The 131512-nt window shown below is 47.1% G+C and overlaps 4 protein-coding genes and 1 pseudogene across 4 annotated transcripts in view; 2 read left to right on the forward strand and 3 right to left on the reverse strand.

The window, feature by feature from the left end:
- The window catches only part of Zfyve28 (zinc finger FYVE-type containing 28), an 89096-nt gene extending 47484 nt beyond the window's left edge, over positions 1 to 41612 (reverse strand). The window contains exons 1-2 of the mRNA XM_055624314.1: positions 41404 to 41612; positions 1276 to 1416 (exon numbers count right to left, since the gene is read on the reverse strand). Of these exons, the coding sequence (XP_055480289.1) occupies positions 1276 to 1416; positions 41404 to 41442 (180 nt within the window). The 5' untranslated portion in view covers positions 41443 to 41612. The remainder of the gene's footprint in view (positions 1 to 1275; positions 1417 to 41403) is intronic.
- A 6942-nt stretch (positions 41613 to 48554) lies between these two features.
- Positions 48555 to 80633, forward strand: Cfap99 (cilia and flagella associated protein 99). The gene is made up of 16 exons (XM_055624184.1): positions 48555 to 48607; positions 49280 to 49413; positions 54490 to 54626; positions 55598 to 55692; positions 57039 to 57151; positions 58427 to 58601; positions 61367 to 61447; positions 61631 to 61705; positions 63567 to 63638; positions 63871 to 63959; positions 67070 to 67274; positions 75325 to 75466; positions 75686 to 75837; positions 77349 to 77554; positions 79887 to 80043; positions 80188 to 80633. Exons 2-16 carry the CDS (start codon positions 49295 to 49297, stop codon positions 80305 to 80307), a joined length of 1938 nt encoding a protein of 645 aa, XP_055480159.1. The 5' UTR covers positions 48555 to 48607; positions 49280 to 49294; the 3' UTR covers positions 80308 to 80633.
- Positions 80634 to 86676: 6043 nt separating this feature from the next.
- Rnf4 (ring finger protein 4) lies at positions 86677 to 110657 on the forward strand. Its single transcript, XM_055623928.1, has 8 exons — positions 86677 to 86833; positions 93030 to 93187; positions 97251 to 97377; positions 101219 to 101298; positions 106674 to 106683; positions 107007 to 107166; positions 107690 to 107738; positions 108447 to 110657. The coding sequence occupies exons 2-8, from the start codon at positions 93179 to 93181 to the stop codon at positions 108594 to 108596; spliced, it is 585 nt and encodes a 194-aa protein (XP_055479903.1). The 5' UTR covers positions 86677 to 86833; positions 93030 to 93178; the 3' UTR covers positions 108597 to 110657.
- Positions 110658 to 116140: 5483 nt separating this feature from the next.
- On the reverse strand, positions 116141 to 116588 carry LOC129689164 (histone H2B type 1-C/E/F/G/I-like). The gene has a single exon (XM_055624345.1). It carries the CDS (start codon positions 116530 to 116532, stop codon positions 116152 to 116154), a length of 381 nt encoding a protein of 126 aa, XP_055480320.1. The 5' UTR covers positions 116533 to 116588; the 3' UTR covers positions 116141 to 116151.
- A 6947-nt stretch (positions 116589 to 123535) lies between these two features.
- On the reverse strand, positions 123536 to 123942 carry LOC129689165 (60S acidic ribosomal protein P1-like; annotated as a pseudogene).
- Between the last annotated feature and the right edge of the window lie 7570 nt (positions 123943 to 131512).

Here is a 131512-nt window from a genome sequence, read left to right on the forward strand (position 1 = left end):
AGCCAAGGCTACACAGAGGAACCAAAAACACAAAAAACAAAAAGACACACCCTGAACCTAAGTGTTCCCCCAAGACCCCTCCCTCTTCACAATACAAGACTCACTGTAATAAGCCCTGACCCTTGACCTAAGAAGGGACTACCAGCTTGACATCTGTTTCCCCCACTGTCATTGACACCAATGAACACCTAACTCAGAGTGAAATATGGCCACAGCCATGTCCCGAAGTGGCCACAGCTGCCCCCTTCCCAACAGACAGGAGCAGGGGAAGGACCCTTCAGCCCTCTGAGTGTCTCTCCTGTGGAAGGTCTCCACACTGCAGCTGGCTCTCTCGTAACTGTTGCCCTCCCAGAAGCTGTTTCTAACAGGAGCTCCTGAAAAAAGGAAGGCTGGCCCTGGAGGAACCTAGGGCATCTTTTGGAATGTCCAAACAGACACACGGCTCAGAGAAAGAAGGAGCAGATCATGACCCTCAGACAGGGCCCTTACACTGGAGCTCCATGGAAACAAGCCATAGACAAGAATATGAAGAGGAAATGGTGTCCTGGAGGTAACCTGGAGTATGATCACCTTTGCTATTTTGTGGAAACCATATCCAGCAAGGCCTTGAGGACCACAGTGACAGTCGTGAGCTGCCTCCTTATCAGGTGAGCACAAGCCCCACCTCCCAGAATAGAGGACCACCCCACACCCCCCAGGAACTTATAGGCAAAAATACACAAAGAAGGTTCCCGAACTTTTCGAAAGACTGTGCTTGTCACTTGACAAAACTCTGTCCCTGCTGGAAACGCCTCGTGAACGTTTGGTGCAACTGGAAGAAAACGCTGCTGGTAAGGTATTTTTAGCAGCAGCTTCCAGAGCCGTCTCTGAATTATGCAGCAAAAGCTCCCGGCACCATGAGTCAGCAGCCGAGTGCAGTCACGGCCCCCACCAGCTCTGCACACGTTACCTAGAGCACCCAGGGCAAGTAGCTCCCTTCCCAAAACAGCCTCCCTCAGGCTCTCTCGGCTTCTGCTCTTCCCAAGTGTCCTTCCCAGTTAGTCCTTGCAACCTAGCTCCCTATCCCATGTGATCCTGCCCAACCCTCCTCTTGAATCTAGTCTCTTCACTGTCTCCAGGGCCCTGATCACATCCCTACAGGGCAAAGCCACATGCTTACCAAGGACGGGTCACAGCATCCATCCTTGGCTACAAATACTTACCCAAGCAAGAATCTTCCCCAAGACCTCCCGAAGATGGAGACACATATCCCAACACCCCCAGCTGCCTCCTTACCTGGCAGGAGCGGAACTGGCTGACGAGCAGTGTGCACCGCTGGGGCTCCTTCCGCCCATCCAGGCTGTCCAGCTCTGCAGCCACCTGGTTCAGCTCCTCGTCGGCATAGTAGAACTGGGCCAGCAGCTGTGGGTCTGACCTCTGCAGGAGAGAGGTGCCGGAGCATGAGGAGGTGGTAATGGCTGGAGGAGACACTGTAGCTGATGACCTTGTTCCCACAGGGCAGCCTGCCGTCAGGATGGCCCCCAGGGCTCAGTCTCTAATGGGATGGCCCCAGGGCTGAGTCTCTAACCTGGACTCTTCCACCCCATGCAGTGGTCATCTTACTAAAATTCTCCAAAAGAAGCTTTAGGAATACAACCAGAGCAAAACAAGCCCTGGAGCTGTGCCCACTTAGCTCACTCTACACGAAGGATCCTCATTAGAATTCCAGATAGGGGAAAGAGAGAGGACCAGGGCCCTGGGATGACAGTAAACCTGTTTTTTTTTCTCTCTCTCTCTCTGTGTATACATATACATATACATATACATATACATATACATATACATATGCATATGCATATGCATATGCATATGCATATGCATATACATATACATATACATATACATATACATATACATATACATATACATATACATATACATATACATATACATACCAGGCCTGGTGGCGCATACTTGCCATACCAGCACTGGAGAGGCTGAGGCAGGAGGATTGTGTATTTGATATGAGCCTGAGTTATGTAATGACACTTTGTCTAAGAAAAACTGTTTAATTCACACATCTAAACAGAAATGACAAAGACAGCCACTGAAGGAAGGACCCCAGAATAAGGTGGTAATTTCACACCACTGAAATGAGAATGTCAGGCAGAGCCTGGGATCAAGTCCTCCACTCCCTGCCATCTGGAGACTTCCCTGCCATCTGGGGAACACCAGTTTCCTCAACTCAGAGGCCTCCCTTGAACTGAAATCACAGGTGTCTGGTTCTGGTCTTGCAAAAGCTGAACTCTGAGTAGAACCCGGGCTCCCTGCCTCCTCATCTGGCCTGATGTATCTCTGCTGCAGCCACGCTAGCTGGCTTCTTTGTCTACACATACACAGCAAGCCCACCACTCTGGGCCTTCACACAATGGTTCCCTAAGCTCCTAATATGAAGGACTCCTTCCCTTAGATCTGACAGTCCAGGATTCAGAGAAGGGAAAATGGTAAAGCCCCAGCATGTTAAGGTGAACAGTACTTGTGACTGCAAGAAGAAAGCCATGGGAAAGAGCTGAGGATATCTCAGAGTTAGAGCATCCGCCTAGCACCGCAAGGTTCTGGCTCACCCTTCAATACCAGAAGGAAAAAACAGAAGAGAGCGGACTGTACACAGACACAAATATACCAACCCAAATTTGCTGTAATGCTGATCAGATGTGTGCACGCATGTACACACAGCACCAAACTGACACCTGGTCCACGATCTTCCACCCATGCCTGTGGCTATGTTTATATCACAGAGTGTTAAACATAAGCTAACTTCTGGGCATGATTTGTAGTTTCCCTTTCCTTTCCTTTCCCTCACAGTCTGCTTTCTCTGCCCCTCCCCTTGTGCTCTACATGGCCAAGCCTCGGGGAGACTTTTCCTTAACTACAGGGCCTTGGTCACAAACATGCATTAGCCCTGCACCTCCCACCCAGCAAGGACAGTACAAGGAGAGAGGAACCCCAGCTATGGTCAAGTAGCCCATCATGGGGCTTGAGCTCCCAGAGTCACCAATCAGAACTTGCAGAGCACTTCACAGCCATGTTGAGTGCCTAGCCAAGATGGGTATCAAATCTTCCTATGACATTCTGCAGAAGGCTGAGAGGGAACTCCCAGATGCTGCCTGACCTGGTCTAGATGGAGATAATAGCACCTCCCCTTTGCCGGGGTCACATCCTACAGGCAGATCGAGAAAGGCCCCTTGTGCCACAGGCTGCACCCAGTGCTGGCCACCTGCCCCTCCACACCCAGGAGGGCTATGAAACACCAGAGACTATGATGAGATGAGTGGTTGGGGGTTGGGAAATGGCTCAGTGGGTAAAGGTCTGCCATGCAAACATAATGACCTGAGTTCGGATCTTCGGAGCCCATATAAGGCCAGACATGGTAGTGCGTGTCTGTAACCCCAGCACTCCTAGACAAGATAGGAGGGACTAGATAGGAGGCAGAGATAAGAGAGGCCCTAGAGCCAGGCAGTGGTGGTGCACACCTATAATCCCAGCACTTGGGAGGCAGAGGCAGGCGGATCTCTGAGTTCAAGGCCAGCCTGGTCTACACAGTGAGTTCCAGGAGAAAAAAAGAGAGGGGCTCTAGAAGCTCACAAGTAAGTTCACAGGCCAGCAAGCCTGCACAGAGAATAACAACAGAGAGACCCTGCCAGGATCGAGGAAGAACCAGTGTCCAACGTTGTCCTCTGATCTCCACATGTGCATCATAGCACACCCACCCATAGACACAAACACCAACACATGTGTGCACGTGCACCTGAATACACACACACACACACACACACACACACACACACACACACACACACACCAGTAATCTCAAGACTGGGAGGCAGATACAGGAGGTTCCCAGGGGCTCATTGGCCAGATAGTCAAGTCCAATCCATAAGCTCAAGGTTCAGTGAGACACTCTGTCTTAAAAAATATACTGGAGAACAAACAGGGAAGACATCCACATCAACCTCTTTGACTCTCATCCACATACAAGCATATGTGCAAACACACACACATATGAACATATTTACACACATAAGAAAGAAAGAAAGAAAGAAAGAAAGAAAGAAAGAAAGAAAGAAAGGAAGGAAGAAAGGAAGAAGGAAGAAAAGAAAAGAAAGGAGAGAAGAGAGTAAAATGTGACTTAAAAATAAACAGAGAACTTTGAGGCCACCGACAGTTCCCTCTGATGTGGGGGAAATAGCTAGGGTGTCTATGGCTGAAGACCCACAGCTCCAGCATCCCAAATAAAGTGTCCAACCTCAAAGCCCACGGGAACAGGTTGCTCTAAATTTCTCTATGGCCATAAATACAAGCCTTCTCACACTCTGCTTCCCCTGTGAAGGGCCCAGTGGCCATTTAGATGCTGTAGACTTGACACAGGTGTACGCAAAACCTCGTTTGCCCTCACCTGGTTTTGACTTCTTTAAATTAAAGCCCTGAAAAGCAGACATACAATGTCTAGACCAGTAAGTAGCATGAGAGATCTATGAACACACACACACACATACAACGCCCACACCTAGAACAGATAAATTAAGAGTTTTCAGAAAATATTACAAAAACACAAAATGCCTGTGCTGTTTTAAAATTTCAGCTGCCAACAGAGTGGAGAGTACCAGACCCCTCAGGATTGCTATTTCAGACTGAAGAACCAGATATCCTCTGTGTCTCCGCACAGGTCAAAGTATGGGAGCAGAACGGATTCTTAATTATTGTGTCAGTCACGCCTATCTCAGGGCCCAGGTGTGGTGCAGGAGGAAGCCTCCAGGCAGGGGTCCCAGGAAATGAATTAACAAAACCAATGAGATTTAAATTTGTCCTAATTAACAGGATCCAAGAGAAAAATTTTGGTTATGAAGTCTAAGTATGCAGAGTAGGGCCCATACAGCCACTTTAACAACTCGCCACTCAGTGCTACACCAGCCTGGCTGGCACTGGCCCTGGGCAGGCTGGCTCACAGGCCTGAGGCAGGGAGGCGGCAGAGAAGGCCACAGCCACACTGATTTTAAGTGTTTTGATGTTCCAAGAGAAAATATGTATAACAAAGGGATTGCTGTAAGTAGGGAGAGGTACATACTCTGTAAAAATGTGTGAAATAAGCACTGTAACATTGTAAAATCATACACTAACAATAGGAACACCTTTAAAACGATACTGTGTCAACATTGTCTCAACTACTTCCACAGCAGAGGAAACTCAGCTTTGACAGGTCTTAGGCTTTTTTCCCACTGGTGATCCCTTTCCCAAAAATCTTCAGATCACCCCATGCATGAAACAGGTATACAAATCAAACATTTACTCATAAATTAATCATAAAGAATTTTTATTTTAAAACAATTTGTTTTTTAGATTAATTTATATTTTATTAATTACAGTTTATTCACTTTGTATCCCAGCAGTAGCCCCTCCCTTGTCCCCTCCCAATCCCACCCCCTCTCCCTCATCTCCTCCCATTTCCCTCTCCAAGTCCTCTGATAGGGGAGGTCCTCCTCCCCTTCCCTCTGACCCTAGCCTATCAGGTCTCATGAGGACTGACTGCATTGTCTTCCTCTTTGGCCTGGTAAGGCTGCTCCCTCCCCCTCAGGAGGAGGTGATCAAGGAGCCAGCCAGCCACTGAGTTCATGTCAGAGACAGTCCCTGTTCCCATTACTAGGAACATACTTGGATACTGAGCTGTAATGGGCTACATCTGTGCAGGGGTTCCATGCATGGCCCTTGGTTGGAATATCAGTCTCAGAAAAGACCCCTGGGCCCAGATTTTTTGGTTCTGTTGTTCTTGTGGAGCTCTTGTCCCCTCCAGGTCTTTCTATCTCCCCTTCTTTCATAAGACTCCCTGCACTCTGCACAAAGTTTGGCTATGAGTTTCAGTGTCTGTTTTGATACCCTACTGGGTAGAGTCTTTCAGAGGCCCTCTTAAAACAAATTTTTGAGGGCTGGGGAATGGCTCAGTGGATAAAGTTCTTCTATGCAATCATGAGGACCTGAGTTCAGATCCCAAGAACCCACACTAAAAAGCCAGGCATGACGGCACACATTTGTAATCCCAGTGCTCCTATGGAGAGATGAGAAGTGGAGACAGGAAAAACCTCTGAAGCTCACAGGCCAAGTAGCCTGGTATGTGCAGAGGCAAACAACAAAGGGACCCTGGCTCAAACAAGGGGGACATCAAGGACTGACACTTGAGGTTGTCTTCTGATCTCCCTGTGGTGTGACTGTGCCCATAACCACGCACAAATATACACAGCATACACACAAAGACTCATAGCTATACAGAGCAATTAAAGATTTAGGTCACAATACAGAACGGACCAATGCAGCACTAACCCCAAGAAGCCGATTGCATTATTGATTCACTCAAATGCCTGGTCCCCGATGAGTGTGGCTGTAAGTGCAGACTAAGCTAAATGAGCTTGGGCCTGCCCTTATGGGCCCTCTGAGCAGCCGTGGGTGACTCTGAAGTTCAGAGGACTTCTGGTGAGGTTGGGACAGAATTAGAGATCACGTGAACCATCTCTAGAGTCCCTGTTCACCATGAACTACTCCAGAAGGATCAGGCCCAGCCCTGCATAGAAGACTTAATCAGAGCCTTCTGTGCAGTGGTCCAGACAGGGAGATTGAAGCTCATGAAAGTAGCAGATGGCTTGGGTTGCATGTTAGAGACTCTGAAGCAACAACTATGGCCAGGAAAATAGTAAGAACCCTCAGGCCTCTCTGGTAGAAGAAGAGAGTAGGCCAGTGCCAGAGCTAGACCCCATTCATACTCTCACTTCCTATATATGACAGGAAGACTGCAGTTGGAAGACATTAAGTGATTCCTGTAGCTGTGACAGCAACCCCATGGTCTTGGTCAGGCTCCAGGCAGCAGAATAATAGGCAGGCAGGTAGCAGGACATGTGACCTGCACAGATGGTAGAACAGGAAGCATGCTGAACCAGAGAGGACAGTTCCTGCCCCAGGTCAGCCCGTAAGTGGCACAAAGCCCAGAAGTTCTGACCCAAGCAGTTGTCCCCAGAATGTCAGCTAGGATCTGAAGACCAATTTCCAAGAGAGACCCCCTGCGCCGTAACTATCGAAGTGCCACTCACTGGCCCAACACGCAAAACATGTAACCCTGGTACTTTACCTTTCAGTCTTGGCACATCCCCAAACAGTGGACATTCACGGTGGACTTCAAGAAGAGACTGGAGAGCTCCTGGGAAGGATGGCCACCCTCAGTGCCATCCTGAGCCCCGACCTCTCCTGGACTCTGCATTCCAATCCCCCAAATCCAAAAGCACCACAGAAAACCAAGAAAAGCCTCTGGAGGTTGTAACCAGTGTTTGCTACTTTGTGGGTTCTTTCTTTGTGGGTACCCTTCTCTACCCCTTTTCTTCCACCCTTTTAACCCCCTAACACTAGACAGGAGAGAAAAAAAGGAGAGAAAAAGAGTGGCATCATTAGAGTAGTTCCTACTGATTAGGAATGTCAGGTTCCTTGGGGCAAATTGATCTTTGCTGTCAGGATATCTAATTTCTTCTTGTTGCTGTTGCTTCTTTGCTCATGAGTACTTAACAAACTGCGACGAACAACAAAAAAACAACCCACCACCACCTCTAGGGTTCTCTGAGAAGTTCCCAGAATTCCAAACATCACCCAATCATAGAAATGATCTGCAGCTGGCAAAATCATGCCTCCGACAAAGCAGGAGGCAAATCATAGCTGCTTTGGAGCAGCCCCATATCCCAACACCTGGGATTAAAAAGAAAACATACTCTTCTAACATTTCTGTGCTTTTTAGAGAAAACAAAATTCCAAAACTGTCACTACAGGAGGTACCTTAAGTCAACTCACCACGGCAGCTACCTACCCCCACAGCTGCTCAGGCCACACAGCTGTTGGCAACAGGCTTCCATGGTGGGGACTGCTCATTGCCTCCAGACACTGATGCAGGCCCTCCACAGTAGCCCTGCCCCACTCATTCACACAGGAACCCAGAGACAGTCAGCATCCCGCACTCCATGCCTTCAGCCTGACCTGGAGCCACAGCTGGCTGTCCTCAGAGGCGCGGGGCCATCAGGAGCCCTGCCTGACCCTAGGCTGCAGCACAAGCCCTCAAAGCCTTCCACGGCACTCCCTGAAGGACAAGCTGACACTTTTGGTTTTGTTCACATTGGCAAACACTGCCACTGTGATAAAATAGAAAGAAACCATTTCAATAATGAGGGAAGAGAATAATCTGTAGCCTGGACTCAGATTGGCTCCAAGATCAAATCCCAAACACTTCCTGCTAAGTCCACCCCCTGCTAAGTGACCCTGGAGCACTGAATGCCTGGTAAATTGCATGCACAGTCCCTAGTGTCATCAGTGTGCACAGCAGCGATAGCAGGGAACAGTCGGCCAGGATAAGGCGCCAAATACTATATACCCTTCCCTCAAGAAGGTGCCCACCCCCACAAGGCAGCCCTGCCCGGACCAGCGAAGACTGAGCTGGGGCTGTGTGAGGGATAAATGCAAAATACAATCACCATCCTCTCAAGAGTGAAGGTGGGAACCTCGCAGACAGCGAAAAACGCCTGCGTTGCATACACTGAGTGGCCCAGTCAGGGACAAGCAGAGCTATCCACCTGCCCACGGCAACAGCAACCCTGGACTGGCCCAAGGGACTCCCCAGGAAAGTATGAGGCAGGGTAACAAGTGGGACAGAGCATCCAGGTGACAGAAAAGTAGTCTTAACAACTCCAAGGCAGGGAACAGGGATGCTCGGGTAGCCCTGAACAGAGGTGGGTAGAGAGTGGAGGGCAGCTTGGAGTCCCACAGCCAGGGACTGGAGGCAACTACATTTTAAGGATACAAAGTTGGCAAAGAGTTTGGTGCTAATGCCAGGTAGCCAGGTGCCTCATGCTTACATGCTGCATATGCCACCATACCCTACAGCTCCTATGTCTGCCTGCCGGCCTGCAGCAGAACCTCGGGGTGCAGACAGAAACTTGACGCTTGCCTCTCCACCATCACACAGTAACGGAGGATGGACTTCCCACCTGTGCACAGCCTGAATGCTGCCTGGTGGCTCCCCAGTTAGCCCTGCCCTACAGATTCCCCCAGAGCTTTGAACACTGGACCTGACCTGGAGACAAGTGACCCTTGGGTGGTGTCACACAGCTTTTCTTCCTCAGGCTCAAAGACGGCCAGCACTGGCCAGTGAGGCCGTGGTTCCAGTGTGCCCAGGGGAGGCTCTAGCTTTAGTCTTAGCTAGACTCTGGGTCACTGAGCTAGCTATCCAACACAAGCGGACCCCAGAAGACCCCAATATTGGCTGACTTCCAGAGAGGGAAGATGTAGGAAAGTTGTGTGTGTTTGCTTTGGGCCCCTGTGGTCCACAACATTGGGGGAAGAGCACCCCTCTACTCCACAAAAAGTGGACAGGTACACGCGTGCAGGGTGGGATAGGTTAGGAGGAGGTGTACCTCCTCCTCAGCTGAGCACAGCAGGAACTGTGTCACACAATTTATTGAAAGTCAACAGGATAGCCCCAACACAGCCCCTGCCAAACACACCAGCTGAAGGTCGACCAGACAGGGACAGCCACCAAAATAAACCACATCAGAAAGACTTGAGGGTGAAGAATTCTGGCCAGTGATAGTTGTGAAGCCTTATCCATACCTGAGAGCTTCACCATAAAATCTGAGGGTCAGAACCCCACTTTTCCTGAAAAGCTTTTGTAGCAAGTGATGCCCAATGGGACGTTTTATGAGAAAGGGCTTATGCATAGCTGCACAGAGCCCTCCCTGCAGGCAAGGCTGTGCCTCTGTGGTTTCTCAGCAATCTGGTAAATTAAGATTTTTAGGTCTAGCTTAGAGACCCCAATAAAAATAACCCCCTGTACCCTCTGTCTCTCCAAACAATGCTCCTTTTCCCAGACTCTTGCTTGCTTGCAACAGATGCCAAAGCCAGCTCAGAAGGCCATGATAGTGTGGGAGAGCCAGCAGCAGCCTTCACACGGCCTCTAATCGCTCAAGGACAGCAGTGCTCAGCAGAGCTCAGTGGTCGTGAGAAAACTACAGAAGGCCCAGCTCCAAGTGCACGGGCCTCTCCCCTGCCAGAGAACAAAGGAACCCTTTGTAACCTCAACCTGCCCTATGATACGGAGAAACACAGGGAGATGCTCTGGAAGAGATCCCAGCCCTGCGGGTGGACCGAACAGCCCTCTTCGATCAGGACATGCCCTGTGCCAGGGAGCTCCTGGCCAAGGACCTTGCAGCAGCAATACGACACTGATGTATTGCCAGTGACGACACTGGCCTGGCTGTAACGCTTTCTCTGCAAACCACCACAGACCATTTAGAAAAGTTGGTTCTTTTCATCCTGTTTTGTGTTTAGGAATCGGGTCTTGTCGTATTACCCAGGACAGACTCAAACTCCTACGCTCCAGTAAGTGATTCTCTTGTCTCAGCTTCCCAAGTAACTCATGCTATGGTTGTCCACCAGAGAGCCTGGCTAAGTGAAGGGTCTTCAAAAGGGAAGTTAATTTTCTAATAAAACTCCCAATCAAATGCTGTCCATATACTAACTGCAGACAGTTCAACAGAACAGCAGTGTGGGACTGGAAAGAAGCCAAGGAAGCACTCACAGGGAGAGTCTGCAGGCAGCACCATGGAGGGAGAATGCTGTCAGTAAGCGGAATGGCCTGCCTGGCAGGTGGGTGCAGAAACTGGAGCAGGATCATGTATTTTTTTTTTAACTTCAATAGATTAAAAGATAGTTTAAAGTGCATTTTATGGGACTGTGCAGACAGCTAATGGGCAAAAGTGCTTGCTATGCAAGCCTGAAACCTGAGTTGAGACAAGTGGATTACTGAAGTTGGGTTTAGTAGTCAGCTCAGGTACCCTGATATCTGCTCTACGGACTCAGGCCTTTGAGTGCCCCATACTCTCTGCCTGGCAGTTCCGCAGTCCTGGGATGCAGTGGATTGGAAGAGGCCCACCCAAAACAGAAGGAACAAGATCCTGTAGGTCTTAGGCCCATGCTACCACACAGAGAAAACAGAATTCAAGGGGTGTCAGGGGCATGTTCCAAAAGCCAGCACTTACAGAGGCTTCACTGGCTGAGGCAGGAAGGGTTAACGCGGGTTAGCAGAGCGATGTGACCATGTGACCGATGTGACCTGTGAGCAAGCTAAGAAGACTTAGAGGACAGGGTGGTTGCCAGTAACCACCAGCCCCTCCCCCAGGACTCCATCCTCAGCAGCACTGCCCCAAGGCTACTCCACGGGTGGCAAACAGACTAGGAGGGCAAGCCCTGCAGACAAAAGAAAGACATCTGCTTGGGCAAATAGCTTACTAAAATGTACCTTACATCCTGCAAAATTCTTCCAGTTACCGCCTGCAGTTCGTGGGGTTCGGCACATTTATAGATTGTGCCATTGTCATCACGATCTGGTTACAGAATATTTTCTATATCCTAAACACAACCAGGCAGTGGTGGCATATGCTTTTAGTCCCAACACACAAAAGGCAGGGGCAAGTGGATCTCTGTGAGTTCAAGGCCACTCTAGTCTACAAAGATAGTTCCAAGACATCCAGGGCTATTACATAGATAAACCCTGTCTCAAAAAGCCAGAACAAACAAACAAAAACAGAAAAAAGAAAAAAAGAAAGAAACCATCCCCCCTACACACACACACCTGGCACTCACCCTCCCATCAACCCCAAATGGGCCACCTGTTCTGTGCAGTAGTGTAAATAGAATTATACAGAACGTCACCTCTGAGTCTGGCTTCTCTGAAGGTTTATCCACAGAGAAGCATGTCATGGTCCAAATGTCTATCATGATCCCAGGTTGGACACAATTCCCCAAGTAGTACCTTAGTGGCATTTGAAGAAAAAGTCTTTGAGAGGGGTTAGGTGAGGTTATGTGTGTGGGAGCCCAGAGTGGCATCAACTGCTTTATAAGACAAGGAAGGGGGAAGGATGCAAGGAGATGGCTTGGTTGATAAAGTGCTTGCTGAGTGCAGCACCCACACAAAAGCCTGGAGCGATGGTGTGTACCTGTAACCACAGTGCCGGGAGGTAGATACATGTAGGATCATCCCTAGAGTCTGTCCCTGGCCTAAAACTCATCAAGTAGACTTGGTCTGCTGGCCATGAGTCCCAGGGACCTTCCTGTCTCTACCTGCCCAGCACTGGGATCACAAGCACACACTGCCATGTCTGGGTCCTGTCTGTCTGTCTGTCTGGTGGATTCTGGGTCATCTCCCATCATAACAGCATCAGTTGAAGCCAGGCGCCTCTAAGTTTTCTTTCTTTGATTTATTTGATAGCTTGAACAACAGCCACCACATGAAAGGAACGTGCAGAGGAGGCAGGTGTGGGCTACAGTGAGAACCTGGATACTGCCCCCACCGTCTGCAGGTAGAAGGGCTCGAAGGTGGCAGGCTTGTGCCTCAGGGTGCTTCTCTGCATCCTCGGGCATCCCTGCGATTACTGCTGTAACCTCGTTTCTTCCCCACTTGATGCCACAGGCCAGTTCTTCCTTTCCACCCAGTTCTGGGCCTGCTGAAGATCTCTTTTTTATTTAGTTAATTAATATTTTCTTTTGGGTTTTTAAGTCAGGGTCTCTTTATGTAGCCCCAGCTGTCCTAGAACTTGCTCCCAAAGTCAGGCTGGCCTCAAACTCAGCAATCTGCCTGCTTCCCAAAAGATGTCTTAGCTCACATAGAAATCCACGAACTTCTCACATAGAAATCCATGAACTTTACACAAGGTGGGGAGGAAGGGGGCAGCAAACTGAACTTTATCACCATTAAAAGGTCTGTTACTCTAAAACTTTAGTTAAGAAATGAAAAGTCAAGCCACAGACTATGTACAGATTTGCCAGGCATTTTCAGAGGACGCACACTTAGAAGACCTAAGCTGGATTGGGGAGGACCCAGTGATTAAAGCCCTTGCTGTGTGAGCCTGAGGACCAGATTCTGAATCCCCAAAACCACATGTATAGTGCACCAACACATGTGTGTCCACGTGCATAACGCCCACATATACAAAAATGAGGGGAAATATAACTTAATGAGAAGAAAACTGTTAAGATTAGCCTTTTTATCTATTGCTTACTGTGTGTGTGTGTGTGTGTGTGTGTGTGTGCGCGCACACACACGCCAGAGCAAACATAGAGGTAGGGGGACAACTGCCAGAGTCTGCTCTCTTCCTGCTACCTTGTGGGATCTGACAATCAAACTCGAGTCATCAGGCGTGCATGCAAACACCTCTACCCACTAAGCCATTTCACTGGCCATTATTGCTGTTGTTGTGTGCATATATGTGCATGCCACAGCAGCCTGAGGAAGCCAGAGGACTGCTGCTAAGGCCAGTGCGGTCCTTCCACCATGGACTCCGGGGAATGAAGCTGGGTCATCCGTCTTGCACTTCAAGTGCCTCTCCACTACATCATCTCACCTGCTGAAGGTTGATTTGGATTGTCAACTTAATGAGATTTAAAATCACCATGGAAACACACCTCAGGGCACATCTGTGAGAGATTTTCTAGATTAGGCTAATCGTGGAGGGAAGACCCACATTAAATATGGGTGGCTCAGTTCCGTGGGCTAGGATTCCACACTGCTCCTTCTCTGTGTGTGAGTCTTTCCCCCTCTCATGCCTCCCTCCCTCCCTCTCCTGGCTGCAGCTGCACCATGACCTTACACTTCCCTACCAGGACAGAGCACACTCAGACTGTGAGCCAAAGCAAAGCCTTCCTTAAGTTGCTTCTCCCGGATATTTTGTTGCAGCAACAGGACAAGTAATTAATAAAACAGCTGAATTTTATTTTCTTCTTACTTTTTTCAAGATAAGGTTTCTCTGTGTAACCCTGGCTGTCCTCCACTCTGTAGACCAGGCTAGCCCACTTAATAAATAGATTTGCCCACCTCTGCCTCACAAGGGTTGGATTTAAAAGCATGCACCACCACTGGCTGGCTGTAACAACTGAATCTTAAAGTACAAAAGACCTAAATAACTAAATCTAACTAAAGAAGATCCACCAGTGTGGATGAGCAGAGACACAACAGCAGAGAGAACGCATAGGGAAAAGGAAAATATCAGCCTTCTCATGGCATGAATAGTATTTTGTTACGATTTGAATCCACTCTGGGCACCCCAAGAGAACTGGATGCACATGTCCACACAAATATTTATACAAATATTCATCCCAACCTAAGAAACAACCCAAAATGTAATTCAGTACAAGATGGGTAAACAGACTGAAGTACATCCATTCCGCAGAGCACAGCTCAGTGATAAAAAGAAGAGGGACTGTGCTACAAGGTGAACAAACCTCAAGACATACAGGTTGCATAAAAGAAGGCAGAGCAAAAAGAGTGCACACTGTATGTGTAGATCAGCGGTGGGATGGAGGTGACAGGCCAATACTACCCACAGTCTAATGTCAATAGAGGGGGCCATGAAGACCAGATCACAACTCTGGGTTCATGGGAAAGGGGTGCAGGAGGAGTGGGCTGTCTCTGATAAAGAAATACTCTGGGTTAGAGTCAATATCCCTGCTAAGAACTATAGTAGTTATTTTTCTTGTAACTGTGGTACATGACAGACGCAATTCAGGGAGGAAAGACTTATTTAGCCAAGCTTCATGGTAGATAAGGCATGGCAGCAGTGGCAGGCACGGGGCTATTTACTCAAATCTTCGCAATCACTCTGACAGAGCTGGGCTGTAATCTCCAATGATGCTACCCAGCAACCTGTGTCTCCCAGCATTAGATCCAGCGGTACCTGCATCTTAACGTTTCCACAACTCCCCCAAACCATGTCTGCATCTGAGGGCCATGTTTTCAAACACATGAACCTTTGGGGTATATTTCCCATTCAAGCCATACACAGATTTCTCCAGGCGTGGGACCAAGAACTCTAAGGTGAGTCTGCCTAACCCACCTGGAAAGCTTCTAGAGGTGCAACTGTCTCCACGTGGGATGAACACCCAAGCTGCCGATCCTAAGACCAGACAGCCAGAACTAGACAGAGAGGCTAGCGGCAGATGATGTCTTTAAAGGCTGAAACCTAACAGGGAAGGGTTCATTTAGAAGGACGCATGGCGGTGAGCACCTTAATTCCAGCACTTGGAAAGGAGGGTCAGGAGTTCAAGGTCATCCTCAGCTACACAGCAAGTTTGAGGTCACCCTGGGCTACATAAAACCCTATCTCAAAAAAAAAATAAAATAAAAATAAAAAAGAGGAGGAGAGTGAAGAGGCAAAAGAGAAGGTCACAGTTTATCTGTTCTGTGCTTTGGCTGTCAAGATACAACGGAAATGGTGCACAGAGGTTCCAACCCTGCAGTCACCCAACCCTGAAGCCTAAGGACCCAGGCTACCTGGATGACAGGAAGGGGGCTGGGCTGGAGGGCTCACAGCCAATGGTTGCTATAGCCAAGGGACAGCACAAAGTCAGCAGCTTCATCTTGATGCTATCGACATGACAATGGTGGAGCAGGAGCTGGCTAGGGGTCACCTCAGGGGGTGCCTAGAGGAGTCTGTGGAGAAACAGTGGAAAGTGCTGAGACATAGCCAGTCAGTCCCCAGACACTCTGCCTGTGAGAAGAAAGAGGCCACTGAGGGCACAGGTTCTCCAAGGACACCTGTCAGGATCAGATAGCAAATGTGTTTGCTGAACGTGGCCAAGCAGAACCAAAGGAATTACCAAAGATGAGCAGTGTGGTGTTTGCCTGAGAAAGACGGTGTACTGGCGCTTGGAAGATCACCTAGGAAGGCTGGTTGCTGGGCTGGAGCAACGATTCCATGGCTAAGCACACTGGCTGCTCTTGCAGAGGACCTGGTTTGGGGTCCACCTCCCACCTGGTGGCTCAAGGAAAGTTTGTCTTCAAAGACCAAGACAGAAAGAAATGAGGAGAAGCACATCCCCTCTCACCTGCCAATGCAAACAAGACCAAGAATCCAAGGTTCTGCCCAGGCCCAGGGAGCAGCCAACAACTGCTGGCACACTTTGCCTCCCTCATGCTGACATCAAACCTGAAGCCCTCCTCTTCTGGAAGAAATCAGGAAAAATCACACTGGCAGCCAAAACATTCGATTAGAACTCCAAAATGACAGAGGCTGTGGTCGCTGGGGGACTTCCACTGCTGGCATTTAGCATTAGAACTGCCCTATCACACGCCCGTGCTTGGGAGGTTGAAGCCAGCCTGAACCACATGGTGAGTCTGAGACTATATCAGACTGGGCGGATTTAGAGCCCTGTTTCATATCCACATGCACACAAACAAGCCTTGGCCTATCACTAATGTCCTCTAATGGCCCTAAAATCCCTCAGCTGTGAAAGAACAGAGATCTCCAGAAGCAGATGGTCTCAGCTCCTCTGCCTTCTGGAATTTTCCTTTCCATCTCCCTTCCCATGTCAGGTAATCCTCAAGAAGTGTATTGTTTGTTTGTTTGTTTGTTTGTTTGTTTGTTTGTTTTGAGGCAGGGTCTCACTATGTATCCATGGCTGGCCTCGAATTCACATCTGACTCTGCTTCCTGAATGCTGGGCTTAAAGGTGTACACTACCAAATCTCCCCCAAGAACTGTATTTTTATGCTTAAAAGTATCTTATTGATCACCTATCAAACTTCTCTGCAACACAAATTTAAGTAGAATTAAAATTTTTTCAGTCTCTCAAGACTATTAATCTTCTAGACTGCGTTACTGTAATAAGCATTAGCAGGCAATGAGCAAGCATCAACACGGGCCGAGTCTCGGTAAACTATCAATCCTCAGCAAAGCTAAGCAGAAGTGTTCTCTGCAGTGAACAGGCTCCGAGACAAAGCTGAACCTCCCTGTGGCTTTAGCTGACCACCACCATCAGAGGGCTGCTGACCTCAGACATCCTCCAGGCCTGCCATCCTGCACAGAGGGCTATTTGGAAGGAAAATGTCAAGGAGGTAGCCATGACCTACATCCTTGAAAGAACAAATTTTTAAAAATGTATTATATTATTTTCAATTGTACGTATTGTGTATCTCTGTCTGTGGTATTGGGAACTGAACTTGGGTCTCTGAAAGAGCAACAGGTGCTCTTAAATGTTAAGCTTTCTCCCCAGCCCACACCACTCCCCAACATTTTGAAGAGACGGGATATACAGAAGATGTGGCCTCACAGTTGGAACCATCTGAAGGGGGGACGGCTGCCAAGAGGCCCTTCTCCCCTCAGCATCTTGGGAAACCAGGCCCCACTGCTGACAAGGAACTTCCTGAGAAAAGGAAAGCCATCTTTACAGTGTCTGAGAGCTTCCAGAGCCTGCCGGTAGAGTCAGATGCAAATGAGCACCTTGACAAGAGAAGGAACAAATGCTCTGTGCAGCCAGGGTCAGGACATGTGGAGGTCACAGAACTGTAACAGTCTGGGAGCAGGCATGAATCTGAGTCATTTGGGAAGCCCCCGAGCTTAGCTCCCCACAGTGCCAGTGGGCCTTAGGACCAGCAGCATAGGGAGCCTGGAGCAACAGAAAAAAAAAAAAGGCTGTGAACAGAAAAAGGAATAAATCAACTTCATGACTTAAAAATTCTGCAGAGGCAAAGGAAACCAAGACGCCTGCCACGCTTCACACCTATAATGTTTGTTCTCAGTAAACTGTCCTGTGCTGTTTGAGCTCACTGAGAAGCTGGCTCTGAAAGCTGGGTCCCTCCCCAACCCGCATCAGACCCAAGTTTTTTCTTCTCAAAGTTCCCCAAACACTCTGTCCTGCTGCCCCCCCACCCCCCAATGAATCTGTAACAGCAGGCAGGGGAGGAAGGGTGGGTGTATAACAGAAAAACAGCCAGAGGGAAAAGACCGTGGGTTGGAGAATGGTGGAAGGCAGCCTTCCAATTAGATGCTAAGATTGTTTATCCCGTGATACACAAATGCCCACAGTGGGGAAGAGAGGCCGGAAGTCTGTGCATGGAGAGAAGCTCTCTTCTGCCAGGGACTTTCAATGGGTATGCCAGCTGACGGTTCAATGCTTCCCCTGTCATTTCGGGTGGGTGAACCTAAGCACGACTTAATGTTACATTTGCTGCTTTCTGTTCCACTTTAAAGCCTCACCCAAGAGGAAACCCCCACTCCATCCTGGGTTCTCCGTGGGGAATGCCCAGTGGCAGCCTCCACGGAGCTTCCCCAGTCAATTTCTGCTGGATGATTTAATACTGTGATGGTATGACTTTGCTTACCCTCTGTCAGCCTACTGCACTTGTCCCTGCTGAATGTTGGGAGCACCTGCTATGACAATATTTTTCTTACCTGCTGCTCACTATTTACCCTTTTATGATGGCTGGTTATACCTAATAAACTCATTCATTGGAAACTGAAAGCACAGCTACTATACATCATTCTCTAGCTTACACACAACAACCCTACCCTGGTAAGAGTCAAAACAGAAACCTGGCTTAAATATATTTATTTATTTATTTATTTATTTATTTACTTACTTACTTACTTACTTACTTACTTATTTATTTATTTATTATGTATGCAATGTTCTGTCTGACTGCATATCTGCACGCAGAAGAGGGCACCAGATCTCATTATAGACGGTTGTGAGCCACCACATGGTTGCTGGGAATCGAACTCATGAGAGCAGCCAGTGCTCTTAACCTCTGAGCCATCTCTCCAGCCGCAAAATCTGGATTTTCAAGAAGGGATGGAGGTGGGAACTGGTCCCAGAATGCCACCATCTGCGGTAGGGAGTATGTCCTGATTTCCCATGTTCATTATAAAATTGAGCAGTTCCAGCCCAGGGCATGGAACAAACAGTAAAATGGGGTTCCCAAGGGCCCAGCGCGGACAACCATACACAAAGATTCTCCAGGGAAGACTGACTGGGGCCCGACTAGCCCCACAGGGACCGGCAGGGCACCCCACCTCAACTGCAGGGCCCCAGAAATGCACCCCACGCCATCACTCCTTCTTCAGAACAGAAGCAAATCTGAGCGACATGGGAAAAACTAATGGCTTGGCCTCTGTGGTGGCAACTGACAGGATACGGAGAAGCCAGAACAGAAGCAGGGAGCGGAGGGACCCGCAGGGAGGACATTGGCCTGCCGCCCGCATAGGGGACGAATCCCCCGCTCCCAACAACACCTCCACCACTGGCCCCCCCAGAGGAGCAGACTCCCCTCCAGCTCTGAAGACAATGCCTGTGATGGAAGAAGTGGAAAACCCCTTCTATTTCTTTCTCTAATGCTCTTCTACGTATGTAGTATGTGGCTGACGCAAAATATTTTTTTAAATACAAGAAAAGAGGATTATCCGCAAGCACTGACATGGAAGAAAAGATGCATCAAGAAGCACAACCTGAAGAATCCTTCTCATTGTACAGGTACAAGCGTGCACACTCTACACCATACCTCACAAGCCGTGCCTCAGCAGCTCTCTGGACTGTACTAATACTCTGGCTGCATGAAGCTTTACTCCACGGCAATGTTGAAACTATGTGTGTATGTATGTGCATTTCTATGTGTGTACACATGCATGCAGGTGTGGGGGGAGCCGGATTAACAGCGGGTAGCCCTTTCGCTCACTCTTCATCTAAGGTTTTTTATTATTATTATTATTAGTTATTAATTATGTATGCCTCTATGTGGGTATGTGCACTTTTTAACCACACCACTACTGCAGCTTTCAAAGGGAGGGTTCTGCCAGCATTTTGCAGTTGTGAACAAAACAGCATTGAACAACTTCTCCCACGTCCTCCCGGGCTGCTCCCATGTCAGATGGGCTGAACCTGTGCAGCCATTTCCGTAGAATGAGTTCCTCGGGGCAGAACTGTGACTGAGGGCACTTGCCAGAGCCAAACAGAGCTCACCGCTCCCCAGCTGGCCAGCCTGCACACTGGCACTCGCCTCTGACAGAGCTGTGGTTTGGATGAGGACTGTCTTCAAGCACCCAAGTGTTAAAGACTTAGACTCCAGGGTGGTCCTAGGAGGAGGTGGAATCTTTAGGAGGTAGGGCTTGGTGAAAGGCCTTGAGGTCATTGTGCCTCAAAGGAATTGTGGGATCCTAACATCTATCCTCCTCCTTGCTTCGCAGTTGAGGGAGTGAGGCAGTTTGCCACAATGTGCAGCCTCATTACAAGAATCAACCACAGGGGCCAATTATTAAGAGTGTAGACTGCTCTTGCAGAGGCCTGGCATCTACTCCAGGCGGCTAACAACCTATAAGTCAGGCTTCAGCTAGATGACATTTCTGGCCTCTGTGGGTACCTGTGCTCATATATGCATACATACACGCAGGCACACACAATACACATAATTAAAAATAATAAAAATAAAACTTAAAAAACTTAGCCTGGCATTGGTGACACGCAACTTTACTTCTAGCACTCGGGAGGCAGAGGCAGGTGGATCTCTGTGAGTTTAAGGCCAGCCTGGTCTACAGTGTGAGTTCTAGGACAGCCAAGGCTTAACACAGAAACCATGTCTCAGGAAACACACACACACACACACACACACACACACACATACACACTCACACACACACACCAAAAACTGTGGGGGCTGGAGCCTCCCACATGAGGCAAGCCTATTCCCTTTATATGTTGGCTATCTCGAGCTTTCTGTTACAAGGATGGAATGCTTACTAACTCGGGCAATATCCGAACTAGAAAACACAAAGAAGGCTTGGAACCTTGGAACACAGAACAGAGGAGATTAATAACAAGGAATAGGTAACAAAGTTGAAATTCTTAGAAACCATCTTGGTCTGGGAAATGTATGCTACAAGCTGAGGATGGATGATGGCGCAACCCTAACCGTCCCCTGGGCTGCAGTTGGCTTCGCACTGTGTGCCACCAAGCCTGACTTGTTACCTTGAGGTGGTGATCTTTGTCTGTGTTTCCCTGGAGCACTTGTCATAATTGTTACGGTACAGGTTTGTTTGTTTGCTTGTTTGTTTGTTTGTTTGTTTGTTTTTTTCGGATTTCTTCTCTCTGACTCCCATCTTTTAACTATGTGGTAGTTTTCTCCCCAAGTCTTAAGATGTCAGGACTCATGATAGAGCTGCCTCTCCGACTTCCAACCCCAAATGCCTACAGAGCTCCCCTACTCCAAGAGAGATATGCTTGTCTCTGCATCTTTCTGTCATAATTTTGGTTCCTTTTGGTTCAGTGAGGTGTTTAACCACCTAGAACATATTTTCCTTTCCAGAGCATGGTGGTTGCCTGACCCTGTTTGTTTTCCTCACAGATTAAACACTGATTCGTGAGCTACCCAAACAGAAGACTACCATGGGCTCCCCTCCAAGTACACTCAACCCAGCAAGACAGATACAGTCCACGTTGCCCGGGGCGTGGAGAAGGCCTGTCTTGGTTATCCCATGGAGGTGCTGCAATCAATTCCCTTCGAAGTCAGGAATAAATTTTTAAGATATTAAGACACATAAAACTCAGCAATTACAACCATATTAAACACTGATCCCGTCAAGTGAGGCAAATTTAAGGCTTTCACAACGTCAACTTCCCAGTTAGTTCCTCAAGGTCACTGCTAATAATGTTGACTCCAAGCACAATTATCTCACGGAATAAAATCCCAGCAGCAAAGAAAAAGGTCACAGACAGCAATAAGACAGCACAGTCCCCCAGGCTGGCTGTAAATCTCTCTCCCTCCCCTACCCGAGTGCTACGCAACAATGGAAGGGGCACCTCAGAAGAGCAAGCCTGTGCTCAGCTGGCCTCGACCCTACTCATGGCCTCGACCCTTTCTCCAACTGCGTTTGGAGAAAGACTTTGAGAGTGGAGCATCCATAGAATGACCGTTGACAGTGGTGATGCCACTAAATGCCCTAGATGTTGGAAGTCTCGGAGCTCAGTTTCCCAGGGTCAGGCTGAGAAAGCTGCAGAGGACAAGGCAGTGAGGGTAGTCAGCACCAGACCCCCAACAACTCCCAGCTGCCACTGCAGGATGCAGAGAGCAAGCAGCAGCTGCCTCAACTCACAAGGCAGGATGCGCTTTATCCTTGCTTGTGTGTGGTGCTTGAATTGAATCCAGGACTTCATACATACTAGGCAAGTACTCTAGCACTGAGCTACAGCCCCCCTTAAAACACGTTCAGAAGGCAAAGGAAATTCTTCTTAAAATATGTTCTGAAGGCAAAGGTAAGCAAGCATAGAGTCATAAATAAGGGAGGCTTTCTTTCTAGAATAAAACAGGCCCAACCCCAGGCTGCATTAGCACAGGGCTCCCCAGATGAGAGAGCCTCATGAGAACAGGCCTCAGACAAGATGTGTGCTCTTCAGCAGAGGTGCTTCACAGCTTGGGGTCATGTCGTACGGGAAGGGTCATTTCGTACAAGAAGGCCATCCCAGAGCAGGGAGCAAACTTCAGGCCATCAACGTGTGCTCAGTGCCACCCCATGACCCCACACAACCATGTCCCAAAAGACCAATGAGAGACCATATCCACCCCACCCCTCCCAGCCCCACCCCACCAACAACTCCACTCTCCTGTCCCAGTCATTCTCTGTCCCTATTCCTTCCCTCCCTTCTCCATCACCAAGTTCCACATCTTCCCACTGGCAGCTTCTCTGCAGCTCTCTAGATGGCTGCTCTGAGGTTTAAACTGCCCTGAGCTTCCTCAGCCTGTGTTCAAATTCATCATGCTTTTCCATGCTCTGTGGGTGCTCCCTGGCAGGATGGGGGTACAACTGTGTTTTCTGTCATATTCTCTTTAAAAGAAAAGACTTGTACTCAGTCCCTAAAGTAGGCAAGGCCACCACGGTGTTCCTGGGCACGTCCCTTCTGCTTTAGGCCATTACGGTCACACATCCACTTTCTACGGGTGTTACAAATCCAGAAATAGTTATTGTTTCTGTCTTAGGTCAATTGTCACTTAGTTCAGTCTTCTCTTTCTTCATAGTAGCGAATGCGAATCACAGGATCTGCCATCTAAACTGCCTTTGCTCTGTAGTTCATTAATGTTAAGCAGTTCACAGTTGTCTGACAGCCCCCCCCCACCTGTCTCCATCCTAAAATGAAACAGTTTCATTAAACTGACTTATCATCCTCCTGCCTCCCACCAGCCCTCTGCAACCTCTGTGCTTTTTGTCTCTATGGGCTTGTCCACCTTAATGACTTCATAAGGCAGTAAAAACCTTTCATGTTCATTCTGTCTCTGGCTTGAACACAATACTCCCAAGGACTCCAAAGTTAGTCAGGCAAGCACAGGTTTTTAGGAGCATGCTGTGGAGTGTTGGGGACGTAGTTCGGGTGCCTGGTATGCACAAGGCCCTGAGGTCAATCCCTGCCACCTCGTAAGCCAGGATAGACACTAGGAGGTGATGGCAGATCAGAAGTTTAAGGTCACCCTTAGCCACCTGGTAGATTCAAGGCCAGCCTAGCCTGCTTTGGCCCATGCTGGCTAAGCTACAGATCTAGCCATCAGATACTGTCAAAGGAAAGGAAAGAAGGGAGGGAACGAGAGAAGAAGGGACAGAAGAAAAGACTCTGATGTGGTTTAGCTATGAAATGACACCATGGACTTATGTGTCAGACACTGGTTCCAAGCTAGCAATGATGTTTTGGGAGATTCTACAGTCTTTAAGGAGGTGGGGTAAAGGAAACAGACCTCTGGGGTCTCACCTTTTGAAACTCTACCTAGTCCCAGTGCCTCCTTCATCCTGAGGTAAACAGCCTCCTCCACCACACCCTTCTGCCACCAGGAAATCATACCCAACCACATGGGATCAAGGGACTATGGACTGAATCCCCTGAAACCATGTCCCAAAACAGATCCCTTCTCCACTCAACTATGTCAAGCAGCGAGCCACCACCAGGAGAAAAGTAACAAATACAAAATTGGAAGACCCTCAGCTTCTGTTTTGTTTTGTTTTGTTTTTTAACCCACTCTTATGGCAACTGCTCCTCTCTCTTTTCTGCCCAGGTGAATGGGTCCCTGAGCAGGTCACTGACCGGAAGGCTTGTTCCCCCAGCAGAATTCCATCCATCTGTCAGCCTGGATATCTATTTTTGTGTGTGTGCCAAATGACAAACTGCTCCACACCCTGCCGCCTGAAATGACCCATTTATTAGAGCGTGGCTCCATGGGTCAGATGCCACGTTCCACACGCTCAGGTTCTCTGCTCTGTGAGAATCTACGGAGGGAGAGGAATCTCTGAAGAGAAATCACTTCCAGGCTCGACCAGGCATCTGGCAGAATCTGGCACTGGGCGGTGGCACCGTGTGAGGTTCCCTTGCTTGGTGGCTGTCAGCAGGGTGTCTCTCAGCTGCTGGTCCTCCGGCATACCTCTAGTGTGCTCCTTCCTTCCTGAGCAGAAATCCAACAGGCTTCCTCTCTCTGATCTCTACCATCTTCTGTAGAGAGTGCCAGGTCCTGGGGGAATCCTGGCCCAGGCCCACTAGATGGCCAAGAGGAGAGTACCAAGCCACAAAATGATAAAGTTGGACCTGAAAGTCATATTGTGCCGGGCAATGGTGGCACACACCTTTAGTTTAATCCCAGTACTCAGGAGGCCAAGGCAGGCGATCTCTGAATTCAAGGCCAGCCTGGTCTACAGAGCTGGTTCCAGGAGAGCCAGGGCTACACAGAGAAACCCTGTCTCAAAAACTGAAATAAAAAAAAACAAAAACAAAAAAGAGTCATATCGCATATTTCAGGGGCAGGGAGTTAGAGTATGGAATTTCAGGGGCTGGTTGTTTTTCATTTTTGCTTTGTTTTTCAGGGGCCAGTTTTAAGACCTGGTTTTTGCACCCAATCATATGCCCTGCCCCATGACCTTAGCTCTCCGAGCAGGTTCAAGATGTGCCAGCTGTCAGCATTTTCCCCTCCTTCGGGTGGTATGAGGCTTCCCCGGGGTTTGTCAGAACCTTCTCGGAAGGAATAGCCCTCCCACTGTACCTAGGACCCTCAAATGTATTATGTCTTTAACTGATTTACAGAGAAACAGCGTGTTTTTCTTCAGTGTTGAGCTCTATTTTCTATCAGGACACTTCACATTTCTGGAGGCAACAGCAGATCTGTGCAGTTGGCTGGGTCCCCTTGGTGTCCATTTATGGTCAGAGGTGCTGAAACCAGCATCAGGGATGAGGTGGGGAAGGCCGAGCCCTGATCCAAGGGGCTCCTGGTACTTGTGGGTCAGGTGGGCTAACACCCGGTCCTGCTCTCTGCTGTCCTGGGCGGTTCACCTCCGGTCCTGTGATAGAGTCATCACCCACTGGGACCATCTTTCTACTGCTCCTCACAGGTCCTCACTGCAGCTCCCCAGAAAACATGTGGACTAGGGGCTCAGGAAGGTTCAATGTTAGAGAGGCTGCCTGACCAGTACAAAGAAAGCTTCCTTTTGTGATGATGAAATATGGAGGAGGAGACAGAGGAAGAGAAAAAGAAGTAAATTTAATGTTACCTGGATTTTACTTTTTTAAAGATTTATTTTTCTTATTTTTATGTGTGTTACGTGTATCTGTGTAATTCGTATGCCACATGTGCATGGGTGCCCAGACAGCCATGGGCATCCTCCGGAGCTAGGGTTGCAGGTACCTATGGTTGCCCTGTGTGGATAACGGGAATCTAACCTCAGTCCTGCAAGAACATCAAGTGCTTTTGACACTGAGCCAACGCTCCAGCTCTGAATTTTGTTTGGTTTTGTTTTGTTTTTTAAATAGTCCTAGAGAGGAAAAGTCATCTCCCTGTGAGGGCATACCCTGGGGGAGCTTCCTGCTGTACAGCTCAGCTCAAGGAGCTCAGTGTGGATGCATTCAGTGGCCCCAACCTGCCCCACAAATAAGCACCACCAGGCACTCACTTTCCAGCCTCAACAAAACTCCACTAAGTAAACGCCATGTTACAACAGAAACAGACAAGACGCTCAAAGGGAGATGGCTACATCATTCTCTTTTGTAATCCACACAGACAATGGGTATAATCATTTAGGAAAGAGGCCACTTAAATCCAGTGTTTACAAAGCTGGTCAGGACAGATTCATCCTTTACCGTGGAACAAAATAAAGTTGGGACTCTTTTTAACTGTATTCTATTTTGTATCTATGAGTGCTTTGCCTGTATGAATCTCTGTGCACCATATGCATGCAGTGCCTATAAAGGCCAGCAGAGGGCACTAGATCATCTGGAACTGGAGTTGTTACAGACAGTTGTGAGGAGACATGAGAGTGCTGGGAATCCAAGCCTTCCGGAAGAGCAGCTGGTGTTCTTAACCCCCGATCCGTCTCTACAGCCCCAGACTTAGAGCTCTTATTGAGACCATCTTTCTGTGTCTAACTGGATCATACATCTATATGGAAAATGTTTTTGAGACAGGGCCCTGCTACCTAGTCCCAGCTGGACTCAAACTAGAGATCCGCCTGCCTCGGGCCTCCATTAAGCTGGAATTACAGGTGTGCAACACACATCACCTAAAATTATTTTAATACAACTAAAATTTGCAGCTCATAGTGCATCATGTGAGCTTTCTTCCCTTCCCTGAACATTTCCCATAATGGGGAGGAAAGATTATCCCGCCTGGCATTTCTCCCCATACCCAGCCAGTGTTTAAACTGACGTCACTGGAGCTTCGACCGTCAGCTTAATGAGAACCATGATTCACACACCTCAGCTGGAAGAACTCGAAAAATGTAGATAAATGAGCCCGCTAGATCGATCCTGGCGTTCCAAGAAAAGAGCCCTTCTATATTCAGCAAAAAAAAGGCTCTTTTGCTTCTGCCTTGGAAGGAAGTGAATTTACAGAGCTCCCCCTAAAAGGACCACAGGCTGTGTCTTTCTCGCCACCAAAGACGTCTCATTGATCTGAGCTGGTCAATTATTTCTCATCTGCAGAGTCTGGGAGTCCCTGCACCCAGAGGCCTCCCCGGCACCCAGTGGCCCACGCAGATTCTAAAAGCGAGGCACCCCAACAGCCACCCCGGCAACCTGGTACTCCACCGCCCCTACAGATCCTCAGCGTGAGGCGCCTGGGAGGCCCGAGGAGAAACTTGACATAGGGCTTGTGGAAGTCTCCCCAGGAACTTGTTGCAAGGCACCCAGAGGCCCACACAGTTCTCAGCACAGAACACCCAGGGATTCCCAAAGTTCCTTGCACTGGATGCGCAGGTTGTGGAGGAATGTGGACTATCGGGTCAACTGATGACCAGTCAAACAACACTTGTGCCTCTGGCTAACTAGGGGTAATTGTTTACTCTCCAAGAAGCTTGCTGTTTCTCAGACAATGCTGTGGACATTTAAATCCCTGGCGTGGGAACTCCCTGGAAGGCAGGCTTCACAGGCTGAAGACACACACTTTTTCGACTCTGCCAACAAGTTAGAGGCTGCAAAGGTTATCTCAGACCGGGGGCCTGTGAGTCCATCGGCCAGCACACAGACGGAACCTTCTCAGTCACGTCCACCCGCCCTCATGCGCCCTCCCCACAGTGCCACCTTCACCTGAGCCCAGCTCTTGTGGCCCCTCCAGACAGCTTGGTTGTTGCCGTATGTCATCCTAAAATGTATTTTTGGGTTGTTTTTAACTCTATAAAAAGGATGTCATGCGCGTGTGATATTTTGAGGCACTTACCACGATGCTGCTGAGGCTTGTTCACAACCTGTTCACACTGTGACTCACACCACAGCCCAGCCCAGGGTGGACACTCCGGGGTCTGTCAACCATGCCCTGAGGGACACCTGGTACGTCTGGTCAGGCCCTGCTGTCCTGAGCATGAACTCCTGAACCCTGACAGCTCCCAGGAGGCAGAGCTAGCCCCAGCAGCTGCTGTTCATCAGCTGCTGCAAACCCTGGGCCCTGCAACAGCTGCGCCAGCAAGAGTGCAGCAAAGCATCCCTGGGCCTTCCCGTGCCCCAGATCTGGGCACTGCGCACGCCAACCTCCACTCACACTAGTGCCTCTCTGGCCCTCCACTGTCCTGGCTCCCTCTGACCCCCGCCTTCCGTTCCCACTTCACTTGCCTACCATCAGACACTCGTAGTTGCAGGACCTTCTCACAAAACTAGGGAAATCCCACTAACCTAGGGACGCCCCGTCAGCAGCCATAGAGTTCCATCGGTTCAGCTTCTGCAGTGTGATATAGTCACACTGGGGATTAGGACGGGGGCATCTGAAGACCATTGCTGTCCTAGCTGCAGCTGCACTGCCCTGCTCAAACCCCAGCAGCCTGAGGTCCCAGGCCCTCTAGCACCTGGCCCAAAGGACTTCACATGGCCAGGGGAAGGGCAGGGGTGGACTCAGTGGTAGCTGCAGGACACTGAGTCTCTTACAAAAGGTGGGTGTGAGAAGTCAGGAGCCATTTGATGTGACAGCTCAGACTGTGCTCAAGACATCCTAAAGACCCCTCATCTCCTAAGAAAGAATGTTTGTATGCCAGCTCACAGCCCCAGGACAGAGGCCTTGGTTTCTGGGTACATGGGGGGATCCTGTCATGGGAATGATCACTACACAGCACAGGGATTTAGTCAGTGTCCTCTTGCTGACACCCATCAAGGCACCAGGGGGTGCAAACTGTTCTCTTCAGAACACACAGCACCCCTCATGACGGCAGCACAGTGCAGACACCCAGTGCCAAGGGTATGGCCAGCAACCATGATTGCTAACTTTCCCATGAACATTGCAGCTTTACTCAGCTGTGAAAAGCTCTCTTCAATCCAAGAAGTGGATGAAATGATATGTCCTCCCAGTGTGAAACACCATCTGTGCAGAGCTGGGAAGAATCCAGCACTCCCTAGTCGGATTGAAATTCCCCTCTTCACTCAGATCACTCCAGCTCCGACCTGGAGCCCCCAGTTATTACATACATGGTACAAACAGTAACACCTAAGGGAGAGGAAGAACTATAACTCAAGTTCGATGCTTTCTCTCTTCTACATTTTTTTTTTTCGAGACAGTTTCTCTGTGTAACCTTGGCTGTCCTAAACTTGATTTCTCAACTAAGCTGGCCTCAAACTCACAGAGATCTGCCTGCCTGTAACACAGAAGAAGTGACCTGTCATTGTAGATACATGGGGACCTAGAAGTCACCCATGGAGTATAGCAAGTTCCTCCCCATTTGTCAGGAAGATTTTACCCTCAAGTGGCTTGCATAGTTGGAGTCCTGCCATTTGTCTCTTGTAAGTAAAGCCATTGTGGAAGACAGCCATATTGGGAAATGAGTAACATGGTCAAGTAGTTTTCACAAAATGTTAGCTATTGTATCTGAATTCCTCTCAGCCTTGACGCCTTCTGTGTCAAGAAGCCATCTCTGTAACTCCTCTGTGAGCTCCCCTTACTTGGGGACATCACTCTTGAGGGATGAAGACTCCTTGCCAAGGACTCCAGCAAGCTCCAGGGTGGGTTGCCCCAGGGCTTGGCTTAGAAACGTGAAGTTCAGTCTCCCTGAGGCTGGGTACTGGCCCTCCAACATCACAAGGGCCCAGAAAGAGCTGCTTCTGTCGACCCATGCTGGAGCTTCTGAGCGGGCAGATGCTGAAGATTGATTGGGCAGTGAGAGCACAATCATGAGCGCTAGCCAACTTGGGGGGAAGTCCTCAAGCCAGAGCTGCTCCTCGGAAAGATAGCCACTTTGTCGTTATTTTATAAAGGGATCCATAGGCCTGTTGGGAAGCAGCCACAGGCAGACAAAGCAAGCAAGCAACATGGAGAGGGGGGAAGTGGGCAGATCATATCAGCCAGCCATCACCAGCATTGCTAAAGACGGACATGAATGAAAAAGACTAGAAGAGTTGTGGAAAAAAAATTCTAGAACCTGACAGGTTTAGTGGCATACACCTTTAATCCGTGACAGAAGTCTGTATCTGACAGTGCTGAGAGAGGTCCTCCAAGTGCTGCAGGAGCCCTGGCCTGCCTTGGCTTAGGGGCCACATGGGAAAGGCTTTGTGGGGACACTCAGAGATAGGAATTCCCAGCCTTACCACTCCCACTACTGGGAAACCACCCAGAGGCTCTCTGGTACCCACAAGCACATCCAAGAATGCTAGAGTCAGAGGGACCAGTGTCCTTTAAGAGGCCCCACCTGACCCATACAACCTGGTCCCAGTCTGCCCAGCTCAGAGCCCTGGTTCATGAGACTCAGAGAGCTCCTCTAGAGCAAAGCTGCCTGCTCCCAGGGGCCAGTGCTTAGCTGCTGGAGCAGAGGGTGGCCCGTGGGTCTTCTGAGAGCCTCTGTGTTTAGTTCAAGGCACAAGGGACCTATCTAGCTGTCACCTTGTAGCTGAGGAGACTGAGACCTCAGGAAACCCAGAACAGCTTCTGGACCCTTGCACCAAATGTTGGCTTGTCTCATCTGCCTTCCACAGAACCCAACCATGGCTTAGCCATTCAGCCAGAAGCCCTCTAACAGCAATTACAGCCTCTTTGGGTTTACATCCAGAGCTGGGAAAGAGACCGACAAAGATAAGGCCAACTATCAGAATTCCATCAGCCTTGGAAAGCGTAGCTACTCCTGATGCCTCCTCACAATGCCGAGACAAAAGCCTGAAGTTACCAAGACCACAGAGTAACTTAACACACACCCAGTGGAGTAAAAGGTCCTCCCATCATTTCAGGAGACAGGTCTGAGTACAGAGTAGCCACCATGATCTACATGTGGCCTTCTCTCTACAAACACACAAAGACTCAAACTAGAGAGAGGAACGCTTATTCCTGATTGGCAGTGTTGAACAGTTGATATGATAAGCCTCTGCCAGGTTTCAGGTCAGCCTGGCCTTTCCAGAAGCCTCGAGCTGAGGAAAGGAGCAGTGAGGTCAGTATCAGTGAAGTATTCCAGCAGCAACAAGGACAGAGGACCCTGAAATAGCATAGCTGCACCGAAGACCTTGGACCCAGGAAGACCCATGGAAGACCCAGGAGCGTCTAGTATTGTAGCCAATACCCCTGCCCATCCCCAGTAAGAGAAGGCAATTCCATCTGCAAACTGACCAGAGAAAGAGAAGCCTGGCCCAGCTGTAGGCCACCCTGGAGAGCCATTCCAGCTTCTGTGGACCATGGGGTCAGCTGAGGTCTCCCTTAAGTCTGCACTGCAGCCCAGAGTTCCCCATACCCAATCTTGCTTCCTTCTCTTCCTTCCAAAAGGCTTCAGCAAATGTCCTGCAGGCCATCCTCCCTCCCAGAGCCGCCTCCCCCAGAAGGTTCAGTGACACACACACACACACACACACCGGTGTGTGAGCACGCATGCACCAGGCCTCCAGGCTCTGTAGCTGGCAGGCAGCTTGCCATCAAGAACACAGACTCACTCCCTTGCTTTGGGAAAGGACAAGCAAGGTAATTTCTTCTCTTTCCACCACTCTGTATATCCCAGGGATCATCTGCAGCCGACACCTCACAGGAGGACTTTTGAACACCATCAAAGAGTCTGGCCAGGTGGGCTAGCTTGGCTCCCATCTACTACAAAAGCCAGTCCATGGGTGGTTATTCTACAACACTGCTGCCCCTACTGAGTCACTGGACTCCCATTTGCTGCCCTGTCCCCTCCTTGCTGCTTCAGTTGACGGCATCCTGCTCTCACCTCCCTCCCTTCTTCAGAAGTCACCTGTTCTGCCCCTGTTATCCCAGCCTTTGCCCTGCATTAACTCATACAATGCAATCACGGTCCGAAGCCAGGCATGTTAGACACCCCACACCCACTCAAACCCATGCAGGCCGTCACCTCATTCTTGAGAGGCACAGGTTCCCATCATTCCCCACAGCAACTGCTATTTGGTTGTGCCCACGTGCACTCAGGCACCCTGCCCGCCAGCGCTTCTTGCCTCCCACTCTTTCCTTCTGACTTTGATTTCTTTCGCAGACGATTTTCCAGTACTTTTTCAGCGAGGATTTGTGGGTGGTTACTTTTAGTCTTCTGTTCCACACTTTGAAAACTACAGCTTAGCTGAGACCAGGCTTCTGTGTGCTCCTCCAGCTCAAAAAGATCTCATCCACAGGCCTCCAGGCCTCCAGTCTTTACCCAACCCAGCTGTTAACGCAGGAGGAAACAACCTTTACCAAGCCAGTGCTTTTCCCTCTAGCCCCTTAGATTTCTGTGTTCTGCAGTGTGATGGTTAGTGTCCCCCAAGCATCCATGGCAACTGAAAACTTGGTCTACAGGATGGTGCTATTGGGAGATAGGACCTTTAAGTGGGGCCTGGTGGGAGGTACTCATTGGGACCACTGACAGCCTCTATGATTTCACATTTGGCAATGAAACACACACACACACACACACACACACACACACACACACGCAGGCACACCATAAAGTGTCTGTCATTTACAACTCTCACCAGAGGCCAAACCAATAGGGCTACCCGATGTTGGAGTTTGTTCTACCTTGTTTTCTGTTAACGTGATAAACACTATGACCAAAAGCAACTTGGGGAGAAAAGAGTTTATTTTATCTGACAGCTTAGAATCCATCATCCAGAGAAGTTAAGGTGGGAACTCGAGGCAAGAACTGGAACAGGACCATGGGGAAATGCTGCTCCCTGGCTTTGCTCAGCTTGCTTTCTTTAGATAACCCAGGCCCATCTGCCCCAGGTGATACTGCCCACAATGGGCTGGGCCCTCTCACAACAAGAAAATACCTCACAAATTTGCCCACAAGCCAGTCTGATGGGGATGTTTTCTCAGCTGGCGTTCCCTTTTCCCAGATTCCCCTAGTTTGTGTTGAGCTGACAAAAACTAACCAGCACAGACCTAAACCTCCAGAACTGTAAGCCACATAAGCCTTTCTGAAACTGCTGCTTCTTAGCCGCAGTCCCACTGACAGACCTGTTTCGTGTCACTCTGGGACTTGGGCTTAAGCCCATCTGGGACTTGGGCTTACCAAACTCCATTCCTCATCTCAAGAAAATCCCAGCCATGAGCTAAAATGCCTCCTCCTCCACTCAGTGCTCTCTCCTGAAATCCCATTTGATACATTTTGAAAGGGATCCCCAACCCCAACCTCCCATCCCTCAGCCAACACTCCGAGTCCTTCCCAGGGTATCTCTGCATTTACACATTTTGGTGCTGTCACAGAGAAGTGACTGACAGCCCCCACCCAGTGAGGACCGGTCCTGCGAGGGTCATCAGTGATGCTGTGCTAGCGATTTCCTGTGCTATGCTGAACCTGGGGTGTGCAATGCCACCTTTTCTCTGCCACCCAAAATCTCCCTTCAGAACAGCTCCGGTGCGTGGGGTACAGCTTCAAGGTAGCGTGCAGGCCTCTGTGGACCTGTGAGACCTAGCTGAACTATTCTGCCCAGCTGAAGCTTCACCCTCTGGACATGCCATCCAGCTGAAGCTTCCATAAAGAACCCCCACCACCCCACCCCACCCCACCCCAGCCTGACCCACGTCACCAGCCCCAGGCTTTAGCTGGCTCTTACTCCCAGATCTAGAAGACTAACCTTCTCCCTTGCCAGCTCAGTACTTAGAATCTGTCCTGTGCTGTTTTTCACATTTCCAGACAATTGGGTAGGGCTGTCCATCTGCAATATGTACCCCAGGGTCAGAGGCCAAGTCCCTTCTTCTCTTTAAGCCTCCTCTCAGAGGAACTGCAGGACCCTCAAACATGGCATTTCAAACTCCAACTCCTGTCCTGCACACCAGCTTCTCCATGCTTCCCATTCTACACACAGTACCCCTAGTTCTCCCCTTCCCCATCCAGCTCCATAGACCCCTATCCAGACTCCCTGTCCATCATTTCTCTCCATCAAGAGCCACCAGCTATTCTTGTACTGAAGTCACCCTCCCCAATGTCCTGCTTCTTTTACCAGCAAGCCTACTGCGATCCCCAAAAGCAGAGCTGACTCCCTTGTGGTCCCCACCTCATCCCCAGTGCTCCAGACACAGATGGCAATTTGGCCAGATCCACCTGCGTCTCAGGTGCCTCCTGCAATAGGGATCTTGAGCCCCTTGCCTTCATTCTGCCTACTACTGTCTGTCCTTCCACTATCCCAGCTGAAGGGTCACCTCTCTGGGGCTTGCCCTCTCTGTGAGGTCAGGCCCACATGACCCAACTTCCAAATTTCCTATGGGGCTAGCACCCTCTATTCCTACCCTACTCCCTGACAAACTGCAACAGAGCTAAGCTACGCTCAGCTGGGCAACATGTGTGTGTGGTTATAGAAACTGGATGGAATTAACCCACAACAATCAATCCATGACATGCCATCACCCCACTTGCACCTTTTGGAAACCAGAGGTGAAGGCCCACAGCTGCCCAAGCAGAAAAAGAGGATAAGCAGGGATGCAAGGATCCTCCTCAAAGTTGCTCTACAGGTGACCCCACCAGCAGGGATGGCCGGGATCATTTCCAGATGTGTGGACATCAGCTATAAAACCAGAAGAGCAAGTACCTCAAGAACTGGGACCCCGAACACTTCTTCCATGCTTATCTATTAACCTCAAAAAGGACTACAGAGCTAAGTGAGTATAGGTGCTTGCCACAAACCCTGACGACCTGAGTTCAATCCCAGGGTCCCACACTGTTCTGTTGACAGACACTTGGGCTGTCCATACCTTTTGGCTATTTACTATTGGTAACACTGCTAAGAATATGGATGTACTATTTATAAAAGCCTAACTAACTGACATTTATGTAGTTGATAAGGATGGTTTTTTCAGTCACAATATTCCTAAAAATAACTGGAACAGTCTCAGACTCTGACGATTACTGCCTCCCGTCTCCCTGAGAAGCCAGTGTCCCATCATGTCTGGTTGGCAGGGAGAGCGAGGCTCAGCTGGAGAAACTCACCACAGCAGAGGCACAGTGTAGCCACATGGAGCTGGGAGGACCCACACTCTCTGCCACCCGCTGCCTCCACTCAGCGCAAAAACAATGAGAAACAGAAGAGCTTCAAATACAGTAAGGGGAAAACTACCCATTCATCTTATCCAACTACTCTACATAAATTACCATAATAGAAAATGTTCTATTCTGCTTCTCCTTAATCTATTCAGATCACTTGGAAAAAAAATCTATTCATTTTTGTCTTTTCCCCCTTAAACACTTGGATTGCCCATCAATATCTAAGTTTCTTTGTAACCCAACTGTGGAAAGTACAAAAGTAATTGTCTCGACAAATGGGACCCATTTAAAAGCTGACAACAGCCACACTTCCTTCCTGCAGAAAATGGGACTTTGCTAACATGGAAAGGACAAGGATGGTTTCTGTTTTAGCTCTAAGGTTTGACAGGCCTCAGCTCTGCCTCTTCATGGCTGTGAGCCTGCATCAAGATCACTTGTCCTTTCCAAGACATCTGTAAAAATAAAGTCCACTGGAATAGTTAAAATAAACAAAAAACTCTGAGTTTAACAAGAAGTCTATCTACCCCACCTACCTAGCATGGCCAACCAAAGATTGGTCAAATGGAAAGAGGGTAAGTCCCAAGCTATCACTTATTCCAGAGTCCTTCTCCCTCAAAACCTGGCACCCTATGGCTTGGAGGTCCTAATCCTGGATCCTGAGCCTCCAGCCATCCAGAAGGGGACACAAGCAATGGGAGATGGCTTGAGAGACTTGGGGCCAGGCTTGACAAGATGGCCCATTGCTGCCATGGTGTCCGCCATTCAGCCCTAACCATCCCAACAACAGGAAGGTGGTGCCTGGATAGGGCAAGTACTTGGCAGACAGCACCACCAGGTCTCATGCTGTGCTACAGCTCCCAATGGCTGAGGCCTTCAGGATCCCTGCTGTAACCTGCACCAGGGTCTGTTCTCAGCACAAGAAAAATCAAACCAAACCAAAAAACAAACAAACAAAAAAAAACCCCGCAGGGGCAGTGCGCACCTGCGCAGCCTCACAAGGCCCTGACAGAAGCAGCCGAAGGCTCCCATAGCCTCCGGGGCGCCTGCAACGAAGCCGCACACTCTCATCCTGCCCATGAGTTCTACTGTCATTGGCAACAGTTGTGGCTAAGCCACCATTATGGGTCTTTGCTCCCGGCAACTGTGCATGACAGGTCCCCTCACCCACCCGACAACTAGGGAAACTAAGGCACAGAGCTAAGAAGAATAGGGCAAGGATCCTTACCCAGGCCCTCGTGGGGGAAGCCCCTGCTGCCTTTTCTCTGGATCCAGTACTTCACAGAACCCACAGCCAGAGCAAAGACTCAGGAAAACTTAAAATGAGAGAAAATCTTGAAACTCACAGAATTCTACGCATCTGTTTCTCTTTGAGCTAGGATCCGCTCACTGTCACTCCAACTCTGAAGGGGACAGGACACACCTGCACCATGTTGCTGCCAATTCTGACAAGACAAAAGTGTGCCACACTAATGGGCTCTTAAGTGTGCGTTTCTGCACTATTATGAGAAGCATGGCTGCTGTCCTAGGAGTGCTCAGTGTGCCAAAGCAGGTACTAAAATCGCCTTAAATACCATCTCTCCTCTTAAGTTTCAATGAAAGTAACCACGGTCCCATTTGGTGTAGAGCAGTGTGCACTCCGGCTCCCTTCCCCCACATGGCCCTCCTGGATGCCAATTCCAAATATCAATTAAGTGAAGCTTAGGACTTCCAGCTCTGACTCGCCCATTTAACAGAAACCATACCACACATTTTCCAGTAAGCCTTCTGCTCGGATGGGGAATGGAGCCTGAGAGATGACAAAGTCCCACAGAAACCCACACTAGCCCTGTCTGCAGCGATGCCCCTCCCTTGCCCTGCAGATTCACAATAGGAGCTGTGAGGCCTCACAATCCCCACTACAGAAACCACGGGAAAGCCTGGGAAGTGAGACTAGCTTTCCTGCTGAGAGCCTGCATGGAGGAGACCCAAGAAGCCACTTTCAGCTCCCTAGCCAAATGCATGTCTGAAGACTTTAAGAAAGGATGGGAGATGGAGGCAGAAACCACTACCCTCCTACCCCAACCCTAGACTTGACTCCACCTTCTACTGGACCTCACACCCTCAGAGCATAGGGGGAGAAGGTTGGCCAATGATAGGCAGCCAATAGGATGGTCTGGCATCCTACTGAAAGGGCTGGCATTGGAATAAGAACTTGAAAGGCCCCTGACTGTGGATCTGGACCCTGGCCATCTGGGGATATAGCAGCAGGTAAAGTGCTTGCTGAGCAACCATGAAGTCTGAGTTTGATTCCCTGGCACCCACGTAAAAGCCGAGATGTAGCACTGAACCACCGTGTCCAGAGGAGGGTGCCAGGAGGATTCCCAGCGCTCCCTGGACAGAAAGTCTAGTCGAAACAGCCAGTCCAGGTTCATTGAGAAACCCAGTCTTAAAAATTAGGGCAGAAAGCAATCAAAAAATATGCTCAAGGTCAACCTTTGACCTAAACACACACACACACAAATTGACTAATTTTAAAAAAAAGGACTGGCAAGACAGCTCAGCAGGTAAGGGTGCTTGCTGCTAAGCCTGAAGACCTCAAATCTATCCCTGTGCAAGACATGGAGAAAAAGAGAACCAAGTTCTGAAAGTTGTCTTTTGGCCTCCATGTGAGCTCCATGCATGTACAGACCCCTGTGCAATAAATAAATGAACAAACAAACAAATGCAACTTTTAAAAACTTTGTTAAAAGAAAACACACCCAGAAGTCTCACTGCCTTCCCTTGGTAAAGGCCATCTCATCTGTAATCTGAACCCTAAATGTTTGCAAACAGTATCTCAACATCACTCAGTGAAGGACTGCAGGGAAACTCCACAGCAAAGGAGGGGCATGCAGGTCAGCCCCTTCCCTGGTAGTGGGTTTGGAGATGAGACAAGAGGGCTTTGTGTGGGGTTTGAGTTTGGAAACTAGATACCACATCTACCATTCCCATACCCTTGACCAGCAACACCCACCTGCCTGCCACCTGCCAATCAATTCATCCTCAAAGACAGGAAGCACAAATGCATCCTCCATGCACACCAATAAGCTTGCCCATGGCAGCCAAGAAATCCCAGCTTAGGCATGGTCTCAGCTTAGGGTCCCTATCCTCTTATGCCAACTTCCTCCCTCCTGGTAACCAGCAATATCCACCCACTTCAGTCAGAGAAAGCTAGAGCCAACCAAAACAAATAAATAAATAATAGAAGCCAAGACCTCTGTTTCAAATGAGGTCACCACCCGCCTCACTTTTCTGGAGTATACATTCTTTCTGACAGAGTCTTTGCCTGCATGAAAGAGCTCTAAGGAAAAGCAAAACAGAGACAGCACAGCCTCTAAGTCTGTCTATACGTGCGTTTTCCTCAGCCTCCAGAGCCTGGTAGCTCTACACCAACGAAAAACAAAACAAAAGGGGGGCTGGGGCGGGGGGAAACAGAGCTGTTCAAAAACTGACTTAAAAAAAAAAGGCAATGGAAGCCAGGCACGGTGCATCTCAGCGCTCAGGGAGGCAGAAGCAGGTGGATCTCTGTGAGTTCAATGCCGGCCTGGTCTTCAGAGTGAGTTCCAGAACAACCAAGACTGCACAAAAACATCACGTCTCAAAAAAAAAAAAAAGAAAGAAAGAAAGAAAGAAAGAAAGAAAGAAAGAAAGAAAGAAAGAAAGAAAATCAATGGAAATACAATGCTTTGAAAATGTTATTTTAACATTAATTATTGTACCAGTCACCAGGTATGTTTTTCTCCAACTTAAGCAAATTTTAGTGCTTCAGAACTCAAAACCTGTATCATTTACAAAATAATCTAGCCATTTCCCATTGCTTTTTGAACTGTAGGAATAATGACATTTTTTTCAAAATATTTCCACCACATGTAATGAACAGGTCTGTGTTTGTTCAGTTTATTGTTGCTTTGTCTTGGTTTGCTTTGGTTTGGTTTTTTTCGAGACAGGGTCTCTCTGTGCAGCCTTGGCTGCCCTGGATTCCCTTTGTAGACCAGGCTGGCCTCAAACTTACAGAGATCTGCCTGCCTCTGCCTCCAGAGTGCTGGGATTACAGGCGTGTGACACAACTGGCATGTGTTCGGTTTTAAACCAAAGCAGGAGTTACGTTTAAATGTTGTTTAAGAAGTCCACCTAAATAGGAAAGTGAAAAGGGGATCATGTCAGCAGCCACCTCCCCAGATATCCCCAGCTGCTAGCACTTAACTCTTCCAGGCCTGGAATCACCTCTGTGCTCACTTGTGCCAAAATATGTTCAAATAAGCAGGAAAAAGAAACAAAATCCAGTTCATAATTGAAGGCAAAAAAAAAAAAAAAAATCTGAGCTTTGGTCTGAAAAAAACAAAACAAAAAACTACTAGGATGGCATAACACAACCCAATGCTTCAAACAATTGAGACACTGAAATCCAATAACGAGATCTCAAACGAGAGATGACCACGGGGCACCAGTCCTGTGGACAGCCATGGCCACAGCAGAGATCTGAGACAGAGAAGTGGCTCAAGCCCAGAGGGCAAGGACAGTGTCAGACAGCTTACTGAGCGATGAGGACAAGGAACAGGGCGACTGTGGGGAATCTAACCTATCTCCTTCCTTCTAAAAAGTACAAAGCTTTGGGCTGAATCACCCAGAGTTTCCAACTCAGCTCCATGCTTGCCATGGTCTGCACCTAGAAAGCAATTGCCTGCTGAACAGGCAACTTTATGGACATGATCTTTAACTTTGGTGCATAGCCTCAAGGGAAGGACATTGTGATTTCGGCTATGGGTGATAACCCATGGGTATATAGGCACTGTTCCTTCCCTTACAACAGCTGAGGACACACCTTTCTCACTGTGGCACTGCTGGAAATGGCACCTGGGAGATCCCCAGCGCCCCCACAAGCATTCTCAGAGACAGGGATGTAGCTTGGCTTGCAAACAGTCCCATCTGGTCCCCTGTCATTCCTCACTGAAAAAGTAAAACCCTCCCCCTGCAATGACTTTTCATCACTGAATTTGTTTTGTTGTGGTTGTTTGGTTTTGTCTTTCTTGTGCTAAAAAGTCACTCAAGGGGGGGGGGGGGGGCACTCATGGTACAGATATGCAGCTCAAAAGCTGCTGCAGCCCCTGGCAGCCCCTGAGCACATTCAAGGGTTTGCTGCAAAAAGAAGGTTAAATGCCTAGGGCGTGGCTAATAGCCGGCAGGCTCAAACCACACCCATCGTCAGGGTCCCAAGAGTCGCCACCTCCCCCAAAACTCCCAGGACCGGTGCCCCACTACAAGGATGACAGGAGCACGAACTGCTGCTGCGCCAGCGTACAAGAATCCAGAACACCTGTCCAGGCCAAGGCTGATGAAGGGCGCCCTGCGCTTTGTAAGCCTTCGCCCCAACACTCTCCAACACAGGAAAAAACTTCCCGACCTCAGCAGCCAGAAAACATAAGCCTTTGAGGTTCCTGAACGTCCCCCAAGCCTCGAGTGCCAGTCTTCCAAACAGACTGGGTGTCTCTCCAGAACGCTCGCACCAGCAGACATGATTTTAAGGAAACCCCACCCGAGAGACCATTCACGGAGTCTGGGACAGAAACCCTAAACCAAGAAAAGTGGCTAGTCACGGCAAAAGAAGGGTCAGTCCCTTGGGTGGGCCAATGAGAAGGAGATCTGAGACACCAGCAGGCAGACGCTGCACTGCTCCCGCCCTTAATCTTCACAGTGACCCCACCCAGGTCGTGACCCCCTGAAGACCTCCAGCGCTGGCGTCCCCTGGCGCCACCGGCCCCCAACATGCAGTTTTGGACGCTGCAGGTGCGTCCTGGACCTTCGCTGGATCTCAGCTTTGCACCACCCTGGAGCAGATCGCACTGGGTCCAGCTCCGGCCGCCAGCCCCAGGCAGGGACGCAGCGCCCGCAGTGCGACTGGCGCAGCTGCCGAGGCGCGGGGTGCGCTGCCCGGTCCCGACCTAGTGTAGCCAAGAGAAGCGTGAGCTAGTGAATCGCACCTCCAGCATGAAGCGGCTGCTGGCTCCAGGAGCCTCAACCGGCAATGGTCCTAGATCCAAAAAAAAAAAAAAAAAAAAAAAAAGTGCAGGCGGGTACCGGACCAGGATAGGGATGTGAACTGGACCGAGGTCCCAAACCAGATGGGAGAGAGGACCCGACCGCGGCGTGAGGGCCCTCAAAAGATACAGGAAGAAAGGATCTAACCAAAGCCTAGGGATTGGAGAAAGAGGAGTGAAAAGAAGGTCGGTTCAGAAGTGCGAAGGAAGGGTGGGAGACCCACTATCCTAGGCCAGAATAATTGTGGCACAGAAAGAGAGAACCAAGAAGTAGGGGCTCTGAACACGCAGGCTGGGACCGCTGGATGCAAGCTGGGCGCAACCAGTACCGAGACGAGGAGGGAGAGGGGACATGATAAATACACCCAGACCCGAAAAAGCCCGTCCGGTACTGGATTTATGAAAGATCAGCCTGTGCCAGACAGGTGTACGTCTGTCCAAGTCTCGGAATGCAGGAAAGGGGCATCGCAGGAACTGGAGAGAGGGACTCCTACAGGGCCGGGGAAATGAGGTCTGTCTTATCAAGGAGGAGCCTGCAGGGTGAAGAAGCGGGGAAAGCGCGACGCAGGGGCATGGTACGCAGCTGGAGCCGCTCACCTTGGGTTTGTACAGCCACTTTCGGAATCTGTTCATCATCGCCGCGCCGGCCCGGGCCGCGCTCCGGGCGGCCCTCGCCCTCCGCAGCGCTGCGCCCGGGCCGGGCTGCGGCACGGGGCGGACACGCAGGCAGGGCCGGGACCCGCCGGAGCAAGTAGATGGTGAGCGCAGCACCGGGCGCCGAGCAGCTGGCTGCAGGTGCGCGGGGCAGGTGCGCGGCCGGAAAGATGCTCAGCGAGCGGCGCGCCGCCGACCCAAACCCGCGGGCGGGAGGGCGGGCGCGCGGAAAGGCGCGGGCACTAGGCGCACGGAGCCTCGCGGCTTTCGGGAACCCGGCGCCTCCGCGGGTCACGGCCGCACATGCGCCGAAAGCGCCGCACGCCCCCGGCCCGCCGCGAGTAGCGGGTGGGGCAGACCGGGTGAGGCCGCCAATCCGCGCCCAGCGCCACGCCGCACCCCGCCGGGGACGCGCACCCAAGGGAGGGCCGCTCAGGACTACAGGTCCCGACGCCCACCGCGGGCAGGGCCTTTGCGTCGTTGCTAGGTGACGGCTCCTCAACAACGCTCGGGCAGGCTGCAGGTGCGAGTGCTGAACGATGAGGGCTCCCGCCGGCGGCGCCTTGAGAGACAACGTAGGGGCAGGTGGAGGCCTCAGGAGACCAGGAGGCCCGCAGGTAGGCGGGCAGGTTAGGATGAGGGGCTGCCGCAGCGAGCCAGGAGCATCCCATCCTCACGTCTTCTCACTAACTCATTTTCTCCAGGTCTCAAATCTTTACCTCCTGTCTTCTGGCCTTAGCAGGCTACCTTTGCGCCCCTTCTTCCCATCTCCCAGATTAAAGGTAGGGTGCTTCCCACCACCACCCCTTTAATCGCCACGCTTTCTTCTAAACGGTAGTATTTTAAAAAGATCATTTTCCCGTGATGCACTACCTCCTCCGCAGTGCCTTAATTGATACCTGTAAACACACAAACCTAGGCAGAAGTCTGAGAATTTATCACGTGCCAAGAAGTCAGCTGAGAACAAATATGGGATCCCACCCAAAGTTCTCATGCACCTCTGAAGAGCGCTGGCCATAATAGGAGACCTCAAGCACCCCGTGTTCACCTGCCCCCCCACAATTTTTTGCTTTCACCTCAGCCGCACCAGAGCCACCTCTCCCACTAATCTGAAAGTGAGCGGGAAAGCAGTGGAGCTTACTTCCGTCCCTCACAGAATTCCTGTTCCTCTGGGTTCACCCTAGCCCGGGATCTAGGGGATTCCTTCCTGGACTCCCTGACCTCTCCCTTTCGCTAAGTTCAATGGGAGTCCAATCCTCCAGGCCCAGGAGTCGTGTTCCTCTTGTGTTGTGGTTTCTGGTTGGTTTTCCCGTTTTTCTCTACCTGCTGAATCTCTCCTGCCCTAAAAAGTAAGCCCCTCTGGAGGTGCCTTCTACAGCCAACTCCAACCCATCTGTTCTTTCCAATCAGATATCTCCCCAGCCACTCCTCTGAGGCACTTTACCAAAATTCAGCCTTGATCTCGGAGCTGCTAAATCCAGTAACTGGGTCTCAGCTCTCATCGCCTGCTGTTAACAATAGGTTACCAGCTGACTACCTCTGGGGGGGACAGTGTTTGCACCGTCCTTCGCCCCAGCTGCTCCTGCGACTAACCTTAGCCCCTTAGCCCGGACCTGCGCAGCCTTGCGGGGCACCACTTACTCCCTTTAAGCTGCTCGCCCACCCATTCCTGGGTAAGTGCAGGAAGTCTCGTGATTTTATAAACAAGCACTTTTTCCCTCCAGCCTAAATGCTGGGACTCTCGTACATCTTCTGAGCCTGTTCTTCTCTATATCACTGTAGAGTCAACATGTCCATAACTGAATGCTCGCCCATCGTAAGAGCTGCTTCTGGGGCTGAGAATGTCGATCAATTTGCCTTGTTAGAATAACTTTAGTATGCCAGAACCACAGAGAAAAGCTAGACATGGAGCTGGAGAGATGGCTCAGTGGTTAAGAACGCGGGGGCTCTTGCTTAGGCTCCAGGTTCTGTTCCCAGCACCTCCATGACAACTCACAGTTTTCTGTAACTCCAGTTCCAAGGAATCAAAGGCTCTTTTAGCCTTCATGTGGTGCACATACATACATGCCGGCAAATGCACATACACATAAGATACTTTTTGAAAGGACCATGCATGGTGACAAACATTTGTAATCCCAGCACTTGAGAGGCAGAGAAGATGGACCCTGGGACTCACTAGTCAGACAATCTAGCCATCTAGACCATTTGGAGAGTTCTCAAAAAGAGTGGGAGACTCTCAAAAAGCAAGATGAATGGTTCCTAAAGGATAACTGAGGTTATCCTCTGACCTCTACACGCGTGTGCACACACTTATATATGCACCCATATATACACACATAAAAATAAAAAAATTTAAAAAGAAAACGAAAAGCTGCTCCCCCCAAAGCCACCATCTTCTCCAAGCAAAAACTCTGAGCAAACACATGAACTCATGTCTAGTAATAAATGGATTAATACATTATCTGGGGGTCTGTCCATGCTTGGCCAACTCCAGAGCCTCAGCGTTTGCTGTGCAGAAAGAAGCTTTGTACTTCATACTTGGAAGCTGTGCCCAGGACAAAGGCTAACCCCAGGGAGGGAGGTATATCAGACCTAACTACAAGCAACAAAAGATTCTGACATGTAGATCATGTTTCCAGACAAGAGTGTGAAGAGGTGACCCTGGCGGTATAGCAGGAACCAGCTTTTCTGGTTACCAACCTTAACCTTTTTCCTCAGGTTCCAGGATGGCTGCACTGGTACTTGCCATCACCTCCTAATCCCATGACCCTACTGGAAAAGAGAAGAAAGGAATGTCCTCTGCTTCAGGCCAACTGTCCCAAAGTTTATTCTCTAGTATTTCTCAATAATGGAGGAACTTGAACACATGGCCACAGCCAGCTTCCAGGGAGGCTGAGAAATGTCAAGGGTTTTTTTAGGGCCCTATACCAATCTCCATCAACTGCAGACACAGCTAGCAGTCTCCTCCACACCGCTGTGCCTCAAAGTGTTTCTCTCTGTCTGCTTCAAACAGCCACACCATCTCTGGTCTCTGGTCTCTCCAAACTGCTACAGGCCAACAACCAACACCAAACACCACACCTTCTCTTTCTCTCACACTGAGTCCTAGACCACGCCCCTCTCCATGCTGCACGTTACCAGCTGGAGACAATTAACAGCTGTGGACAAACTATAACCCAACTAAAATCCCACACTTGGGATTAAAACAAAAGCATATTCACATAACATACAAAGAAACTGAAACTTCCATTACACCCATCTGGCCTGTGGTCAGGACCATTCCATGGGCCAGGGATCTTGGACTGTATAAAAACGGAGAAGGTGAGCTGAACACTAGGATGCATCCGCCCCTCCTTGTTTCCCTACTTGGGGGTGCAGTGTGGCCATTGGTCAGACTCTTGCTGCCTTGACTCCCCTGCTGTCATGGACTGCACCTTGAACATGTGAGGGGAAGAAAACTCAGTCCTCAGTTTGTTTCCGGGCGATTTAGTCTGTGTTTTGTTTTGCTCTCCTCGGTGCTCAGGATGGAACTGAAAGCCTGGCGTATTTCAAGCTAGTGCTGTCCAGCTGAACCCACCCCTAGCGCTCTAATACAAGTCTATAAACACTCTCCACCTGCCTGTATTCTTTGCTCTGAGTCCTAGGCTATGGGCGTGCTATTCTGCTTTAGTTCACATCTTCATCAGGGGACAAGTGAGGCTTTTAAGGCCAGGCCTCAGGCTCACACAGAAAGAAAATCCCTTTGGAGACAGGGAACCAGATTCTCAGCTCCAAGCTTTTTGACATGAAGTTTGTCCTCTTATTTCCTTAGAACATACTATGAGAGCATCTATCCCCCAATTAAATGAGACAATAAAAACTGAAGTGTATTGTATAAAGGACTCTTGTTAGAAAAGGTTTAGAAAAACAGATGATTTACAAGGTCATTGTGTGGGGATGAATATAGTCAACACACATTGTCTACATGTATGAACATGTCAAAGAATAAAAGACAGTCTAATTTTAAAAACTGTCAGTGAGGGCCTAGATGGAGCTTGGTGACAGAAGCCTAGCATGATGAAGGCCCTCAGTTCAATCAGTGTGACCTTTCAGTTGCTTTGATCCTGACCACCTGTGATTGTCAGAGTAGACGAGGAGCCTGTTTTAGTGTACTTATACTTTTTTCTATTTTTGTATTTGTTGTTCAGAGGTCACTGTAGGCCTTGGCTAGGTTCGGTGAGAGACAGGGCCTCTGCTCACCACACTCGCTGAGGCTTAATGAGCATTCGGTTGACATCAGAGGTTTCCATAAGGGACTCTGAGGCAAAGAAGGCAGGCCTCAGGTAGATAAGTGTGCAGCCCAGGTGTTAGAGATTGCCTAAGCTGGTGGGAAGAGAGAGAGCGGAAGATTTGAGGTTGGGGGCCAAATGCAAACACACTTCTAAACCAGTGAAAGACCCCAGTGAAGGAAGCAACTGAGAACCTGGGACTCCTGACACCTCACCTCTCCACTCAGCCCACAGCAGCCAGGGCCATAGCCCCCCAACTGCTGTTCCCATCCCACACACTGCCCTAAAGAACATCCGCTCAAAACGGCCAGACCGGGAGACCAAGTGAATGCAATTAAGGCTTCACCTAGACACATCCTTCATCTCAGCTGTGAGGCTGGGGCAAAGGATTCCCTGAACACAAGTGACTAACATGGGAGGAGTCTGAAGACGGCACCCTACCACCCCCGCAAGGCTTCTGACACTGTCCGAGGCATGCGCAGTGAGGGCCAGTACTTGCTGTGAACCTAGTACATGTCTTCTGTTTACTAGTTGCACTTGGTGGAGAAAAACTAGATTTTGCTGAGGCACACACTGAAAATTCTAGAGACAGATATCTTTTCGGAGCTAAAGTTCTCCCCAGAGCTACCTGACAGCACCATGTTTGCCACCAAGACACTCCTAACTAGGAATTGGAGAACTTGTTAAATAGCGCTTCCAGGAGCCCAGACATTCCCCTCTCCTCCTGCCTCCTGCAAAACTCCCTCTCTCTCTCTTTCTCTCTCTCTCTCACACACAGAGGAGAAAGGACCTCCCCACACCCCCAGAGCTGCCTTTAGCCAAGATTCCTGGAGTGTCTGAGATTGTTGTCCACTTAGGAGAGATCCAAAATGGAACAAAGAGCCCCAAGAGCTGTTCCAGAGAAAGGGGGCAAAGGTCCTGCATGGCCAGTGACATCAGGGCTTACAGGACTAACCAGACCAGGGCTAGAGCCAGGGCAGAAACAGACCAAAGCAGACAGAAACAGCCGGCAAGTGTGGTCTCAGAGAGGGCCTCGGGATCCACCTCCTTGAATAACAACAGGTCAGTAGGCTTACTCAGCATGGAGGCCCTCTAACAAAGCCAGAGAGAAGCCACAGTCCATGAAGCAATGTCCCAGAATGCTTCCTGGCCTCTTGTGCTTGAATGTACCCATATCAGCAGAGCTAAGTATCTGGCCTTCTCAGTCCCTGTTAAGAGAGGAAGCCACATTCATGGGCATGAAGCCCATCTATTGCTCATTCAGAGTGCATCATGAAATGGGGAGCAGCGTAGGCATCGGTTCCCAGAAACCTCCTCTTAGCATTCAAGTCTCTCACCAGGAAGCTCAGTAGAAGTAGCTTGAGTGACCAGAGAAGCAGAAGACCCTAGGAGCCCTCAGAGAGTTTCTCCTCCCATCTAGCCCTCCAATAGTAGAGATACTTACTGATGAAATGGCTCCAGTGGCTCCAAGGAGGTGAGATTCAGAGGGTGCAGGTCAGCCCTAGACCTCTGGCCACATCCAAAGCCAAACCTGGCTACATCTGGCAGGTGTAGATCTGGGTGTGATGGATTTAATTTGGCATTGTCCAAGACAGAAAGCTACTGTCTCCTCCTAGAGAGCCTCTGACCCATGAGGAATCTACCAAGAGATGGCCCTGTGAGATTTTAGGCATGAGAAAAGGTTCCCTAGTACCTGTCATCATGGGCTGAGCAGGGATGGAGTCCTAGCTATGCCTCCCTTCAGTGCTCATGGAGCTTCCTTATTGTGTCCCTAGAGCCTGTCCATGGTACCAGGGCTTCTAAACCAGTTTCCAGACTCCTTGAGGCTAGTCTCAGAGAAGCTGGTGGTGCCTGTGTGTCTGCAGCCCAGTCAGGCCCCAGATGTGGTGGCGCTGGCCCAGAATGCAGCCAGGGTGACTCTGGCCTGCAGTGAAGCAGTCACCCCAGGCTTTTCCCCCTCAGTGGTTAGCAGTGCTTCCCAGGCAGCTCCTCCATGGAGCGGAGCGGCTTCTCCTAAAGATGACAGTGAAATCCCATTCTCATTGTTCTCTTGTCTTGCCACCCACTGTTCCCATAGAGCAGCGCTTCTCAACCTGTATGTCTCAACCCCTCTGGGGGTTGGATGACCCTTTACAGGGTCACGTATCAGATGTCCTGCACATCAGACATTTACATCACGATTCATAGCAGTAGCAAAATGACAGTTATGAAGTAGCAACGAAAATAATTTTATGGTTGGCGGTCACTGCAACATGAGGAACTGTATCAAGTAGTTCCAGCACTAGGAAGGTTGAGAACCACTGACATAGAGCCATCTTCATTTCCTCCACAATCACACTCCCTTTGGGTTCAACCTCAGCTTCCCAGACCCATGCCTGGGAAGCTCTCTGCACTTGTTCAGGGGTCAAGCAGGACCTTTGACAGATGACCCACTGGAGCTTAGAATGCTGAATGAAGCATGAGGCTCCTCGGCGATCCCAGTCTCTGCTGAGAGCATTGGGGTACCCTATGCAGACTGTATGAATTCTCCTTCTACAGAGGCCTCACGCTTCCAGAAAGCTACATCCCTCAGTTCTGAGCATGTTCCTGTTTTCTTTCTCTCTCCTATCTTTCTTAAAACTCTCACTCATTGGCATTTTCACAGCTTAGAATAGCTCCTTAATATTCAAAGGTCAGCTGATGGGCCTGGCATGACTGGCCAGGACTGGCCATCACAACTGAGGACCTTGCTTTCTTTTCCTGCTGCTATGATGAATACTAACAAAAGCAACCTCAGGGAGAACAGGTTCAAGATACAGCCCTTTCTGGCGGGGAAGTCAAGGCAGCAGGAGCTTGAAGCAGCTGCCCATATCACATCCACCATTAAGAAACACAGAAGGGTGAGTACAAGCGAGTGCTCAGTTCTCCTTCTCCATTTTATTTATTTATATGTTTGTTTGTTTTAGCTTTTTCAACACAGGATTTCTCTGTGTAGCCTGGGCAGTCCTGGATCTTACTATGTAGACCAAGCTGGCCTCAATATTTTTTTCAATTGACTGTTTCTTATTATTTCTATTTATTGTATTCGTTAGTATGGGTCATGCCATTCATATGCCAAAGCACCTGGGAACTCCACAGCCTTTGTGAGTCTACCATCTCCGCCTGTTGAGAAACTAGCCACCCTTTCAGCTGGACTGAGGGGTGTTCAGAGGCCTGCTTTCTGACCTGAGCCCTTCCCAGGGGTCACCCCACCCATAGCTGTGGCTGTGGGGCTTTGGTCGCTGCCTTGGAATCTAGGACAGAGAGGGCTGAGGCTGGGGCTCAGTGGTAAACTACAGGTGGGCTCACCAACACCAAACAGACCCTCTGGGCAGTAGAGGGTCTACTGAGATGAACTAACCAAGTAGTGAGTTTGAGTTTACCTGAGCCCAAACCCCTACCTCCAAAATCTCACCCAGAACCCTCCTGGATGTCCTGTTGGTGTGGGTGAGGGTCCTGCAGCCACTTCAGCCAACAGCCACACTGGCGACTCAGAGGCTCTGGATAATGTGACCTGTATTGGTTTGTTTTAGGACTCTGCTCCAAAGATGACCTACTATGGAAAATGCATTGAGACAGTAATAGAGCACCTTGACAAATTTAAGCGAGGGAAGGACAGTCCTGAGCAGTTCCTGGAGACGGTATCCACCTCCTTACAGCAGGTAGGGTCAGGGTAGCCACTGGGGTTCCTGGGAGACCACATCAGTGACATGCATGTGTCACCTGGCATTTCACTCTCCAGCGAACAGCGTGGGATCCATTCCTTCCTTTGGGGAGAAGTGTGAGGCAAGGCTCTCTTAGGAGCCAGTGGTCTTTCCATAGCCCACCCCTACCCCCTTTGCCATGAGAAGGCTCCCAGCACCCAGAATACACATGAGACCTGGATCTATCCAGAGCTACAAAACTTCCATGGTGCGTTATGACAGACAGCAACTCATGGGAAGAGCTGTGACTGTGTGGACAGCACCATGAGGGAAGCAGGGACTTGGGGCCTCTGCCTGGTGGTTGTCACCCTCCTTTAGGCCGCACCTCAGTCTGTGAGCACTGCTATAACAGGCCTGAGGCTAGGAAAATTGTACAGAACTTAACTCTCAAGGTTCTGGAAGCTGAGACATCCAAGACGGAAGCAGCAGTGTGTCCTGCTGCAGAAGGTGAAAGGCAGACAGGCAGAGCATGTCTCGGGAATGTTCCACTCATCACAATGGCAGCTACACTTTCAACTGAATTTTGGAAGGTTAAATTTTGGTGCTTTGGAGAAAGCACATCCCTCCCCCAGGGGACTTGCCACGCTCTCTAGGGGCAGCTCCAGGTTCTGCCCAGGTTGTCATCCTGCATCATTCTGATTGGCTCTCCGGACACTCCCCACTCTGTGTCTCCTTCTCCCAGAGGCTCAGGCCCCTCCTTGTCAGGGTGTGAAGGATAAATCCCTGCTAATAAATCCCATTTCTCCACCCTGCCCAGACCTCTCTCCCCAACCCTCAACTCTTGCATCCAATGGTAAGTAGCATATGTGTCCGGTCTAGGGCATATACATTCTCTCAGTCCCCATGAGCCCCCACAAACAGCTCATCTCAGCAGCTCAAGCCCAGTCACCAAGAGCTGTGTCTCTTCCTCGCCCCGCTGGAGGCATGCACCTATCCTCACCCCCCACCTTAGCCCTGATATAGCCCTTGTCCTATTGACAGTGAAAGCTCCTTGTCATCGCTCTATTCAGAGCACACTGCCCTCCTCTACTCTGCCCTCCCCACAGACATGACACAGAAGGTGTCCTCCCTGCAGAGCCCCTCTGCTCCACTGTGCCCTCCCGATTCTCCTACCCATCCTCATGTCCACCCCCACTGGCCACACTACCCTCCCTGGTACTTTCTGAGCAGTCCATTTGTTCCTCCACTATTCTTGCCACTCCCTCCACACACTTGGAATAGCCAGCTTGCTACCTGGGCTGCTAAGTCCTTCCAGGCTTTGATAAAAGAAAGAGCTGGTACCCTTTCTTTCAAATGAGGCAGAGAGAAGTTAGTGTCATTACCGTTTGATGACCATCACAGAAACCCTAGTTTTAGCAGTTCCTAACTAGTTTGGGGCACTTTTTTTCTGTTAAGAGCCAATAGATTAACAGCAAATGAGTCCTGGTTGTTGTTTGGCACATCACAAAATCGTGACCATCTGTGTGCTTTTCCATGAGAAGCCTAACACTCTGATGCCATCCAGTGAGCTGGCGGCAGAGGATGGAGCCGCTCTCTTCCTCAGTCACAGAAGCAGCTACTGCCTCAGATGTTGGTCCTTTCAGGTTCTGCCAAAGTCCTTCTGAAGCCAAGGTGGATTGGGGCCCTGGGTACTGACCCAGTTTGAACAACACACTTTCATCTCCAGCTGTCAGAAACCTGCTGTAATATACTGACTGTCAGGTCAAGGCTGGAGATGCCCTTGCCAGAAAGTTCCAGACACCTAGACCACTAGGCAAAGGCTGACAGAAGGCTTCAGGGCAGGGCATGTGGTGGGCAGACTGCATACCATGGCAGCCCTGGGCACTTTTTTTTTTTAAGTTTTTTTATCTATTATTTATGCAGTATTCTGTCTGCATGTGTGCCTGCAGGCCAGAAGAGGGCACCAGTTCTCATTATAGATGGATATGAGTCACCCTGTGGTTGCTGGGAATTGAACTCAGGACCTTCCTTGGGAAGAACAGCCAGTGCTCTTAACCTCTGAGCCATCTCTTCAGCCCCCCTGGGTACTTCTTAATGTGGATATGACTTTGTTTGGATGTACGCTTTGAGTAAATGAGACAAGGTTACAACTGGGAGCACAGACCATGGGTCCAGCTGCAGTAGCCCAGGTCCACCTGAGCCCACTTGGCCGGGCCTTGGGGAGGGGACAGGAGTAAAGAGACCCCAGCCACTTACTGTGAAGTCCCCTAGCCTGGGTACCAGCTCTGGAGGTGCATCCCACGGCTTCTGTCTCCACTCCTAATCAGTTACCAACCATTTGAAGCAAGCGTCAGTCACTGACACATTGATCTGGGGCTGAGTTTCATAGGTGGAGATAGAGGTGGGGGTCAGTATCTGGATACCACCTTGACTTTCCTGGTACTCGGGAGCCCCTCACGTGGCAAGACTAGTGAACAAGCTATGCTTAGGTGCCCAGTGAAGCCACCTGGGACCAGCGACATAGTCAGGCAAGGCAGCCAGGCAATGAGCAAGAGTCTGACTTTAAGGAGCAGCAGATCCCCAGAAGCAGGATACAGCTTCCTGGGCAGAGGGACCTACCAAGATGAGACCCCAGAAGCCCAAGGTCCTGACCTGTAACTGAGTGTGAGTAGACAGGAAGCCCAACAGGGCCTGTGCCTAACCTTCAGACCAGGCTGCTCAGCCTGTGTGGGTGGCCCTTGGGGAGGTTGGTTATGAGCAGGAAAAGGTCAGGGCAGAGTCCAGGCTGTGGACAAGGGTTATGAGCACAAAAAAAAAAAAAAAATTCCTGCAGAGCAGGACCAACAAGAAAAGCATAGGCAGCCAGATAGCTCTGGGGTGGCAGCCATAAGAGAGGGGCGGGGGAGACGCTAAAGGGGGCGGCCAGCTGTGGGGAAATCGTTACTAATCTTGAGGTCATTAGAAAAGTGTCAGTGAACTGTGGGTGCAAAGGAGCAGCGAGGAGAGGCAGATGCACTGTGTGGGCTCCAGAGTTATAGCCCACGGTTTACTGTGGGTTGCGCTCTTTAGTCATCCCTTGTAAATCTTAGCATAGCATCATTTTAATGGCTGCATCCCACTGGCCTGTGGGGTGGAGCATGATGCCCCACTCACTGTTGGACCCTTGTTTCTGTTTTCACTGCTGCCAGACCTCTTCCCCTGATGTGTGCACATGGACATTTTCTGTGTTGTAGGTTTCCTTAAGTTCCCAGAAGTATACTTGCTCTGTTAAAGGGTCATGAAAATAAAGCTCTCCAAACCTATTTTCCAAACTACTTTCTGGAAAGGCTCAGCAGCAAGTGTCCCACTAAATTTCTTAGTGCTCTACTGGCACCAGCAGATACCTTCATTTTCCTTCTCCTTCAAAACTTAAGTTACTTTTCAAACCTTAATTACTTTTTAAAATAATTAACACGCATCACACAAAGGTCATATTATTATTTGGGTCTGAATTGTCTGTCCCCTAAAGGCTCCTGTGTCGAAGGTCTTACTCCCAGCACAATGGTGGGGCAATTGGGTAATGATCAGATCCTGGGAGCTCCAACTTTGTCAATGGACTGATCTATTGATGAAATTATAATGTGATAGCATTATTCAGACCTGGTGGGAACTGGTGGGAACTTGAAGGAGGAGGAAACTAACAGGCTGTCTTGAAAAGATATATCCTGTGCCCACCCCCGGCTCCCTCTGTTCCCTGCCATCATGAAAGGATGAACAGCTTCCCTCTGATCTGCCTTGTGTCTACTTCACCATGGGCCAGAAAGCAATGGGAGCCAGCCACCGTGGACCAGAACCTCTGAAACCAGGAGCCAAATTAATCTTTTACACCTGTAAACTGTTTTTGTAAATTATTTTTGTCAGGTTTTTTTTGTTTGTTTATATTTTGGTTATTCAAAACAGGCATTCTCTGTGTAGCCCTGGTTGTCCTGGAACTCGCTCTGTAGACCAGGTTGGCCTCGAACTCACAGAGATCTGCCTTCCTCTGCCTCCTGAGTACGGGGATTAAAAGCATTTGCCACCATGCCCAGCCCTGTTTTTGTCAGATTTTTAACACAGAGATAGAAAGTCTTGACACTGGTCACAAAACCAAAATTATTCAAAAAAGTAAATGAGAAAGGTCAACCCATTATTACCCTGCCTGACCAGCTCCCTCCAAAAGGGACAGACTTGAGAAATTCAGAATCAATCTACCTCTCTCTTCTCTCTCTTCTGTCTCTCTTTCTTTCTTCCTCCTTTCCTTCTCCTCTCCCTCCTATTTCCTCCCCTCTCTCTCTCCTTCTCCCCTTCCTTCCTCTTCCCCTCCCTCTGGACAGGGTCTCCCTATGTAACCCTGCCTGTCTGAAACTCAAGTAGACCAGGTGACCTTGAACTCAGCCTGCTCTCCCCCAGTTGCTGGGATTAAAGGTATGTACCGCTATACCTGGCTAAAGGAACAGAATTCTTAATTCCCATCCTGCTCTTTATTCTGGACAAGCTTCCACAGATTTCTCTCAGTTGTGCAGTAACCTTTTAGATAATGTTTTATTTCTTCATTTGAATGACTTTATATGACTTTATTTTTGTTATTGTGGTGAAATGCACACGACATAAATTTTGACCATTTTAACTATTTTCAAGTGACACAAAGCACACTCACAGGACTGTGCAGCCATCACTTCCATCCATCTCCATAACATCTAATGTTCCTGACCTGAAACTCTGTCCCTATGAAATACCAGCTGCCTGGCTCCCTGTCTACTCCCCTGCCACTTACTTGCCATTCTTTTTCTGTCTCTGTGGATTTGCCCAATCTCATCTAGAAGAATATTTGCATAATGCTTTTCCTTCTGTGTTGTTAATTGTCTCATTGATTTCCATGTTTATTTTGTCTTTGAACCACCCTGTCCTCATTCACCGTGGAGGTCCTGCCTTCCCAATCACTGTGGTCATCGCCCACTGCACTAGGAGAGCTGAACTCACTGGCTTCTTTTCAGCCCTGTAGGAATATCTGTCCCCTCCCTTTGTCCTTGAACTCCTGGTCTTGGCGCACTCACTCTTAACTTTCTTTTCCAGACTCTGAGCCCCCAGAAGCTTGCCTTTGTTTTGGATATTCTGTCTGGCTGCCTTGAGTACCAGAAGTTACTGGCCATCGTGGTGGATGCCTTCTATGTTCGGGATGGCCGGCTCTGCCTGTGGGCCGACTACAGCCTCTTTGAGGGTGCGTCTATCCACTACCCACACGATGGTGAGGCCCAGGCCTGCTGCCCACTCCAGGCAGGAACCAGAGAAGAAGCTAGCGACAGACCCTTGCCAGGTTAACTCGAAAGAGACCAACAAGCTGGCAAGCTTCAAGACACAGCTCCTCATGCTTCACCCTTAGCTCTTCCTCTCATTTGATTCTCAGGCTCCCATAAATGTGTGGCCCAGGCTAGGTAAATTTTCTCACTTCACAGATGGCAAAACTGAGACCTAGGTCTTGAGAGCAGACATGGGCCCTGCTGCACCAGGCAGCCTCTGGACCCCTGAAAGAGAATGCCTGTGAGGGCAACTTAGGCCAAATGGCATACTTCTTCTAGTCTGTTAATGGCCCTAACCCTGTCACCTGTGGCAAGAATAGGTCTATCCAGGGAGAGCCACCTCGGACTGCTGTCCACATTCACAGAGCACGGTGTCTGTGGTCAGTGGCTGGTGACCATAGAGCAGAGAGGGATCAAGCCCTAGGCCCTGCTTTCGTCCTTGCTGCTGGCCTAGGAGGTAGAGAGGTAAGGGCTACAGCACAGTGGTAGGCTGAGACAGGTGGCTAGTGCCAGATGCGAGGCTGGCCTGACCCTTACTGCAGAGGCGCAGAGGCATATCCAGTAGCCTCACCAGAGGAGTCGCCATGCCCTAAGGCTCAAAGTGACTCAGCTTAGAAAATAGATGACACTGAAGATGACATCACTTTTGCCCAGAGAAATCCTGGGATTTCTGAGAATTGACCAAATGCAGAGCAATGTGTGTAGAAGCTAAAAGCCCCAAGTGGCCCAGTGTCTGTGATCACTGAACATGAAGTGGTAGTTGCTATATGGGCCTGTCCTTATGTGCCCTGACAGAATAAGGTGCTACAAGACTCTCCGCAGCTGCAGAATTCTCCCAAGGTCACACAGAGCCCCTCTGCAGAGCACTCTTCACACCACTCTCTCTCCCCAGTGATCTGCTACCTGGCCATGTTCCAGCTGGACGAGCTGGGCTTCCAGCTCTTCTGCAGCATCATCAAGTCCCAGCCTGTGGCTAAGACTTGCAAGGTGAGCCCCACTGCCCCACCACAGGGCTGTGGTTGAGGCTGCCAGCCATGAGGGACAAGAACCAGGGCCAGATGTGCATCTGATCAGCCCCACCTTCCCTCCTCTAGCTAGAGAAACTGACAGGTTCGCCTTCTCTCTGCTTAGTATCGGCTGACACCCCCTGGATAGGACAGTGTCCTCTGTCTTGGGGAAATCTGTTTGGTTGGTTTGTGAAGGACAGGCTTGCCTACCTACACAAACATAAGTACCCCATGCTGGGTAAGCAAATAGAGTTATCTTAAGGAAGGGCCTCATTTTTATGACAAAGAAGTAAAATCAATGGCATCTTCTGAAAGATGCTTTGGGACTGCCTTGGCCCATTCCATCCTCAGCATGACCTGTACTTGGCTCAGGCTCTGCTGCCTTGTGCTGGAATCCATAATGACTATTGAGCAAACATCCACCTTGCCTCTTACCCCGGTACGGCAGTGCTGACTCACCAGATGTTTGGGATGCAGACCACACACTGTCCCCAGGATATGCACCTTGACCCCAGGCCAGTCACTGACCAGCCTAGGAAGTGCTGGAGACTCATGGCAATAGCCCACAGGACCCACATGGGAGCCAGGCCTTGTGGCCTGTAATCCCAGCTGCTTGGGAGGCTGAGTCTCTGTGTCAAAGAAAGAAAGAAAGGAAAGAAAAAGGGGGCTGGAGAGATGGATCAGTGGTTAAGAGCACTGACTGTTCTTCCAGAGGACCCAGGTTCTATTGCCAGCACCCACATGACAGCTCACAATTGTCTGTAACTCCAGGATCCAACACACACACACAGAGACATATAGGCAAAACACCAATAAAAATAAATTTGTAAGCCAGCTACAGAATCTGAGGAGCCACCAGCAGAAGTTCATACACTAATAATCTGGGAATGGCTTTGAGCTGGGGCCACCACAAGCCTCACACTGTGCAGGCCCTGACTAGGGATGCAGCAACAATCCTAGGGCTGAGATCAGATAGCCACCGTGAAGGGTTGAGTGACAACCCATCTTCCCAGGTCTGAGGGCTTTCCCAGCTCCCCCCACCCCCCGCAATAGGGTTACTGGGCAAAGAAAATGGCATTATTCCATTCCCAGAGTTATAGATCCCAGTGAAATGGGGCAGGGCGGGTGGCAGGCAGCCCTCCATGTGTCCCTGCAACATTGTGCCCGGGAGTGGAGCAAGGGCCTTCCAGGCCTGGAAGCTGGATGAATGCCCACCTGCAGCGGGCACGATAACAATGTCACAGTCTGTTCTGGCCCCCGTGAGAGGCACTGGAGCAGCAGTGGGTTTGAGCCACAGCAGAGCTGCTTAGGGCTTTCCCGCCTCAGTTCCTCAGGTTCTTCTTTAACCCTTTGAACCTGTGCTCGTGGATCAAGGACGAGTGGAGCCTCATCTATGAAACAAGCCACGTGAAGGAGAACTGGATTGACCCTCTGATGAGGTGGGCAAGCTGTGGGGTCAGCTGTCACAGGGCTCTGAAAATCATTTTGTGCCCACTCCAGGTGTCTCAGAGGGTAGGTGGGGGCCTCCTCATTCCCTTTCTGCTCATGGAAGTTCTGTGAAAGGCTAGAGGTAGAGGTCAGAGATGCCGTGTATCTACCTACCACAGCCTGTGGCAGAGACAGCAAGATGCAGTGAGCTCTCCCAGATTCGTCCCCTCTGAGAGAAATAGGGGAACATCATGTCTTTCTGGAGGCAGGCAGATAGGCTGGACCCAAAGAGACTACTTATGTATTTGCTGCATGTGGGAGGTTTTGGGCCCATAGTGGGGGTCCTCACAGCTACTCCCTTACCAAGGAGAGCTCTCCTGTACCAGCTAATCCCCACTGTTAGCAACCAGAACAAACTCCGGGGGGGGGGGGGGGGCAGTTGTGTGCTTGTTCCACACTTAGCACAGTCTTCACGTCCATCTTCAGAACAGCCCTGTCACAAGTCTACAGCTGCTTCCTCATTCTTACCCTGAAGCTGGAAGCCAGTTTCTGCATGGCCTTATGAGAGCCTCTTGGTGCTAGCCCTTACGGCAGCCTCACTCACTCTGGGTAGTCCTGGTTCTGGGGATAAGGCAGAAACCATTGCAAGTTATGTATCCACGCTTGATGAGCCCCACAGGAGGAAACCCTGAACAGGCTGTTGATGATGAGCTGGGTCCACTCAGGCATGAAGAGTGAAAGGAGGATTCCTAGACCTCTGGACCACCTATCAAAAACCTTCTTAAACTTCTGCTCCACAGGACCCCAAGACTGAGCCCAAGGACAGTTGGCTGTTTAGGGGGATGTGGTGCTCACCACAACCAACACACACAGTCGCCTCCACCTGCCATCAACAGTGCTGCTCCAGAACATTCCTTTTCCATTGCCAGCTTCCTGTCCCTGCTTCCTGCTACCTCCTCCAGCACCATATGCACTGCCCATATCAGCTCCACACCCCAGTTCCTGCTTGTCTTCAGAGAGCCCCATATCCCTCCAGGGGATGTTTCAGCCTACCTGCTCCTCTAGCCCATTAGTTTCTTTGTCTGTGCAAAGGGAAACTTAATGCATGTACTGAAAGGTGTAGTTGAACTGCACCCACAGATAGTCAGTGAAGAGAGTCACCTGTCCATCATCACCTCACCCTGAAGGACATCCAGGCACTTGGGGTTCTTCAGATCCCAGGGGTTAGCTTCTTAGTTATCTGCTTAGGATGTGACACTAGGACCTTCTCTACTTTTGCCTTCAAGATGGCAGCCAGAGGTCCAAGAGCTGATCAACCAACTGGAGGGAGTGCCAACTGATCAATCTCTCTTGAAGACCAAGGCCAAGGCCACAGAGCACAAGGAATTCAAACTGACTGTCCCAAAGCCCCGTGCCATTCCAATGCCTGAGGCTGTCCCTACTATACCCAAGCCAAGACCTGTGAGTTGGGCATTTGTGCCTGCACTACCAGGGTTTGAGGATCACTGGGTGGCTGGACTTCTCCAGGGTCAAGGGTCAGACAGGAACATTCAGCAACCCACAAAGCACCTGCATCCCCACACACAGAGAGGGAAGTTGGCTGACCCAGAGCCCACCACATTTCGGACGAAATCAGGAGATGTTAAGGGATATTTACCTGGCTATGGGTTCAGGCCTGTTTGGATTGTGCTTGGAGTTCAGCATTAGTCATGCTACCCACCCTCCCCATTAGACAGTACTTGAGAGCCACAGCACTTTTTAGGCTTGATGAGGCATGTCTGTGTGAGCCCCAGAAATGCCTGGTGCCTACTCGGAGAAGCTCATGTTTGTCTCCTCTGCTGAGAGTCTGTCTATCTCCTATTTGTTTCTGATTTATCAGTCAGGAAGTTCTGAACTGAAAGTAACAGAAAACTGAAGCTCAAACTGGGTTAGACAATAGAACACTGGTATTAAAGTAGAAATACGCTTCAGATATAGTTTGATCAGGGTCACTAGTATTAAAGTAGAAATAGGCTTCAGGTGTAGTTTGATCAAGGTTCCAGCTCTATTTATCTGTAACTACCTCTACCTACTCTCCTCTGTAAGTGAATTTCATCTTTAGACTAACTTAATTTCATTTTAGTTTCAAAGGAATGAATCCAGGCCTTGTTTCTACACTGTACATTGTCTAGGACAGGAAAAACTACACAGGGACAGTTCTGACTGGTCCAGCTCAGGCCTCATGCCTGCTTGAGCTGCTTATCATCCTCCTGGGTGCTAAGTCCTGACTAGGCTGTGGATTCAGCCTCCTAGGTCAGTCCTCATAGGATAAAGGACTTATAGAGGAGTGTGAGGCAGTTGCTCTGGAGGCCCCACATCTCACCTTGGTTCCTCCATTTTCAAAGTCTCACTGAAAATCTCTCATTCCAGAAGTTTTCCATGAGGCCTCAGCTCTGCTGGGTCCCTGCTCAGTATTATTCTTGACTCATCTTTCTCCACAGTGTTGGTTACTGTTTACAAGTTGTGGATCTGCTCATTGTCTGGTTGTTTACCCATTTTATTTGTGCTATGTTTCTGACAAGGTGGTAGAGTTATGACTTAGAAAAGACATGTGGGATGGATAGATAGAAGAGCGGAGAGATGGATAAATGTCCATATGGGTAGAGGATAGATGATGAGTAATCAGATGGATGGATGGGTAGATAGGTCACTGGGGTTCTGTTGCTAAGCAACTCCACAGTTACCCCATCTACAGGGTCACTGATGCCTCACGAATCAATGCTGCCAGCCACTTTCCTTTCTGTTTGTTCTGCTTGGCTGAGGGACAGTTGTGCTTGTTCCCTCACTATGACATAGCTTCCCTAAGCTCACTTCTGTATTCACAAAGCCTGTATCCATGTTCTGACCATGGCCAGGACTTCCTTTCCCCTCCTAGGCTGAGACTCCCTTCAAAGTCCCTGAATGTCCAGTATGCACCAGGCACGAGGCCTTCACAGAACTTGTTTTCCACTGGGAACTCAGAGAAAAAAAAAATCTGCATGAATAAACTGCAGTAGTATGTTGGTGATATATCCTGGAAAGAAAACGCACTATGTAGGAAGAGAAAGTGTCTGTGTGGTCAAGGTTTCTGGTTAGCGAGCTGGACCCAGTGGCGCACGCCTGTAATCCCAGCACTGGGGAAGGCAGAGGCAGGTGGAGCTCTGTGAGTTTAAGGCCAGCCTGGTCTACAAAGCAAGTCTAGGAAAGCCAAGGCTACACAGAGAAACCCTGCCTCAAAAAAACAAAAAATAAAGAGAGTCTGGTTAGCGTAGCCAGGAAAGGCCTCCAAAGAAGAGCCATGGAGGAACGAGCTGCAAGAAGTGAGTGAAAACAAGTAAGGTAATGGGCACCTGGAGGGGCAGACAGTGAGCCAAGAATACGCACTAGTCCCAGACAGTATCCTTCCGCCCCCTGACCAAACGGAGGACAGCCAGGAGAGGTCCCAGTGCAGTGAGAAGGGGAAAGAGGAAGGAAATGACACACACACTGTGAGAAACACAGATAGGACACACACTCAGGTGGGCTGGAACCAACACAGCGCCTCCTGGCTGTCAGGGAGAAAGAAGCCAAGAAAACAGGCCCTTTGTAGGGCATTTTGAAGCAGGTGAGCAAGACTGGAGATGGCTATGGGTCTGAGGGACACAGCCACAGATGAAGGCCTTGGCGTGGGCAAAAAAAAAAGACAGCAACAGGGTCCCCAGTGAGGGTTATCAAGCCTGGGGGCAGGATGGCTGGAGGAAGATGAGGGTTTTAGGTTTGTCTGAGTTGAGTTGGCATGTCTGTGAAACACACAAGAAGACCAGGATTAAGGAAACAGGTTCAGGAATCTTGTGCTCAAGAGTGACCAGGCTGGCCCCTCACCTGCCCCTTGAACACAGCTCCTGTAGGGACACTGAGAGTCTCCTATGACTGAACTCATAGGACAGACCAAAGTTCCAAGGTCCCTTCGCAGGCAGCTTATTTTATGTTTTTAAAACACTGTATGACATTCTCTGGCCTCTCTGCCTGCTTCCTCCCATCCTAAGGGCTGGCTGCCTCCCCGCTTGACGATCCTGGCTATCTCATCCAGACCAATGACATGCCCTCAGTGCCCTGGCCTTACAGCTCCCTCTGTCTATCCCCCACCCCTAGAGCCCATGCCTGCTGCTGGCCTGACCCTCTACACTACGGTCACTAACTGCAGACTTGCCCCTCTGCCACCCTCCCAGGTCCCTCAGAGTACCTACCAGGAGCCCAAGGAACAGCAGCTTCTGCAGATGATCAAGAGATACAACCGTCGGACTGCTGAGGTGGTTATGTGGGACCCTGTCTCCCTAGCGACCCCACCGAGCTGTTAAGAGTAGGGGAAGAAGAGAAGGTTGGGGACCTTGGGCATAGTACATGCCTCTTACCATCAACGCCCCACCCCCAACAATGGTCTGAGGCCCCTGGGTTGTAGCTGGTAGGGGAAGAGCATCATGGTATCATGGCAGGAGCTGCTGCTGAAAGCGAACATGAAAGAGCTTCGGTGTGCCATGCCTCGGTCGCGCAGGGATCCACAAGCACAGGTAACACCCCGCCTCCAGGCCACAGTGGCATTTTTCTCATAGCATAAGGTTCTTTCTTCTGGGGCTAGGGTTGCAGTTCAGTTGGTGGCCTGGCATTCCGAAGCCTTGTGCTTGATCCCCAGCACCACATAAGCCAGGTGTGACCCTGGAACCGAGGCAGAGACAGAAGGATCAGTAGTTCAGGCCGTCCTCGACTTGCAGCCACAGGTGGCCCAAACACTTGTGGAGGTCAGAGAACAGCTTACAGAAACTGACTCTCTCCCACCATATGGGTCCTAGGGATTGAACTCAGCATCGGGCACAGCAGCAAGTACCTTTACCCACTGATCCATCTCAAACCCTTACGGAAAGACCAGAAAGATTGCACGTGGCAGTGCATGCCTTTAATCCCAGCACTCAGGAGGCAGAGTCAGCACATGTCTTTTTGGGTTCCAGGCCAGTCAGAACTAGTGAGACCCTGTTGCTGGCACCGTTCTTAAAATCTATTTTATTTTATTGGGGTTTCTTCTATCTCTTTCTCCCTGCTCCTCCCCAACACCAGGTAGGAGAGGAAGAAGGCTAGTGGGGAGAGGGCGTGTAGTTCTCTTTAGCTACTTCCTGTTGATTAGGGTCATTGGGTTCCTTGGAGCAGTCTTTCCTTCAGGATATCTCCAACTTCTCATCACACTGTAACAACAGCAACCAGGAGCAGCAAGAGGAGCACCAATATTCTTTTTTTTCTCAGAGGCCCCCTTCTCTCTCCAGGCTCTGGCATTTATTCCCTCTCCAGACTCCTCAGAATTAAACTATGTGCAGCTGGCAAAGATAACACTCCTCTCCGAGCCTGCACAAGGCAAATAGTCTGCTGCTGAGGACAGCGCCACCTAGGATTAAAACAAAACCATGCTTACATAACATATGAGTTTTTAAAGACACCAAAACTCCCACTACACCTGTCTTAAAAAGGGAGGTGGTGGCGCACATCTTTAATCCCAGCACTTGGGAGGCAGAGGCAGGCGGATCTCTGTGAGTTCAAGGCCAACCTGGTCTACAGAGCGAGTTCCAGGACAGCCAGAACTGCATAGAGAAACTGTGTTTTGAATAACCATCAACAATCAAACTGGGCTGGAGAGATGGCTCAGAGGTTAAGAGCACTGACTGCTCTTCCAAAGGTCCTGAGTTCAATTCCCAGCAACCACATGGTGGCTCACAACCATCCATAATGAGATCTGGTGCCCTCTTCTGTCAGGTGTACATGCAGGCAGAACTCTGTATACATAATAAATAAATCTTTAAAAACAAAAACAAACCCACAATCAAATAAGAGACAAGGGTGACTAGGGGCCAATACGAAGAAGTTCTGTCCTCAGAGAAGCTCCCTCAGGAGCAGGATCGTCTGGGCCAGCTAACTGGCACAGGCTCTATCAGCTGGTAGTCCAGGGCTATGTACCCCAGTCGGCAGCATGCTTGGTGTTGTGATGGCTGCCTTTACAGACTGTTCCTCCATGCTGGGACCTAAGGTCTCCCCAACTTTCATCAAAGGACAGCAGGAGACATTCAGCCCAAGAAAAGGGAATAAGGCCAGTGAGAACCTAGCCCTGGGGGATAACCAAAGAGAAGGATACTGAATCCTGAGGAAGCTAGCCAACCTATGTAGGGACTGCTGCCCCTAGGTCTAGAAGACGCTTTGCTTTTGTTACTGCTCAGGAGGTTCAGCACCCCAGCAGGGCTTCCAGGGCAATGGAAGAGAGAACGTCGTCCTGAGGGGGCCACAGTAGGCACAGGTAGATGGGCAGCTAGAGTGGGGACATAGGAGAGTGGGTGACCTTTCCAGGAGTGCTGGGCAGGCCCAGATGCCAGATTGCCTCTGCCTGATTTGCAGGACTCCAAGAAGAAGCAGCAACATCAATCTGCCCCCCGCATACGCAGGACTCCAAAGTTGACCTTCTACAAGGTGAGGGCCTCCTAGCCTATCAGGCCTCTTCTTGGGACTTCCTTGCCTGTCTGCCTTACCCTGAGTGGGCTCTGAGAGGAGGAGCTTCAGGGACCAGGGGCCCCATAGGCAGCTTCACCCATGAAGCAGAGAGAAGTGTCTAAGTCAGGGGACCAGTTGGAAGGGCTTGATAGCTGATAGCAGGACGCTTGCTTCTGAGACACCTACCTTCCATTTCTCCCCTCTGCCACAGCCTAACAATGTCCCGGTCAAGCTGAACACAGCCACCATCCTTCGAGAAGGGGCCTTGTACCAGCGGCAGGTGGAGAAGGAGCTGGAGAGGTGAGGGGCAGATGGAGTTATCTAATTCTTTCCCTTCCACCCTCAGGGGTGTTACCCTCAAGAGAAAAGCCCAGAGTAAGAACTTGGCATCAGGCAGCCCAACAAAGAGGAGAGAGGAGGCTCTGAAGATGTTAAGGAAAATGCAAGCAAGGCCAGGGCAGGGCATGGTGGTTCACTTTTTGTTTGTTTGTTTGATTGGTTGGTGTTTTTTTTTTTTTTTTTTCCAGACAAGGTCTCTCTGTGTATCCCTTTCTGTCCTGGCACTCACTCTGTAGACCACGCTGGGCCAGGAACTCAGAGATGCACCTGCCTCTGCTGGGATTAAAGGTGCATACCGCTACCATCCAGCTGATGGTTCACCTATTAGTCTGAGCTCTCTGAAGGCCGAGGCGAGAGGATGGAGAGTTCACTCAGGATCAGGTTTATGGACGTTTGCCAGTTTATTGTAAAAGGTGTTATGACTGATACTGACAGAGAGATGCATAGAGCCTATAGGAAAGCCAGTGGTGCCTCCCTACTTACTTACCAAGGTGCACCGCCCTCTAAGACCTTTTAGCTGATGAGCGGTCCAAGAGCTCACACGAATCTTGGCATTTACATTTTGTGGAGACCTCAGAGGTAGATGTGGCTGATTGCAATGTTGGTCAAGGGGAATCAGCTTAACTGTCAGTTCTCTGCCTGTCCCCCCAGATCCCAGCACTCTGATCCTGGTTTTGTCTTGGTCTTTCTGGTGATCCATCCTACCCAAGGCTACCTAGGGGTGGCCAGTTGGCAGCCAAGGATCAAATCCATATCTGACAGCTCCATGGTCCATGTCCCATCTTTGAACATTAATCCTCTACAGGAAAAAGATATGCAGCCCAGACAATGTTGCCTATAACAGTTGCCCTGTTAGAACTGTTCTTTGGTTCAGTCACGAAAGTCTCTCAGAGCTTTCTGTTAGGTCAGTTCTAAAAGTGGGAGTGGCTCGGCTCACACAGCCCCTTTCCTCCAGGGTGAGGTGTAAATGGGGTAGGTCAGCACTATTTCTTGTTCTGAGCCTCTCCTGATAGTGAAACAGTATTGAACGTCTGAAACACATCGCTTCATTCCTTCACCTACCTGGGCCACGCCTCACTACTAACACCCAAGTCTTTCCGTGGGATCTGGGAATCAGAAAGCATGCTGGTATAGTCCACAGGCAGCAAGCAGTTCCTGACTGCCAAGTGGCTCTCCCTTGGTCCATCCTCATTCATGCAGAACAAAGAACTCCAAATCTCCCAGAGTGAGTGAATGCGCAACCCAGCCCTACTGTTTATCCCATGCCTTCCATCAGCAACACCCTTCCTCAAGCCAGGGTGTAAGATTTCACTTCAGCAGCCAGCAAGCATGCTTCAGCCATGGAAATAGCTGGGTATCCTCTAATTCATTTCTGCTGTGGCACCTTCTACCTGAGGCAATATTAAATGCCACAGGGCGAGGGCTCTGTCCTCAAGACTGTCCACCCCAAGATGCTGATTGGAATCCTCACATAGTTTTATTATTGTTGTTGTTTTATTTTGTTCTTGAAATACTGAGGATCAAATCCAGGGCCTTGCACATGCTAGGCAAGCACCCAAACACTAATCAACATCCCCAGGTGGTTTTCACTGTGTTTCTGAGCAACCACATACAGTTTGGGGTTTCATGACCCCTTTGTTGTTTTTTTAAGACTTACTTTATTTATTTATTTATTTATTTATTTATTTATTTATTTATTTATTTGTCATTTATGTGTGCATCTCTGTGATTGTATGGGCATGTGTGTGCAGATGCTTGAGGAGACCAGAAGATGGCATCAGATTCCTTGGAGTTAGAGTTAATAAGTGTGAGCTGCCCTTTGTGATTGCTGGCATGTGAACTTCACTCCTTCTGATAGGACAGCAAGTGCTCTTAAAAGCTAAACCCTCTCTCTTGTATTCCTTCTCCACTTGATTAAACTGGATACAGAAGCTCAGGGAACTTGGGGACAGGCTTATTTTCATATACCAATTCATTGTAAAAAGTGTGACTAAGAGCCAAGCACAGTGGTACATACCTATAACCCCAGCACTTGGGGAGGCAGAGGCAGGCAGATTTCTGTGAGTTCAAGGCTAGCCTAGTCTACAAAGGGAGTCCAGGACAGCTAAGGTTACACAGAGGAATCCTGTCTCAAAACAAAACAAAATGCACAGGACAGAGAGGAAGAGTTGGGTCTCAGCCTCACTCCCCATTCAGATCATCAGCCTCCAGGATCTTGCACCTGCTCTGATTGTCCAGAAACTCATGTGAACCCTGACCTGTGTGTTGTATAAAGACTTGACACGTGGATGATTAAAGAAATCCCTGATGTGTGAAATCCCCTCCCTTCCTGTCCAGCTTCCCTCCAGCAATGTGATGGTGAAGCTGAAATTTCCAAACTCTGCTCCTGCCTTGGTCTTTCTGGTGACCAGTCCCCATTGCTGAAGGTGCCCAGAGACCAATAATCCTCACTTATCTTATTTTCATAGAAAAAGACACTGTGATATTCTCAAGTATTTTAGGCATCCAGTTATGTGGCAAGAAATGGGGATGAAAACCAAATGTATTTCACAGTGTCCTGACCAGACTCTGGTCCTGCTATGGTGGAAGAAAGGCAAGCAGGCTCGTGGCCACAAATCCCAGCTCTGTGAGTGAGGAGCAGACCAGGGCAGGAAAAGACTTGGCAACCCCTGGTCCCCTCCCTTTGACCACCCTCAGGGTCACTTGCTCCTTGGGCCCTACCCATGAGTTTCCTTTCATGTCTACAAGTTGGGCTGTTAGGAGGGAGCTCAGGTGGCTGACTGGAGAGATGAGTACAGGAACAAGCATGTGTGGACAGGGTTGGTAAGTGGACAGACAGGGACAGAGAAAGAATAGACAGAGAAATGGGTGGAGGGGAGGTTAAGGAGGTGACTGGTGGGTGAGTAGGTACACAGAAGAGACAGACAGATGTAAGCAGGTAGGTAGTGGTTGGGAGTGAGTGGTATGGCTGAATGTTCTTTGAGGCAGTCCATGCCTGAGAGGACCTATGGCCTCCTAGTGGTCCTGACCACATGAGGAAACCTAGCTGCACCTCTGTCTCTCTTCCCCAGAGTTGATAAGCTTGTGGACGGGGCTGGGGACTTCTCTGAATTCCTCGAGTGGCAGAAGAAGATGCAGGCAAAGGACCTGGAGGAACAGCTGGCTGCAAGCGAGTGCCGGAGGCTGCAGGGGAAGCTGAGCCATGAGGAGGCCATCTTGGCTCGTCGTAACCTCATGCAGGAAAACAAGCAGAAGGCTGACCAGAAGAAGGAAGAGGTGATGTACACTGTGTAGCAGTGGCCAGGGCTATATTGTGACTTCTGAGAGTCACGAGCTATGGCCAACAGAGAAATCATGTGCCTATGCTATGGCTGGCTACAGCCTGGCAGCAGCAGGCTGCTGATGACCCCAGGTCATCTCCTACCAAGACCTACGGGGAAACATGGTTTCTATATCCCTACCTCAACAGCCAGGGGTCCATAAGAGTTTCGAGTTAACTGGGCTGAAGGGTACTTCTGCTCATGCCAAGGGGCTACCCAAGGTCAAGGGTTTCAGCTTTGTCTCTCCTTGGATGTGTCCCACTGAGATTAGGGCATGAAGGGGAGATAGGATAGAGAGGAGAGAGATATAGATGACTGAATTTCTTTCCTTTTGTTTTTCTTTGAGCAAGACTGCTAGCAAACCACAACCAACCCCCCTGAAAGACCACCGATCACCAACCCCACGTATTGGGGCTCTAGCATTTACATACCCTCTGAAAAGTTCCCAGAAATCCAAATGTCACACAATCACAGAAGCTATCTGCAGCTGGCAAAACCTCACCTCTGCTAGGGCACGAGGCAAATGATAGCTGCTGCTGCAGGCAGTCTGAAGCAGCCCCCTATCTCCAGACCTGGGATTAAAATGAAACCATATTCTTATAATATTTCTTGTGTTTTTTTTAAAAACCAAAATTCCAGGACTGTCACTGCAATGCTCTTGTTTTTCCACTTCTTGGGATGGGAACAAAGGTTGCTCATGAGACAGCCCTGCTTTTCGGCTATAAAGACTTAGTGTTTAACCTTTTCTCTTCTTCATTGCTTTATCTGTGTACCCCAAGTCCTGACATGTTGTATTCCATTTCAAATAGAAGGTCGGTGTATATTTTCCCTATTTCCCCTGAGAGTTCCTCTTTGCCCCATGAATTTTTTTTTTACAAGTGTGTTTTCTGATTTCCCAGCATTTGTAAATGTCCCCATAATCCGTTAACACTTTCTAGTTGGAATCTGCTGTGGTCGGTGAATGTACTGTGTCTCTTGTTTGTATCTTGCTGTGATTTGCTCATTTGCTTGATTTTTGTTTTGAATCAGCATCTTGCCATGTAAGCCAAGCTGGCCTCAAACCTGTGATCCGCTTTACCTCCTGAGTGCTGGCACTGCCAGGCTTCTTGGCACCATGCCCTTTGTTGAGCTATTTTTTTTTTTATCTGTGATGTTGTCTTGTTGTGTGTTCTCTATATCGTGGGCACTCAAGAAGAATGTGGGGTCTTGGTGGGTTCTACAAAGTCCATGCCTTCTTGCTGAGTAACACTAAAATAGTTCTGTTTATTTGCTAATTTTCTGTCGAGTTGGTCAATGCATTGATTGTTGACGGTCCTTGAAGTCTACAAATATAACTGTGAAATTCTCCTTTTCTTCTTTCTATTCTATTTTGGTTTTGCTTCACATACTCTGCAGCTCTTTCCTTGGTATATGCACATTGGGAGCTTCTATATTTTCTGCAGAGTTGAGTCTTTTAGTACTATGTCATGTATCCTTTTTTAAAAAAGATATATTTATTTATTATGTGTTTATACAGTGTTCTGCCTGCATGTATACCTGCACAACAAAAGAGGGCACCAGATCTCATTATAAATGGTTCTGAGCCACCATGTGGTAGCTGGGAATTGAACTCAGGACCTCTGAAAGAGGTCAGTGCTCTTCACTCTGAGCCATCTCTCCAGCCCCTGTCATGTTGTATCTTTGTCACTGGTAATTTTCTTTGCTCTGTCATCTACTTTACCTGATAATAAGTCCATCTTTCCTTTGGTTATATTTGCATGAGGCATATTTGCCTTTTAGCTTTCCTATTGTGTATTTAGATTGAGTTTCTTGTATATTCTTTTTTGGTTTTTGGAACAAGGTTTCTCTGTGTAGCTCTGGCTGTCCTGGACTCACTTTGTAGACCAGACTGGCCTCAAACTCTCAGAGATCCACCTGCCTCTGCCTCCCTGAGTGCTCAGATTACAGGTAAGTGCCACTGCCCCCGGTTTTGTGTTTTTAATCTAGTTTTCCAATCTATCTACTAATTAGTATGTGCCCCCAAAAATAACATAATTATTTTGGTGGAGCTTTCTGCATTATTTGGTTGTGTGTGTGTGTGTGTGTGTGTGTGTGTGTGTGTGTGTGTGTGTGATGTATGTACTTGTTAATATGAGCTTATGTGCCTGTGTATGCAGCTGCCAGCGTGTATATATGTATGTGGAGATCAGAGGTCAACATTGAGTATCTTTCCTCAATCACTTTTTTTTTTTAATTTTCACTTCTCTATAGTTATTTTGAGCAAGGGCATGTGCCCCAGCATGCATGTGAAGGTCAGAAGACATGTTTGTAGAGTCCATTCTCTCCATAAACCTTTATATAGTCCCCAAATCAATCTTAGGTAGCTATGCTTAAAATACAAATGCCAAAGCTGGCGGGTGTGGTGGCATGCGCCTGTAATCCCAGCCCTCAGAGAGGCAGAGGCAGGTGGGTGGCTATGAGTTTGTGGCCAGCCTGGTCTACAGAGTGAGTCCAGGACAGCCAAGACTACATAGAGAAACCCTATCTGGAAAAACAAAAACAAAAACAAAACAAAAAAAAAAAGATGCAAATGCCTTTGCCTACAATGCCATTTTATGGGCCCTCCACCTTTATTTTTTTATTTTGTTTATTATTTGATTATTCAAGACAGGGTTTTTCTGTGTCACCTTGGCTGTTCTGGACTCGCTTTGTAGACCAGGCTGGCCTCGAACCCACAGAGATTTGCCTGCCTCTGCCTCCCAAGTGCTGGGATTAAAGGCATGCACCACTGCACTTGGCTGATATCAAAGTTTTAATTTTGTTTTCCTGGGTACAACTGGGCTGACTTTTTTTTTAATACTCGAAAAACATTTTTCAACTTCCTCTGGGTTCTGGGGTCATTCAGCTCTTTTGCCATAGGCCAAGCATCAGTCCTCCTCTGGACACAAAGATACTTTCTTTGTCTTTGGTTTTCAGATTATGATTTCTCTTGGCATGTTTGAGCAATCTTAGCCACTTTCTCTTAGATCTGTCCTGCTTATTCTCTCCTGGGACTCCAATGACACAAATGTTAGGATTTTCGTTCGTTATAGCTCTCTGCAAGTTTTTCATTCTGTTTGCTCTCTGTGGCTCAAACTGAACAAACCCCTGTTTTCCATTTTCCTCAGCCCTCCACTCTGCTATTGAATTCAGCGGCATTCATTACTACTTTCATTGCTGTCACCAAACACCAGATGGGAGGGCCTTAATGGAGGAAGGATTTGTTCTGGCTTCCGGTTCAGAGGCTACATACAGTACACACCAGCCCCATCCATAGCAGCATGAGCTTAGCTAGGGGAGCAGAAAGCTTGGGCCAGACCAATTGGCTATCATCCTTGGGGCTTGCCTACGGTGATTCACTTCTCTGCTACCTAGACCACAGTCTTAAATACTCCAAAACTTCCCAAAACAAAACCACCAAGTACAAATTGGAAACACTACTGAGAATTTGTTTTTCCATGCTAAAATTTCCATTTAGCTCTTCCTTCGCAGAGTCAGAAGTGGCTGCTGCCTCTGTGTCTTCCTGGCCACATACAGGAAGCTCTCACAGCCTCTCCAGGCCTGGTTACAATCTAACAAGGTCTCTCCTGACATCCAAAAGTTTTGTCAGTAAGCAGCCACAGGTAGAACCCAAGGAGGAGACTGCCAACAGAACTACCTTCACGGTCAGGCCACAAGAGCCTGGCATCCCAGTCCCAGAACCGTGTCCTTCAGTGTCTGTGTGTGAATGTTCTGCTGGCCAAACTATGCATGCCCAGGGGTCTTGCTGTTAGTTCTGAGCATGCCCAACACATACATTCATTCCTATAGCTAAAATGTTTGCCTAATGATAGTCACATTAGATGATACTGAATATTTGAAAATAAAATTGAGTTTAGTTTTTCTTGTGCACAAGTGTAGTGATGCTTTTTTACAGTCCCAGCATCTCTGTGTAGCTCTGGCTGTCCTGGACTTGCTTTGTAGACCAGGCTGTCCTCGAACTCACAGAGCTCCACCTCCCTCTGCTTCACCAAGTGCTGGGATTACAGGCCTGAGCCACCACTGTCCAGCTTTTTTTCTTTTTGATTATTTATTTATTTTATTTTATGTGCATTGGTGTTTTACCTACGTGTATGTCTGTGTGAGGGTGTCAGATCCCCTGGAACTGAAGTTACAGAAAATTGTGAGCTGCCATGTGGTACTGGAAATGAAACATGGGTCCTCTGAAAGAGTAGCCAAGTGTTCTTAACCCCTGAGCCATCTCTCCAGCTCCCAGAAGCCTCTTTTATATTGAGAGATAAGATGTTTGTGCCCCCCCCCCTTGGATTTCTGTGCTTAATACAGTTATTAGCTAGGTGTAGCAATACATACCTGCAATCTTATCTCACAGAAGGCCGAGGCAAGAAGGTTGGGACTTTGAGGGCAGCCTGGGTGACACAGGGAAATACTGACTTTAAAATATGACCTCACTATTCTCTAACAAGCCCCTATGCCTTACCATGGGGCCAATATTGAGTTCTATCTCTAGTTTCATCCACAGTGACCAATATATTGTAGGAACTCTGTCAACAAGTGTGGGAAAGATGTATTTAAAATCATGGGTGTAGCAATGGTCTTTGTTTGTTTGTTTGTCTTTGGAGACAGGGTTTCTCTGTGTAGCCTTGGCCATCCTAGAACTGGATCCATAGACCAGGCTGGCCTCAAACTCAGAGATCCACCTGCCTCTGCCTCCCAGATGTCACCACAGCCTGAAAACAATGATTTTTTTTTTTAATGTTAGTTTTTAATGTGAGTGGATGGATAGATTTGTCCATACTGGTATTTGAATCTGGGCCCCTGAACATGATAGGTGCGTGCTCTGCACTAAGCTATATCCCCAGCAACGGTGGTATTTTTAATTTAGTTTTAACACTAACTTGATCCTGGTTATATTTTCTTAACTAAATTTATCCCCCTTTTAAAATAATTTGATAAACCATGCAATAAGCTATACTGAATAAAACTCACTGTTTAATCCCTCACCACAGCAGGACCAATGCAGGGTAGCTGTACCAGTCTCAACACTAAATCCACTAGTGAGAAACATTTCACATGCTGGTTGCTATAGGGACCAATCTTTGGAACATTTTTACCAGTCTTTATTCAGTCTGATGTAGTTTGGCAGCTTTTGCCAGGCTTTTCCACTTGGCTCCAATCACACAAAGGCCATCTAGCATGTTCTGTGTTTTTGGTTTTGTTTTTTTCCTTCAGTGTAGGGAATTAAGCCTCCCACATGCCAGACAAGGACTTTCTCACTGAGCTGCACCCCAGCTCTGTTAGTTTGGAAGTTCTCCCATGCAGGTTAAGTCAGAGCTTCTGCTTAGTGCCGTCTTGAAGAACAGTCCTTATTTGGATGTTCTGTTGTGGGGAGGAGATCTGTGGCTGAATCCAAGAGCTGGACCAACGATGCGTTCACTGCCTCTTGCCCCTCAACAAAACCAGGCAGAGACTTCCACCAGAGGAGACAGCCGGGTGTCTGCCCCTAGACTCAGCCAGCTGGCTGCTCTGCCACTCACTTCCCTGGGGATTTCAGACTTTCTGTGGATCTGGCACAGAAATATGTCTCACCAAACCCCTGTGCCCACCTGCCACCCTCACTTCTTCCTTCACTCAGTCCCTTTTCTTTGATGACCCCTAAGAGTGTGCTGATGTCACTGATGGTGACCCCCTCTCTTGAGCCCTTGCCATGCTGTTCACTGTGTCCGGCACAACTGAGGAAGTAGCATACCGACAGAAACAATTAAACGAACCAACTCTTTTCTTAAAAGAAAAAAGTTAAATGAAACTGAATCTTAGGGAGGCCCAGATGTTGGGAAATCTATGTATCTGTTTAAATTAGAGTCCCAGGCCAGGCCAGGGCAGGCCTGACTTGGAGAGCTGCAACAAACTATTTAGACATCAGACCTGTTGTTCTGGAATCCAAGGTGAATGTAGGCAAGATGGAGTTGATCTCAGGTTTAGAACAATGAGAAGCTTCTAGGTTGCTGTGCCAGTGGTCTACACGTCGTAAAAGATGGTAGTTGGTCCTGGAGAGATGGCTCAGTGGTTAAGAACACTGGCTGCTCTTCCAGTGGACCCATGTTTCATTTCTAGGACCACATAGTGGATTACAACCACCTGTAACTCTGGTCCCATGGGATCTGACAACCTTTTTTGGCTTCCTTGGACATTGCATGCCTGTGGTTTACATGCTGGCAAAACACCCATGCACATGAAAAAATAAACTAAAAACAAACAAACAAACAAAAGCTGATAGTTGGAAGGTTGTTAATTATGATGTCCCTGGAAATCCAAAAGCCATTGCTGTTCATATTTCTATCATTGGGGGTTTGGGGCCAATTAACAGCCTTAAAAGATTAATGTGTCTAGATACCAACTGGAGCAAGAATGGGACCCAGAATTAGAAGGTAAAGAAGACAGACACAAATGAAGGCAAAGTTGCCATGGCTTTTCCTGCTTTTAGTTCCCTATCAGGCCCCTGTGAAGTCAGAGAACTTAGCAAAATCAACCTCTAAGTTCTTATTTGCATGGCTTATTCCCAAGTTGGTGCCTTTTCCATGGAGCTGTATCATCTTTCAGATTCTCTGTGCTAAGAATTGCTGCCTGCCCATAGGCTTTTCCTTACTCCTAGCATGAAGCTCTCAGCCAATGGCCAGGCTCTCTTATCTTTTGATTCCAGATGATGTAGCCAGGCCTGGGATCCTTGTAACAGTGTTTTGGGAAAAGGTCCGAAATGCAGAAACAGGCATCTTTTTTTTTTTTTTTTTTTTTTTTTTTTTTTTGCTTACTTGAGACAGGCATGGTAGCCGATACATGCATGTCACTCAGCACTTGAGAGGCTGAGTTAGAGTTTGAGGCCAACCAAGGCACACAGTGAGACCATGTCTCAAAATTAACAAAATGGCTCTATATATCCTGATAGCCACTTTCTTTTTGTATGCTTTGGTTTTGTTGTTGTTAGGTTTTTGTTGTTAGGTTTGGTGTTTTTTTGTTTTTGTTTTTGAGATGAGATTTCTCTGTGTAGTACTGGCTGTTCCGAATCTCACTCTGTAGACCACTCTGGCCTTTAATTTAGAGATCTACCTGCTTCTGCCTCCTGAGTACTGGGATTAAAGGTGTATGCCACTACATCGATGCTAGAAAGCCACTTTCTTAAACCTCATATTTCCACATAAGCATTTCTACAACTTAATATGGTATTTCAAAAGTGAGGCAGAGGGTATATAAATCAATGAGAGGGCATGAGAAAACCCTAAGTTTCAATTTTCAGGATAAAAAAATAAATGTTCAGGGCTGGAGAGATGGCTCAGAGGTTAAGAACACTGGCTGTTCTTCCAAAGGTCCTGCGTTCAAGTCCCAGCAATTACATAGTGGTTCATAACCATCTATAATGAAATATGATACCCTCTTCTGGCCTGCAGGCATAATATTATATAAATAAATAATAAATAAATGGATGTCCAGCTAGGCAGTGGTGGGACATGCCTATAATTCCAGCACTCCTGTGTAGAACTAGGAAGCTCAGGAGTTCAGGGTCATCCTTTGAAGGACCAAGGCAAGCTCCAGGCCAATCCAGTCTACATGAGACTCTGTCTCAAAAGAAAACAATCCCCCGCCCCACACACACACCACTTCTTTTGGTTCTGGAGATCAAACCCATGTGCTTCTTACCAGACCCCCCTCCTAGGTTCCCCCACATTGAGCATCTCTATCAGGTTCTAGAACCACTACAACAAAATACTAGAAACAGCCTCAGAACGACCCTGGAAAGAAGGAAGAAGGACACGAGGTGGAACTTCCCCAAGAGGCCCAGCTTCAAAGGGACTGGACCCTCCAGGAGCTAGTGGCTCTGGGATGACCTCAGGGCAGGCCTGGCTGGGTGTCCCCCAAACTTCTGATGTAGTTTAGGACAGGATTAAATGGAGGACCCAGCCCAATCCAGTTCTCACCGTTTTGGGTCCTCTGAGCAGACAGCTGAGTTAATGCTGCAGTGTGCTGAGCGGCGCCAGCAACAGGAGAAGTTCGTGAAAGAGCTGGTGGAGCAGGTCATAGAGACCCAGAAGAATGTCAAGGTGGCCCAGATGAAGCTTGTGAAAGGCCGGCAGCAGATAGGTACTGCAGGGAGTCAGGCATCATGAGGCCTGCCCCATTCCCTTGTGTCCCTCTCAATTACCAAACAACCTACTTTGGTCATTGAGGGGTGGTGCCCCTGGGAGGGTGGGCTAGGATTGAACAGGGGCACTGAAGAAGACACTCCTGGGAGATACAGCCCCTGTCCAGTGTCTGCCAGATCATCCACTGTCCTCATCAGCACCCCACTTTGTTCCCAAGTTCAGGAGGTGATAGAGGAGAGCCGGGCGTTGCGACAGCGTAGCACAGAGGCAGCCAAAGAGGAGCAGAAGCAGCGCTGTGAGCTCATCGCCCAGCTGCGTGCGATGGAGACACAACCCACACGCAAAGAGAAGCTAGTGGACCTTACCCAGGTGAAACTGTGGCCCTTGGAGGCTTCAACTTCAGGGTACCTCCTTGTGTAAAAAGCATGTACAGAATTCCCATCAAGGCCAAAGGTGGGTCTTATCCTACCGACAATCCCCTAGTTACCTGGGTACCACATGTGGTAATTGAATTCAGCTATGGGTGAATTCAGCTTATAGTATGTACTACAAGACAGACAGTGAGTTTCTCCTATGATCTCTCCACTAACCTTGATATGGTACCAACCACAGACCAAAGAAACAAATTCCACCGTACTCTAAACCAGTGACCCAGTGAGTTTATTGAGGCTACATAGAGGAGCATGGGGGAGGGTTAATTTTGGAGGCATAGAGGACTCAAAGATAAGCTTACCAGTGCAAGGGACAACCAGAAAAAACTATACCTCAGGAGCTCCCTGAACAATCTGCAGGCAGCTCAGCCTGCTCTTGAGAGCCTTTTTCCTGAGGAAATACAACACACATCTACTTACCACAGAAAGGGAACCCCTGCCAGACCAAGGTCACAGCTGACACCGAATCCCAACCTGGTGAACCAATGGATTTTTACTGGGGCTCCTAACAACAGTATGACAAGAGGTTACTTACAGGCTCCAGGATAGCTCAGAAGCAATTGTGTCGCTGAAAAGCCTACCTCAACACAGATGACAGCTCATGAAAGCTGTATCCCAGTAGCTCTCTGCACAATTTGTAGGGAACTTGACAGGCCTAGAATCTTCTCTGACAGGTATACTGGTCAGTCTCCTCTCTGGTACTTGTTTACTCGTTTTATAAAGCAGGGAGAGGACCTTGAGTCTCCTGAGCCTTACCCCACGTATACCTCCTGGACTGGTTGGCTTCCTTTGGACGAAATTGCCATACAACACTTGCCCGAGAGTTTTATCTTTCCAGCAACTGTCACTGTTATACAACCATGGCTTCCGAGGCTTGGTGAATCCTGTAATTTCCTAAGCTTCCTGGGCCTTGTAAGTTTCCTTTGCTTCCTGAGTTGTAGGAGCCTCCCTCTTACCTGGAGGATGGAATGTTTTTATTTGGAGGAAAGAGCTACCCATCAGAGATGGATCTCTGAAGGGGAGAGAGCTAAACTGCATGGAGGGAGCCATTTGGGGAGCTGCATGTTGAGGGGTGAGGTCCCTGGACTCTCCAGACCCAAGGTGGGAAGGAGAGTAGGGGGCACCCAAGTGTACAGAAGTCCTGAGCCAGAGAAAGCCGAGGGCTAAGTGAGTAGGTGAAAGGCAGCAGCCTGGAGAGAGCAGAGAAGAACCAGGCTCACGGGAGCGAGGGGGCAGGTCTGGGAGGTTTTGGCAGCTGACTGCTGGGTCTCACGTAGACCCCAGGGGCGAGATGTCTCCCTCTGAGAAGTCCAGCCCTACTGTGGGGCTCTGGGCTGGAGCTGCTGAGGGGGCTACACAGGAAGACTGAAGCAGAGGAAAGGTCTTCTTGGTGGAGGGGCGACTGGCTTGTACAGCCGCCAGCCTGAGTTCTCTCCTGTTACTTGGAAGATTCCGGGATACGGTCTGGAAGGCGAGATGTCTGTTGTGGAGCTTAGAGAACGGCTGGGCCTGCTCAAAGAGACCCAGAAACGAGACCAGGAGGAGAAGCGGGATCATATTATCCAGGACAAGCGAGCCCGGAATAAAAAGCTACAGAACACAGTGGAGCAGATCTCACTGTGCCGCGCAGCCATGGGTAGAACTGCAGCCTTGAGGTGGGTACCATGGTCCCGGGGAGGGCAATTCCATGTGTTGAAGGAGCAACGGAACAGCAAGCCTGCTATACACCTTCCTCTGTGGGTACCCCTGCCACAACCACCAGCCCCTGCCAGACAATCCTTCACAGTGATTCTGACCACTTTTATCTTATGGGGGGATTAATCAGTTCTGTGGCAATGGCTTTAATGCCTGTGACACATAACTTATGCTGTTGAAGTAACTTTTATTCACCTGATGTAACTGTTATCTTTGAAGCTTGTGGCCTCTGTCTGCTAACCTAGGTCTAGTCCTGGAAGCCTCTTGCCTCCATACAACCTTATCTCGACCTAGAATGTTTTCAGCCTCTGAGACTTACTACTGAATAAGCTCACCCTTTCCTATTCTTTCTGAGCTCTTACTGGTTGGTTCAATGCAGCTGTTTTGTCTTACCCTCTTCTTCCATCTGATTTATTCAATCTGGCTTTCCTCTTGGCCTCTGAATTGCTTGGCCTCAAACTCCAGCAATCTGTTCTAATCTTCTGGCTCCTTCTTATTCTATGGCTTGTTCTGTCTTCACCTGTGTCTAGCTTGTTTTCTCTTCAGCCTCTGTCTGTAAAACCCTCCCAGTAAAACTGCCTCTTCTCTCTCTAACTCATTCTCCGTGCTTCTCCCTAAATTAGCGTCCCTTTCCTCTCATTTTTCATGAGAGTGGGGCGTATCCTAGTCTGTCAAATCTTTCTCTGATTCATCACTTATTCTGCCACTCAATTAGACATGACTTTCAAACCTGAGTTCTACAAACTAACTTTACTTTCACTGTTTGGGATTAAAGACATGTACCACCACGCCTGGACCTAAGCTTTTTCTTTGCCTGGAACTTGCTGTATACCAGGAAGACATCTGCTTGCCTCTTCCTCCTGGGATTAAAGGCATGTCTGTATTCTAGTCGGATCACACAGACCTAGGTCTCTGGATGTGATCTCTTGGCAGAGCAGCCATGTTCTGAGTTAACATTCCTCTACACTATGCGATGCATCAGCATCTCAGCCACGACCTTTGTGCAGTATATGCTTCACCTAGCTGTTTCTCAAAGACAGAGATGGTTCCTTCAAAACATTTAGAAATAGGTAACCATAGAAATGGCTGCAGGTACCACATACTTCACTCTGGAGCACTGTCGAGTGTATTTTCTAAAAACAAAAGAGCCACAGCATCATGGCATAACTAGCAAAAGTAACCAAAAATTCTCAATACCAAATACCCGTCTACATTCACACTTCTCCAAGTTTCCCAAGACTGGTTTTAACATACCGTCTGTTATTTTTTTTCTTTTTAAACCACTCTTGTATTACATAGAGTTATGTGTACCTATGCACACTTTTTATTTGTTTGAAAACATCGTTAGGCCAGGGTCCAACGTCAGCCATGTTGATCACATGGTCGCAACTGCTCCAGTGGAGCAGAGCAGACTGTGCTCCCTCCGTGGCCAGAGGAAGGGCCCTAACTCATTGCCAGGGGAAGAGAATGCATCACTCTTGGTCCCTCGAGCAACTGCTGCCCTAACTCCAATTCAAAAGAAGCAATGCCACCACAGCCGGCTCAGAAAGGACTAGCCGGCCACAATTCCACAAGGACACATGTCTCAGGAAAGCCACCACTTCCCAGCTGCTGGCCTCGCCCTGGCAGAGCCCAGAAAACTAGTCGGTGTTGGAGTGCCTGTCAAGAGTCAACTCCGGCTAACGAAAGTCTTGGATCCCTCCCCACTTGTGCAGCCAGCCCCACCACAGGAATTTAAAGTGGGAGAACTTCTGTAGGGAAACAGGGTCAGAGCAGTTGGGCAAGAGCTGAAAAGCAAGGAGAGCATGTGTTCATGCCCCAGGCTGTGCCATCCACTTTAATCAAAGCGTCAGCCTGCGAGACCTGCAACTGGACGGGAAAAGTAGCCCATATTAGGAAGGGAATGTACAGAAATGCACTGTGTCGGCAGCTGCCAGGGCCAGGGTGGCATGAGAGAACAAAGGGAGTGAGGCAAAAGGAGTTCTTCCATTTTCACACCAATTCTATACTTAGTTAGAATGCAACTTTTTTTTTTTTTTAAACCATTAAAAGATTAAAAGGAGCCTGTCGTGGTAGCAAACACCTTTAATCTCAGCACTCAGGGAGGCAGAGGCAGGCAGATCACTGTGAGTTCGAGGCCAGCCTGGTCTATAACGTGAGTACAGGACAGCCAAGGTTACACACAGAGAAACCCTGTCTCTGGGTTAAAAAAAAGAGGATACTGGCAGAACCCACGAAAACCCTCCTGGGTGTCACCCAGCCCACTTCTAAGCCAATGCTGTCGCGGCCCAGGTGGGAGGAAAAGAAGGCCCAGGCCGCAAGTCTGGGGACACCCTCTCAGGATGAGCGCGTGCTGGAGCTGCGGCGCAGAATGGAGGAGAGGGCAGCTGAGCGCCGTAGGCAGAGAGCACAAGTGTCACCACCCCGGGCTGTGCGTGCCCAGCAGCGGGTGAGCTTGAGAGGGAAGCAAGGGCAACCTTTCGGGTCCGAGTGGTTGGGTGGGCGCTGTGAGGGCGTGGGAAAGTCGATGTCTGGGGGCCTACGTGGAGGACTCGGTGCCGCCTTGTCTGACCGCCCAATCTACCGCCTACAGGACGAGATGGAGCACTGGCTGGAGCTGGACCAGAGTCGCGAGCGCAGACTTCGCAGACTGCGGGCAAGGCAAGAGGCAGGCGGCACCTGCCGGCCAACCCAACACCTGAAGACTGCTTGAACTCGCCAGGGCCCCACGCCAACACCGCGTGTGGCCGCCCACTTGGGCCCCGCCCCTGCCCCTCCGACAGCATCTCTCTTCCTGCACCCCTGCCATGAGTTCAGCCCAGACTCCCCAGCTCCAGTTTGCCTCCCCGCCTTTTTTCATGGTTGCCCCGGAAAAGACGAGATGTGGTGGCGCAGGAGAAACGCTAAACAACCATCTACTTTTCCTCTGGACTGCAACCCATGTTTTTAAATGCTAAACCCGGTCTTTCCCTGTTGTCTGAGCCCCTAGGTGGACGACTGGGTGCCTCCTTGACGCAGAGCCAGTGGATCTGCCTGGGAACCCCACAGAAGTGTGGGATTGCAAATGAGGTCAGATTCTTGCTCACCGGCTATGAACTAGGCCCCAGTGGATCATCACGAAGCAACTAGACCCCACTCCTCTCCTGTGCCGCTGAGGTCCTCTGTCCTTAAAGAGTTGACTCTGGCTTAAGCTACCTGGAGGTGCCTTTCAAGACCTTCTCTCCAGCATCAAGAGCCTGAATCCAGAAGAATTGGAGCTCTTGGGGACAGCCGTTCAACAGGGCAAGTAGCACGGCAGATCAGATGTGTTCTAAGTTTCTGGCCTTCACACTGCCTTGCTCTGGGGAAAACTGGACTTTCCTAACAAGTATGTGTGGGATGAATGACCACTGGCGAAGTTCAGCCTAAAGAATAAAGCTGTATTGTGATGTTTGGTTCACAGGAAGAAGATGGTGGCAAGTCTTGGGGAGGGACTAAAGCAAGGAGAAACTACTGATGGGTAGATGTTCAGGAGAGAGACACCACCCCCTGGCCATCCTTCTTAGGCTTGCAGAGAAGATAGTCCCTTCATGTGGTAAGGCTCTATCCCGGGGTACTTCAGACCAAGAAAGTCCCTCGGCATTGACAGGAACAGATTCAAGTTTCAGAGTCCTACCCCAGTGCTGTAGAACAGAATTCCGAGGCTCTTGTACAACCCTGGATGGGGGCTCCAGATGGGGGCTCTGGGGAGAAAAGAATCCCCATCTGCCTGTTGAGTTAGAGTTGGGGGCAGATTCAATTTTATTTAAATAAGAATCACATTTCTGCTTACACCTTTAATCCCAGCCCTCTGGGAAGCAGAGGCAGGTAGATCTCTGTGAGTTAAGGCCAGGACAGCCAAGGCTACACAAAGAAACCCTGTATCAAAACAAACAAAAAAAACTAGGCATGGTGGTGCATGCCTTTATTCTCAGCACGGGAGGCAGAGGCAGATGGATCTCTGTGAGTTCGAGGCCAGCCTGGTCTACAAATCAAGTCCAGGACGCCCAAGGCAACACAGAGAAACCCCGTCTCCAAAAAAAAAAAAAAAAAAAAAAAAAATCACATTTCTTACAGGTTTTATGTGATTCAAACTCATTTAAAATGGAGGTGATTTCATTTAAAATGCTGGTGATTTCAAGCAAGACAAAGGCAGGGTAGATTTAGGATGTGTTGGACATGGATGCTCTGTCTCCAGGCTACTAACAGTTATCATTTCAACAAGAGGGAGGTTACCATTGTCGTCGTTCTAGGTTGAACCTGCTCTTGCTGGTCCAGCTCCTTCAGAGGAGCAAGTGTGCATGGAAGCAGACACTGCGGCAAGGCCATGGGGAGTTACCTTTCACTGTAAGATTAGCCTCTAGATACCCAACAAACTGGGTGGTACCAGCAGCAGTGCTTGGTTGGCAGTCAACAAGGTCCCCTTTCCTTGTCTTGCCTTTCTGGACTGAGCCGCTGCTCAGGGACCACTCAAGAGCATTGGGAGTGTTTGCTCCAGAAAACCCAAGCCAGACAGCAGGCTTGAGACTATGTCTCAACATTGTGGAAGTGGATGCTGTGTGTTGTAGAACTATGGCCAGATGTTAACATATCAATATCTGTTGTCTTGCATCTTCTTACCTCTGTTTTTGGCTGTGCCTGGTAATTTACTCATGTGATTTCAGCATTTGGGAGGTAGAGGCAGGAAACAGAATCAAGAGTCGAGATCCCCATGGGCAACATAGTACATTTGAAAGCACTACCTGCCTACGTAGTATTACCTGCATTCAAAGTGGTAGAGTGCAGGGCGTTGGAGGCAGGTGCCCTTAATCCAAGCACTCAGGAGGCAGAGGCAGGCAAATCTCTGTGAATTCAAGGCCAGCCTGGTCTCCAGAGGGAGTTCCAGGACAGCTAGGACTACACGGAGAAAAACCACACACACACACACACACACACAAAAAAAAAAAGAGGTAGCTGGCAGGCAGGCTGGCTCAGTGGGCTAAGGTTCTTGCTGTACAAATCTGACAACCTGAGATCAATCTCTGGAACCCAAGTTAAGGTGAAAGGAGAGAACCAATACTACAATGTTATCCTATGATGTCTACACATACTCCATGGCACCTGCCACACCTCTCCTGCCACACCTACCCCCATTAAGAAAAAAAAAAAATACACAGAGCTAGTTTATCCCCTGAACATCTTCTGATACATACCCCTGGCCTCATAACTTTCTTTGGCCAATACCATGCAAAAGTGAAGTGGCAGTGTGCCAGTTTAGAAGTCAGTCATCAAGTGGTCTTGAGGTCCTGTTTGCTTTCTTGGAAGTTTGCCTGGTCTCATGTGAACATGATGGGGGTGCCCTACTGAAATGACAACATGAGAAGGAGCTCCAGCTGTCCCTGAGAGTCTATCCTAGATCCTCCTACAACCAATAGATTGCAGCAGTGGGGACAGACAGAGCAAGAACCTTGCTTTTTTTGTAAATTCATGACTAACAATAAAGACATTCTGTTTAAGGGATGGAGGGTTGAGATATTTGTTCAAAAGTAAAAGCTAAAAGATATACCTTCCAGTCAGGGCCTTCACATTTGTCTTACAGTTTTATTGTTGGGAGAGACACCAGGACCATGGCAACTCTTATAAGGAAAACATTCATTGGGGCTGTCTTAAAGTTTCAGAGGTTTAGTCCAGTATTGTCATAGTGGGAAGCATGGTGGTGTGTAGGCAGACATGGTGCTGGAGAAGGAGCTGAGACTTGTACATCTGGATCCACAGGCAGCAAGACTGTGCCACACTGGGCAACCCTAACCGTCCCCCACAGTGACACACTTCCTCCAACAAGACTGCACTTCCTCATAGTGCCACTCCCTGTGGGCCAAGCATTCAAACACATATAGAAGTCTTCTATATGTAGGCAGACTCTTCTTAGCTGGGCAGAGGTAGTTAGGTCACTCAGCAGCTGGTGTGAGGCATAGGAAACCATATTTAGCTGGTTCCCATGTGTGAACCTATGCAAGCACTGATATGCCAGTTTTGCTCTTCAAGTTGATGTTTTGTTTTATTTTAGTTTTTTCAAGACAGGCTTTCTCTGTGTAGCCTTGGTTGTCCTGGACTCACTTTGTAGACCAGGCTGGCCTGGAACTCACTGAGATATACCTGCGTCTGCCTCCCTGAGTGCTGGGATTACAGGCATGCGCCACTGTGCCCGGCTCTGCTTTGATGTTTAAAACCAGAAAGAGGGGAGAAACATTGAAAACAAAACAAAACAAACAAACAAAAACAAACAAACAAAAAAACGGATGTAATCCTGTAATCCCAGTTCTCAGGGAAGCATAGACAAGCAGATCGATGTGAATTCAGGGCCACCCTGGTCTACAAAGCAAGTCCAGGACAGCCAAGGCTCCAAAGAGAAACCCTGTCTCAAAACAAAAACACAGGGGGCTGGAGAGATGGCTCAGTGGTTAAGAGCACTGTCTGCTGTTTCAGATGGTCCTGAGTTTAATTCCCAGCAACCACATGATGGCTCACAACCATCTATAATGTGATCTGAAGTCTTCTGTTACACAGGTGTGTACCCATGTGTATAAACAAATCTTTAGAAAAATGAAAACAGACACTTTAACATTTTCCCCCTGTGCCTTAATATAGGATCTCTGCAAAAACAGGTGTTTGTGCCTAATCTGGGTCCAAAGGGAACCCCTGTTGTGCTGGGGTTTCCTTTAGGGTGCACCTGGGACTGGCCAGCCAGCTGTCTCAGATTTGATAAAGCAGCCCTGCTGGCCTCTTCAAGTCCCCTTTATAGAATTGAGAAGGTCTTCACAGAGGTTAGAGAGTCAGCTGTTACACATTGTTAGATACAATGAGGGCTGGAGAGATGGTTCAGTGGTTAAGAGTACTGGCTGTTCTTCCAGAGGACCCAGGTTCAATTTTCAGTAGTCACATGGCAGATCACAGCAATTCCAGCTCCAGGGTATCCAAAACCCTCACACATGCCAGATACATGCCAGAAAAACACAAATTCATTTAAAATGAAGACACCATTAAAAGAAAGAACAAGAGTAAGGATATACAACAGGTGAATGTGGTCACAAGCAGTTTACATAAGATCTAAGAAATAGGAACTTATTTTTTAAAATATTATTATTTATACAGTATTCTGCTTGCATGTGTGCCCACAGGCCAGAAGAGGTCATCAGATCTGGTTATAGATGGTTATGAGCCACCACAGGCTTGCTAGGAATTGAACTCAGGACCTTTGGAAAAGCAGCCAGAGCTCTTAACCTCTGAGCCATCTTTCCAGCCCAGGAACTTATGCTTAAATAAAAACCTTTGGGGGGGGGCGATAAAAAAAAAACCACCTTAATTTGCAAGGACACAGGACAAAGAGAGGAACCTTAATCTGCACAGGACAAGCAGGAACTTCTTAATTACAAATAGAAGCTTTAACTTGCAAGGACTCTATTTTGTATACCAGATCTAATTATAGATGGTTATAAACTATCATGTGATTGCTGGGAATTGAACTCAGGATCTTTGGAAGAACAGCCAATGCTCTTAACCTTTAAGTCATCTCTCTAGCCCTATTTTTGGTTTTTCAAGACAGGGTTTCTTCTGTGTAGCCTTGGCTGTCCTGGAACTAGCTCTATAGACCAGGTTGACTTCAAACTCACAGAGATGGCCTGCATCTGCCTCCTGAGTGCTGGCATTAAAGATGTGGGCTACCACTGCCCAGCAAGGCACTTATTAACTGTCTAACTACAAACAGAATCCTTAATCTGTAAGGTATATTATTCCTGTTTTGGTCTCACATGCCTATATTTCTCGTAAACTTGTAAGTTTTTATTCCAATTACAACATTTGGACAACAAGATCAAAACACCCAAACACACACTTTACACTGGAGTCAGGTTGTATCGAGCACTTTATCAGATATTCCCTTATAATTCCATGTCAGAGATTGTAATAACACAAACATTAATGCTCCAGTTTTGACCTGCTTTGTCATATGTGAATCAACCTTCCAGGATTGATTACCTGACAGAAGCAATTCAGCTACATTTAGGACAATCTTCATATAGCCTGAGGGTCCACATCTATTTTTTTTTTCTAGGTACTATTTATCCATTTATGGATGGATCATTTTCCAGTTGCTAAACCCATGCCTCAGCCTAGGTCAGAAAAAAGTGTTCTAGAAAGCAGCATTGTTTTTTTAGTACCATTCTGTTTTGCTGCCCTTCAGCAGGGCCTAGCATGCTCTTGTATTATCTGTTAGCCCTCACATTCTTTCACAGAAGTAGCTAAAATGGATCTTTTGTAAGAGGTATGAACGTGCAGTCTCGCCTAAAATCATTATGGTTTTCAGATTCAGGTAGGAAGGACTCTGTAACATAAGACATCCTGAGACCCAGTTTCAGGCTTTGGCCTTTCCCTGAGGCCGGTTTCTCAGGCCATTCTGTAGGACAACAATACAGTCCCAGCAAGTACTTGGCTTCCTCACCCCTCCACCCTGCTCCTGACACACTGGCTAGCTAGCCGGCAGTTTCCTGGCATGCACATATTTCCTGCCCCAACACCCCCGGGTTTGGGCACACAAAATGTCTAGTTCTTAAGCCTCCTTCAAGTAGGCCTCCCAGACGTTCAAGCTAAAGCCCCGGGACTCCTGAGGACGGCCAGTGAGAAGAATAATTAGGGGAACGACACGCCCACTCAGAGCCGGGCTTTTATGGCGAGGACCGTGGCCTAGTTGAATGTGAAGCACCAGAAAATTGGGACCTGGGGCTAGACTTCCTCATTAACGATCGGAGAAACTGAGAAGGGCATGGAATGACTGATGGGGATTATAGTTTAGCGCTAGCGGCGGCCGGAAGGCCACATGTAAACGGGTCAGAAGCCAAGAGTCGGTCATAAACAACCAGTAGCCTGACTCGCGAGGCACCCCAGCAACGACTCTGCTGAGTTCTCGCGGGAGGAGCGCGGCCGGCGGAACTCTCGCGGGAAGTGAAAGCTCCGGCACGCAAGCGGGGGCGTGGCCGGAAGAATGTTCCTTTCAAAGTAGTAATGGATGGTTTTCTTGTCCAATAAAATTGCAAACGATCCTCCTAAACCGGCAGAGCACGAAGGTAAAGGCGGCGGAAGCCAATGGGGACTGTGAAAGGCGGGCCGGTGTCGGCCGAGCGGAAGTGGGTCTCCGAGAGGCGGTGGAGTCTTGCTTGAGCGGGTCTCCTCAGACGCTGCTGAAGTAGGTACGTCCGTGCTCGAGCGCATTGGGTGAGGCGTCTGGCCGAGAGCACCAGCTCCGAGTAAGACCAGGCCTCGCAGGATGGAGGCGGCAAGTCAGGGCGGCGCGGGCGTGGGGCGCGGAGGGGCTTCTTCGCCTGCAGCGGAGTTGGTGCCCGCGGGTCGCGGGACGGCGCCTCTAGGGGTTGGGCCCGTTCTGTCTGCTCTGCCCCGGGGAGCGCGCTGGTGTCGGAAGTCGGCTCCGCGCGCTCGTCGGAAGTAGGGAAGTCTGTTTCGGGTGCCGCTCACCCACCCATGGCCTGGCGGGTTGAGCCTCTTTTGCAAACTAGGAAGGGAAACTGAGGTTCAGAGAGGGGAGGTAGGCGACCAAGGTCACTCTTTTGGCCAGGCGGGCTGATTGGAGAGCACCTGAGCTAGGTTTTTGTTCGCTGTTGGCGACGCAGCCTTTGTGTGCTGGCGTAGCCGCCCCGCCTTCTCGGGGCCTGCGAGTTTGCTAGGGCACCCAGGCCGCGTGGCGGGCCCTTGTGTAAGCTGGGAGAGTGTTGAGGACGCTTGCGGGCCTTGGAACTGAATGGGGTTTGGGCTTCCAGGAGCCTCCTTCGGCCCTCCGTATGAGTAGTGAAACCCAGCCCTGCACGATCGGGTTCTTACCTCACAGGCACATCTGTACGGGAATAGGAAACTTAACCTGATCCCTAACCCTAAACACTGTTTGCAGGGGACGCCATTGTCCACCTTTCCACTGGAGAGGGAGGAGTCCAGATCTGGGCGTTTCTGCTTTTGTTTTTTTACTTATCTTTGCCCTTGGGCGCTTTAAGTTTCAGTTCTTGTTTGGTCTGGTGCTCAGTTTAGGTTACCCGAGTGGTTGGAAGAGACTGAGGTACACAAAGGCGAGGTAGTCTCCCACACACACTCCGTGTCTTTTTTTTTTTTTTTTTTTTTTTTTATGCGTGTAGGAAACGCTTGGATTCGGGTTTACGTGAGTTCGATATGAAATGAGTGGAAAGATGTCTTGCTGGCTTTTGTAATGCTTAAACGTGAGCCTTGAACTATAATTTTCTAAAAGGCTTCCTTTTTAAGAGTTTACTACTTCAGTGAGGTGTGTTGCTGTTGAGCTGTCTAGTCGCAGCTGTCTTGGAATCTATGCTGTAGACCAGGCTGGCCTCAAACTCACACAGATCCGCCTGCCTCTGTCCCCCAAGTGCTAGAATTGAAGGCATGTGCCACCGTCACCAGGCTAGTTGACTACATTCTTTTACAGTTCCTAAATATGAGTATTTTTCTTTTTATCAGGGGACCCCTTGTAAGTATTTTCTAAATATTTTGAAGAATACTTTTGATTCCAGTCCTCCAGATGTAGAGGCAGAAGGCTCAGGAATCTAAGGTCATCTTGGGCTCTGTATTGGGCTTGAGGCTAGCCTGGGCTACTTGAGACGCTGTCTCAAGAACAGTTTTGGTTTTGTTTGCTTGTTTACTTGGTGTTTTTTTTTTTCCAAGGAAAGTTAATGTCTTGTTGACCCTATAGTGTTCATTGCAGTCCTGAACAGTCAAACGGTATTGCTTTGTTGGCACTGGAGAGTGAACCCAGGACCCTTCAAGTGTTAGGCAGCTGCTCTACTACTGAGCTACATAGCAGTTGCTCTTTTTATTTATTGCTATTACTAATATGTATATGATGTGGTTCCAGGGCATCCATGTGCCATGGTGTGTGTTTGATAGTGAGAAGACAACTTTGTGAAGTCAATTTCTCTTTCCACTTTTATATGGCTACTTCTGATTCAATTAATTTATCAGGATTGTATATAGCAACTGCTTTCTTTACCTGCTGTGGTGAACCAACTCCTCATTTTACTTAAGACAGGCTCTCACTAAGTTGCTTAGGCTGCCCTTGAATTTGCTTGGTAGTCTTGGCAGGCCTTGAATTTGGCAGCCCTGATTTAGCCTCTGTGAGTTTAGGGGTTGTAACATGAGAACTTGTAAGAATCCTACTATCAGCCAGGGAGTGGTGGCACAAGCCTTTATTCCCAGCACTCAGGGAGGCAGAGGCAGGCGGAACTCTGAGAGTTTGAGGCCAGCCTGGTCTACAAAGGGAGTCCAGGACAGCCAAGGCTACACAAAGAAACCCTGTCTCAAAACCAAGAAGAAGAAGAAGAAGAAAAAAATCCCTACCGAGTCCCTTTGTTTCCTGGTAGACACTATAATTTTACATGTATTGAAAGGATTAGGTTTTTTTTTTCCCTAGATCTGAAATCCATCCCCTTAAAAAATAAAACTAGTGGATAATGCTCTGTAATCTTAGCTACTCAAGAGGCTGGAGGCAAGAGGATCACAAGTGACTGGGTTGTGGAATGAGTTCAGGGCAAGTGAATTAGCCCAAATGTCTGGGTGCTGGTTATTTATGCTTGCAGAGACCATTGTTGTGTTATTCATTGTCCATTCACCTTTCTTCTTTGAGATCAGGTCTCCTTAGCAGGCTTCCTGTCTCACCACCCACACAGATATATAGCATATTGTTTACAGGTGAGTATTCTGTCATGGCTCACTTTCTTTGTTTTTGTTTTTTTGTATAGCCTTGGTCCTGAACTCCCTTTGTAGACCAGGCTGGCCTCAAACCCACAGAGATCTGCCTCCTGGAGTGCTGGGATTACGAGCATGCACCACCACTCTGGGTAGCCATGCCTCAACTTTTTACATGGATAGTGCTTCCCACCATGTCTCCCACTTACTTACTGTGTCTTCCAAGCATCTAGTTAGCTGCATAATTTGAATGCAATTTCATTGAGAAGAAAGATGCAACCTTATTTTTGTTTTGCTAGTTACACTAAATACAGTGGAGTCTGTGGCAGTGTTTGATTTAGAGTTAGAATTATTAAATTAAGGAAATATGGCTGGGTGGTAGTGGTTGCACGCCTTTAATCCCAGCACTTGGAGAGGGGGACAGGCAGGAGATCTCTGTGAGTTCCAGGACAGCCAAAACTACAGAGAAACTGTCTGGAAAAACAAACAAGAAGTGGATCTTTCCACTTCAAACATCTGATTAGAAGAGAGTCTTTTATGATTTAATTAAACATTTCCTCGGGGTTGGAGAGATGGCTCCGTCGTTAAGAGCACTAGCTGCTTTTCAAGGGGACCCAGGTTCAATACCTACCCACATGACAGCTCACAGCTGTCTGTAATTTCCTGTTTCAGAGGATCTGACACCCCCACACAGAAATACATGCAGTCAAAACACCAGTGTACATAAAATAAAATAAATTATTATTATTTTTTAATTTCCTCTGCTGGCCAGTGATGAGCACCTTTAATCCCAGCACTTGGGAGGCAGAGGCAAGCAGATCTCTGAATCTCCTGAGTTCAAAGTGAGCATGGTTTATAGATTGAGTTCCAGGACAGGTACATGCCATGTATGGCATTTGTGCCCATATGATAGTTTTTATATTTATTCTGAGATAGGAACTCATTGTGTGTCCCCAGCTGGCCTCAGATTTGTTATATAGACCAGACCGGCCTCAAACTCAGAAATGCCTAAGAAGCAGCCATCTGCCTTCGAGTATTATGGCACTGTCATGGAAAAGAGCCTAGAGTGAATGAGAGACATCTGGGGTACCTGAAAAGGACTTACAGTTCTACTTAAAATGCTTGTTTTTATTTCAGTGGTGTTGATATAATAGAGAAAAGTTTGAAAGTTGTAGGAAGTTGTTTGCCATTTCACCGATTCTTTGAGAAATAGCAAGGAAAATCAGACAATTTAACCTGGCTGAACTAAGTTACAAAAGGTACTTCAGTTGCTTTGTTTAAGAGCCATAGTCATCTAGGTCTGATACTACAGCAGTCACCCTCCACTTGATAATAATTTGATGTGGCAGACCATCTAAGGCTCATTTTCACAAACATGCTTAAAGTATCATAATTTTATTAGCCAGTTATCACTTGTTGGAGGGCACTACACATTTAAAAAACTCATTGACCAAGTTGATGAGTATTGTAGGCCTGTAATTCCATGCTTTTATAAGGAACACATTTCTGTAACTGTAAATAAAGCCAGGCAGATGAGGGCAAGTAAGGAAAAGGAAGCTAGCTGTATATTATAAGCATATTACCTTGTGAAAATGAGAACAGGGGGTAGCAGGAGACAGCCTACTGAAAATGTAGACTGCCTGTTGAGAGTAACCTGAGGTTTGTGCTCCCAATTTTCACTCATCCCGAAATCTCCACATTGCTCAGAGTTTTTCCAGGGACAATCTACCTGAATTCCTCACATCTAGATTTGCAACATTCTGGGGTTTTTGAGTTTTGGCCTTTTCACATATAGTTTGCTTGCTTCTTGGTTTTGTGGTATTTTAAGATAAAGGTTCACAGCTGGGTGAGGTGGCGCACACTTGTAATCCCAGCACTAGCTAAGCAGAGGCAGGCAGATCTCCATGAATTTGAGGCCAGCCTGGTCTACAAAGTGAGTCCAGGACAGCCAAGGCTACACAGAGAAAACCCTGTTGGGGGTTGGAGAGAATATAGGTGTCAGACATGGTGGCACACACCTTTAATCAGCACGCTGGAGCAGAGGTAGGTGGATCTCTGTAAGTTCCAGGCCAGCCAGGGGTAATAGACCTTTTCTCAAAAACAAACAAATTGAGTTTGGGGTTTATTGTTGTGGAGTGTAGGTATGTGACCACTGTTTAATCATCCCTAGCTCTTAGAGGGAAAAAGGGCTCTTCAACAGCATCTACCTTCCCCACCCCACCCCACCCCAAGACAGGGTTTCTCTGTGTAGCCCTGGCTGTCCTGGACTCCCTTTGTAGACCAGGCTGGCCTTAAACTCACAGAGATCTACCTGCCTCTGCCTCCCCAAGTGCTAGGATTACAGGCGTGCGCCACTGTACCCAGCTGCAGTTACTCTTTCATATGACCTCTGTAATCTGTCTACACATTTCCTTTTCCACATCCTTAGACTGATGTGGTGGATGCTCCTTCCTGTCTGGATTCTCTGTTGAAATTCAGTCTATTGGTAGATTGTGAAAGACTGGCTCCTGTCAGAGTTTTCTGACTCTTGGTCTTTGTTATCTCTGAAAGAGAAAAACCAGGTTTGGAATAGAGTTGGTATAGTCATCAGTAATGTGGAGTGTGAAAAGACTCCAGAAAAGCCCCTAGTGAAAGTAGTGGATTAGTGAGTTTTCAGGATAGTTGCTCTGTCCTGATTGGTAAGAAGGATACAGGTCAGGGCGCCTGTAGCAGCCGTACTTAAGTGTCTAAATATGAAATGAGGCAAGAGGCTAATAGAGCCAAAATATGTCTGTCAAATTATATCTCAGTACTCAGCAGCTAGGTGTTTTCTCTTTTCCCTTTTGCATGTGTGATGTGTGTTTTGTGTGTTTGCCCATGTAGAAGCCAGAAAAAGGTATTAAGTGTTTTCCTCCATTGCCCTCTACCTTTTTTTATTTTTGTTTTGTTTTGCTGTGTCTGACTAAATCTGACGCTCTTTATGAGCTGAGCAGGCCAAGCACTGAGGTTGCAGGCATGCTGCCATACCTGTCTTTTATGGGGATGTGCTTGGGGGGGGGGCACATTTCATAGATGTGCATATGTAAGATACGTCCTAAAACCAGAAGCATAAATCTACAGTGGAGTGCAGCAATTACAGTGGTTCTGGAACTATTCTGTGGTCTGAATAGTCTGTTGGGAAACTTACAAAAGATGGCTATCATCTTAGTCCCTCAGGTCCTTGGAAGGGTGGTGAAGTCACAGGACAAGGAGGCTGGTTGGCCTAGGAAGCTCTGTCCCCCTTCCTAATTGCTAAGAAGCTGGAGTGTTCCCATTGAGCAACTAAAACTTGTCTTTCTCCTAATAGTACTTTTGCTGAGTTTGAAGCAACCAGTAAAAAGGAGGTCAGGAAGGTCTGCAGGAGTATATAGCTCAGTGGTAGAATGCAGAAAGTCTTCCTTCCATTCAAGCACCAAAAAGGAGTTTGGATAGAGGATGGAATAATAGTTTGGGTTATGGCCTTTGAGATTACATAGTTCTATTTTCAACAAGAATCTTTTCTTCCTAAAATGAATGTAGAATAAGGGTACAAATTGCAGTGTTCAGCAAATCATCCAGATGACAGAAAAGACTGGTAAATTTTCTGTATGTGGTGTTTATATATGTGTGAACTTTGTTTTTAACAATACAAATAGCATTCATCAAGTTGGTGTCTTTGTTTTTCAGAACTTGGAAATACTGAACATCTAGTTGGCTTCAAATTGTAAACCACAGGATGAGTATTCAGTGGTCATGAGAGATTAAGAACATTCTACCTCCCCATAAACCTTGAAGTAGATCACTTCCTTTTCTGTGGATTGAAGCCAGAGAGCACAATGAGTTCAGTAAGTTTTCTTACCTTGTGCATTTTATTACCAACATTAGGTAACTGCCTTGTCTATTGGATCACATAAAGAGGACTATAAGCCACGAGTTATAGTAGTGGCCTCTAATTCAAGACATTGGGAAGTTGAGCTACAAATACTGAAAGTTGACAATAGTCTGGGTTACACAGTGTTGCTCTCTAAAAAATAAAAACAGCTGAGGGTGTTTCTCTTGCTTATGCACAAAGCCCTGCATTATATTTCCCAGCTAAATTGAAAATTGTGTGTAGTGGTATAGACCTATCAATAATCCAAATAGACAAATGAATGTATAAAATTAGTTAAAAATAAAAAAAAACTTAAAAAAATAATAATAATCCAAATTGATAGTAAATACACCTATAATCCATTAGAAAATGGAGGCATGCAGATCAGCATTTCAAGTTCAGGCTATAATCAACTATACAGTGAGATTAGACCTAGGGCTGGGGAGATGGATCAGTGAATAAAGTGCTTCCTATGCAAGAATTTGGACCAGAGTTTGGGTCCCCATTACCCACATAAAAGCTAGACAGGGTAACACACATCTTGAGTGTTTAGGGAAGGAGGAGGCTTCATCCCAAGGGCATATGGGTCAACCAGTCTAGGAGAAATAATAAACATCAGATTTAATGAGGGATGTGGTCTCAAAAACTAAGAGCTAAAGGGATGAATTGGTGGTTGGAAAGCACATACTACTCTCTTCCAGAGTACTCCACTTATGTTTTTCAGTGTGCATGTAAGGTGGTTCACAACCTCGTGTAATTGCAGATTCAGGTGATCTACTGGCTTCTGGGTACCAGGCATGCTTATGTGTACACACAGGCACTCAGACATAAAAAAGTAGAGAGCAACAAAGGAAGACTTCTAGCCTTTACAGATCTATTAACTACTATTTACAGGGCTGGGAACTGGTTCAGTTGATAAGGCCCTTTTCATCAAGTCTGACAACCAAATTTTGATTCTCTGGACCCACAAAGTGAAAAGAGAGAACAGACTCCTCTAAGTTGCCCTCTGACCTCCATTCATGTTATAGCATTTGTATAGATGCTATGTCATCTATACAAAAGAAAAGATTTTAATACAATTTTAAAACTGGATCTGAGGTTGACCGGTGGTACATACCTTTAATCCAGGTACACATATCTCTTGAGTTTGAGGCCAACCTGGTGTACATGTAGAGTTCCAGGACAGCCAGTGCTACACAGAGAAACCCTGTCTCAAAACACCAAAACAAACAAAAAGTTGGGTCTAGGAAGATGGCTTAGAGGCAAGGGACCTGGATTAGTTCCCAAAATTTGCATGGTTGCTAAGAGTTGTCTATAACTCCAATTCAGGGCATATGATGGCTTCTCCTGGCCTTCAAGAGGTGCAGAGGTATACATGCAGGCAAAATACTTGTTTATATAAAATAAAAGTTTAAAAATTGTAATTAAAGAATGACTATTTTCACTTTCAGTAGCTCTGGTTCAGTGTAAAACATACAGGCTGGAGTCACTTGGGCTCAAGAGTAAGATATCCTAAACTTTTACACTTGCACCTTTGGAGAAATTTTTATGACTTTAAGTAATGACTAGATGTGTGTGCAGATCCAGTATTTGTTAGTAAATCATGCTTACTTTAAATTAATTATTCAGTATGACTGTAACTTTACTAATAAGATGAATGTAAGTTATATATTAATGAAATAGATATGCTTTTTATATAAAGAATTAATCTTGATCTGGCAATTTTGCTTACTGCCAAGCCTGACAACCTGAGCTTGATTTCCCAGTCCCGAAGGAGAGAATTGATGGCTAAAAGTTGTTCTCTGGCGTCATGTAAGCATAGTAGTACAAGTATGTGCCTGCATATAATAAATGTTTTTTTTAAAAAAATAGTGAATTAGCCAGGTGTGGTGGTACACTCCCTTTTAATCCCAGCACTCAGGAGGCAGAGGCAGAAGGCCAGCCTGGGTGTTCTATAAGACATATAACATCTTTGGTGGTGCGTTTTAGCTCTGAACAGTAATGTGTTTACTTTTGAGACAAGGTCTTTCTATACAGCCCTGGCTATCCTCGAATTTGATACGTAGACCAGGCTGAACTTGAATTCAGAGATCTAAATGCCTCTGCCTTCGGTGTGCTGATGATCAGTGTTTCTGAGAATGCCACTTCAAATAAATGTCTAATGTTTAAGGCCATTTCAGAAACATTGGAAATTTTGTCATAATCCCAAACAAAAATAATTTATCTTTTTTTTTTTTAATTAAACTCAGATCAATTCACACAGATTTATTTATTTATTTATTTATCTATCTATCTATTTACTTACTTACTTACTTATTTCAGGACAGGATTTCTCTGTGTAGCTCTGGCTCTGCTGGAACACATTGTGTAGTCCAGGCTGTCCTCAAACTCACAGAGGTCTTCCTGTTTCTGCCTCTGGATTAAAGGTATGAACCACTACTGCCTGGCTCAGGTTACTTATTTTTGAGGCAAGGTCTTGCTCTGTAGCCTTGGCCAGCTTGGAACTCAAAAATCTACCTGACTGCCTCGAGTGCTAAAGGCAATTTTAAAAAATCAGACTTACTAGACCGGTACAATGTAAGGATTTACTAGTTTGGTAATTATATGCTAAGCAATAATGTTAAGGAAATTTGACAGATCTTTGTGATTAAACCATTCTGTTTATGTAAGAACAAAAAAATGTATTTACAGTAAAAATACTAATTCCTAATGTAAGAGTAATCTTGAATTCAAAGGAGGTGTTATAGGTGTTTGTGGTTTCTGTGTGGCATAATGTGTCTATGCAGTTTGTGAGTTGTGTTTTCAGAACCAAAGCTGTAGTGAGGTCATGTGGTGCATCATGGGCAGGTGATGTGAGAAGTATCAGTTTGTGAAGCATTTGATTTGGAGTTAATTTTAGGTCTTTGTAGCTTCAGAAAACATTATGCTATTGCAAATTTATTTTCACAGCCACCCTTCTTCTATTCAGTTATGTGACCATATATGGGGCTGTAAACCATAGGGTTTTTGTTTTTTTTTTTTTACTTACTTACTTATGTTTGTGTTATTTTAGTTGAGATTTATTTATTTATATTTGTTTTTATTTTAATTTGAGGTTATGTAGACCAGGGTCTTTTTGAACTTACAGAGATCCTCCTGCTTGTCTCCCAAAGCATTGGACTAAAGGTGATCCATAGTTTAAGAAGCTATGGTCTGGGCTGGAGAGATGGCTCAGAGATTAAGAGCATTGGCTGCTCTTCCAGAGGTCCTGAGTTCAACTCCCAGCACCCACATGGTGGCTCACAACCATTTGTAATGAGATCTGGTACCTTCTTGCAAGCAGGCATAAATTGAATGAATGAATGAATGAATGAATGAATGAATGAATGAATGAATGAATGAAGCTTTTTAAAAAAGAAAACAAAACTGGGCTAAAGAAGGATGCTTAAATTGGGTCCTTTGCCATTTACTTTTTACAGAGCACATTTTTCTTCTTTTTGAAGATTTCTTTATTATGTGTATACAGTCTTCTGTCTGCATACCAGAAGAAGGAACCAGATCTCTTTGTAGGTGGTTGGGAGCATATGGTTGCTGAGAATTGGACTCTGGACCTCTGGAAAAGCAGTCAATGCCCTTAACCTCTGAGCCATCTCTCCAGCCCCCCAGAGCACCTTGTTTAACATTGCACATATGATCAAAACTCGGAGCAAGTGTTTTGAAACAAAAGTTTGTTGTTGTTGTTTTTATTGGGTGTAAAAATAGCATTCTGAGCTGGACATACTGACACAAACCTTTAATCCTAGCACTCTACAGGCAGATACAGATGGGTCTCTTGAGTTCTGGGACAGTCAGGGCTACACAGCAAGACCTTTTATCAGGTGAAACAACAACAACAAAACCTACTGCATTTCTTTTTCTGTGTGTGTGTGTGTGTGTACACATGTACAGGTAAGACAACCAAGTTAACCCATTACCCTGGTGATTTTTTTGTACTTTTTTTGAAACCTTGTCAAATCTGGAGCTCATGCACCTGCTTATTTCCCCCTTGATGACCTTAGAGAAATCCTCAAAGAAAGCGGCGTGGTGGAACAGTAAGTTCCAGACAAACCCAGAAGCGAACTCGGGAAACAACTTCCACTCCTGAGGTTTCCTTGGAAGCAGAACCCATAGAACTTGTGGAAACGGGTAAGAGAGCCAGAAATATTGTACTGTAATGTGTTAACAGTGGAGACAGTGTGTTATAATGGGTATGTTTGTGAGTTGGACCCAGTTTGTGCCTATTAATGCCACTGAGGCCTCCTTTAAAGTCGTAGTTTTTTCCTTCCCATTCTATGTTTATGAGCGTTTTGCTTTTATGTATATGTCTTGTGTACCACATGTGTGCCTACTGCCCACAGAGGCCAGAAGATGTTTCCTGGAACTGGAGTTACAGATGGTTGTGAACTGTCCTTTGGGTGCTGAGCTAGGAACTGAACTTGAGTCTTTTATAAGTGCAGGAAGTACCCGTAACCCCTGAACTATTTATCTCTAGCTCAGGGTCACACCTTCTGAGTCTGTGTCCTCTGTGGAAGAGAATGATGTTAATATATAGGGCAGGTTGAATTTGTGGCATAAAACCTTTGGGACCATGAGTGGCAGATTTTACCGTACAAATGTTACCTATCCAAAGCTATTGTACTCTATGTACTTGTAATCTTAAGACATAACTACTATTCACAGTTTATAGCTACAGTGAGTAAAGCTGCCACCTTTGGTATTATATCTTCATGGGTTTTGGGCAGCCACTTGCCTCATCAACTTCATCTTGCTTAGCTTGGTGAAATACTTGAATTTCCTCTTTTGGTTTCTATAAGACAAAAGTTCCTAAAGAAGGCACACTTGTCAACAGAGCTATCATTGTTAGAGTTTGATTTAGGCAGAGGTCAGATTAGATTTTCTTCTGTCTGCCTGCCTAGTGTCAGGTGGCTTAAAGCCCTTTTGCTCTGTTTTTTTTTTTTTTTTTTTTTAAATAACTCATGCCCAAGAACTGATGTTTTAAAGAGAAGCAGTGGGCTATAGCCATAGTTCAGTATGGTAGAGTACTTGTTTAATGTGCCCTTAGCACTGCAAAGAAAAGAAAAAAAAATGATTAAAGGGTTATATAAACTTTTCAACCATTTTAGGGTTAAAAGGAAGCTACTTCATGTAAGATGGATTTCTTGGACTTCCCAGGGAACTGTTCATTCTCTGTTTGGTCTCAGTTTCACTTCTTACAGTGAATTCCTCAAAACCTTAACTCTTCACCTACAGACTAGGATTTTTGGACCTAATAAAGTTATGTCTATAAAATTGTGTTTCTCAGTTTCTCTCTTAATCCGGCTAGCACACAGATAATTGAGACTCTATTATGTTATTTTAACAAGCTTTACAGCACAAGAACTCAGTGGTTTTTTTTTAATATTTTGTTTATTTATTATGTATACAATGTTCTATCTGCATATACACCTGCATGCCAGAAGGAGACCCATGATCTTATTGTAGATGGTTGTGAGCCACCATGTGGTTGCTGGGAATTGAACTCAGGACCTCTGGAAGAGCAGGCAGTGCTTTTAACCTCTGAGCCATCTCTCCAGCCTGAACTCAGTAGTTTTACCTATATTCTTAACCCTCTAAGCTAATTTGATTTCCTCCCAGTGTACATCCCAGAGGTATTTGTACTTTGTAGCTTTTCCTGTTCTAGCTTCTCTCTCTGGTGTCTTCTCCACCACTTCCCATGGTTGAATTCCTTCTTCCTCTTCTGACTCTCTGTAGCGCTCGTTTTAAAACTCTTTTGTTTGGGGTGTTTAGGCCTCTACCTCCATTCCAACCTCCCAAGACCTAAGTAGGAGAGAGAGGTTAGTGGGGAGAGACCGTAGATGTCTTCACTTCTCCTACCTGTTTAGGGTCAATGGATTCTTTTAGGGCTATACCAGTCTCTGTCGATAGCAAATGCTGCCAGTGCTGTCCTCCAAGCCGCTGCGTCCCAAAGTGTTTCTCTCCATCTGTCTGCTCCAAACTGCTACATGCCACAATTTCTCTTTCTGGCCTCTCATATCCTTAGAGCCTAGACCATTCTCCACTTCTTGACACATGTGACAGGCCTTTACCAGCTGTCAAAAGACCTTCCCTCCCATGTGACAGTTATCAGCTGTTGACACACTAAAGCCCAACTAAATCTCACACTTGTTATTAAACAAAAACATTTACACATAACTGAGTTTTGTTTTTCATTGTTCTGTCTGTCTGTATACCTGCATGCCAGAGGAGGGCGCCAACTTTCATAGATGGTTGTGAACCACCATGTGGTTGCTGGGAATTGAACTCAGGACCCTCTGGTAGGGCAGTGAGTGGGCTTAACCTCCTAGCCATCTCACCAGTCCAATATAACTGAGTTTTTAAAGAAACCAAAACTTCTATTATATAACTCACCCACCCCTGCTGGCAGGAAGTCCAGCCTTATTCTCTCTCCTGCTCAGCGATTGGCTGTAAACTGCTGTATTGGCATATCAGGAAACAATTGACTAGCAGTGCTTGATGCAGTAGATTCTCAGAACAAGGATAACCAAATTGGGGGTGGGTGGATACAGAAATCAACATTTGAATTGCATAATAACTTTATGCCTGCATTGGTCCCTTTTTCTTTGTTGTGACATTGAACACACACATGGACTCAAAACTTAGGGATCTAGCTGCTTCTAATGTGGCACTTACCATTTTGTTGCCAGTCCTATGACCTTTGCAAGGTGGTGTTCACAAGCTGTCTGTTCCTTATGTTCCTATTGGAAGAGTCAGTTCTATCTGCTGAAAAAGAATGGCTTATAGCTGGGCCATGGTGGCGCACACCTTTAATCCCAGCACTTAGGAGTCAGAGGCAGGTGGATCTGTGAGTTCAAGACTACCTGTTTTATAGAGTGAGTTCCAGGACTACACCAAGAAAACCTGTCTTGAAAAACCAAAATATAAATTATGGTCTATAGGTCATTAAGTAGCAGCCATTCTTTTTCATGAAGAATGAGGTAGTGGCTATAAATTATACTGAATATCTGTGTGTATGTAGGTAAGGGTGTTTGAAGAAGAGGTAGGCAGCCGGACAGATTCTTACTTAAGAAGCTTTCAGTAATCTGGAACTTGCTATATAGACCAAGCTCGCCTTGAACTCAAAGAGATCTGCCTGCCTCTCTCTACTGAGTGTTGGTACTAAGGTGTATGCTACTTCACCTAGCACGAGGAAGTTCAGCATATGCAGATAAGACAAGTTAGAATGTTATACCTGTACTGTTTATACAATCTAAACCATACCTTTTTTAAAATATTTATTATATACAATGTTCTATCTGCATGTACACCTGCAGACCAGAAGAAGACACCAGATCTCGTTACAGATGGTTGTGAGCCACCATGTGGTTGCTGGGAATTGAACTCAGGACCTCTGGAAGAGCAGCCAGTGTTCTTAACCTCTGAGCAATCTCTCCAGCCTCCAACCTCATACTTTTTATTAAGATTTTGTTGTTGTTATTTTGTTTTTGAGACACAGCTTCTCTGTGTAGCCTTCTCTGTCCTGGACTCGCTTTATAGACCAGACTGGCCTTGAACTCACAGAGATCAGCCTGCCTCTGCCTCCCAGAGTACTGGATTTACAGCCATGGGCCACTTTTTAAAAATGTTATTAGCAATCAGGAAAGAAATATTTGTAAATGACTTTTGCATGTCCTCCCTAATTAATGAAATTGTGCCTAGGCATGATTGTCGTAGGTGGGGAGAAACTACTCGGTTGTATGGTTGTCCCCATAAGTACATCCCTAGAACCTTTATACGTTCATACAACCCACTTAGCAAAATGCTGGAGGGGCACTTTTTACCTATCCTTTTTGAAAACGGGTTAGTCTTGATGTTTCTCATTGTGTCAGTTTTATACTTTGATACAAGTCATCCATGTTTGTAATACAAACCAAGCCCAAGGAATACAGCCTTACTACCCTAATATTTGTTGAATTGCTTTGTTTCGAAGCTGGAGATGAAATTGTGGACCTCACCTGTGAATCTCTAGAACCTGTGGTTGTGGACCTGACACACAATGACTCTGTTGTGGTAAGTATTTGATTGAGAGTGGCTGTTTGGAGTAGGGGTCATTGGCTCATCTGAACCCTTAGTCACTGCTCAGGGTTAGGAAGATAGTGAATGAGGCTGGAGAGATGGTTCAGAGGCTAAGGGCACTGGCTGCTCTTCAAAAGGACCTGGGTTCATTTTCTGCACCCACATGGCAGCTCATAACCAGTTGTAAATCCAGCTCCAGGATACTCTTCAGGGCTCTTTTGGCACCAGGAACACTATGCAGACAAAACACCTATGGCATAAAATAACTGTGAAGGGAAGGTCCAACATTCATTAACCAGAATTTCCAATGAGAAATGTGTCAGGAAAAGCACTTTTGTGGATTTTGTCTTCTGTGGACTAGTCTGCATGTCTCTTGACCTTTCCACAGCAGCAGACCCTAATTCCATAGTTTTAAATGTATGAACTTGGAGATGTTCTTTGAAATGGGATAAGCTGCCAGTGTTGGTATAGTATTGTATTAAGAGAGACTGGGTGCCTTGTCTTGCATGAAGTGTGGTACTTAGCAAGTGTATTTATGCCTCTGACCTGAAGGAAATGGGAATATTGACTCTGCTGCCATTATCTTACAGAAATAGTTGCTAGTAAACATGGCTCCAGGGAAAGCCACAGCTTTTTCCTGGCTCTAGGGAGGATAAAACTTAAGAAGCTGTGAATATTCCATGTATAGCCTTCCAGAACTAAGGCCTAAGGCCTAGTCTACTCAGGGATATTAGAAGCTACCTTTGAAAGTTGGCCCATGGTATTGGCATACCTCTATACACACACACACACACACACACACACACACTGACCTCACCTCACCTCACCTTCCTGTGTCTCTTGGGATATGGCAAATAATTGATGAACATCCTGAGGACAAGTTTACTGCTCACTTTAAACACCTTTTGATGGCAGTGTGCTGGGGCTGAAGCTATGGAATAGAGATAGCACCACCCTGGACAACATTGAACAAATGTGAATCAGTTGGTATTCAGAAAGGGCTGCATCATTGGGGAAAGAGGTGCTAGTAATCTAATCTTCCACTTGTCTCAAACAAAGGTTTGAAATTCTGAGTGAGTCCTGGCCATAGTGGTGCACAGCTGTAATCCCAGCACTCTGGGAGGCAGAGGCAGGCAGATCTCTTTGAGTTCAAGGACAGCCTGGTCTACAAAACGTGTCTAGGATAGCCAAGGCTACACAGAGAAACCCTGTGGGGGAAAAAAAAAAACCAAAAAAAGAAAGAAATCCTAAATGAGTGACTAGCAACAAAATGTCAGAACAAAGACCACAGCAGTGTTTTCTTTTCTTTTTTTTTTTTTTTTTTTCCTTTTTTGTTGTTTTTGAATACAGGGTTTCTGCATATATCCCTGGCTATCCTAGAACTCAGTCTGTAGAGCTGGCTGGCCTGGAACTCAGATTGCCTTCCTCTGCCTCCTGAGTGCTGATATTAAAGGTGTGCACCACTGCAGCCTGGCAGTGTCTCCTAATTTGTTTAAAACTTTGAGAATCAGGTTTCACTTAGAAGATTAAGATAACAAGACATCAGAGCCAGGTGTGGGGCTGGAGAGTTGCCTTAGAGGTTAAGATCACTGACTGACTGCTCTTCCAGATGTCCTGAGTGCAGTTCCCAGCAACCACATGGTGGCTCACAACCATCTATAATGAGATCTGATGCCCTCTTCTGGTATGCAGGTGTACATGCAGACAGAACATTGTATAATAAGTAAATAGATAAATAAGTTCACCAGACATATCTCTACACCAGCCTGGTGTAGAGGTCCAGGACAGCCAGGGCTACACAAAGAAAACCTGTCTCAAAAAACCCTTTAAAAAAAAGAATAAAAAGATGAAGGGTAGCCAGATGTTGTGGTACGTGCCTGTCATCTGAGCACTTGAGCGGCAGAGTTCCTGGGTTATATATAGTTAAACTTCATCTCGAGGGAAAAAGAAAAGAACATGATGGTGTGGAGCTGCCAGGGAAGAGGGTTTCAGTTAGAAATCACTAGGAAACAAGAGTAGGTTTAATTTAAATGGCTGCCTCTATAAAAGTATACATATTGATTCTTGATGTTAGCTCCTGTCAATTCCCTGGAGTTTGATAAAGAGCTTAATTTAGTGCCTTAGCTAAAGCTACACTCCAGTTGCTGGCTAATGCTGAAAAGTGGCACCAAATCCTCTTTGTCCTTCTCCCTTTCCTTTTCTCAAGATAATAGAAATAGACACAGTTTATTGAGGGATAGCATTTTTAAGGAACAGGGTAGGCTGTTAAACAGGGAAAGGGCTCAGAAAGCCCCAAATCTCTTATCTTGAATACTCGGCATCTACCTATAATGTACCTGACAAGGGAACTGGGGTTCTATTTCCAAGGAGATGGTGATCTTCGCTGGGTTGGCAAATCAACATTTCTCCCTCCATGCCTTTGTCTAGACTGCTTTTGTTACACAGGTGTCTTCCTGGGCTTTTCTACCTTTCCACATTGTTAATTTAGGCTTCGTGCTCTGGCACTGCCCCAGTTCAGATTAAGCTATTGAAACTTTGTGAGGACAATGATAAGTAGAGGAGTCCTTGAGTGAGTCTGGAATAGGAGTACTGGGGATGAAGGAACTGTTCTGAGAGTGACTGAACAGGCAGGGATTTAGGTAAAAGTCCAACAGGAGTAATGTAGAGATAAGAAGCTTGATTCTTGTTTTAGATTTACTTTTGGATTTGTTACAGAAATTAACTCATGCATATCCCAGCCATAAAAGAATTGTTTGGATTTGGTAGCTCTTTTTCCCAATCACTCTGCATTTGTTGTTGATTATAATGAATCATCAAAGGCCATTAAATTGATTAAATTACTAATATTAACTAAATAATAGACAAGCATATTTGTTAGGTTTCTTGAACTATAGGTTGACTTTAAACTCCTACTGGAGCAGAATAAGAGGTAGGTCATTGGGGTGAACTTACTGATATTACCAAAGGCTGTTAAAACAGAGAAGTTCAGTACATTGAGCATTGGTATGGCCTTTGTATCTTTAGGGTAGGAATTCCTGAACACTTGATTCGGGGGAAGTTTGCAATGCATCCTGAATCCTATTAAAGATTAAACTGTAGGCAGATTCCTGTGTGTTGTTCTAACTCTTAGAAGAGTTCTGAGTCTTAAATGAAAAAATATAAGAGTGAGAGTCTCTTACCTCAGGTACAAGCCATAAAAGTACCTTTTCACTGAGCTTTATTCCCAGTTGCAGTGGTATGGTGGTGAGGTGTTGTGATACAAGTCTTCGATCCTAGCACTTGGGAAGTAGAGGCAAGAGATGAATTTGTGGCTGACCAGGATATATACAATTAGATTGCCATAAGATGGGGTGGAAAATAAACCTGTTTATTATTTTTCTCCTGTTACGTGTTAAAACGGAAAGTCTTACTGGTTTATAGTGACAAGCCAGGTAAGCTCACTGTGTTGCATTCTCTTTTATAGTTAGATTCTGCTTGCTGGTATTTAGGTTTGGTTCTGTATCTGTGTTTCTCAGTAAATTTCTGTAGTCTTTGTCTGTCTTTCCTTCCTCATGTCTTTTTTTTTTTTTTTTCACCAAGGCCTAATTTTACCAAGGCTGGCCTCACACTTGTGATACTTTTGCCTCTTGTCCTTGTTGGAGACAGGATCTATTTATATAAGCTTTGACTGTCTTGTGACAGGCTAGCCCTGAACTCACCAGAATCACTTTAACACGACTGTGTGACCGCACCCAGCTGTGAGTGTTTATTTTCCCTTCCCTTTACACATATTCCTTACAGGGTTTGGAGGTCATAATGATGTCCTTTAAATAATTTGGGGAAAGCTGGGTGTGGTGGTACACATTTTAATCCCAACACTCTAGATTCAGAGGCCGGGCACCTGTGGCTATATAGTAGAGAGACCTGGGAAATTGGGCCATACTTCTGTGTTTTCGGGTACTTTAAAGTCTCATTTTTGTTACAGTTACTATTAAAGCAATTGCATATTTCCTGTTCTATAGGGTTTTAACATGTGGAGGAGGGTGGTTAGATAGTGTTAAAAAACTAGAATAGGCTGGCAGGGCAGGACACACCTTTAATCCCGAAATTGGGGAGGCAGAGGAAGGCAGATCTGATTTCGAGGCCACTCTGATCTGCAAAATGAGTCCAGGACAACAAGAGCCCTGTTACACGGAAAAACCCTGTCTCAAAATAATGATAATAATAATAAACAAAAAACTAGAGCAGGTTCCAGGCTTGATCCTGGAGTAACTCATGACCTGCCAACAGCAGCTTTACCAGGGCATGATTGCTCCTGTAAGTTGAAGAGCAGGAGGCGGAATCTACCACTACACTAGCCTCTTTGGGCTCAAGGAGACAATGAAGTAGGCTACCTTTCTCAGTGAGGCTGAACTCTCTCACATAATGTGTATAAGGTGGGAACTGACCTTGGGGCTTTGAGACAGGGTTTCTCTATGTAATCCTGACTGTCTTGAAACTGTGTAGACTAGGCTGGCCTCAAACTCGGATCCACCTGCCTCTCTTTCCTGAGTGGTGTTATTAAAGGCTTGCACCATCATAGCTGGCTAGGGCTAAAATTTTTGCTGCAGAAAGAATCCAAATGAAGGGTATGACAGTGTGGCACAGGGTTGGACACTAGGGCATTCATGGTTTGTATTTTTCCAAAATGGAGCCTTGTGTGTAGTAAAAAAAACTAAAGAAAACAGCCACTGCTCCCATTATGTGCATGTTCCCCTGACCCATAATGTGCCAGTGATCTGAGTTGAATTGGAAGAAATTGTTAGTGTACAAACTGGGAGTGGTGGTAGACACCTCAGTTCCAGAGCTTTGAAGGTGAAGGTAGATGGATCAGAAACCTAAGTCAATCTTCGGCCACATTGATGTATGTTCTGAGCCACCAAACAAGTGTTTGTCCAATTCTTGTTAGAAAAGACTGACTCCAGGTAATACCTAATTAATTGATCTTTTTTATAACATTAAGTAGCACAGATCCTCCTCAAAAGCCTCTGTCATTGGGAGTTGCCTGTGTTGGCTATAAGTGGCAGTAAGCTTTGCTCAGTGTTTCTAACTCAGCCCAGTGAGGTGGGCTAGGCCTCTGTTTTTGTGAGTAGGATATAACTTCCTCCAGAAAGTAACCCAACCTCTGTGCTTATGCACAGGTCCTAATGTGATATTTAGGCTCCTAGCATATTGGCACGTAGGAGACATTGATCTGGAGATGACCACAGCTGACCTGTGGGTAAGGGAGGACTGGGAGCTCAAAAGGATTCTGAGAGGGTCATACATATTTATTAGCAGCAAGATGTGTTTATTATCAGATAAAATATCAGGATATCTATAACACTCTCTTTTTTTCCCCCCCTTTTCAGTTTGTTGAAGGTGAGTGGTTTTATTTTCTTTTTTCTTGGGTTTAATTAAAATTGTTGTACATAAATGCCACAGCATTGCAGGCTTTGTCAGACTGTCCTTCTATGATCTCTAGGCAGAAAGATGCCTTTGGATCTGTTTTTACTGAAAATCTCTGCCCGTGGTTCCAGGGCTTGGGCTTTCTCCTGAGAAGGCAAATGAGTAGCTTTTGCACCTCAGTAGGACCTCCTGGGAGTAGAACTAGAATGGTGGCAGTTTCTCTCTGGAGGTCTTCAAGGGGAGGGAGGCACTAAAGAGGACGGTTAAGATAACTGAAGGGATGACTTTTTTCTTAGAAAGAAGAAGGCCAAGGAGAAACGGGCGGAGGTTGCATCAAGACCATGCTGATAGCTGTGTGGTGAGCAGTGATGATGAGGAACTGTCTAGAGACAAAGATGTATATGTGACTACCCATACTCATCGAAGCAACAAGGATGAAGGAGCTACAGGACCCAGGTAATGTGCTGTGCTGCTGTTTTGTTGGGTGGAGGCCAGGGTATGTACATAGTGCACTTGCCAGCAAGTATGTAAACTCCAGAACAAGTATCTGCCGAGCAGCTAGGCATACTTGGGATGCAGGGCTGGGCTGTCTGCTCAGAATAGACCAATGGACAGACAGCCGAAATAGGAGACAGACATACCCACAGTGACCAGGCTGTGCCAGTCACTGGCAGGGTGGGTGTAAGCAGGTTGTGTTAAAAGTGTCACCAGCAAGAAAAGCGAAGGAGGTGGGCAAGCCTAGTCTTTTCCACGTCTTTTCTTCTAGACCTGTTCTCTCTCGTCCTGTTTTCATGGCCTTTCCAGCCTAACCTTTCAAGCAGTTAATTTCCCTTCAAGTTTTGGAGTGCCTGTCCTAAATCACCAGAAGTGACAGGAGAGATTTGGTAGAAGATATGAACAGCGTATATGAAGTTACTTTACAGGGTATAATTGAGTATTTGAACTTATTAGAAACTGATACAAAGCACTGTGATTTTAGGCCCTCAGGTACTGTCAGTTGTCCGATCTGCATGGATGGATACTCTGAGGTAAGTGGCTAATTGTCTCACCTTTTAGTTTTAACCGGCTTCACTCAAAAGAACTTGGAAGATCTGTGCCTTACATGAGATTTGACACCTGTCACGAGACTAATTACAAATGTGTGTGTCAAAGTAGATTGTGCCAGTTGGTAGTGGGCCCTGTACATTTTTTTTATAAAATTTTTTATTTATTACAATTTATTCACTTTGTATCCCAGCCGTAATACCCACCCTTGTCCCCTCCCAATCCTGCCCTCCCTCATCTCCTTTCATGCCCCTTCCCCAGTCCACTGATAGGGAAGGACCTCCTCCCCTTTCATCTGACCCTAGCCTATCAGGTCTCATCAGGACTGTCTTTCATAGTCTTTCTCTGTGGCCTGGTAAGGCTGCTGCACCCCATACTCAGGGGGAGGTGAAGGCACTGTACATTTTATCTTTTGTCTCTGCAAGTTGATGTTTCCCTCCCTAGCCCTAACTAGAAGGTGCTGATTGTTGCTTTAACCCATGACCCCTTTGTACTGCTGCAGCTGGGAAAATCCTGTCTGCCATCTGTTCCATGGAGGCAGCATTTGTTCCTCTGAGACTGTTGTTTAGGCCTTTTCTGCTTTTCTGGTATAGCCCAGCACCTTCTTTGTTTTCACTGGTCTCCTCAATGGGTGGGTTAGGGTCCTTGGAGACAAGGGATACTTCAAAGCTGTTCCTTTTAATGTCTTCTAGATTGTGCAGAATGGGCGTCTCATTGTTTCTACAGAATGTGGCCATGTCTTCTGTAGCCAGTGCCTCCGTGATTCCCTTAAGAATGCTAACACTTGCCCAACTTGTAGAAAAAAGATCAACCATAAACGGTACCACCCCATTTATATATGAAATGTGCAGAACTGCTCAGGATAGACCAATGGACAGACGGCCGGGCTGCCTTTTCTGCATGGTATCTGCCTCCAGTTTCCTGAGCTCAAAAAGACTTTGAAAAAAATCAATGTCTGATGTAAACTGCTCTTTTGTTTTCGACTCCTTACATCCTTTTGTTATCTGCAGTTTGATGCTGTGGCGCAGGGTCCAGGGATCCTCCCAGGTCAGCTCAGCATCTCTGCCCCTATGAGTGGTCTGAGCCCAGAGTAGGAGAAAAGGAGTCAGGCATATTGGAGTTGAGCATCATGGCTCCAGCCTCTTTATGGAGCTTACATGTTGGCCAAGGAGTTTTCCTGTTGGGAAAGTTTACCCCAGCTCTTCTGGGTGCAAAACCTTCCCAAGGAATCTGCCAGTTAGCTATGCTGCCTGCCACACAGTGAACATGGTCAGACAGTCCATCCAGCCCAAGGATCCCAGTACAGACGCTGCCCCTAAAAAGCCAAGCTGGTGGACTTTTATTTTTCCTTCCCTTGAGAGCAGAGGTAACCTGTGATTCTACCTGCACCTTATCATTGATGTGCAGTGTTTTCTGCAAATCAAGAGTCCTTCTGCAGGGCAACCCTGTTTCCCAAGAATGAGAAAGTGCAATAAAGCCCATTCTTCACGTGCTCTTCAGCAATCCGGAAGATGTACCACTGCTAGTGTCCTCAGCCCAGTGTTGCCTGTGGGAGCAGTGTCCATCCCACCTCATCTGTTCACCAACTGTTCTCAGGAACTCTACCCATGCCTGGCATAGAACATTCAAGGTCAATAGGACAAGCAAGTGTTTGAGTGTCCTCTCTTTTCTGCTAAGATCTTTTCCTGTGTTGTCTACAATGCCCTCCAACCCTAAGTTTTTCAGTTCCCACTGCCTAATGTGTGTTCAAGCATAGATACCAGCAGGTGGTAGCAGTAACAGTGGCCTTATCAGCTGTTCACTTCCATGCTTTTGCCCAAGTCACTGTTGCCCTGTATTTCAGAGGTATTTCCCTGCTCAACCTGCCACTGCCCTGGCTTTCCCATACCCGTTGAGTAGATAGGTATTTCCAAAGCTGCTCTTCTGGCCAGTTGAACTTTGATCCTCTGGACTTTTGATTGCTCTGTAGGTTTTGGTCGGCAAAGCATGGTGCCTCTTCCTCCCCATGGGACCACATAACAATCTCTGCTCCACTCCATATGTGTGGGGGCCTCTGGTGCTCTCAGAGGCAGTGAGGTAGTAAATTCCCCCTGGGGACACCAGGCACAGAGTGGTTCATAGAGGATAGGCCTTGAATGCCAGCCTGCCTCCACCTCCATACTACTTCCTCAGAGGGCTTCGAGCAAAACCAACAGCCTTTTTGTGTGAAACATCTTTGAGGTGGGAAAGGGACCACTGAAGCTTTGCTAGCAATAACTGACTTTCAGTTTACTGTTCTGAAGGAGCAGGGACTCAGCACAGAATTCACTTTAAATGGAGCTGAAGGAGTGTCCCTCCTCTTGTGTGAAAAGAAAATAGTTTTATTCTTCATTCTGACTTTTTAATGTTTGACTTCCAGTTTATTTGAATGAGAGTAATAATTTTTTTACTTGGACTCAGAGGGTAGGAGCATTAGCTCTCATCATTATGATGTGTGGTGTGTGCCCTCCCCTTGGATGTCACAGCCATTGAGTTCCCTGCGGGCCTCATGGACTTGCTCTTGTTAGTTCTAATGATAGCCAGACTTCAAGGAGACCAGGCAACCATGCAGCCAGTTCACCAGTAAATATGGTGACACCCACTTAAAAATTCGTTTTCTCCTTAAAGACAGTTTATGAAGTTGATCATAAAGTTCTATTACTTCATCATAAATTAAATTGAGGGAAAAAATGTATTTAGTTCTCCTAATCAGAAACTGCATCAATAGGAAAAGGTTGGTATATTTAAAAAAAAAATCCCTTTCCTTTTTCCCTAATGTATATAGTTTAACTCTTTCTTTGTTACATTTAAACTATGCTCATGGTATCAAGTCTGTTTTGGACTCTTGCTAGTATTAAAGATGGAAATAAAAGAATTTGAATCAAGGATCTTTCATTCGTTAATTGGTCTTTGGAATTTTTACCTTAAGATGTGTGCTGTTAATTGAGTGTGATTTTTACCTGGTATAGGCAGAGGAATTTCAGCTCATCCATAAAGTAACATTCGTAGAACCATGTCCCAGGCCTGGCAAAATGTTCAAGAACGGCTTACTCTGATAGGTATTGCTGGCTGGAAATGAAAGTTGCAGAAACATTGTGAACATCACTGACTTAAGAGTACCCTTGGAATACTACAGTTGCACACTGCCCCTGACCACTCATGGAATTTGTGCTGTGGGGGAAGTCAACCCCAAAGTGCATGGACATGCTAGTCGCTGCCAGAGAAAGGTCTGCCAGAGAAGCTAGAAGGGTGTGGCTTGTTGGGAGGACAAATAGACCTCTGCCTGTTTCCATAAAGAGCTGCTGCCATTCACTGATTACTGGTTTCTCACTACCCTGGTGTCATACTTGGCTATGGTTGATGATGAGATAGCTGTGTTGCTTCTGTTTTTGAGTGTATTTACTAGAGGATACAGTCTCCCAATCCAATGGAAAATCAAAAGATGTGGAGTCCAGGAGATCCTCTACTATAGTGATTCTCAACCTTCCTAATGCTGTGACCCCAACCATTAAATTATTTTGTTGCTACTTCATAACTGTACTTTTTCTCCTGTTATGAATTGTAATGTAGGGTGGCCCCTGTGAAAGGGTCCTTCAACTCCCAAAAGGATTGGGATCCACAGGTTGAGAACTGCTGCTCTAGTTGGAAGTATAACCTGTCCAGGGGATTTTCTACTGAGGAAAGTCTGTTCTTCAAGGAAAGAATTCAGGCAGGGGCCCCTCAAGCCCACTGCTTGTGACGAGGTGTTTAGAGAATCACCTTGTCAGCAAGAGGTAGACCTATTGACTTCTACCTGATGCTACTGATAGACGAGAACTCAGTAGCCTTATGTCTCTAACAACCCATCCTACAACACACAGACATATATGTACATATATGCCATTCCTGAAGCTAAGGGCCAGGTGAAGGAGGCCTAAACAGACACCCTTCAAGGGAGAGGGAAGAGCCCAGTGACAGCCCTGGTGGGCCTGATATAGAAAAAGAGGGATCCCTAAGGCAGACTACGGAAAGGAAATGTATGTAGCTTATTTTTGTACTTGTCTTTGTTACCTCCATTTTGTTGATAGAATAAAGCAAATCAGTGTTCTGAAATTTGTGTCATTAATAGCATCTTTGCCACAATCTTTTACTCCTGTCCAATTTTTTAGTCTGTTAAATTCAGGTCCACATCTGTAATTAAGTTGTTCCATCTTAACTCTCAGACTTTTTCTTAACTGAACTTTAATGGTTCTAGATGGTGAATACCTTTATGTTTCAGGAATTTTTTTTTTTTTTTTTTGGTAGTAGAGAGCTGACTTAGCAGTTAAGATTAACACTGATTGCCCTACTGCTCTACCAAAGGTTTGGTTTGATTCCCAGCACTCACATTGCTCAGAATCATCCCCTATAATTCCAGTCCCAGGGGACCTAGTACTTTACTGATCTCATTTTGTTTTATGTGATAAGTATTTTGCCTGAGTGCATGTATGTGTCTGGTGTCCATGGAGGTCAGAAGAGGGTGTCATATCCCTTAGGACTTGAGTTATAGATGGTTGTGGGCCACTATGGAAGTCCTGGGAATTGAACCCCAGATACTTTGCAAAAGCAATAAGTTCTCTTAACAGCCGAGCCAACTTTCCAGCGCCTGTTTAAAGCTGAGTTTGACTCCAACCTGGTGTACAAAGTGTGTTCAGTACAGGCCAGGTAACAAAAAAAGATCAAAGCAAGTTCCAGGACAGCCAGGGCTGCTCTGAGGAACCCTGTCAAATAAAAGGGAAAAAGGAAGAAACCTAGATGAGGGGCTAGAGAGATAGCTCAGTAGTTAATGGTGCTTGTTGCTCTTACAGAGCACTAGAGTTTAGATCTAGCACCCAGAAAAGATGTCTTTCCGACAACTCCAGGTGATCTGACACCCTCCTGGACTCAGTGGGCTCCTACGCACAGGTAAACATACACATAAATAATTTATATGTTTATGTACATGTGCCTGTTTGTCCATGTATACCACGAGCATGTGGGTACACACAGAGCTAGAAGAGAAGAGAACATGACATTTTAAGCCACGCCTTTAATCCTAGCACTTGGGAGGCAGAAAAGAAGAAACCTGCTTGATTTTTATTTTTATTTATTTATTTTTTTTTTTTTTGAGGCGGGTGTTTGGATTTTTAGAGACAGGGTTTCTCTGTCTAGCCTTGGCTGTTTTAGACTCACTTTGTAGACCCCTCAAACTCCCAGAAATCCACCTGCCTTTGCCTTCCTGAAAATATACCAGCATCAATACAAGTGGGAAAATGCACACCTCATTTGGGCTCAGCCTATGAAAGTGAAGACGATTTTTGGGGCTAGGCTGGCAGCGGTTCTCAGCCTGTGAGTTCTAAACCCTTGAGTTGTCAAATGACTCTTTCACAGGGGTTACATAAGCACATTGGAAAGCATTTACATTTCAAGTCATAACAGGAAAATTACAGTTATGAAGTAGCAACTAATTTTAGGCTGGAGAGATGTCTCAGGATAAGAGCAATGGCTGCTCTTCTAGAGGTCATGAGTTCAATTCCCAGCAACCACATAGTTAGCTCACTACCATCAGTTGGTTCCCTCTTCTGGTGTGCAGGTGTGTATGCAGGCAAAACACTGTTTACATAATTTTTAAAAAAAAATTTTATGGTTGGGACTCAACCACAACATGCACTATAATAGAGGTTTTTGGTTCTTTTTAAACACAGTTTTTTAAATATGTTTTTGTTTTAATCCCAAGTATGGGATTTCAGTTGGGTTGTAGTTTTTCCACAGCCGATAACTGTCTCAAGTAGGGTGTGGTCTGGGACTCTGAGGCTATAAGTCGAGAGCCGAGAAAAAGAAGCAGTGGCATTCGATGTTGGCCTGTGGTGGACAGTTTGGAGCAGACAGATGAAGAGACATTTTGGGGCACAGCAAGCAGGGAGGAGACTGCTGGCTGTATTTCCTGTTCACGGAGATTGGTATAGCTCTAAAAAGAAAAAAGAAAAACCCTTGACCTTGACAGCTGGGAGGAGTAATGGGGACCCTAACCTCTCTCCTATTTAGGGTTGGGAGGTTGGAAAGGAGGTTGAGGCCTAAAAAGGAGCACTACAAGGAACTGTATTAAAAGACCCCAGCATTAGGAAAGTTGAGAGCCACTGGGCTAGGATCTCACTGGCCAAGGTAGCATAATTGGGAGATTCTCTGTGTAGCCCTGGCTGCCCTGGAATTCCGTAGATCAGGCTAACCTTGAGCTCACGAAAATCTGCCTGCCTACCTCTCCCTCCTAAGTGCTGGAATTGAAGGCATTTGCTACCACTGCCTGGCTGGCCAACATTTTTTTTAAAGTGTGTCATATAGTCCTGAAGTAGGGTAGAGTTCAAAGTGACAATAAGGGACATTTCCCCCAAAAAGGAAAAAAGTGGATTATGCAAAAAATGAAAAAAGTAAAATTCAGTGTGTATGAGCTTACGGTGTGTGTATATGTGCCATAGGGAGCCCTTAGGGGAAAGACTTATGTTGTCTTTTGAGACAAGGTCTCAGAAGCTCTGGATTTGACGAGATTGTCTGGACAGCAAGTTGGATCTGCCTGTTGCTGCCCAACCCCAATTCCAAGGCAAGTATTCTAATGTTTTATTAAGCTATTTCCTCTCAGTCTTGGATCAGAGTTTATAAAATACTTAGAAGAGGAAACATGGGAGATATTCATGATTAGTGGTTGTTTCTTAACTGTGACAGGAAATGCCGAAGCAGCAAATGGAAAAACAGGTAAGTTAGACTAAACATTAATTAAAACTAGTATAAACTGGGCATGGTAGCACATGTCTTTAATCCCAGCACTTTTGGAGACAGAGGAAGGCAGATCTCTGTGATTTCAAGGCCAACGTGGTCTTTTAAGTTCCAGGACAGCCAGGTCCTACACAGAGAAATTTGTGTGAAAAAAACAAAAGATTAAAACCTGTCCAAGGGGCTGGAGAGATGGCTCAGTGGTTAAGAACACTGCTCTTCCAAAGGACCTGGGTTCAATTCCCAGCATCCACATGGCAGCTTAGAACAGTCTGTACCCCCAGTTCCAAGGGATCGACACCTTCACACTAAGGCACATAAAATTAAATAAATTACAAAAATTAAAAAAAAAAAAAAACCCTGTCCAAAAGACTACCAATAGAGAAAAGTGGACTGGAAGATGGCACAACAATTAAGAGCCACTGCCTGCTCTTCCAGAGCACCTGGGTTCAGCTTCTGATACCCACATCAAGCACATCACATCTATCTGTAACTAGTTCAAGAGGATTTGAAATCTCTGACCTCCACAGGGCCCGGTACTTGTGTACCACATGCAGACATGCACATAATTTAAAATTAGTGAAAAGACAAACCAAAATTTTATCTTGGCGTGTTGGTACACACCTGTAGTCTTAGTACCCGAGTCAGTTGCCAGGACCACCACAAGGTGAAGGTCAGCCTGGTCTGTCTAGTCAGTTCCAGGCCAGTTTGGACTACAGTGAGACATTGTTCCAAAATAAACAAAAAGGCAAGCTATCTAATAGGGACCTGCATTCAGATCTTCTCACCAACACAAACAGGAATGTCCATGTATGTGCTGTACAGGGACAGGAGAATCGGGGGGCTTGCTGGCTGACATGTCTTGCTCCAGGTTCAATGAGACACCCTGTCTCAAGGGAATTAGGTGGAGAATGATGGAGCATACCTGACATCTTGTGGCTCTCCATGTATGCGCAGGCATGTGCACCCGCGTGCATATGACATATCACACACATAAAGAATAGTTAAAGGATTAATTTCTCTAAAATTATGCAAATGGACAATAAACATGTTGTGATTATTTGTCAATGCAACTTAACACCTAAAGCAATGTCAGGAAGGATTTATTTTTACTCACAAAATACAGTTCATCATACCAAAGAGTATGGGGCACATTGCTTCTGCAGAAAGTACAGAGTGATGAATGTTAGCGCTCAGCTAACTTCCTTGTTTGGCTTAGGAACACAGCACGTGGGATGATGCTGTGTGACAACTGTTTTTCTGGGGAGATGTAAGACACACATCTACTCTCCCCACATAGGGATCCCACAACAGGCCAAACTATAGATACCACCAAAGTTCAACCACGTTAGTGAACCAATGAGTTTTAGTGGGCTTATGCAGGAATGTGGGCAATGGGTTGCTTACAGGGGCAGAAATGACTGAAAGACAGCTGTAGCACCAAAGCCTACCCAAGCAAGGATGACGTCTCACAAGCACTGCCTACAGGCAGCATAACAGGTTGAAGAGTGTCCTAAGTGACTGTCTAAACCTCCAGACAGCTCAGCTGCTTCATCCTTCTTTTTTTTTTTTTGCGTGGCTCTGAAAAGAGCCTTTGGGTGGGCGCGGCCCCGGCGCTCACTTGGAGCTGGTGTACTTGGTGACGGCCTTGGTGTCCTCGGACACGGCGTGCTTGGCTAGCTCCCCGGGCAGCAGCAGGCGCACGGCCGTCTGGATCTCCCGCGATGTGATGGTCGAGCGCTTGTTGTAGTGCGCCAGGCGCGACGCCTCGCCTGCGATGCGCTCGAAGATGTCGTTGACGATCGAGTTCATGATGCCCATGGCCTTGGACGAGATGCCCGTGTCGGGGTGCACCTGCTTCAGCACCTTGTACACATACACCGAGTAGCTCTCCCTGCGGCTGCGCTTGCGCTTCTTGCCGTCCTTCTTCTGCGCCTTGGTCACCGCCTTCTTGGAGCCCTTCTTCGGGGTAGGAGCCGACTTCCCGGGCTCGGGCATCCTGACACAGCGTGCGAACTGTCTTCATCCTTCTTTTAAGCAGCGTAGCTTCGGTCTGTTTTTGTAGCTTAGCTTTTCAAAGTCTATTTCAAACCTTGGCTTGACTGAGAGAGAGAGAGAGGCCTAGTGAATCTGGTTGGCTTCAGGGACTTCCTGAATCTATTTTGAGTTGTTTACCTTCCTGCTTAAGAAGCTTCTCTGTAGGATGGAATGTTTGAATCTTGGAGGAGACTGTTACATAGCACTCCACCACTTTTTTTTTTTTTTGCCTTTTTTTTGTGCTCTCTCTTTTGTAATGATCTTTGAGCTTTAGAAGAGGTGACTACATGCTTACCTCAAACTTCTTAATGCTGTGACCCTTGTGACCCTTTAATACAATTCCTCACGTTATGGTTACCTCCAACCATAAAATTATTTTTATTAGTTTTGTTACTTCTTAACTAATTTTGCTACTGTTAGGAACCCCTGTAAAAGAGTTGATTGAGCAGGTTGTGGTGGTGTGTACCTTTAATCCCAGTGCTCAGGCAGGTAGAAGCAAGTAGATTGTTATGGGTTGGGCTAGCCTGGTCTACAAAGGAAGTTCAGGACAGCCAAGGAACCCTGTTTTGAACACCCCCCCCAAAAAAAAAAGAGTTGTTTGACCCCTAAAGGGTTTGTGTGCTACAGATTGAGAACCGCTGACCTATAATGGCCAAGAATTAAGGCACTGGGTCATAGCCACAGTCATCTGTTCTCAAGAGCAGCACCAGAGGTTATGAATTGAGGTTGACAACACTGCACTTTGGGAGCACGTTTAGGAGTTTGACAGGAACATCACATCCACTTAGTAAAACAATAGAAGTTTTTTCCCCCGTTGGGACCTTTGACCTCTTCAGTCACATGTTTTGGGGCTGGCTTACAGTACCAGATGTGAGTTCCCTCTTCTGGAATGGGCCTTAAATCCAGTTAGAAGACCATTGCTCTTCTCATGATAACCGAGCTGTCATTGTGCAAGCAAATACATCCTGCCTAACATGTTGGTATTTTAGCACTCAGGGCCCAGAACTGAGCAAAGTGTTGGATTCAGTTTTCCACCATCAGCCTGCATGGCCCCTTCTAGCACTGTAACAGCCAGTTAGTATGGTGTGAGTTTCTAGTTTAGTCCCAACTTAATTTTTCTGTGTCATACAGTCAACATGTGTGATGTCTTTAGCAGTAGCGTCTTACTATCTAGTTCTGGCATATAACCAAAGCAGTAGCAGTAGCTTTTTTTATTTCTGGGGTCTCAGGAACTCTCCTGGCTAGGAGAGTAGGCCCACCCCTGGCACTGTTGTTTTCAGTCGATAATGTGGACCCTGGGATGTTCTTTCTTAAAGATTCATTTATTATTTATACAGCATTCTGCCTGCATGTGTGACTGCATTCAAGAAGAGGACACCAGGTCTCATTAGAGATGGTTGTGAGCCACCATGTGGTTGCTGGGAATTGAACTCGGGACCTTTTGAAGAACAGCCAGTGCTCTTAACCTCTGAGCCATCTCTCCAGCCCCAGGGGTGTTCTGCCTAACGCATGTAGAGTACCTTTTAGATTTTTTAAAATTAGCCCCAGTAGGGTTGTAAGGTAAGTGGAAGTACTGTTTCACCTGGTTGTCTCTCCGGTAGCTTTTGAAATCTGTAAAACAGGTTAGCATCATGTCACCTATATAATAAATGATAAATTTCTTTCAGGATAGGCAGGACAAGGCAACAAAATACAGCCAAAACAAAGATAATCTTGGTTAAGCACTCAGAAAATATTTTCATCTGTTCTCAGTAAGTGTCAGGTGATCCCAGTTATTCCCAATTAAAAAGATACTAAAGTTGGTCATAATAATCAAGGTTTCATACAGCATGGAAAGGTTCCATGCATTTGTATCAGTTATTTTCTACACAGATCAAGTTTAGGTACAAAGCATGGATAGGAGGCCCTAACTTAATTCATTCCCTGTAATCTTCAGAAAACTTTCCTGAGCCATTACATTTACCTATGTAAATGTATGGAGCTTTTACAGAACCTCCCTACATTTTTAAAATCATTATTTCTGATGAACTCAGTGGGCCTGATGTAATCTGCTCAGCTCTACTTAGGGCCAAAGGTGAATGTGGCCCTGCTATCTCCTGTTGTAGCTGGCTGATGGCTCCTGGGTCAGAGTGGCCCTGGGTAGGCACTGTGGATAGAGCAGCTATTGTCTTTCCATCCACCATATCTGGCAGTTGAGGGCGTTTCTTGCTGGGCAAACCATCTTTCCCTTGCACCACCTCTTGTTGTAGGGGGATGTACCCTTCTTACTCTGGGGGTATAATTACCCATTCCTGAGACAAGCTTGATCCTTACCTGTTTTGATCATCGATGTATTCGGTGAACTGTTCCTTAGGTTACTTTCAAAAGCTCCTTAGCACACAATTTGGCTTTTTACCAACTCAACACAAATTCACATTTGTCTTTGAGTGACTCTATTCCTCTGCTTTACTATTAAAAAAAAAAACTAGGAGGTTTTTTTTTGTTGTTGTTGTTTTTTTTTTTTTTTTTTTTTTTTTTACTTTACAGACACATTTTACATGCTGGTCTAATTCACTGAGATCTGCCAAAGCCTTTCCTACTTTATAAAGAGCTTGAGCCAAGCAGAGATAGTGCATGCCTTTAGTCCTAGCACTCAGGCAGGTAGAGGTGGGTGGCTTTCTGTGTTCGAGGCCAGCCTGGTCTACAGAGTGAGTTCCAGGACAGCCAAGACTACACAGAGAAACCCTGTCTCAAAACCAAAAGGTAAAATAAAGGTCTTGCCCTCTCAAAGGGCTTATTCAGTAAAGCCACTAAAGCTCCAAACCAGCCTTAAGTTCCCTGTTGGATGAACCTTTTAACTCCTCTATGAACATAGTTCTGTCTGGCCTGATGAACTGGAGTTTCCTTATTTTTAGTTCCCCCATTGGCATCTGTCCCTCTTCTATGGCCCTCTAGCCCATGCTATTTGTGAGGACCTCAGATAGAGACAACCAAGTGTTCCTAATGGCTTTAATAAGCCAGACCATCAGGGACTTACTTTCTGCATACTGTCTTGGGTTGTATAGCCTTTGTCTTAAGAAGGGATATATAGATACATTAATTAATTCTTTTTGCCTTCACAACAATCAGACGGAACTACATCTACTCCTTTGTCACATGGCCTCACAAGAGGCAACAGACTCTTTCGTTGTTTAAAAATTGATTCTAGGGGGCTGGAGAGATGGCTCAGAGGTTAAGAGCATTGGCTGCCCTTCCAGAAGTCCTGAGTTCAATTCCCAGCAACCACATGGTGGCTCACAACCATCTATAATAAGATTTGATGTCTTCTTCTGGCATGAAGGTGTACATGCAGATAGAACAATGTATACATAAAAAATAAAATATTAAAAAAAATCGTTTCTAGGCTGGGCAGTGTTGATGCATGACTTTAATCTCAGCACTTGGGAGGCAGAGGCAGGAGGTTCTCTGTGAGCTCGAGGCCAGCATGGTCCACAAAGTGAATTCCAGAACAGCCAAGGCTACAGAGAGAAACCTTGTCTCAGAAAAAAAATATATATTTTTTTCTAAATTCAGCAGTTCAAGTGCTGAGTACTTCACCCTAGTTTCCTGTACTGGACCACTGTACAGTCCTGTCTTGGCTCTCCTTGGACTCTCTTTGTAGACCAGACTGGTCTCAAACTCTCAGAGATCCACCCGCCTCTGCTTCCTGAGTGCTGGGTTCAAAGGCATACGCCACCATGCCTATCATTTTTGATTGTTTGTTTTTTGGTTCCCTCTTCTTAATTTTTTTAATTTTTACTGAAGTTTGTAGTTGAGGGCTATCTTTTAATGTTTTTATCCCATTTCTCTCATCCTCTTCTTTCCAAATCAGAGGCTAACATGGAGGATACTAGCTGTATCCTCCTTTCTTGTTACAATTGCTCTTTCATACAAGTTTGGCTTGATGCCTTCTTTGCTTTAGATGCATTTCCATCTACACACAACCTAGGCCAGGCAACCTCTGTTGCTGCTTGCTCACAATCTTGACTTTAATCTCAAAGACTGCAAGATTTCCTTTAAACTCTTAACTGTTTTCATGGTGTCTCTGTATTCATGTGGTAGACCCCTCTCATGAAGCAGGCATGCTACCCCAATACCACACAATTGAAGACCGCCATTCTGAGATTCTTTCCACATACACTCCTAATCCTGATGGCTCAGCTTAATTGCATGTCTCACTACCCATAGCAAGAACCATGCAACCAGTAACATAGCACAAAGGTTCATTAACACATGCCATACAGTAAAAGACAGTTGTGTCAGAATATTCAGAATATTCTCTTCAGATCTTCCCTCTCAGGCTGCTCAGCCTTAGCTGCATATCTTGCTACCCATAGCCAAGTCAATGTCCTCTTCCCAACTCATCTTTGGTTCTGTTGTGTTCCTTATTGGGTGCCAATTATGCTGTGCAATAAAGCTTTTGTTCTGGGGAGATACAACATGGGAGATATCTACACTCCAGATAGGGGTCCCACAACAGGCCAAACAATGGATACCATCAAAATCCAACCAACTTGGGGAACCAGAAGTTTTATGGGGCTTGCTTACAAGGATATGGGTGGTGGGTTACTTACAGGAGCAGACGCGACTGAAAGACAGCTGCATCACCGAAGCTCACCCAAGCACAAATGATATATCACAAATATTGGAAACCTGGAGTACACTACATGGCCTACAGGCAGCTCAACAGGCAGAAGAGGGTTCTTTTTAAGTGACTCAGTTGGTCTAAACTTCTTCCAGCCAGTTCAGCTGGTTTTTTACTTTTTAGGTAGCTGGTTTGGCCTTAGAGTCTTTTTTTGTAGCTTAGCCTGTCAGAGTCTATTTCATAGTTTGGCTTGTATGAGATCACAGTCTTTTTTGCAGCTAGGTTCTCTGGGAGAGAGGAGCCTGGTGAATCTAGTCAGTTTCAGGGACTTCCTGAAGCTATTTTGAGTTGTTTACCTTGTTTAAGTAATTTCTCTGCAGCATGAAATGTTTCACCTCAGAAAACGGTTACACAATAGATGCTGATGCCCACAGGGTTGGTCTTCCCTCTTCAATCTCAACTAAACAATCCCTCAACCATGCCTAGGGGCTTGTTTCCTGGGTGATTCTAGATCCTATCAAGTTGACACTAATAACTGTTAACACATAAATGGATACACAAGTCATCAGTCACTAGTGAAATGTAAACCAAACCCACCACAATGTACCATTTAACACACACTAGAATGACATTTATTAACTACAAAATAAGTGTCAGCAAGAATGCACAAAAATTCCTCAGGTGGTGGTGGTGCACACCTTTAGTCCCAGCATTTGGGAGGCAGAGATAAGTGGATCTCTCAGCTTGTTCTACAAAGTTAGTTCCAGGACAGTCTGGGCTGCCCAGAGAAACCCTGCCTCAAAAAGCCCTCTATTTCTGGTGCAAATATAAAATAATGAATCTGCTCCTGAGAACAGTCTGATGATTTTTCATAAAGCTAAATATTAGGCTACACATAGGTCAGTGGTACACACCCATGTATAGACACCAAAAGAGTGAATGTACTTGTGTGCAAACATTTCTAACACTCACCTGGTTCAGATGGGGGGTAACCCCAATCTCCATCAGCAGAGGAGTAGATAAAGATGAAAACCAAATGTGTGGTAGCACACACCTTTAATCCCAGCACTCAGGGAGGCAGAGGCAGGTGGATTGCTGCGAGTTTGAGGCCAACCTGGTCTACAGAGCAAGTGCAGCACAGCTACACAGAGAAACCCTGTCTTAAAAAACAAAAAACAAAACAAAAAGAGGAAAGATAGACTCTTACCCAGCATGGTGTCACAGGCTTGTAATTGCAGCACTTGTGAGATGGTAAGTTCTAAGTTTAAAATGGAAAAAAGTAATACCTAGTATAGGCAAATTTGTAGAGAAAAAAATGATAGTTACAGGGAGCTCCAAAAGACGAAACACAGAGTTTCTGTGTCCATTAGAAAAACTGAAAAATGGACAGTGATAGATCTACAACATTTTAAAAGTAGTTCATGTCAGTGAATCAAACACTTCAAGATTAGAAAAGTAAGTGGGCTAGAGAGATACCCCAGGAGTTAAGAACTCTGGCTGCTCTTCCAGATGACCAGGGTTCAATTTCAGCACCTGTGTGGTAACGCACAAGTGTTAACTCCAGTTTGAGGGGATCTGATGCCCACTTCTGACCTCTCTGATGGTACACAAACATACATGAAGGCAAAACACCCATACACATATGTGATCAAGTATACTGATACTTCATACAGGGTTTCTGTGTAGCCTTGCCTGTCAGAGACTCACTTTGTTGACCAGGCTGGCCTCAAATTCACAGAGACCTGCCTGCCTCTGCCTCCCAGAGTGGATACAATTTAAAAATATGTCAAACTGGGTTGGTGAGATGGCTTAGGAAGTAAAGGCACTTGCTGTCAAGCCTAAGGAAATAGGTTTGATTCCCTTGGACTCACACGGTATAAGGAGAGAACCGATTGCCCCAAGTTGTTTACTGAGCAAGTGTACAGGTCACGTGGGTGCTGTGAACCAAACTTAAGTCCTCTAAAAGAACAAATTCTTTCAACTGCTGAGCCATCTCTCCAGCTTCTCAATACTGTTTATATGTCACCGTTTCCAATTTGTTCTGCATGCTGCGTCATTGCTGAAACTGATACTTGGTTTGGTGTAGCTGACATGCCGATTATAAAATCACATGAAACACACAGGATCTAGAATAGTCAAGACTTTTTTTTTTTTTCTTAACAAGACAGGATGTCTCTGTGTTTCCTTGGCTGTCCTGGACTCACTTTGTAGACCAGGCTAGCCTCAAACTCACAGCAATCTGCTTGTCTCTGCCTCCGTGAATGCTGGGATTACAGGGTTTTTGTTGTTGTTGTTGTTGTTGTTGTTTTGTTTTGTTTTTTTACAGGTTCAGCTTTTTTATTGGACATGTTAACAAGAGGTTTAGTCAAAAAGACCAACGCTCATGTCATCATCAGACTCTTCAGATTCTTCCTTCTTCGCTCTCACTTTCTTCTCCTAAGCTGGGGCAACAGTAGCGTAGAGGCTGGGGCAGGACCTCCTGCTGGTGCAGCTCCAGCTGCTGGAGCTGGCCCACCAGCCCCTACACTGCAGATGAGGATCCCAATGTTGACATTGGCCAGGGCCTTTGCAAACAAGCCAGGCCAGAAAGGTTTAATGTTGACACCAGCTGCTTTAATGAGGGCATTGATCTTATCACCTCATCCTCATGAAGATTGAGGGCGGAGTAGATGCAGGCGAGCTTGGAGACTGAGGCCATGTTGTGGATTGCCTGAACGGTGCTAGTCGCCGGATGAAGTGAGGGACTCACCCCAACTTGGCCTAAGCTCCCTCGGAAGAACCGAGCACCTTGGCGGCAGCTAAGGAAAAGTTTTGTTTTTTTTTTTTAGGAAACCAGACACATCAGCCAAGTACAGTGATGTGTACCTGTATCTTCAGCATCTAAGAGACTAAGACAATTGGAGATGGAACATGAGTTCAAGGCCAATTTTTGTGACAGTAAAATTCTGTTTCAAAGAGAGATGAAAAATAAGAGATTGCAGGGCTGGAGAGATGGCTCAGAGGTTAAGAGCACTGACTGTTTCTCCAAAGGTCCTGAGTTGAATTCCCAGCCACTATAAGGTGGCTCATAACAATCTATAATGAGATCTGGTATGTAGCCACACATAATACAGAATACTGTATAAATAATAAAAAAAATTTTCACATTTTTAAATTTATTTTTTGATTATTACAATTTATTTACTTTGTATCTCAGCTGTAGGGCCCTCCTTCATCCCTATCCTATCCCACCCTCCCCCCATTTTCTCCTCCCATGCCCCTCCCTCAGTCCGCTGATATATATGAGGTCCTTCTTCCCTTCCATCTGACCCTAGCCTATCAGGTCTCATCAGGACTGGCTTCCACTGTCTTCCACTGTGACCTGGTACAACTGCACTCCCCCCCCCCCCAGTCAGGGGTGATCAAAGAGCCAGCCACTAAACAATAAATCTTTTTTTTAAGGTTTATTATTTTTTAAAATTTTTATTAATTACACTTTATTCACTTTGTATCCCCCCCATAAACCCCTCCTTCCTCCCTCCTAATGCCACCTTCCCTCCCCCTTCTCCACGCATGCCCCTCCCCAAGTCTGCTAATAGGGCAGGTCTTTCTCTCCTTCCTTCTGATCCTAGTCTATCAAATCTCATCAGGACTGGCTGCATTGTCATCTTCTGTGGCCTGGTAAGGCTGCTCCCCCCTCAGGGGAAGGTGATCAAAGAGCAGGCCAATCAGTTCATATCAGAGGCAGTCCCTCTTCCCATTACTATGGAACCCACTTGGACACTAAACTGCCATGGGCTACATCTGTGAAGGGGTTCTAGGTTATCTCCATACATGGTACTTGGTTGGAGTGTGAGTCTCTGGAAATACCCCTGTATTCAAAATTTTTGGTTCTGTTGCTCTCCTTGTGGAGCTCCTGTCCTCTGCAGATCTTACTATTTCCCATTTCTTTCATAAGATTCCATGCACTCTGCCCAACAGCTGGCCATAAATCTCAGCATCTGCTTTGATAGTCTTCAGAGCAGAACCTTTCAGAGGCCCTTGTGGCAGGTTCCTAACTTGTTTCCTGTTTTCTTCTTTTGATGCCCATCCTCTTTGCCTCAGACAACTAGGAACAGTGCTTCCTCAAGATCTAGCTATACCACTCCTAGGCACATATCCAAAAGAGGCTCAAGTACACAACAAGAACATTTGCTCAACCATGTTTGTAGCAGCTTTATTTGTAATAGCCAGAAGCTGGAAAAAACCCAGATGCTCCTCAGCTGAAGAATGGATACAGAAATGGTGGTATATCTACACAATGGAATATTACTCAGCAATGAAAAACAAGGAAATCATGACGTTTTCAGGTAAATGGTGGGAAGTGGAAAGGATCATCCTGAGTGAGCTATCCCAGAAGCAGAAAGACACACACAGTATATACTCACTCATATAGACATATAATATAGGATAAACCTACTAAAATCTGTACACCTAAAGAAACTAATCAAGAGGGAGGACTCTGGCTAAAATGCTCAATCCCCATCCCGAAAGACTATGGTTTCTTTTCTTTATACAGTGTTTTGTCTGTATGTATGCCTGCATACCAGAAGAGGGCACCAGATCTCACTATAGATGGTTGTGAGCCGCCAAATGGTTGCTGGGAATTGAACTTAGGACCTTTGGAAGAACAGCCAGTGCTCTTAACCTCTGAGCCATCTCTCCAGCCCATAATAAATCTTAAAAAAATAAAAATAAAAAATAAGACTTTGCAGCTGGGCCTGATGGCACATGCCTTTAGTCACAGCACTCAGGGAAGCAGAGGCAGGTGGATCTCTGAGAGTTCAAGGCTAGCCTGGTCTACAAAGCAAGTCCAGGACAGTCAAGGCTACACAAAGAAACCCTGTCTCAAAACAAAAACAAAAAGAAAACAAAACAAAAAAAACTCTCATAAAACAAAAACAGAGAGATTGCCAGGTGTGATATTCATAAACCTTGATTGGCTCTTAAGTACTTTAAAGATGGTGAATCTGAATAGAAATATGCTAAGAGCATAAAACATATGGACACTCCTGAGAACATACTAAAACCTCCATGTAGGCGCTCCAAAAACTTAATGTGAAAAAAGGACCAACAAAGCGCAATTTTTATATCTAATCCTAGAATTACTACAGATGCTGAAGCCAGAGAATCAGGGGGTTGAGGGTAGTAAGATGGTCTCAACACAACTTTCATGCAAATAACTCATTGAAATAGTTTAAAGAACTCTATCTAGGTATCCTTGTAAATTTTCTCTGGTTTGCTGGTTAGTTAGCTTCATTGGGAAGCTGTCACATACCTTTGATTGTTTTTGTTAAGGCTGCTTAAGAATGTTTTCAGTGTAGGTATGCTTTTGGTCTTATTTATCTTACTTAGTGGGAACTGAGCTTCTTGAAATTATGGGTCGGTAGAGACTTAGTTAGCTCTTCTGCTTCTATGGCACCACACCTTTTTTTCCCCCAAATGTGTCTTGTATTAACTTTATTTCCTATGTTATAACTAGGTATTTTCAGGCTGTAGGTATGGCTCAGTGACAGAATGCTTGTCTTCTACCATATTTGATCCCCAGAACAGGAAAAAAAAAAAGTTCCTCCTCTCTGCTACAGTTATGTTTTAAGCTGATCCCCCCTTCCTTTTTTTTTTTTTTTTTTTTTTCAAGACAGGGTTTTTCTGTGTAATAGCCTTGGTTGTCCTGAAAGTCTCTTTGTAGACCAGGCTGTCCTTGAACACAGAGACCCACCTGCTTCTCCCTCCCAAGTGCTGAGATTACAGGCATGCACCACCCTGCCCAGCTTTAGTTCCCATTTTTTAAATAATAACCCCCCAAGACAGGGTTTCTCTGTGTAGACCTGGCTGTCATGGAACTAACTCTGTAGACCAGGGTGGTCTCAAACTCCGAGATCCACCTGCCTCTGCCTCCTGAGCACTGGGATAAAAGGTGTGCGTCACTACCACCTGGCTATGCCTAGATATTTTAAGTATATTTTTAAAAATGTTTGTGCTATCCAAGAGCAGAATAAGGAGTCAGATCCTCGAAGCTAGAGTTATGGGCAGTTGTACGCTGACCAACATGGGTGCTTGAAACTGGAATGTGGGTCCTCTGGAAAAGTAGCAGGCACTCAACTGCTGAACCATCACTGCAGTTTCTAAATATATACCAACTTTTGGACTTTTGACTTTTCTGTTTCACCTTTTTTTGGTAGCTGGGACTACATGGTGTCTTCGTCACTGTTCTGTGGTTGTGAAGGGACACCATGACCAAGGCAACTATTATATAAAACATTTAATTGGGAGTTTGTTTAAAGAGTCAGAAATCCATTATCAGGGCTCTTGGCAAGCTCCCCATCATGGTGCGGAGCACGATGGCATGCAGGCAGCTATTGGAGTAGCTAAAAGCTACATCTTGATCCTTAGACAGAGACACCTGACTTTTCAAAAGCATGGGCTTTTGAAAACCTCAAAGTCCACTTCTAGTGACATACTTCCTCCAGGGAAGCCACACCTCCTAATCCTTCTAATCCCCGTTAGTATCCTCTTCTAATCGAAGAATTTCACCTCCCTGTTGTCTAAAAGGCCATTCCTACTCAAACTACCACTGGTGTGTTCATGTGCATCTGGCTGTCTACAAATTTTTGAGTTCTGGATACTGTGCTATGGGTAGTGCTAGGGATAGAGTTCTTGCCTAACATGCAGGAAGTCCCACACATTTACACACGTAAACCAGGTTCAATTGGCGCAAGCCTGTAATCCCAATACTCCAGGTGGAGGTAGAGGTATCAGAAGTGCAAGTCAGTCTTTGCTCAGTAGGAAGTTTCAGGCCAGGTTGAGGCTAGGGAGATAAAAGGGACTGAGATGGAGGAGGGTCAAGAAACGGAAGGTAAGGAAGATGGACGGAGGGGCAATATGTTCTCTGTACAATATATACTGATATGAAAATTTAAAGATTAAAAAAAATGAAACCCTCAGCTAGGCATGCTACTGCATGTCTGTAATCTCAGCATTCTGGAAAGCAGGGGCAGGCAGATCCCTGTGAGTTCTAGGTGAGCCTGGTCTACAAAAGGGAGTCCAGAATAGCCAAGACTATACAGAGAAACCCTGTCTCAAAAACCAAAAAAATAAACCCTTAAACCCTCAAAACCAAAAACAATTTCACAGGTTATTGTTGCAGAATATTTGATTACACTGTGCACTCCAAGATTGTCTTGTTTCCTGGAAAAATCTGTTTCTAGTTGTGGTGTGGCTCAGCTCTAGCACACACAACCTTAATCCAAGAGCTTTCTGCTTGAGTATTGTAAACAGAATTAAATAAAGTTAACCCTAGGTCAAGGGGCAGAGCAATCAGTTGACAGGAATTGAACATAGGAAAAAAAATAGAGAGTAAGAGGAAGTCAGGAGGATGGATAGAGGGAAAAAGAGACACAGAGGAGGAAGAACATTGAGTTTGAGGATTTAGTTTTTTAGAGACAGCTCAGGGAAGGAGCTCTTCCTTTTCCTTTTGGCTGAGGAGGAAGGAAAGCTGGGTGCTTTTTCTGTCTCTTTAAGGTAGCAGGCTTTCACCCCTTTATTGGTATAAATCAAATGACTGAGATTTTGTTAAAAACAGGTTATCATAGGTTTTCTACTTTGCAAACCAAGTGGATGCTGACCACAGATGATTTTTTATTATTATTATTATTATTATTATTATTATTATTATTATTATTGCCACTGTGAGAAACACCTGAGAGAACCACTTCACAGGAGTTAAGACATATCCCTTTTTACTGAAGTTTCAGAAGCTGCAGTCTGTCATTAGTTTGCTCCATTGTTGTGTGCCTGTGGTGAAGCAGAACATCATGGTGGCAAGGTCTGGGGATATGGTTCAGTGGTAGACTGCTTGCTCAGCAAATGCAAATCTCTGGGATCAACCCCAGTATCCACCCACACCACTTTTCACAGTTCTGAAGACAGGGAGTCATAACCCAAGAATAGGCAGTTTCAGTATTTGGTGATAGTCCCTTTTGGGTTCATGGCTGGAAACTTCTATGTCATTGGTAGTAGAGACAAGACAACTTTTTGGGCCTCTTTTAAGAGAGCAGACTCTCATGAGACTCTGACCTCCATTCTTGAGCCTCTGCCATCATTCTGTACACAACAGCCATAGTTTTCCTACGAATATCAGGCTGGAGATCTGGCTCAGTGGCTAAGAGTACTTGCTGCTCTTGACTCAAGCTATAATTCCAGTTCTAGGGGATCCTCTACTGCCTTCTGTTGGCATTAGGTACTCATTTATGTGGTGCATATACATACAGGCAAACAAGCACTCATTTATATAAAATTGAAAATATCAAGAAAAAAAAAGTATGCATCTCACCATGGTATTCCCTGCTCAAAGCTTTCCAAGGCTCAAACAGGTGTTTGGAATAACGTGGCATAGGCTTTTAGTTCCAGCACTCGGAAGGCAGAGAGGTGGGAGGATCTCTGAGAGTAGCCAGTCTGGTCTACATACCAAGTTTAAGGCCAGCCAGAATTTATATGGTGAGATGCTGCCTGAAAAACAGAAACAAAAAATATAACCAACCAAACAAAAACTCAGCTAATGGAACAACCAATCAACCAACCAACAACCAAAACCCCTTCAGCCTCCTTAGTGGCCTAGAGATTCTCTAAATTCATTTGCTCTAGAAACAAAGTGGCTTGTACTGAAAGTTATACATGAACTAGAATCTGGGCCTTGCCTCTGAAAACTGAAGTGGCTTTGGGCAAGTTCCTTACCACCTATAAACCTGTTTCTTATTCATAGAACATGGCTAATAGCACCTCTCTGGAGAGTGCATGTGTGAATTGCAATATGATAGCAGAGTGATTGGTGCACTGCTGGACAAATGGTTATTATTTTGTCATTCATTTCAAATAGAAAATTCTGGAGTGCTGCACGACCAGCCCCTTGCCTGGAAGGAGTTGGGACTATGGCAAGCAGTCCTCCAAGATACCGATGACACTCAAAAATTTCAACCCCATGCCAAGGTGCCAAGAACAGAAGAAAGCAAAGGGGTTATAGGAGAAGGGAGGATCTAACCGGGCTCCATAAGTGGAACTGGGAGGACAGAGGCAATCCTGACGTTGTGCACCTTCGGGTACTGAAGGCGGTCCAGGCCTAACACCCTATCTATTTTAATAGCAGGGTCATCCAAGACGTGTTGCAGTGAAGGACCTTCACTCTAGTGGTAAAGTAGTCACTGAAAAGGTTGATCACATTGGGCTGCTCAGGTTTGGGATGAAAAATGGGTCAGAATTGGCAGCTCCAGCTCCAGTTGGGGCGGGAACGAATAGGAGGCAGTAACAAATGGACAGGTTCAGGAGTGCATGTCTGTACAGCTCGAGAGATAGCATTTGGTTCCACTGATGGAAACAAAACAGGTACCAGTCTGGTATCTTAATGCTTCTGCAACGCGGAGCCCAGGGAGCGTCCCTTTGGTTTGGGTCCTTGTACCTTGGGCTTGCCGATGATCGCAGCGTGCCAAAGAGCAATGCTTCTAGGCAGTGGCTCGGAGTTCTGGCCTGGCCTGAGATCCCCTTGCTATGTGGGTGAATGGGAATGGTGAAAAGCCCGGGCGATGGCTTGAGGAAGGGCTCCTTTAAGTATCGAGACTTTAAAGAGAACCAACAAGGGAATGAGGCAGACTCCCGCCTACTGCAGGCCTTGTCACCGAGGATGCCGGCTCTCTTCGAACTGGCCCGGGAATAGGCCAAGGTCGCACAGCGGCAGGTGAAAGAGCCACGCTCCAACCTGACGTGGGCCAGAGTCAGCGAGGCCCACTACGAGCAGTGCTAGAGCCTGGGTCTGAGAAAGGAGGCTATAGCAAACCAGAAGCGACCCCGCCGGAGTCGGAACTGCGCGACCCCCTCGGACTCCGCCCGCCTCCAGCTCCGCCCGTGCGCCGACTACAGAGTCCACAGGGCCGCGCGGCGCCTGTCGTCACCCTAGGCCCCGTCCCATCCCTCGCGCCCAGCTGCGCGTGGCCCTACGGGAGTCGTGGTCCCGCCCCGTACGCCCGGGCGGAGCTCCGGGAGGCTAGAACTACAACTCCCGGCGTGCCCTGCGCGCAGCGTCGGAGGCGGGGTCCCAGGCCAGGGGCGCGCCGCCCGGGAGGGCGGAGTGCGGGGGGCGGCCGCCCGCGCCCCTCCCCCTGCCGCCGCTTTCCCCCTCCCCCGACGTAAACTGGGATCCCTTTCCCCTTGTGTCCGCCATATTGGACTCTAACTCTGGTCAGCGGCGGCACCGGGCCCGGTGGACTCCCGTCGCTCCCGCCAGCAGCCTCCCCACAGCTCCCGTCCGCCCCGCCCTCCCCGCCCGGGAGG

The sequence above is a fragment of the Psammomys obesus genome, unplaced genomic scaffold (assembly GCF_907164565.1).
Source record: "Psammomys obesus unplaced genomic scaffold, mPsaObe1.curated_primary_1811, whole genome shotgun sequence".
Lineage (NCBI taxonomy): Eukaryota > Metazoa > Chordata > Mammalia > Rodentia > Muridae > Psammomys > Psammomys obesus.

Excerpts from the sequence above, each read along its gene's own strand:
- Rnf4 (XM_055623928.1), top strand. Across the intron at positions 97,378-101,218 it reads CATAGAACTTGTGGAAACGG|CTGGAGATGAAATTGTGGAC; the intron begins GTAAGAGAGCCA and ends TTTGTTTCGAAG. Across the intron at positions 107,739-108,446 it reads GCATGGATGGATACTCTGAG|ATTGTGCAGAATGGGCGTCT; the intron begins GTAAGTGGCTAA and ends AATGTCTTCTAG.
- Cfap99 (XM_055624184.1), top strand. The coding sequence starts at position 49,295 with ATGACCTACTATGGAAAATGCATTGAGACAGTAATAGAGCACCTTGAC. Across the intron at positions 63,639-63,870 it reads CAAAGTTGACCTTCTACAAG|CCTAACAATGTCCCGGTCAA; the intron begins GTGAGGGCCTCC and ends CCTCTGCCACAG. Across the intron at positions 63,960-67,069 it reads GTGGAGAAGGAGCTGGAGAG|AGTTGATAAGCTTGTGGACG; the intron begins GTGAGGGGCAGA and ends TCTCTTCCCCAG.
- LOC129689164 (XM_055624345.1), bottom strand. The coding sequence starts at position 116,532 with ATGCCCGAGCCCGGGAAGTCGGCTCCTACCCCGAAGAAGGGCTCCAAG.